The 144179-nt window shown below is 41.0% G+C and overlaps 2 protein-coding genes across 2 annotated transcripts; both read right to left on the bottom strand.

Annotated features, from left to right (window-relative positions):
* Window positions 1-44925: 44925 nt before the first annotated feature.
* jakmip2 (janus kinase and microtubule interacting protein 2) lies at window positions 44926-128320 on the bottom strand. Its single transcript, XM_034177998.1, is given in 25 exon segments — window positions 44926-45906; window positions 49509-49585; window positions 52203-52268; window positions 52418-52572; window positions 52774-52822; window positions 84759-84836; window positions 85138-85206; window positions 85283-85348; window positions 85465-85518; window positions 85977-86078; window positions 88224-88301; window positions 88303-88323; window positions 97110-97172; window positions 108024-108107; window positions 109831-109959; window positions 110110-110232; window positions 110899-110955; window positions 112653-112793; window positions 112933-113079; window positions 115639-115737; window positions 117130-117188; window positions 117191-117338; window positions 122008-122250; window positions 125793-126047; window positions 128054-128320. Coding segments are annotated over 24 exon segments (2466 nt in total). The 5' UTR covers window positions 128183-128320; the 3' UTR covers window positions 44926-45906; window positions 49509-49534.
* Window positions 73543-81138, bottom strand: LOC117517086 (janus kinase and microtubule-interacting protein 3-like). The gene is made up of 4 exons (XM_034177999.1): window positions 81013-81138; window positions 80799-80863; window positions 78109-78184; window positions 73543-74523 (listed from the first exon to the last, which is right to left on the bottom strand). Exons 1-4 carry the CDS (start codon window positions 81085-81087, stop codon window positions 74395-74397), a joined length of 345 nt encoding a protein of 114 aa, XP_034033890.1. The 5' UTR covers window positions 81088-81138; the 3' UTR covers window positions 73543-74394.
* Window positions 128321-144179: the final 15859 nt, after the last annotated feature.

Raw genomic sequence — 144179 nt, 5'->3', positions numbered from 1 at the left:
ATTCCAATGTGCGTTTATATGACCTGATATTCGGGTTAGAAAAGGAGTAACCTAGGGGTCATATTCGGGTTTTTAAAAACCGGAATATGAGCATATTCGAATTTTTGTGGGTGTTTACATGGTCATGCGCAACCGGGTTATTGCTAATATTCCGGTTATGAAAGGGTTATTGGCTGCATGTAAACGTAGTCTATGATTTGGCAGATTTTGAAATACAGAGTTGTTGTTGTCCATTCGGCTGCTCCCTTTTTGTTCGGGGTCGCCATAGCGGATACAGCCAGATCCACATTTGGCATAGGTTTTACACCGAATGCCCTTCCTGACGCAACTCCAGTTTTACCTGGAGAAACATACGTAGCCGTTGGTGTTCCAAAGAGGTCTCCCATCCAAGTACTAATCAAATGCTTAGCTTCTGAGATCTGAGGGGATCAGGCTTACACAGAGCAGACTGACTGCACATTTTGAAATACAGAGTATTTTTTAAAAGTGCTTTTAAAATGAAAATTTGAGACCAGTTTGTGGTTTCTGAATGTTTATAAACTAAATTTATGTACAATCAGATTTTTTAAATAAATATTTTTAATAAATGTTTTGACTTGGCATATTACAGTATAATCAAGGGGGATCTACTGTATTTAATTTTCTTCTGAATTATATTTTTAATGGAATTTGGAAAGATGGAGATTTTGAGATCTCAAATCAGAAAAAAAAAATGTTATCTTGAAAATGGTATGTTGTGTCTCTGGCAGTTGGGCCCAAAAGTAATTGCAATGACAATTACCTTTTCAAGTAATTGTAACTGCATTTGAAAATGTATTGTCGGAACAATTACCTTTTAAATACTTTTGCCATATTTGATTAATGAGTTGTTGTCCATGTGGCTGCTCCCATTTTGTTTGGGGTCGCCACAGTGGATACAGCCAGATCTGCATAGGCATTTGGCACAAGTTTTACGCCGAATGCCCTTCCTGACGCAACTCCAGTGTAACCTGGAGAGACACACACAGCCGCTGGTGTTCCAAAGAGGTCTCCCATCCAAGTACTAACGAGGCCCCGCACTGCTTAGCTTCTGAGATCTGACGGGATCAGGCTGACACAGAGCAGATCGGCTGCATATTTGACTAATGAGTATTTCCATTAAATGTTCAATGCTGTGGAAACATTCCTGTCCACCAACTGATTTCCCATTGTTGTTAGCACTGAACACCTCACACTAAATGAGTTCATGGAGTTTTTCTGTATGTTTATCTTACTTATCAAGATCAATAATAAACAATAATTTGTGTACAATATGTGTTTGTTGTGAAAGTGTAGGTACACGGACCCACAACAGGGGGCGCAATGAACGGACAATGGAGAAAGGTGAATAACAAGTTTTACTGTTGTGAAATGAGCACAACCAATACAACAATCAATAGTTTGGGGTTTAAGCCGAAATCTGCTGGTGTCGTGTGGGCAGGCTCGAAGGTAGGAGACGTCCGTCCTAGTCGAACCGGAACCACCCAGATCTCCTCTGCCACCGAACCCCAGAAGTACTGGAACCGCCAAGTCCCGAATTCCCAGGTGGCCACTGCCTCCGCTCGTCGGATCCGGTACTGCTGGCGGGGAAGAGCAACAAACACACAGGTGTGGATGCGACAGCACCCAGTAAACAGAGAGGGGAGAAGCCGCCTCCACCTCTTGTCACAATTAAGCAGGAAGGTGAGTACTTATCCAAGTAATTAGCTTTCAGTAGTCAGCTGTCCTGAAAATGTTTAACAAGTTTTATCAGGTTATACAGAATATGCTTGCAGAGAAGGTTACCTCAATCTTAAGGCGATATCTCGGCACTGAGGTGGAGACGCCGTCCTGCTGATATACCTCCGTGCTGAGTGGAACAGCTGTGTCCAGTGATGGGTGACAGCTGTCACCCTGGCTGCTCCCGTAAGGCGGCAGCGCCCTCTGGTGCCTGGAGCCCGCACTCCAGGCAGGGCGCCCTCTGGTGGTGGTGGGCCAGCAGTACCTCCTCTTCAGCGGCCCACACAACAGGACCCCCCCCTCAACGGGCGCCTCCTGGCGCACGACCGGGCTTGTCCGGATGGCGACGGTAGAAGTCGGCCAGGAGGGCCGGGTCCAGGATGAAGCCCTTCTTCACCCAGGAGCGTTCCTCGGGACCGTACCCCTCCCAGTCCACCAGGTACTGAAAACCCCGGCCCATCCGACGGACGTCGAGGAGCCGGCGCACAGTCCAAGCCGGTTCCCCGTCGATGATCCGGGCAGGAGGTGGCGCCGGACCCGGGGTGCAGAGGGGTGAGGTGTGATGGGGCTTGATCCTTGACACGTGAAATACTGGATGGATCCGCAGCGAGGCCGGGAGCGGGAGCCTCACTGCGGCGGGGTTGATGACTTTCAGGATTCTGAAGGGTCCGATGTATCGTTCCTGGAGTTTTGGGGAGTCCACTTGCAGAGGGATGTCTTTGGTGGACAACCATACCTCCTGCCCAGGACGATACTTGGGGGCCGGGGCCCGCCGCCGGTCTGCATGTTTCTTCGCCCTCGTCCGGGCCTTCAATAAAGCAGAGCGGGCGGTACGCCACACCCGACGGCACTTCCGTAGGTGGGCCTGGACCGAGGGCACACCGACCTCTCCCTCAACCACCGGAAACAAGGGGGGCTGATACCCCAAGCACACCTCAAAAGGGGAGAGGCCGGTGGCTGACGACACTTGACTGTTGTGGGCGTACTCGATCCAGGCCAGGTGGGTACTCCAGGCCGTCGGGTGCGCGGCTGTCACACAGCGTAGTGTCTGCTCCAGTTCCTGGTTGGCCCGCTCTGCTTGCCCGTTGGTCTGGGGGTGATACCCGGACGAGAGGCTGACCGTGGCCCCCAGTTCCCGGCAGAAGCTCCTCCAAACGTGCGAGGTAAACTGGGGGCCGCGATCGGAGACGATGTCTGATGGTATCCCATGCAGACGGACGACGTGGTGGACCAAGAGGTCCGCGGTCTCCTGGGCCGTTGGTAGCTTCGGGAGGGCCACGAAGTGGGCCGCCTTGGAGAAACGGTCCACTATCGTGAAGACGACGGTGTTTCCCTGGGACGGCAGGAGACCCGTGACAAAGTCCAGGCCGATGTGGGACCAGGGGCGATGTGGAACGGGCAGCGGCTGTAGCAGCCCTGAGGTCTTTCGGTGGTCGGCCTTGCCCCTGGCGCAGGTGGTACAGGCCTGGACGTAGTCCCGGACGTCGGCCTCCAGGGACGCCCACCAGAAGCGCTGCCGGACGACTGCCACGGTCCTTTGCACCCCAGGGTGACAGGAGAGCTTAGAACCGTGACAGAAGTCCAGTACTGCAGCTCTGGCTTCTGGTGGGACGTAGAGTCTGTTCTTTGGTCCGGTTCCGGGGTCCGGGTCACGGGTCAGGGCCTCCCGGACGGTCTTCTCCACGTCCCAGGTGAGGGCGGCCACGATAGCGGACTCCGGGATGATGGGATCCGGGGGATCCGACGGTTCCGTTTTGACTTCGTCTTCGTGTACCCGGGACAATGCATCCGATCTTTGATTCTTGGTCCCGGGACGGTAGGTAATCCGGAAGTCAAAACGGCCAAAGAACAGTGACCAGCGGGCTTGCCTGGGGTTCAGCCGCTTGGCGGTCCTGATGTACTCCAGGTTCCGATGGTCAGTGAAAACTGTGAATGGCACGGCTGTTCCCTCCAACAGATGTCTCCACTCTTCGAGGGCCTCTTTCACAGCAAGGAGTTCTCGATTGCCGACGTCATAGTTCCGTTCGGCCGGGGTCAACCTGCGGGAAAAATAGGCACACGGGTGAAGGACCTTATCGGTCTTCCCGCTCTGGGAGAGTACCGCTCCTATCCCTGAGTCCGAGGCGTCCACTTCAACCACTAACTGGCGGCTAGGGTCGGGCTGCACCAGAACTGGTGCAGACGAGAAGCGCCGTTTCAACTCCTTGAACGCGGCTTCGCACCGATCCGACCAGGTGAAGGGGACTTTTGGTGAGGTCAGGGCTGTCAGGGGGCTAACTACCTGACTGTAGCCCTTAATGAACCTCCTGTAGAAATTAGCAAAGCCGAGGAACTGTTGCAGCTTCCTACGGCTTGTGGGTTGGGGCCAATCTCTCACCGCCGCAACCTTGGCCGGATCCGGAGCGACGGAGTTAGAGGAGATGATGAACCCCAAGAAGGACAAAGAAGTGCGGTGGAACTCACACTTCTCGCCCTTCACAAACAGGCGGTTCTCCAACAACCGCTGTAGGACCTGACGGACATGCCGGACATGAGTCTCAGGATCCGGGGAAAAGATGAGTATATCGTCTAGATACACGAAGACGAACCGGTGCAGGAAGTCCCGCAAGACATCGTTTACCAACGCTTGGAAAGTCGCGGGAGCATTAGTGAGACCGAACGGCATGACCAGGTACTCAAAATGACCTAACGGGGTGTTAAATGCCGTCTTCCATTCGTCTCCCTTCCGGATCCGAACCAAATGATACGCATTCCTAAGATCAAGCTTGGTGAAGATTTTGGCTCCATGCAAGGGGGTGAACACTGAATCCAACAAGGGCAACGGGTATTTTTTTGCGAACCGTGATTTCGTTCAACCCCCTGTAATCAATGCATGGACGAAGTCCGCCATCTTTTTTACCCACAAAAAAGAAACCAGCACCCATCGGAGAGGTGGAATTCCGGATCAACCCGGCAGCTAATGAGTCCCGGATGTAGGTCTCCCTCCACTGTACCACTACCCCGGACGGCCAATCGATCCGGGGATTGTGCTTTAGCATCCAGGGAAAACCCAGAACCACACGGGAGGTGGCCTGAGTCACAAAGAACTCGATCACCTCCCGGTGGTTACCTGACACCACCAGAGTTACCGGTGGTGTCTTATGCGTGATCGGTGGGAGTAGGGAGCCATCTAGTGCCCGAACCTGTACAGGCAAGGTAAGAGCCACCAGAGGGAGCCCTATCTCCCTGGCCCATCTACTGTCTAGCAGATTCCCCTCAGAGCCCGTGTCCACCAGTGCTGGGGCCTTCAGGGTTGAATCCTCATAAAGGATCGTGACTGGGAGTCGTGTGGCAATGTGGGTGTGTCCCACGTGAATGTTTTGGCCCACCCCTGGCCCAGTCTCTAGGGGCGGGCGTTGGAGTTTAACCGCTCGGGGCAGTCGCTTGCAAGATGCTCACTCGAGCCACAAACAAAACAAGCTCCGTAGGCCCGCCTCCTTTGTGCTCCAGGTGCCCTAAATGTTGCCCTGCTCGTGTCCATAGCTTCGTCAGCAGGGGGAGCCGTAGGTGCACGGAGCGCAGGAACAGAGGAGCGTGGGGAGGGCGGAGCTCGGTCGGAACCGGAAGGGAGAGGGACGACGCGTGCCTGGCCACGCCCTTCGCCTCGTTCCCGACGGCGTTCTTCTAGCCGGTTGTCGAGTCGTATAACTAGATCGATTAGCCCATCTAAGTCCCGCGGTTCGTCCTTCGCCACCAGGTGCTCTTTTAGGACCAGTGACAGTCCGTTTACAAAGGCGGCGCGGAGGGCAGTGCTATTCCAGCCGGATCTCGCCGCCGCGATGCGGAAGGCGACTGCATAGGCAGCTGCGCTCCGACGCCCCTGTCTCATTGACAGTAGCACGGTTGAAGCGGTCTCTCCTCTATTGGGGTGATCGAACACCGTTCTGAGCTCCCGCACAAACCCATCGTATGTATGAAGGATCCGTGAGTTCTGCTCCCAGAGCACTGTAGCCCAAGCGCGTGCCTCCCCGCGAAGCAGGTTTATTACATAAGCTACTTTGCTAGCGTCAGTCGCGTACATCACGGGATGCTGTGCGAAGACGAGCGAACACTGCATCAAAAAATCCGCGCACGTCTCCACACAGCCTCCGTACGGTTCTGGAGGGCTTATGTAAGCTTCTGGGGACGGAGGAAGGGACCGTTGAACGACCAGTGGAACGTCACTCTCACGCGCAGGGTCCTCGGGAGGGAGAGCCGCAGCGGCGCCCTGAGGGCGCGCTTCCACTTGTGCGGCGAGAGCCTCCACCCTGCGGTTTAGGAGAACGTGCTGCTCGGTCATCAAATCGAGCCGAGTGGTGAAAGCGGTGAGGATCCGCTGCAACTCACCGATTACCCCTCCCGAAGACGCCGACGCGCCCTGTTCTTCCATTGGCCGTTCAACAGCCGGTTGACGCCCCTCGGGATCCATGACGCTGGCCGAGATATCCTGTTGTGAAAGTGTAGGTACACGGACCCACAACAGGGGGCGCAATGAACGGACAATGGAGAAAGGTGAATAACAAGTTTTACTGTTGTGAAATGAGCACAACCAATACAACAATCAATAGTTTGGGGTTTAAGCCGAAATCTGCTGGTGTCGTGTGGGCAGGCTCGAAGGTAGGAGACGTCCGTCCTAGTCGAACCGGAACCACCCAGATCTCCTCTGCCACCGAACCCCAGAAGTACTGGAACCGCCAAGTCCCGAATTCCCAGGTGGCCACTGCCTCCGCTCGTCGGATCCGGTACTGCTGGCGGGGAAGAGCAACAAACACACAGGTGTGGATGCGACAGCACCCAGTAAACGGAAAGAGGAGAAGCCGCCTCCACCTCTTGTCACAATTAAGCAGGAAGGTGAGTACTTATCCAAGTAATTAGCTTTCAGTAGTCAGCTGTCCTGAAAAGGTTTAACAAGTTTTATCAGGTTATACAGAATATGCTTGCAGAGAAGGTTACCTCAATCTTAAGGCGATATCTCAGCACTGAGGTGGAGACGCCGTCCTGCTGATATACCTCCGTGCTGAGTGGAACAGCTGTGTCCAGTGATGGGTGACAGCTGTCACCCTGGCTGCTCCCGTAAGGCGGCAGCGCCCTCTGGTGCCTGGAGCCCACACTCCAGGCAGGGCGCCCTCTGGTGGTGGTGGGCCAGCAGTACCTCCTCTTCAGCGGCCCACACAACAGTGTTGTTGTTACAATCATAATGTAAATGGCCTAAAACAGAAAGGGAAATGCAAAAGTAATTGCAATTACTTCTAAAAGCAATTGCATTTAAAAGTAATTGTATATTTAATAGATTACTTTTCTGAAACACAACAGTAACTGTAACTGTAATCGATAACTTTTAAAAGTAATTGTATGTTTAATAGATTACTTTTCTGAAACACAACAGTAACTGTAATTGTAATCGATAACTTTTAAAAGTAATTGTATGTTTAATAGATTACTTTTCTGAAATGTTGGGAAAGTGTAGGTACACGGACCCACAACAGGGGGCGCAAATGAACGGACAATGGAGGAAGTCAAATACAACACTTTACTGTTGTGAAAGGGCACAACAAACACAACAGATTCAACAATAGACAAAAGGTCAAATCACAAAAGGTGTTGTGTGGTCAGGCTCGAAGATAGAAGACGTCTGTCCAAAGTAGAACCGGAACCACATGATTTCCTCCGCCACCAGACCCCGGGAATACTGGAGCCGCCAAGTCCCGAACTCCCAGGTGGCCACTGCCTCCGCGTGTCGGACCTGGTACTGCTGGCGAGGAACAAAAAAACAATTAACTGTGTGCGCGTATGCACCCAGCAATTCACACGGCAGGAAAACCAACTCCACCTCTTGTTGGAAAAAGAGTCTGTTATACGATACACAAAAAGTCACAAAAGGTTACTGTCGAAAAAATCTCACAGCCAGCTGAGAACGTTACCTTCCTGGTAAAGCGATATCTCGGCAAAGAGGTGGAGATGACGTCTTGCTGATATACTGATGCTGATCAGATGAGTGGTGACAGCTGTCATAGGTGATGAGCGTCAGCTGTCACCCCGGCTACTCCTGTTAGGCGGCAGCGCCCTCTGGTGCCTGGAGCCCGCACTCCAGGCAGGGTGCCCTCTGGTGGTGGTGGGCCAGCAGTACCTCCTCTTCAGCGGCCCACACAACAGGAAACGCAACAGTAACTATAATTGTAATTGTAATCGATAACTTTTAAAAGTAATTGTATTTGTAATCAATTGCTTGAAAAGTATTTAGACCCAACTCTGGTCTACATACACACATCTTCAACTCCTTACTCCAATTAAGAGTCGTGGGGAAGGGGGGAGGGGGCTGGAGCCTGTTCCAACGGTCATAGGGTGTGAGGCGGGGTACACCATGGACAGGACGCCAGTCTGTTGCAGGGTCACATATAGACAGACAAACATATTCACACCTGCACACGCACCGATGGACAATTTAAGTTTCCAATCCACCTAACCTCTTTAAGTCATTAGTGCGCAAAAAAAAAAAAAATCATCAGAAAGTGTTCAAAAAAATTCATAAAAAATAATTATGATAAAGTGTCCTAAGCATTAAAGTCTAAACAAAAATATAATTGAAAGCTGTTTCAAAAATTGCTGACAGTAAATTATCATATTCTTTTACAAGAATATCATGTTCATCTGTTCACTGAATATTCATTTATTTTTGTGGAATCAAGCATTAGACTGTAAACCATCAAAGTATTTTTAAAAAATCCACCGGTCCAGACGGCATCTCTGCAATGCTTATAAAAGCATGTGCAGAAGAATTGGCCCCTGCTTGGTGTCCTGTCTTCCAGCAGTCTGTAGACCTTCATACTGTACCAACCCTCTGGAAAAGATCCATTATTGTTCCAATTGCCAAAAAAATTGTGCTCATCTGGAAACAATGACTATAGGCCAATAGCTTTAACATCTGTTGTAAGGAAGTGCTTCGAAAAGATTATGCTATCTTTCCTCAAGATGGATGTTAATCCTGTACTTGACCCATTCCAATTTGCTTATAGGCAGGGTAGAGGCACTGATGATGCCATCAACAGCTTAACCCACCTTTCACTTAAGCACTTGGAAGATCCTACTGCATATGCACAGATTTTATTGGTTGATTTCAGTTCAGCCTTTAATACATTACAACCATACCTGTTGTTAAAGGAAATGAATGTTAACCCATTTTTAATTAGATGGTATCATTCTTTTTTAACTAATAGATTACAACAAGTCAGAGTTTCAGTACTCAAATTATCAAGCACAGGTGCACCACAAGGCTGTCAGTTCTCCTGTTCTCTTCACTCTTTATACTAATAACTGTACAAATAACTACTGTAATAACTTTGTTTTTAAATTTTCTGATGACACAGCCATTTTGAGCCTACTGCACAAAGACTCAAGTCCAACAAAGTACTTCTCTGAAGTGAAACACTTTGTGCAGTGGTGTGATGACAACCACTTGGTTTTAAATGTTAATAAAACCAAGGAAATGATTCTGGATCCAAGGACTGTTGGGGACCATACTCCTGTGGTCATACATGGTACTCCTATTGACCAGGTCAGCTCATACAAGTACTTGGGGCTGCACATAGACAATACTCTCAGCTGGACTGTACATGTGGACAGTTTGTGTTCTCAACTCCATCAGAGACTTTATTTCCTTCGTAGACTTCGTTTGTAAAGAAACAATATCAGTCCCTCAGCTCACTCTATGAAGAGTCTGTCTTGAAAGCAGCTCAGAGGATATTGATGGATTCAGCTCATGAACTTCACACAGTCCTCCGAGTCCCTCGGAGCAGACTGAATAGACTCAAAAATTAATTTGTCCCCATGTCCATCAAATTGCTAAACAATAATGTCTAAAACTGGAATTGTGCAATACTTATGGTGTTTCTCCTGACTTCCTGTCATGTTAATTTGTTATGGATGTGGTTGTGTTTTTACTTGTATCTGTTTGTTTTCCTTTTGTAAAGGCACTTAGCATGAGTCCAAGACAAATTTCCCTGAGGGGACAATAAAGTGTATCGTATCATATCGTATCGTATTTTGGCGCAGACTGTCCAGCTATAATATAGGACACAACCTTGTCTGCTGGCTGACAGACTTTCTCACAGACAGACCACAGTGTGTTAGGGTCAACAATGTTCTGTCAGATGTCCTCTTGTCCTCAACAGGATCACCTCAAGGGTGTGTCCTTTCGCCTCTCCTCTTTGTCCTGTACACTGATGAGTGCAGAAGTCAGCACGACGGCCGATATATATTGAAATTTGCGGATGACAGTGTGATTATCTCTCTTTTGAAGGGCCCGGATACTGAGTCCTGAACCTGTGGTGTCTGATTTTATTGAGTGGTGTGAGGCCTCCTTTTTAAGGATAAACTCCTCAAAAACAAAGGAGATGCATACTGACTTTAGGAGATCCCCTCCTCCCCTCTGTCCTGTGCTCTTTGGCTCAGAGCCAGTGGAAGTGGTGCACCAGTACAAATATTTGGGAACAATTATTGATGACAAACTGACTTTCGAGGCTCAAGTTGATGCCCTCTGTTCCAAGGCCCATCAGCGCATGCACTTTTATCAGAAACTGCGGAATTTTAATGTTGAGAAGACTTTTTATGAGTGTTTTATTCATGTTTTATTGAGTCTATTTTAACATTTTCTTTTATACGAGGTCTATTAGAAAAGTATCCAACCTTATTATTTTTTTCAAAAACCATATGGATTTGAATCACGTGTGATTGCATCAGACAAGCTTGAACCCTTGTGCGCATGCGTGAGTTTTTCCACGCCTGTTGGTTGCATCATTCGCCTGTGAACAGGCTTTGAGTAAGGAGTGGTCCAGCCCCCTCGTCGTTGTTTCATCACGGCGTTGCTGTGCGCCATGCGGCACCGCCGCGACGCACGAAGCCTCCGCTCCTCTTTCTATGACAAAATCTCCTGTAACAGTGGAATGTGCCGTTCATTTCCAAACTGGACACTGTGTTTTATCCAGGACGTTGTCTGACTAGCACAGGAATTGTGAAAAGACGTGGACATCAGCACTTTTTCGGCACATTGAGACAGACGTGCGGAGGCATTCCGCGCGTCGTGGAGGTGCCACATGACGCAAAGCAACGCCGTGATGAAGCCTCACAGGACATGTTCTGGCATGTCCAGGCACATGCACAATTTCTCGGATAATCTCTCGATGGAAAAACCACGGACAGCTGTCTGAACGCCATCTCAAAGCCGTCCTGTGAGACCAAAACGGAGGTGGTTTTGTCTCGCTCCAGTAGCGAATCCATCGTAATGCGCGAAGCCTCCGCTCAGCTTTCCATGACAAAATCTCTTGTTAAAAATGAAATCTGCCAGAAAATGATTGATGTCCAGCTCTTGTGATAACCAGAGAAAGTGCACACGACAGTCTCGGATCCACAGAGCCGCTTTACTCTTTGGCTTGACATCTGTTACACGCTGCAGCCTTTATGATCTATTACTACTGTTGTCTATTACTTATAGACAGTGGTGGGCACACATCCAATAATCCGATAACAGATATTATCGAAGATAATGTTTTCATTATCGGATTATCTTTTTAGATAACTTTAAAAACCATTATCGGATTAATTATCTTCCGATGAATTGTTGCCGATAACTTTTAGACTGATAACGTAGTAAACCAAGCTGAACAGCAGCAAACATTTTTCAAAATTAAGATCAGTTGAGACCTACCTGTTGAAAGATTCCTAAGCGATGTATAGTTCTACCCTCTGCAAACATAAGTGAGCTAGGTTCAGGAGAAACCACTCTACCCTCTGCAGACAAAGAATACTGGTCAAAAAACAAAACAAAAAAAAAACTTTTTTTAACAACATACTGATATGCTGGCAATATCACCCAAGTCATCCAGAGGCATACATTGTTAACTTATGGTTCAAATTTTAACCAAACTAATTTTGGACAAGTTATTTAAAATTCCTGTTATGCCTGAAGTTTTATAAAGTGAAAGATATATGTTTTAGTTTTAAAGTAATGTGCTAATTTTTGTGAGCACATGCTGTTCCCAACAGTGCATTATGGGTACATACAGTCAGTACATTCATGACAAGACAAATGCATTTCAGACACTCTGTTCAGGCTCACGGATTATCTGGGATTTTGTTTTGGCAAATTTTCAAGGCCTCTACTGCCATCTACTGGCCACCAGTGTTCATGGCAGTATTCGCCCTAAGTACTAAGCGCTTACGCGTAGCCAAGGGTGGGCCTGAATGGGCCTGGGCCCGCCCACTTGTCAGCCAGGCCCGTCCCATCCAATGAGAAGGCTGAGTCAACACTCGACAGTCTCCTGTTGTTGCCTCATTGTATTCCTATGATATGGTATTGCATTAGCACTGAGCAACAATTAATAAATTTTGTCAAAAAAATCTGATTCATCTTCTGTGATTTTTATTAATTCATTTTCAGAGTACAGTGGTCCCTCGCTATAACGCAGTTCACCTTTCGCGGCCTCGAAGTTTCGCGGATTGTTTTAGTGCAATTTTGCATGCTTTTTTTTTTAACGGCGCATTGTGTTCTGTGTCCTTATCAGGTGGGCCGTTCGCGGCACTGGTCGGCATCACCGCGATTGATCTCACTGCCTCCAATGCGCTTTCTGCGGGCTCGGTAATGCAGCAGCGGGCCACCTCCTCCTGTCTGCTGTGCGGAATTGCGCCAAATCTGGCAACAGGTCCAGAGATACACTCGCTGTTTTGATGCGGATGTTGACCGCAGCCGCAGAGCTCCGTGGCCACTGAGAGAGGACTTGGATTCTTTGCGGGTCCCGCATCCGTACCTCTGGAGGCAGTGAGTGAAGGGAGAGTTCTGCGTGTATCTGTTTATAATCTTCTCGCCCAGAAGAAAAAACAGAGTGTTTACACAGGAAAGAAAAGTGAGAAAATGTTAATGCCTGTTTGAGAAAAGTGTATAAAGTGTGTAGTGAGGGGTTTCACAGCCTTAAAACATCTATAATAATTGTAAAAACTAACGCTGACTACTTCGCCGGATTTCGTTTATCGCGGGTTATTTTTGAACGTAACTCCCGCGATAAACGAGGGACCACATTTTTTCTTTTTTTTTTGTCTTCTGCGGGCCCTCATCACAATGACAATAACAACATGCATCGTCGAACGGCTGTTTTCTACTGTTAAATGGATAAAAATGTCCACCAGAACATCCATGTTGACCCATAGACTGAATGCAGTCTCCCTTGAAAGAGAACTGACCGAATCGTTGGACTATGATGACGTGATAAGAGAGTTCAACAAAAAACCCTGTCGTCTCCTGCTGTAGCATTAAAAGGATTCATCAAATGTAAGTGTGAGACCATTAATTACTTTTTTCTTCTAAATAGGCCTAATTGTTAATATTATATTGCAACTGCCACAAATCATGTTGGTGTCCGTTCTGATGGTTTTTAATTTGGCCGCTGAGCCATGGTTTCCATTGTTTATCAATTTTATAATTTGGCCACCGAGCCAACCTGTTTTCATGTTGCGGATATATTTTGAATTTTTATTTTAAAGGACTTTACATGACTAAGCGTTGCGTTGCTGCTTGCATTGTCCATGGGGTGTTTGTGTCTGACACTTTGCGTCTGTGTAACTGTGCACACAGCGTCTGTGCAGTTGGCTGAGATGTGTTCATCATTAAACTTGGAATTCATTTTTGAAACAATGCCTTATTTAAATACTTATTGACGTTTTGGGTTTAGGCCGAGCCAAGTAGGCTACCAGACTTGCACTGAATGTGTGTGTGTGTGTGTGCGTGTGTGTGGCGCTGCACTGCAGCTTGCATTATCCATGAAGAGTACTTGTGTCTGACGTGTTGCGTCTGTGTGCTCACTTTGCCAGTGCTGTAGGCTAAGTGATAATGTTGCTTGCGATGTCCAAACGAGGCACACTTTTTCAAACGGTGTATTATAATACCTACACCTTACCTACAACGCCAAAGGTTGGGCCCGTCTGTTTTTTCTGGGCCCACCCGTTTTATGATTTCTGCCTACGCCCCTGGTGTGGACACCAGTACATGGCAGCGTTCTATTTATTTTGACCCCGGTTATATCAGATGGTTGTCAAATGAACTTTTTGGCTTTGCAAATGGCTTTTTTTTGTTGTTGTTTTTTTTTTTTTTTTTTTTTTACAAATTAAGTTTAAAAACAAAACAACAACAGCAAAAAACATTACAAGACAGCTCTGCTGTGTTTGCACATGCAGTGTGAGCGGTTGGATGCTTGTAGCTCTTCAGGAGCAGGATACAGAATAATATCAAACAGGTTTGATTTTCATTCGACCATACGATCGGCGATCAGGAGGTGGTCATGAGATGTTAAACGCAGCTTGTTACTCCATGTACACTATACAACGCAGGACGCGCGATTAACCTGAAACTCGGTCCAAAAAAATTTCTCACACGAATGAAAAATTATCTGAAAAAGGGCCAAAACCCGCACAATGTAAAGCCAAAATTTACACAATATTGAGTGCACGTTTTACAACATCAAAACCTCAGAATTAGTGCATTATTCAACATTAAAAGATATATGTTATATTTTAACTTTGTACAAATGACAGAATTGACATTAATGGAGTTATTCTATCAGTATTCACACAAAACCATAAGTCAGGATGCCTTTATTTTTCAAGACCTCCGCCTGACCGGAGCATTGTGATTGGTGGAGACCTGCCTTTGTGGCTGCTCTCAGGGTGCTTCAGTGCTGTGTAGCTTCCAGAAGGGGGCAGCATGTTCAAACATAGAAGTGCTGATTCATTGTTTGGGTCTTTTGTTGCGACTGTTATGTGCAGACGCGAGTTGAGGAGCGGACCAGCGTCTGACTGAACCCAGCGCTAAAATAACCAGAAAGCGGTTCCAAAACAAAACAAATTTATTTCCCTTTTGTGCAATAATTGTGTACAACATAAATGTGCGTTTGTCTGGCGAGGTGAAGGACGGCGCGCTCTCCAGCGCCCAAATGGATCGAAGCCCGACGCTTCTGGACCCAGACTCACTGCCGAACACCCCCCAGGTGGACACGACAAACTGACTCTGTGAAGGATGGAAAAGGTGAGGTAAGTCAACAGCTACAACAAATATCCTTCAGAGGCACACACTATCAGCAACACATTCAGGTCTGAATTTAAGCTTTATGTAAATGAGCAGCTTCTCACAACAGGTGGAGGATCATCATTCCGTACGCCACGGCAGTGAGAAGCGAGCTGCACAATTCTCATCAATGTTCAAATATACTGCGTAACAAAATATCAAATTACTGTTAACACTTATTCAGACAATCATCACCTCTGATGTGTGCTGACAGCATGTGTCCCTCACCCGTCCTCGTTCACAGGCACGATGTGTCAAACCCAGGCGCGGTCCTCAGCGTCTCACAACCGAACATCACAAGGTCGAGTTCCCGGCAATTCTGCTTGAACCACTCATGGCTTAAATGCAGAACGCCATCTCATTATCTGCTTCAGCTGAAAGTCTTTAAGTTTACACGTGAGCATCATCCACAGGTGCAGCTAATAATGCTGATGAGGGTGAAGGACTCTTCTGCCAGCACCGTCTCCACAGACAAAAACCAGTTTGCATACCACCTGGAGAGAAAAGAAAACAACACCAAAATGTCCAGCCAAACCCCCCAACACACAACAGCGACCATGGTTTTAAAACTCAAATTCAGCTTGTTGGTAGTTGCAAATGTACCAGAGACAATACTGGAAGTTATCGGTTATCTGTAACTTCCAATACATTTTTGGGTGGTTCATCGGTTTATCTTTATCAAAGATAACTTTTCAGTTATCTGATTATCTGTTATCAAAGTTAATTTTTTGGTTATCTGTGCACACATCTGTTTATAGATTTACCACTCAGCTTACCTGCAAAACAGAAAATTGTCAGGTTAACTGGAGCACTCGGTGTGTGATCTGTACACTGTTTCATCACGTTGACTGGACTTCTTATGCTGGGGCGTCAGCTACTGATGCATAAGGTACCAACTGCCTCCTGCTGGGCGAAACCTACATTACACTATATCGTTGTGAAATAGATGTTAGTAGGTGGCCAAGTGGTTAGTGCGCTTGGTTTCAGTGCTGAAGGTTCCCGGTTCAAATCCCACCTCTGCCACATTTCTCCATGTGAAGTGAAATTGCGTCAGGAAGGGCATCTGGCATAAAACCTGTGCCAATTCAACATGCAGATCCACCTTGGATTTGCTGTGGTGACCCTGAGTGCAAAACAAGGGAGCAGCTGAAGGGACTTACTCGTAGCTCTCTCAATGGAAAATGACCTTTAGTACTAAAATAAAATGGGGGGCATCTATTTTCCTGCATTCATTTTGATAAATCTGTTACTGGGTCCAAAGAAAACAACGTTGACAATTGTAGTGGAACCTCAACATACGAGTTTTTGAAATAATAGACGTCGCTCAGCCCATATTTTTGTTTGGAAACATATTTTTGTCTGAAAACTTGCTAAAACAAATATTCCAAATGATCCGCGTCTGATACATTTAACCTTGCTGGAATTTAATAAACGCAAACCAAATTTCAGACATCTTATATACGAGGTCTATTAGAAAAGTATCCGACCTTATTATTTTTTTCAAAAACCATATGGATTTGAATCACGTGTGATTGCATCAGACATGCTTGAACCCTCGTGGGCATGCGAGAGTTTTTTCACGCCTGTAGGTTACATCATTCGCCTGTGGGCAGTCTTTGAGTGAGGAGTCGCCCACCCTCTCGTCGATTTTTTCATTGTTTAGGAATGGCTCTTAGACTGCTGCTTTGTTTGATCAAAATTTTTTCAAAACTGTAAGGCACAACTGAGTGGACACCATTCAATAAATTAAGCTGGTTTTCGGTAAAAATTTTAACGGCTGATGAGAGATTTCAGTCTGGTAGTGTTGCCGTAAGGACGGCCCATGGAGCCTGACAGCGATCTGCGCTTCAAGGCGGCAGCGTCTCGCCGTTTCAAGTTGAAAACTTCCACATTTCAGGCTCTGTTGACCCAGTAAGTCGTCAGAGAACAGAGAACTTTCAGAAGAAGTCGGCATGAGGAGTTTATTCGGACATTCCATTATTAACGGACATTTTGTAATGAAAGAACGTGCGGGCAGAGTCGCATGTCGGGCCGGACCCGACCACGGGGGCTCGCGACAGGAAAAACACCTCCGCTGGAAACCTTAACGGGCAAGTTGGAACATGCCGAAGCTGTTAAACAATTTCTCAGTTACTCACTTGTTGAAAGCCATCAAAAGCCGCCTGAATTTTACAAATGGTTTTTAACACAGAGGTGTTTTTCCTGTTGTGGCGCACACAGATTCACCGAGTCGTCACGGAAACGACTCGGCGAATTTGCGCGCACGTCTTTCATTAAAAAATGTCCTTAAACAGTGGAATGTCCGCATAAAGTCCTCATGCCGGCCTCTTCTGAATCTTCTCTGTTCTCTCACGACTTCCTGGGTGAATTAAGCCTTAAATTAGGATGTTTTCAGGTCGAAACAGGCCGACGACGGTGCCTGGAAGCACTGCAGGACGTCCCGGTCCGTGGGAAGTCCTTACACCGACAGAAACACCCCATAATCTCTCATCAGCCGTTAAATTTTTCACCGAAAATCATCTTAATTTCTCGAATAGTGTCCACTCGGATATTCCTCACAGGTCCAGAAAAAAGTTTGATAAAGCAACGCGCGCCGTCTCGAGCAGCGTGTGAAACAAAGGAATTCAGCCGAGAGGGCGGGACCACATCTCACTCAAGGCCTGCCCACAGGGAAATGACGTCACCGACAAGCGTGAAAAAACTCACGCATGCGCACGAGGGTTCAAGCATGATTGAGGTGGGCTTCATAGATAATTGGCAAAGCTTCTGGGGAAAACCTGGTCTTGTTAGGAGAGACGGCATCCATCCCACTTTGGATGGAGCAGCTCTCATTTCTAGAAATCTGGCCAATTTTCTTAAATCCTCCAAACCGTGACTATCCAGGGTTGGGACCAGGAAGCAGAGTTGTAGTCTTACACACCTCTCTGCAGCTTCTCTCCCCCTGCCATCCCCTCATTACCCCATCCCCGTAGAGACGGTGCCTGCTCCCAGACCACCAATAACCAGCAAAAATCTATTTAGCATAAAAATTCAAAAAGAAAAAATAATATAGCACCTTCAACTGCACCACAGACTAAAACAGTTAAATGTGGTCTATTAAACATTAGGTCTCTCTCTTCTAAGTCCCTGTTAGTAAATGATATAATAATTGATCAACATATTGATTTATTCTGCCTTACAGAAACCTGGTTACAGCAGGATGAATATTGTTAGTTTAAATGAGTCAACACCCCCGAGTCACACTAACTGCCAGAACGCTCGTAGCACGGGCCGAGGCGGAGGATTAGCAGCAATCTTCCATTCCAGCTTATTAATTAATCAAAAACCCAGACAGAGCTTTAATTCATTTGAAAGCTTGACTCTTAGTCTTGTCCATCCAAATTGGACGTCCCAAAAACCAGTTTTATTTGTTGTTATCTATCGTCCTCCTGGTCGTTACTGTGAGTTTCTCTGTGAATTTTCAGAACTTTTGTCTGACTTAGTGCTTAGCTCAGATAAGATAATTACAGTGGGCGATTTTAACATCCACACAGATGCTGAGAATGACAGCCTCAACACTGCATTTAATCTATTATTAGACTCAATTGGCTTTGCTCAAAATGTAAATGAGCCCACCCACCACTTTAATCATATCTTAGATCTTGTTCTGACTTATGGTATGGAAATTGAAGACTTAACAGTATTCCCTGAAAACTCCCTTCTGTCTGATCATTTCTTAATAACATTTACATTTACTCTGATGGACTACCCAGCAGAGGGGAATAAGTTTCATTACACTAGAAGTCTTTCAGAAAGCACTGTAACTAGGTTTAAGGATATGATTCCTTCTTTATGTTCTCTAATGCCATATACCAACACAGTGCAGAGTAGCTACCTAAACTCTGTAAGTGAGATAGAGTATCTCGTCAATAGTTTTACATCCTCATTGAAGACAACTTTGGATGCTGTAGCTCCTCTGAAAAAGAGAGCTTTAAATCAGAAGTGCCTGACTCCATGGTATAACTCACAAACTCGCAGCTTAAAGCAGATAACCCGTAAGTTGGAGAGGAAATGGCATCTCACTAATTTAGAAGATCTTCACTTAGCCTGGAAAAAGAGTCTGTTGCTCTATAAAAAAGCCCTCCGCAAAGCTAGGACATCTTACTACTCATCACTAATTGAAGAAAATAAGAACAACCCCAGGTTTCTTTTCAGCACTGTAGCCAGGCTGACAAAGAGTCAGAGCTCTATTGAGCCAAGTATTCCTTTAACTAGTAATGACTTCATGACTTTCTTTGCTAATAAAATTTTAACTATTAGAGAAAAAATTACTCATAACCATCCCAAAGACGTATCGTTATCTTTGGCTGCTTTCAGTGATGCCGGTATTTGGTTAGACTCTTTCTCTCAGATTGTTCTGAGTTATTTTCATTAGTTACTTCATCCAAACCATCAACATGTCTATTAGACCCCATTCCTACCAGGCTGCTCAAGGAAGCCCTACCATTATTTAATGCTTCGATCTTAAATATGATCAATCTATCTTTATTAGTTGGCTATGTACCACAGGCTTTTAAGGTGGCAGTAATTAAACCATTACTTAAAAAGCCATCACTTGACCCAGCTATCTTAGCTAATTATAGGCCAATCTCCAACCTTCCTTTTCTCTCAAAAATTCTTGAAAGGGTAGTTGTAAAACAGCTAACTGATCATCTGCAGAGGAATGGTCTATTTGAAGAGTTTCAGTCAGGTTTTAGAATTCATCATAGTACAGAAACAGCATTAGTGAAGGTTACAAATGATCTTCTTATGGCCTCAGACAGTGGACTCATCTCTGTGCTTGTTCTGTTAGACCTCAGTGCTGCTTTTGATACTGTTGACCATAAAATTGTATTACAGAGATTAGAGCATGCCATAGGTATTAAAGGCACTGCGCTGCGGTGGTTTGAATCATATTTATCTAATAGATTACAATTTGTTCATGTAAATGGGGAATCTTCTTCACAGACTAAGGTTAATTATGGAGTTTCACAAGGTTCTGTGCTAGGACCAATTTTATTCACTTTATACATGCTTCCCTTAGGCAGTATTATTAGACAGCATTGCTTAAATTTTCATTGTTACGCAGATGATACCCAGCTTTATCTATCCATGAAGCCAGAGGACACACACCAATTAGCTAAACTGCAGGATTGTCTTACAGACATAAAGACATGGATGGCCTCTAATTTCCTGCTTTTAAACTCAGATAAAACTGAAGGTATTGTACTTGGCCCCACAAATCTTAGAAACATGGTGTCTAACCAGATCCTTACTCTGGATGGCATTACCCTGACCTCTAGTAATACTGTGAGAAATCTTGGAGTCATTTTTGATCAGGATATGTCATTCAAAGCGCATATTAAACAAATAGGCTGGACTATTGTAATTCATTATTATCAGGTTGTCCTAAAAGTTCCCTGAAAAGCCTTCAGTTAATTCAAAATGCTGCAGCTAGAGTACTAGCGGGGACTAGAAGGAGAGAGCATATCTCACCCATATTGGCCTCTCTTCATTGGCTTCCTGTTAATTCTAGAATAGAATTTAAAATTCTTCTTCTTACTTATAAGGTTTTGAATAATCAGGTCCCATCTTATCTTAGGGACCTCATAATACCATATCACCCCAATAGAGCGCTTCGCTCTCAGACTGCAGGCTTACTTGTAGTTCCTAGGGTTTGTAAGAGTAGAATGGGAGGCAGAGCCTTCGGCTTTCAGGCTCCTCTCCTGTGGAACCAGCTCCCAATTCGGATCACGGAGACAGACACCCTCTCTACTTTTAAGATTAGGCTTAAAACTTTCCTTTTTGCTAAAGCTTATAGTTAGGGCTGGATCAGGTGACCCTGAACCATCCCTTAGTTATGCTGCTATAGACTTAGACTGCTGGGGGGTTCCCATGATGCACTGAGTGTTTCTTTCTCTTTTTGCTCTGTATGCACCACTCTGCATTTAATCATTAGTGATTGATCTCTGCTCCCCTCCACAGCATGTCTTTTTCCTGGTTCTCTCCCTCAGCCATACCAGTCCCAGCAGAAGACTGCCCCTCCCTGAGCCTGGTTATGCTGGAGGTTTCTTCCCGTTAAAAGGGAGTTTTTCCTTCCCACTGTCGCCAAGTGCTTGCTCACAGGGGGTCGTTTTGACCAGTGGGGTTTTTACGTAATTATTGTATGGCCTTGTCTTACAATATAAAGTGCCTTGGGGCAACTGTTTGTTGTGATTTGGCGCTATATAAATAAAATTTGTTGGGAAGGTGTCGTAGCACGGACCCACAACAGGGTGCGCAAATGAACGGACAATGAATAAGCCAAAAAGTAACAATTTAATGTTGTGACAACACACAACTAAATACACAAAATTTGCAAAGTCAATTAACACCAGGTGACGTGTGGGCAGGCTCGAAGATAGAAGACCCCCGACGAGAGAGAAGCCGCGTCCCACACGGCTTCCACCACCAACGGTCTGAAGAACACCGGAGCCGCCAAGTTCCGAGTCCCCAGGTGGCCTCCGTCTTCGGCTGTCGACCCTGGTACTGCTGGCAGAAAGCAAAGACAAGATGAATGAGTGTGAGTCCGCACACTCAGCAATCCACAGTCTGCACACAGTTAGGAGGGAGCACCTCCACCTCCAATCACACACTCGTGCAGCTCCTGTTTAATCCACTTATCTGGTTTGGGGTGTGAGGCGAAGCCGTCGCTGTCACACCAAACGCCAATCCCACAGACAAGGACGAACACCACAGGATAACGGCTGCAAAAGCAGCTCAGATTATCACTCAACGATTTGAGTCAGCAGAGAAAGTTACCTCTTCGGTAGTCGATTTCTCGGCGGGGAGGTGGAGTTGCAGTCCGGCTTATATAGTGGTGTAGAATGAGTGACAGCTGGTGCGATGAGTGACAGCTGTCACTTCTTCTGGGTCTGGTGCCCTCTCATGCTTGGAGCCCGCACTCCAAGCAGGGCGCCCTCTGGTGGTGGTGGGCCAGCAGTACCTCCTCTTCAGCGGCCCACATAACAAAAATTGATTGATTGATTATTGGTGTAATCGCATGTCAATCAAATCCATATAGTTTTTTTTTTTTTTATACAACTGCCGGTTAGTTTTATAAGATACCTCGTATATTACTCTGGAACAAAGAGGACAAACAGTGTTGTAAAGGACAATAAACAGGACATTAAAGTGCAAACTTCACTTTCCCCCGAACGACATGAACAGGAAGCGATCACAGCTCACAGCAAATCCCACTGAAAATAAGAGAAACGACCTCAGCTTCTGGCAATTTTACATAAAATAAATGCAATAACAATGTCTAAAAGCCCAGTTAATATATCCAGGAGAGTTTATGCTCAGTATACAAAGAGTTTTATGTTGCGATGTTAATGCTGTTGTCCGTGTGCAGCGGTTTAAGTGCCGCCTGATCAGAGCGTCTCAGTGCAGTTCTCAATGTTAATGACAGCGTGCCTTTTTTGTTTGGACCCGGAAGTTGAAAATTACATGATGCCTTACATCACACTTAACAACCAGATATACACATGCACAATGTCAGTGTTTTTTGGTTATCTTACTTTTTGACAGCAATCAACATGATAAAGTGGAGGGTTCACAGTACAACTCCACCCCTACCCATTCTCCATAATATGGAGTTGCGTCAGGAAGGGCATCCGGTGTAAAACGTGCCAAATCAACATGCAGATCCATCTCACATCCACTGTGGTGACCCCGAGTGAAAAAATGGGTAAGCCAAAGGAACTTACTCACTTTTTACATCAATCAACATGATATCACCCCAATGTCAGTATCCCAAATGCAGTTACGATGCTCATGTGTATTCTGATGTATTTTTCATTTCTGTCGAAAACCCATAGGAAGTGTATTTATTTACACAAAGCAGCAGATGTGTTACTTGTGGATTCTAACATTTATTATAACAAGTTGAATATTATATTGATTATCTAGGTGAATATCTGTGTTAAGCCAATATAAGGATTTCTAGTTTTGTGCAATTTCCAAATCCAGTGTGTTTTCTACATTGACTCCGTGTCAAACATCAATATGGCTCAACCTTGAATTAACGTTATTTTGCACACTGTGCACCAACCAAGGCTGCCTTCACTCTGATTCATGACCTCTGTGCTTGTCTTCATTCTGACACACATCCAATGAATCTCTTTATTCTGTGAGACACATTGACCGATCCAGTCTTCACTCTGAGACACGCAGGCAAGCATCAGCTTCTTACTATTCCTGAGCTTTGAAGAAGCCAAGGCATGTATCATGCAAAATGTAATAAGTGAATGAATAGATAAATTAATCCATTTCCTTAAAATAGTTTGCATAATAAGGCAAGGGGGTGGTGGCCAAGTGGTTAGTGCGCTTGGTTTCAGTGCGGAAGGTTCTCGGTTCAAACCTCACCCGTGCCACATTTCTCCATGTAATGTGGGGTTGCATCAGGAAGGGCATTCAGCGTAAAACTTATGCCAATTCAACATGTAGATCCACCTCGGATTTGCTGTGGAAACCCCAAGCGAAAAAAGCAAGTGAGCAGACGAAGGGACTTATAGTTTGCATAAAAAGGCAAACTCAATAAATGTTATAGTCTTATATCTCACCAACTTAAAAGCATATAATCAGGATTGCCCAATTCGCCATTGGCTAGCTTTGGTGCAACACGTCAAATTCAAAAAGCAAGTTTGATTTGTTTATGTTTTATATTGCTGATGTGTGTTGCTTGAGTTCAGGGCAGAAGGTTTGCATTTCAAATCCCACTCCTGCTGCGTTTCTCCATGTGATGTGCAGTTGCACCAGGAAGGACATCTGGTGTAAAAGTTGTGCCAAATCAACATGCAGATCCACCTTTGATCTGCTGTGTCAATCTGAGTGAAAACAAGGGAGCAGCCGAAGGGTCTTACTATGTTGTTGATGTGTCTGCCACCTGCTGGACATGTCTGGGCTTGTTGCAGATAATATTATCCTTTCATGTGTGATGGAAAGTAGGAGCAGGTGTGGTTGAAGTTTCATGTAGATTGAAATGAGCTTGTTTTTTTAGGTTATTTATTTCTAGGCCAGAAACTTGATCACTCGAGTAACTTGAATAATTCAGTTATAAAAATGGTCGAGGCAAATCCTTTGCCTCGAGGCTCCGTTTAATTTCTGTCACCAAAGTCTTTCTTTAAAAAAAAGTGTTTCAGTGTTTGTCTGCAGATTGAAAGGTGATGCCCCGGGGTGATGACATGCACCAGTAGAAATGAGACAGGCGCATGTCAGCAGCATGGAAGACAGACAGGCAGCAATCAGACAGACTGCTGAAACAAGAGTCACACAAAATCACTCAGTCATCAGGATGGTAATCCAATGATGGCATATCAGCATTTTTCAGGAAGACGAGTGTGTCAGGACACACTGGTGTCATGACCGTGCTGCTTCTGTTTGCTAATAGTGTGACATTCTTAACTGGAGCACCGCACTCGTAGAGCACAAACCTCCACCAACACTAGTTTCCAATTCCACAAAATTTTACCTTGGAAAAAAATTTCAAGGTCAAACTCCTGTTAGAAGTGACTTTTCATAAGCTAAATTAGATTTGGTCAAATGTCAGGAGTATGGATTTAGTTAATGCACTTGAATTGAATTTTTTTGGACTGTTGTCAGGTTTTTTTTTTCTATCAAGTTTTTCAGTTTCGATTGTTATGGTAACGGTCTGACATGGGAAAATATCAGACTGGAAATTAGCCAATCAATCAATCAATCAATCAATTTTATTTATATAGCGCCAAATCACAACAAACAGTTGCCCCAAGGCGCCTTATATTGTAAGGCAAGGCCATACAATAATTACATAAAAACCCCAACGGTCAAAACGACCCCTGTAAGCAAGCACTTGAAGACAGTGGGAAGGAAAAACTCCCTTTTAACAGGAAGAAACCTCCAGCAGAACCAGGCTCAGGCAGGGGCAGTCTTCTGCTGGGACTGGTTGGGGCTGAGGGAGAGAACCAGGAAAAAGACATGCTGTGGAGGGGAGCAGAGATCAATCACTAATGATTAAATGCAGAGTGGTGCATACAGAGCAAAAACAGAAAGAAACACAGTGCATCATGGGAACCCCCCAGCAGTCTAAGTCTATAGCAGCATAACTAAGGGATGGTTCAGGGTCACCTGATCCAGCCCTAACTATAAGCTTTAGCAAAAAGGAAAGTTTTAAGCCTAATCTTAAAAGTAGAGAGGGTGTCTGTCTCCCTGATCTGAATTGGGAGCTGGTTCCACAGGAGAGGAGCCTGAAAGCTGAAGGCTCTGCCTCCCATTCTACTCTTACAAACCCTAGGAACTACAAGTAAGCCTGCAGTCTGAGAGCGAAGCGCTCTATTGGGGTGAAATGGTACTATGAGGTCCCTAAGATAAGATGGGACCTGATTATTCAAAACCTTATAAGTAAGAAGAAGAATTTTAAATTCTATTCTAGAATTAACAGGAAGCCAATGAAGAGAGGCCAATATGGGTGAGATATGCTCTCTCCTTCTAGTCCCTGTCAGTACTCTAGCTGCAGCATTTTGAATTAACTGAAGGCTTTTCAGGGAACTTTTAGGACAACCTGATAATAATGAATTACAATAGTCCAGCCTAGAGGAAATAAATGCATGAATTAGTTTTTCAGCATCACTCTGAGACAAGACCTTTCTAATTTTAGAGATATTGCGTAAATGCAAAAAAGCAGTCCTACATATTTGTTTAATATGCGCTTTGAATGACATATGCTGATCAAAAATTACTCCAAGATTTCTCACAGTATTGCTAGAGGTCAGGGTAATGCCATCCAGAGTAAGGCTCTGGTTAGACACTATGTTTCTAAGATTTGTGGGGCCAAGTACATTAACTTCAGTTTTATCTGAGTTTAAAAGCAGGAAATTAGAGGTCATCCATGTCTTTATGTCTGTAAGACAATCCTGCAGTTTAGCTAATTGGTGTGTGTCCTCTGGCTTCATGGATAGATAAAGCTGGGTATCATCTGCGTAACAATGAAAATTTAAGCAATGCTGTCTAATAATACTGCCTAAGGGAAGCATGTATAAAGTGAAGCATGTCTGTGAAGAAGATTCCCCATTTACATGAACAAATTGTAATCTATTAGATAAATATGATTCAAACCACCGCAGCGCAGTGCCTTTAATACCTATGGCATGCTCTAATCTCTGTAATAAAATTGTATGGTCAACAGTATCAAAAGCAGCACTGAGGTCTAACAGAACAAGCACAGAGATGAGTCCACTGTCTGAGGCCATAAGAAGATCATTTGTAACCTTCACTAATGCTGTTTCTGTACTATGATGAATTCTAAAACCTGACTGAAACTCTTCAAATAGACCATTCCTCTGCAGATGATCAGTTAGCTGTTTTACAACTACCCTTTCAAGAATTTTTGAGAGAAAAGGAAGGCTGGAGATTGGTCTATAATTAGCTAAGATAGCTGGGTCAAGTGATGGCTTTTTAAGTAATGGTTTAATTACTGCCACCTTAAAAGCATGTGGTACATAGCCAACTAATAAAGACAGATTGATCATATTTAAGATCGAAGCATTAAATAATGGTAGGGCTTCCTTGAGCAGCCTGGTAGGAATGGGATCTAATAGACATGTTGATGGTTTGGATGAAGTAACTAATGAAAATAACTCAGACAGAACAATCTGAGAGAAAGAGTCTAACCAAATACCGGCATCACTGAAAGCAGCCAAAGATAACGATACGTCTTTGAGATGGTTATGAGTAATTTTTTTTCTCTAATAGTTAAAATTTTATTAGCAAAGAAAGTCATGAAGCCATTACTAGTTAAAGTTAAAGGAATACTCGGCTCAATAGAGCTCTGACTCTTTGTCAGCCTGGCTACAGTGCTGAAAAGAAACCTGGGGTTGTTCTTATTTTCTTCAATTAGTGATGAGTAGTAAGATGTCCTAGCTTTACGGAGAGCTTTTTTATAGAGCAACAGACTCTTTTTCCAGGCTAAGTGAAGATCTTCTAAATTAGTGAGACGCCATTTCCTCTCCAACTTACGGGTTATCTGCTTTAAGCTGCGAGTTTGTGAGTTATACCACGGAGTCAGGCACTTCTGATTTAAAGCTCTCTTTTTCAGAGGAGCTACAGCATCCAAAGTTGTCTTCAATGAGGATGTAAAACTATTGACGAGATACTCTATCTCACTTACAGAGTTTAGGTAGCTACTCTGCACTGTGTTGGTATATGGCATTAGAGAACATAAAGAAGGAATCATATCCTTAAACCTAGTTACAGCGCTTTCTGAAAGACTTCTAGTGTAATGAATCTTATTCCCCACTGCTGGGTAGTCCATCAGAGTAAATGTAAATGTTATTAAGAAATGATCAGACAGAAGGGAGTTTTCAGGGAATACTGTTAAGTCTTCAATTTCCATACCATAAGTCAGAACAAGATCTAAGATATGATTAAAGTGGTGGGTGGACTCATTTACATTTTGAGCAAAGCCAATTGATTTAATTAATAAGCTGGAATGGAAGATTGCTGCTAATCCACTGCCTCGGCCCGTGCTACGAACATTCTGGCAGTTAGTGTGACTCGGGGGTGTTGACTCATTTAAACTAACATATTCATCCTGCTGATGAATCAGAGTGCACATACCGTCGTAGCATATAATAAATTAATTTATTGACCTGAGCCTTCAGAACCTTCGGACTAGTGGATGTTCCCATCCAGGGTGTACCCAGCCTCATGCCCTATGAGTGCATGTGATAGGCTCCAGCCTCCTGTGACCCTTAATTGGAGTGGCGGGTATAGAAAATGGATGAATGGATGGTTAATTGTATTAACACACCACTGAAGAAGTCCACTGTCCAGTATTTCCACTGAATGAAATTTTGTATTATTTAAGATAAAACTTTATTGATCTCACAGAGGAGAAATTCACGTTACGTCAGCTCTTAAAAACACACACAAGATGGGTGCAAGTAGAGGAAAATGTTCATCAAACAGAATCTGCAAGGATAAGCAATAATAATACTTGAGGTAGAAGTAGAATATATATATATATATATATATATATATGAGGTCTATCAGAAAAGTATCCTACCTTTTTATTTTTTTCAAAAACTATATGGATTTGAATCACGTGCGATTACATCAGCCAACCTTGAACCCTCGTGCGCATGCGAGAGTTTTTTCACGCCTGTCGGTTACGTCATTCGCCTGTGGGCAGGCTTTGAGTGAGGAGTGGTCCACCCCTCCCATCGGAATTCCTTTGTCTGAAAACTTGCTGAGAGACTGGCGCTTTGCTTTATCAAAATTTTTTCAGAACCTGTGAGGCACATCCAAGTGGACACCATTCGAGAAATTCAGCTGGTTTTCGGTGAAAATTTTAACGGCTGATGAGAGATTATGGAGTGTTACTGTCGCTTTAAGGACTTCCCACGGAGCAGGATGTCGCGCAGCGCTCCGAGGCGCCGTCGTCAGCCTGTTTCGAGCTGAAAACCTCCAAATTTAAGCCTCTGTTGACCCAGGACGTCGTGAGAGAACAGAGAACTTTCAGAAGAGGTCAGGATCAGCAGTTTATCCGGACATTCCACTGTTAAAGGAGATTTTCTAACGAAAGACGCGCGGACGGATTGGCGCGTCGGCAGGCGACATTAGTGCTGGGATTTGTAAACAAGTTGTTATGGCACATGATATGTGGACATATTAATAATATTTCACGTGATTTGTGGACATATTATTGCATGTGGTTATTTCACAGTGTTATTGTACAGCCTGACAGCAGCAGGGAGGAACGACCTGCGGTATCGTTCCTTCTTGCACTGAGGGTGCCTCAGTCTGTCACTGAACGAGCTGGTCAGCTCCACAACAGTCTGGTGCAGAGGGTGAGAGGAGCTGTTCATAATGGATTTGAACTTGGTTAACACCCTCCTCTCAGCCACCTCCTCCAGAGAGTCCAGAGGACAGCCCAGGACAGAGCTGGACTTCCTGACCAGGTTATTCAGTCTCTTTCTCTCCCGCTCTGTGCTGCCCGGGGCCCAACAGATGACAGCATAGAGGAGAGCTGAGGCTACAACAGAGTCATAGTCACATTTCATGTGAAAGTTAGCACTATTGCTGCAAATTAGCAGATACCGATAGCTTGATGACATGAGCTCCATTCAATCAATCAATCAATTTTTTTATATAGCGCCAAATCACAACAAACAGTTGCCCCAAGGCGCTTTATATTGTAAGGCAAGGCCATACAATAATTATGTAAAACCCCAACGGTCAAAACAACCCCCTGTGAGCAAGCACTTGGCTACAGTGGGAAGGAAAAACTCCCTTTTAACAGGAAGAAACCTCCAGCAGAACCAGGCTCAGGGAGGGGCAGTCTTCTGCTGGGACTGGTTGGGGCTGAGGGAGATTGATGCATATGCCATTGATGCCATATGCTGGTCATATTTTTTAATACTCAAATACAGGCCAAATGTTATTAAGTCCACAAAAATATATGTTAATCAAACACCCAAACCAAAGTTTGCTTGATTGACTTAGCTTGCTTGGTAACTTTGAGATGGAGGCGTGTTAAGGTCTCATTTGTTCTGCCCAGGTCATGCCGATGGTGCCCATGCTCCACCTTTTCACCCATTCATGGGTTGACCAGAACTTAGGTGGACTCTGGCACTGCCAAGATGGCAACATCCACAGCCGCCCTATATGAGATTCAAACCCACTCTTCAGAAAACCTATGGGTGATGATGTCATGCTGTCATAGAGGGTTTGTCCAGTGTATTCACAGTCTATGGTTGTGAGAGTAAAACAGCTTTAGTGTACGTGATGTGTTGTTTCGTCTTTTTCAAGGAAGTCATATGGATTCCACATGAGTGCAAAGCATTGGCATGGCATGTATGACCATGGTGCAGGCATAATGATGTGTTTGAGCAAGAATCCAGCAAACAAGATGTTGCTATTATAACAGCAGCAATGGAAAAGAAGGCTCCACCAGTTAATATTAAATATGAATGCATGTTAAGACAGTCGGTAAAATTAAATCTACCACAAGACAATCGGTCTGGGGTTGCCATTGCCCTAAGTGTGCATTCACTCAGGCATGATGGAACGCTCGCAGAAAGAGTTTGACAAAATAACACTCAATGGTCTTCATGTGTCTTGGCACAAATGGGTCTCACGGGCCGTTTAAGAGCAGGGCGGAACTGGGTAAGTGGGCCACAGTTCCGCTGCCCAGTCAATAAGTGATCACTCAGATGATGCTGTAAATCAGGTGTGACAAGGTCAAAGTCAATTTGTTTTTAAGCACCTAATAACCTGCCTGTATTATTTCCTGTGAAATAGCTTTTTACATATAGCACAGCAATAACCTCCAGTCAGACTGAACGTTTGACAACGTACAAGTGAGCAGAAGATAAAATAAAGACAACAGAAAATATGTGAAAGATTTTGTAGTAGCTGCTCATATGTTGCTTATCTCTTCTTTTTACCAACATCACCGAAGGCTGAGCAGATCTAGTAAGTGTTCAACTCCAACTGTGTGTCTGTGTCCGTGGGGCTATGTACACAGTATCTTGATAAGGACTTCATATATTGACATGAAACTTGGCATGAGGTCATCTAAGACCCCAGATGAGTTTGACGTTGGGCATGTTTGTTTGTGCCCATCAGGGGGCCAAGTCTCTGAAAGATTGTGCTTGTGATGTCTTGATATATGCTTCATGTATCAATGTGAAACGTGGCACACATGACCACCTGATGAAGACCTCTGATGAGTTCCATGTTGGGCGTGTTTCGATTCTAATTGTGGCCATCAGGGAGCTAAGTGTCTGAAAACTTGTGTGATGTTTTGAAAAAGGTGTAATGTTGAAAATTTGTAGAAATATCACCCAAATCACTCAGGCATTGAACATGTTTCACATTGTGCTTGTGACATAGGCTAGAGTAAGTATAGCCCCTGTTTAATCCCCAGAGATCAAACCATTTATCCCACCGGTAAGCTCATTGAACAACAGTTCTCTTACATTTGAATTTTTTTCTTAAGCTCTGATTTATTTCTCACTTAAATCAGTCTGAAGTACAGTTTTATGATTTAAGGATAGATGAGGAAAAGTGAACAGATGCACATGGGTATGCAGTAGTGGTGTAACAGATCACAGTTAATCTGCGATTGGTGTGGACACCCCCCACCCCCTTTTGGTTTGGCATGCATGTGAACCGCGGATTAATCGCAAAGTTTACATAAGTGATTTTGTGTAACACTGACTTGTTTTTAAAGTAATGACTGCATTAAGTTTGATGTTGTTGCGGTCAAATCACACTGTGAGTGGAGTAGCTGCAGCTGCATCAGGATTTTCATGGACAGGATTTCAAGGCACAGTCAGGGACTGGAGGGTGTCCAGTTTGGTGACCTCAGAATTACATCTCTGCTTTTTGCGGATGATGTGGTTCTGTTGGCTTTATTGGATAGTCACATCCGATGTGCACTATGGGCAGGTTTGAGGCCAAGTGTGTTGTGACTCACATGAGGATCAGCTCCTCCCAATCCTCTGTCCCCAAGTGGAGGAGTACAGGAGTCCTGGGGTCTTGTTCACAAGTACAGGAAAGATGGAGCATGAGATTGATCATTGGATTGGAGCTGTGTCTGAGGTCCCGCGGTGAATGAAGAGCTGAGCCAGAAGATGAGACTTGATTTAGGTGCATGTCCTCAGTTATGGTCAAGAGCTTTGGGTAGTGATTGAGAGAACAGCTTCGAAATGAGATTTCTCTGTCAGGTATCTAATCTTACACTCAGGGACAGGGTGAGAAGCTCATTGTCTCTGAGAAGGATTCTGAGTAGAGCCACTGTTTCTTCCCATCAAAGGAGCCAGATGAGATGGTTCAGCTATCTGGTGAGGATGGCCTTTGGTCTTCTCCCTACAGAGACCTTAAGGGAGTACCCAACTGGGAGGAGACCACAGGGGACACCCAGGGCACAGTGAAGCGACTGGATCTCCCAGCTGGCTTGGGAACACCTACCCCAGAAGAGTTTGAAGAACTTGGCTGAGGAATGGCCAACCACACCTTATTTTTAGACCAACACAACCACAGGTCCACAAATGAACACAATTACTTTTGCTGCTTACACAACATGGGCACTGGGTGTGAAAATTACTACCGTATTTTTCGGACTATAAGTCGCACTTTTTTACATTTTTTGGCCGGGGGTGCGACCTATACTCCAGAGCGCCTTATAAATGAAAAATATACCGGTAGATTCTCAATTAATTTACCGTAATAAAACAATTTTACGTGACAGAGTCGCTCTATGTTTTAAAATGGCCAGTGGAAACGGAAATGTAATGCATCGTGGGCACTGTAGTATGGTGGCCGCCCTATAGGTCACGCTGGACGCGATAACCAATCAGAGAACAGAACACTGGACGCATATTCCTCACCTCACCCAGACAATGATTGTGAAACAGCGTGTGAAGCAGACGAACACGGTGCTTGCTGTTATTCCGGGAGGGCTAACAAAACAGCTTCAACCCTTGGATATCAGTGTGAGCAGAGTGTTTAAGTTGACGTTGAGAGCTGCATGGGAGCACTGCGTGAGCGACGGCGGAGGATTAGCGTCTGCACTTGGAAGGAGCTGGCGTCGACACCACGGGGAGGTCATGAGCTGCGCAGGTAGGTGCTGCACAAACATCGCCAGCTGACACCTGGTGTGTACTATGGTCCACAGCGGGTAATATGTTAGAAAAGAACCGAAAAAATAAGTCATACTGGACTGGTTCGGCTCGCAATGTGGTCCGCAAAATACAAACATAGCCGTAGGTAAAATGCAGCTCACGAGAGGGCACTCAAGGCTTGTGTGACTGTTCCTGTGACTTCTGACTACCATAGAAAAATAAAAATTTCAACATTACTGAGAACTTAACAAGACAATGGAGAAGGCCCGAAAAAATGCCACCAACAAGAAAATCATACTCTGCAGATTACAGGTTGTGACTGGTGAAATATGCATCCGGAAACAGTAGCCGTCACAATATTATCATCTGAACTTTTCATGTTAAGTTAACATACCTGTATGTCCATGCGACTTATAGTCCAGTGCGACTTATTTATGGTTTATTTTTCTTTATAATGGATCAAGTGGCTGGTGCAACTTATACTCCGGTGCGACTTATAGTCTGGAAAATACGGTAGTTGGAAAATTCAATTGTAATCTCAGAATAATGCTTGTGCTTGCTGTGCTGTGCGTGGAAGATCAGCTCATCCTTCATCTCACTGATGTCAACAATGTCGAAATACCTATGAGCCTGTCGAACACTGAATTTATTTCTTTAAACACCAACAGATTGCAATGTGTGAATCACTCATAATGTTTTCAGATCAACTGAACTATTTTTTACCCACCTCCACTCACTACAATACACTGTTCCAGAGAAACAGATAAATACAATTCATTGAAAACATGTCAACGTGAGGTCTCTCACACACACACACACGTTTAATTGGAGTATGAGCCATGAAGTCTGTGTTGCTAAGCAGTGGGCAGCACAGACCAAACCCGGCAGCTGCATCCGGCTCTGATGGTTTGGCCGTTGACCAGCTTGCATTGAAATCTAGTTAAAGCTCCTCAGAGGATGTGATGATGTCATGTTATACAATCTGCACTGAGGCACTTTTTCAGCCTCACATCACCACGACCGATTTGTGTGAAAGAAACTCATGTCATAATGAAAAGAAAGAGGAGTTTGAAACTGTGCGTCCTTTGATAGTTCATATGTTGGAATTGGATCACCAAGGATTATGTGCATGAACTAAGAAATATGCAGAAATGACCCTCAACTGTGCAAAAAAGTATATTTAGAACAATACTGTAAATAATTGCATTATAAAACTTTTATTTAGTTGGATTTCACACAGTTTAGTGTGTGTGCGTGTTGAGCAGACAACTGATCAACGGGCTGTTATGACGGTATCTTATGGCAGTGAGTGTTAGACCCACAAAACCTCGCTCTTTTCCAAACTCTCGGCAAGAGCAGTGATGATTCAAGTGAAAAACAGACTGTTCTGGTGGACTGACTGCTCTCTGTCTTCCGGGGGGAAAAGCAAACATCCAAAATATGAAAAAGTAACAACAGCCTCCGGAGGACACTTGGACCCTGTGATTCTCAATGAACCCACACATACAACTTGTCTTTATTTTATTTTGTATGTGAAAAGAGACCAACATATCCCAAAATTAGAGGTTCAGTGGTATCACCAGTGTCTATAAGAACTTCAAAATTTCAGAGGTGAGTATGCAGTCATTTTTATGATGCTACTTATTTAAATTTTGCAGATCCACTCACTCACAGAATCACTGACTGAATCCATTAATCTGATGCACTTGAGGGTCTTGGCAAAGTTCTCTGGTACCTACATTAATTGTATTAAACCTGTATTAATGGTAAATGCCCACCAGGTGGAGATTGTGCCCCATTTCAAGAACCTTGGGACATGGCGATGACCAGCCTGTTACTTATAGTCAGTGGTGGGCACAGTTCCGCAAATCTGCTAACCGCTAATTATCGAAGCTAATGTTTTCATTTGCAGATTAGCTTTTCAGATAACTTTGAAAGTCATCAGACCAATTAGCTTCCGATAAATTAGGTCAGATAATTTTTCAACCGCTAGTGAATAAAGCTTAATAGTTAAAAACATTTGTGAAGTCTGAAATCAAAGATTTTAGTGCCTGCCTGTTACATGTTTTGTAGCAGACTGACAGCTATGAGAGGTACAGCTCGATCCTCTGGAGGCAGAGGAGAGCTGACTACCAGACAGAAAGGAAGAGGAAGGAAAAAAAAAAGATAATTTCTCTTCACACCATACAGACTCTCCGGCATATCACAAGACTGTATGTCTGCAGCCCTGCAGCCACCCTTCTCATAACATTCATTTGATGGCGTAGTGAATGTCAGCCACGCCCCCTGCACTCTTACATTTCAAAATAAAAGCTCACGTCACATATCACAAAATGTCTGGTTTATATAAAAAAATGTTCGGTTTCATATAACAAATGTCCAGTTTAATAAAAGCACAAATGTCCAGATTAATAAGATTAATAAAAGCTTGTGACACATATAAAATGTCCAGTTTTATATCATAACAATTGTCTGGTTTAATAAAAGCACAAATGTCCGGTTTAATAAAATGAATAAAAGCTCACGTCACATATCATACAATGTCCGGTTTTATGTCATAAAAATTGTCTGGTTTAATAAAAGCACAAATATCCAGTTTAATAGATTAATAAAAGCTCACGACACATATAGAATGTCTGGTTTTATATCATAACAACTGTCTGGTTTAATAAAAGCACAATTCCAGTGAAGTTGGGATGTTATGTAAAATGTAAATAAAAACAGAATACAATGATTTGCAAAACCTCTTCAACCTGTATTCAACTGAATACACCACAAAGGCAAGATATTTATTGTTCAAACTGCTTAACTTTATTGTTTTTGTGCAAATATTTGCTCATTTTTTAATGGATGCCTGCAACACGTTTCCAAAAAGCTGGGACAGTGGTATGTTTACCACTGTGTTACATCACCTTTCCTTCTAACAACACTCAATAAGCATTTGGGAACTGAGGCCACTAACTGTTGAAGCTTTGTATGTGGAATTCTTTCCCATTCTTGCTTGATGTATGACTTCAGTCGTTCAACAGTCCGGAGTCTCCATTGTCATATTTTGCGCTTCATAATGTGCCACACATTTTCAATGGGCGACAGGTCTGGACTGCAGGCAGGCCAGTCTAGTACCTGCACTCTTTTACTACGAAGCCACGCTGTTGTAACGTGCAGAATGTGGCTTGGCATTGTCTTACTGAAATAAGCAGGGACGTCCATGAAAAAGACGTTGCTTGGATGGCAGCATGTGTTGCTCCAAACCTGGATGTACCTTTCAGCATTGATGGTGCCATCACAGATGTGTAAGTTGTCCATGCTATGGGCACTAACACACCCCATACCATCACAGATGTTGGCTTTTGAACTTTGCCCTGGTAACAATCTGGGTGGTCTTTTTCCTCTTTTGTCCGGAGGACACAACATCCATGATTTCCAAAAACAATTTGAAATGTGGACTCATCAGATGACAGCACACTTTTCCACTTTGCGTCTGCGACTAAACTCAGGCCCAGAGAAGGTGGCGGCATTTCTGGATGTTGTTGATGTATATGGCTTTCGCTTTGCATGGGAGAGTTTTAACCCGTTTATGCCCAGATTTTTTTTATAAGTGGAAAAAGTTGCATTAGTACCTTTGAGATTTTTTTATTGTTCGTAGAAAATGACAGTGATACACTTAACCAGCAATTGTTGCCAATGCTAACCCTTAGCAATGACTAACCGTTGCCATTGCTAACCCTAACTTTAACTTGTAGATGTAGCGACGAACTGTGTTAACCGACAATGGTTTTCTGAAGTGTTCCTGTGCCCACACGGTAAGACCCTTTACACAGTGATGTCGGTTTTTAATGCAGTACTGTCTGAGGGATCGAAGATCATGGGCATTCAGTGTTGGTTTTCGGCCTTACCACTTACGTGGAGAAAGTTCTCCAGATTCTCTGAATCTTCTGATTATATTATGGACTGTAGATGATGGAATCCCTAAATTCCTTGCAGTTGAACGTTGAGAAACATTGTTCTTAAACTGTGGACTATTTTTTTCATGCAGTTGTTCACAAAGTGGTGATCCTTGCCCCATCTTTGCTTGTGAACGGCTGAGCCTTTTGGGAATGCTCCTTTTATACCCAATCATGACACTCACCTGTTTCCAATTAACCTGTTCACCTGTGGAATGTTCCAAACAGGTGTTCTTCGAGCATTTTTCAACTTTCTCAGTCTTTTGTTGCCCCTGTCCCAGCTTTTTTGAAATGTGTTACAGGCATCCATTTCAAAATGAGCAAATATTTACACAAAAACAAAAAAGTATATCAGATTGAACATTACATATCTTGTCTTTGCAATGTATTCAAGTGGTTGGTTGGTCACTATAACACATAGTTACTGAAACATGTGGTGGGTTTTACAAATAAATCAGTATTTGTAAATATGTCATTTTTTTTCATAAAAAAAGGCAATTTGAAAACTGAAAATTCTGTTTGTTAAGTGGATTCAGCACTTTTGGCAAATGTGTGGCACACTGCCATTAACACTGCCATCTACTGGCCAGCATAAAACAAACACCAACCAACCAACCACTCATCAGGAAACTAATTTACCCATAATGCACTGTGGCATGTGGGTCTAAAAGCTAAAACCTTCAAAATTAGTGCATTACTTTAAAACTAAAACATAGCTGATATTTTCACTTCATAAAATGACAGACGTGATGTTAATTTAAATAACTTGTCTGGAATTAGTTTAAAATTTTAACCATACGTCAAAACTGTCTACCTGTGCATGATTTGGGTGTTAGGCCAGCGAGTCTGTGTGGTTTAACTGTCTTTATTTTTTCCTCCCTCTTCCTTTTGCTCTTCACTTTCCTTTCTCTCTGGTCACCAGGTCTCTTTTGTTGAGAGAAGGCTGATCTGACACATAAGTGCTGGCTCGTTGTTGTGTAAGTAGTTGCTAGTGTACTGAAGTCAGTACTGAAAGTTAGCAGTTTAGCTTTTATTTGTAACTTCTGCTAAATTTTTTAGGGGTTTATAAGTTTAGCTTTATAAAAGTTAAGTTTTCAGTTCGTGGATTAACTGTTATCGAAGCCAACTTTTTAGTTAACTGTGACCTCCACTGCTTATAGTAGTAGATACCCTGCTAACCGTAGAAAAAAAATCGATTTTTTTTTTCTGAGTCCGTCACTGCGCATGCGTCACAGATTATCACCTCATTTCTGCTTAAAACTGCAACCCAGTCATTATCTGTCTCAACAGATATCTGAAGCTTTTGTATAACAATTGTTTCCACATACATTCAGCATTATTTCATAATAAAAGACAGAGGACCCATCAGAGTGCAGCAGCAGCTCATCTGACTCAGACGTGCTGCTGTGGCGCCTACGTTATTTCAGAGCATCAGTAGCGGCTTACTGATGATCGCCTCATTTCTGATTAAAACTGACTTTAGAATTATTTAAGAGGTTTTACTTTGTCATCTGATGGTTAATAATCACATTATTCCCTTTGATTGCTTTGGGCATAGAGAGTCAGACTCAGACGTGCTGCTGTAGTCCCAAATGACACATGTGCAGTGAAGACAGGGTGGACCAATTTTTTTTAGAAGGGACCGTTAGGTCGGCGACACTGGTTTGCAGTGTTTATTGCAACACTAGAATCTCGGCTGTTTTTTCCTCAGTCAGTGTGCCATTATTCACATTATTTTAAAAGGTTTTTTTTTTTAAATATTTGATCTTCAGGACATATTTTTCCAATAATGTGTCTTGAAAAAGTGGGTATCATCTTACGATTATGTTACATTCTAGACAATACAGGAAATCAAATGGCTGTTTCATTGCACTAAAAATGTCTTTGAGGATTTAAAAAACTGAAAGAAGGCTCAGTCTCTAACAGCAAGTGTTTTGTTTGTAATGTCCCACTGAATTTATATGTATTGATTAGTAAACTGTGCAGAGATGAACAGAGAGCCTATTTCAATAAAGTAGAACTCCATTACACCACTCCAAAAGCTGCCTATGGATGGAGACAAGATTCTGCCATTAAGTATGACTCAAGTAAAAAAAAATGGTTCCTGTTATAAAACCTAGAAAACAACATAACGTGACATAAATAAATCAACCAAACGGGCACTCCGGTGAGTGAGTGATGACCAAATGCTGTGAGGCACTTTAGTCTATACATCACCATTTTGTGATGGTGACAGTCTTCCGGTTGAAATTCCATAAAATGGGGTGACTTAAATGAGCGTTCCTTCATAGTATTACAAAAGCATAGTGTCTTAGTTTAGTTTTTCATTGCCATGGAATGAAGTGATCTATTGTTTGTTCGTTCAGATGCAATAAATAAACAATAATACAGTACAAAGGCCTACAAAGGCCAATGGGACACCCACATTTCACCAAGCTGTGGCATACAGTTGGCTACCAATTACCAGTGGTTAGTGTTATGTGTCGACGCGGGTTGAGGAGCGGACCTGCGTCTGACAGGACCCAGCGGTTAAAATAACCAGAAGGCGGTTCCCAACAGAAACAATTCATTTTTCACCTGTGCTTACAAATGTAAAACATAAAAGCGTCCCTCTGGTGGAGTGATAAGTGGCACATTCTCCAGCGCCCGCAAGGATTAAAGCCCGGCGCTCCTGGACTCACTACCACCGCCAAACACCCCCCAGGTGGACACGACGAACCCATTCTCTGTGGAGCAAAGAGAAGGTGAGGTGAGTCAGCAGATACAACTCTATCTTTCGCATAACACACGCTATCAGCAACACACTTAGGTCAATGTTTCTTTTTAACTTTATGCAAATGAGCAGCCTCTCACAACAAGTGGAGGATCACTTATCCTGCACGCCACCGCAGTGAGAAGCAAGCTGCACAATTCTCTTCACAGTCTCAGTTTACTGTGTAACAAAACACCAAGATACTATCAACAATTACTTAATCACTTAATTACCTTTAGCGTGTGCTGACAGCATGTGTCCTCACCCTTCCCTGCTTCACGGGCTCGATATGTCAAACCCAGGTGCGGTCCTCAGCGTCTCACAAACAAACGTCACAAGGTCGCGTTCCCGGCAGTTCTGCTCAAATCACACATGACTTATATGCAGAACGCCAACCAATTATCTGCTCCAGCTGCAAGTCTTCAAGGCCGCACGTGAGCCCCTGCCACAGGTGTTCCACATGACGCTAATAAGGGTGAGGACTCTTCAGCCAGCACTTTCTCCACAGACAAATCAGCCCTCATGCCACCTGGAGAGCAAAGAAAAGAAAAGAACACCAACACAGCCAGCCACGCCCCCCCAACACACAACAGTTAGACCAGTTTTCTGCCTGGGTGATTGCCATCCAAGACTAAAGACGGTTCTGGTGTTTGATGCGGCATTGCACAACACCAGCGCATGCTGTCAGACATGACCAGTCAATTGTTGTGTATGACTATTGTTGTGATTTGTGGAAATTACACAATTCAGTATCAAATCAAAGCATTCAAAAATTTTAAAATAACACAAAAACAATTGAAGGAATTGAGAGGGTTCAAAGGATAAGTTTCAACACAGTATAACGTAGTTGTAATCAACACACACAATGAAGTATTCCAGGTCAAAGGCCATGAAGTTTTTTATTTTTTACAGCATTACCTCTTTTTCTCATCATTGAATATTCTAGATGAAAGTAGGATGGGGTAAAATTCTCATTGGAAGACAGCAGGGATAAAATATGTACGAAAAGAAACAATATGCATAATATTATATTAACCACCTGAAAGAATAACTGTTTTAAAAAGGTAAAAGTCAAAAATTAAGGGAAAGTGCATTTAAGGCAACTGCTTTTGCTGAGTCAGCACAAACGTGGTGTCAGTTGTTCCCCTTGGTGAATTAAAGTGAAGTGGATTGTAGTTCTAGTTGGCTGTATAAGGAAATACCAGCGACGGCAGGTACACCAGCTCAAGTGTACGGGAACAAGCATGCTCTGCTGGTAAATATTGCAGTGACTGATCAGAGTTACCATAACAATGGAGAATTAGACCCTAACTTTCTCCTTTAATTTCAGAGAACATTCACGGGGAAACAAAATGGGTTTTACAAAAAAATTAATAAAAACGATAACAATGAAAGATTTAACAAAAAATACATAAGCCATATCAAAACTGTAGAACTGAGCTTTTGTGTTTTTCAGTATAACTCATAATTCAAAAAATTCATATGAACCAAATATCCAACCTACGATGAGCTTTTAGGGCCACATTGAGGTTTTCTTTAGACTTCGAGAATAAAGTTGTAATATTATGAGAATAAAGTCGTAACTTTATGAGAAACAAACTTGTAATTTTATGAGGGAAAAAATCGCAATTTACGAGAATAAAGTCATTACGAGAATAAAGTTGTAATTTTATGAGAAAAATTAGGAGAAGTCATAATATTCCGAGAAGAAAATCGTAATTTTATGAGAACAAACTCGTAAATTACAAAAATAAAGTCATAATATTACGAGAATACTTCTAGTATTATGAGAATAAACTTGTAATTTTGTGAGAAAAATTTTGTTAAGTTGTACTTCAGTATAGATTTTACAAATAAGGAAATACTTAATCTTTTGGCCCATCTGCATCACATTATCATTAGTATCAGAACTTTGAAAAGAATATGCAAGAAATTGTAAGGAAGAACCACATGGACTTCGCCTGTAGTTCTGGCGATTAGTAGCTCCCAAAATCGCCTGTTTCGTGCAGAGGGAGGCTGGAATTGGCAGTTTGCAGGGTTAACACTTCTCGTATAAATACAACTTTATTCTCATAATATTATGAGTTTTTTCTCATAAAATTACGACTTTATTCTCGTATTATTTTTACTTTATTCTCGTAACATTACAAGTTTTTTCTCATAAAATTACGACTTTATTCCTGACATAAAAAATAAAAAAACCTCAATGTGGCCCTAAAACGTCGTACCATCCAGAATGGATGAAGATGTTCAGGTTTTTTCCAATGAGTTGCGTAGCATGACAAGGAGACTAATCTGAATCCTATGGAACTGCAGTTTGCTTCAATCAGTGCGTTCATTATTTCCAAGCAAAAACAATTCCAACACAAAGATTTGGGGTTGTTGTTGTTGTGTACTTTCATTATTATGACAGTCACTGACCAGGCCGACCTCTCATAAAACACCTGAACCCACAGCAGACAGTGGCCGGTTGGTACCGGGTTTACCCCGGATTCCATAACGTGAAGCGCATGGGGTTCTACAACTCCCCCTGGACAGGATGCCAGTTTGAAACAGGTTACTTCCCCAGCCAAGGTTGGCAAACATTCACAGCTGGGTGGACTGGGACAATGTAGTTAAACAGTCTTGTCCAAAGACACAGACAGGTAGTGTGACCGGGAATCAAAACCCAACATCTACATATTGGTAGATTTAGCTCCTCGGCTGCTGAACCACCTGCTCTTACTGCAGATGAAGTTAAATGTGAAGCAAACAGTCTGAATTGTAACTGAATTTTAAACATGAATGAAATTATGTGGGACACATCTGGGCCTCAGGCTGGCAATTTGAGAGGCTTAAAGTACAAGTGCACTTTTATAACCCTCGTCATATGAAAACATGGTTGGTAATGAAGTTCCTGGCCACTCTACTCACCTTTGACAACTGCTTGTTTGTGAGAAATACATTTTACATACCTTACGTGTTATTGGTAGAATGAAGTCTGAAGACAGTCAGCTTGGGGCGTTCCTTCTAAAATACAGCTGCAATTTATACTGACCCTACATTAGTATAGAAATAATGAATATTTATGAGTGTAATGGTAAAAATATTTGCATGAGTTGAAAGATCTAATGTACCATTCAACAAGGTACATCTTTCAGATAAGGAATATATGCTTACTCTTGTGTGAATGGAAAACATTCATTATTTGTTTTTTATAGAACGGCTTGTCATTTGATTAGTATGTCACATGACATAGATTAAGTCATCCCATTTGTGTTACATTGCATTTAAAGTGCGGCTTGGTTTCATTTAGAGTGTAAATTTGGTTCCATACATTTGGTACCATTGCATTCTCACATGCACGCTCAAACACATGCATGTGATCGTGCACACGCACATGTTGTGCACGTGTGTGCGTTGTGTGTGTGCGTGCACGCATGCACAACTCTCCCAAGACATAATTTGATAGAGCTAACTGAGGCTGCTAATTCACACACACACACACACACACACACACACACACACACACACACACACACACACACACACACTGTGCTGCCTGGAGGCTGTGAGCAGGAAGAAAGAAAGAAAAGCTGGACTCATTTCTGATGTTTTTTTTTTTCTGCTGCACTGAGGACGTGCACAGTTGACCGAGCCAGTTGCGTGTGTGCGCGCGCACGGGACAACTACACAATGATTTGATTGAGCTAACTGACGCTGCTACACACACATACACAAAATCCACTCCGCTGTAAGCCCTCTGGATGCATGAAGACCTCTTCACATGAAACACTGATGTGATTTTTGGCTGGACCGAGGAACTACACAAAGTCTTTTTTTTTTTTTTATGGAAGTCCGAAGTCAGTGCACAACATCACTGGACTACACGTTAAAGTGGAACACCAAAATGTAAGTCCCTTTTCTGTTGTTTATAAATTAATAAAATATAAAATGACAAGGATCTATTTTAGCTGTTATATAAAACAAATAATGAATGTTTTTACATTCTTTCAATGGAATGAATATTTAATTTGGTGAAAGCTGGAACAAGAAGCCTCGTTGAATGGTTTGTTTCAGCTTTCACCTCATGAAATATTCGTACCATTGAACTCATAAACATTCATTATTTGTATATGACACCTAAATAGATCCATGTCATCAGTGTGTGTGTGTGTGTGTATATAGACACATCTGCTTTCTTTATTCCATCTTTCTATGAAAGATGGAACATACTCTTCAGTGACGCATAGGAGGATAGAATAGGAGCATTTTTATGAAAAACTAATGGAGGTATACAATAGAGCGAAAACATCAGACAAAAGTGCATCGTACATGATGTCATTCATATAATGGGACAAATAACGAATGTCACGTGACATACAATCCACCAATTAAATGACAAGAATCTATTTAGGTGTCATATAAGCTTAGACGTTAGCCCCGATCCATTTGTTTACTATGTATATCACAAATGGATCTCACCTTGCAGGTCCTTAAAAAACTGAATTATTATAACTCATTGAACATGAAGAATCGCAAACAAAACAATTAAACCAAAATCAGGCAATATTTTTAATGCAGCTACAACAAAAAATATGTTGCAAGCTGCTTTGGTAAGCTAGCCAAGGTGGAAGTAACCCTTGTTTACTGTTAGCCAGACATACAGGTTTTTGGTTTCAAGCCCCACTGAGTAATGTGCAACAAACAATGATTCTTCAGTGGACATTTACACTACAGGTACAAACAGTGCGTAAATAGTCCCTGTAGAAATGTAATAATATTGCCGGCAATGTATCACAAGTAATCGCAAAATGAAAGTAAAAAATTAAACTGTGGTTTTAAGGTTTACGAACGTACTAAAGGTGGCCCACTGATGTACATATAGTTCTTCTTCAGGAAGTTTTGGGAAAAAAAAATGAATCTGAGTCAGATATGACTCAACTGTCAAAGGTGAATAAAACACTCAGAGGGTTGACTGCAGAAAATGACTGAGGTTGAATTAAAAAGTGAACTTGTCTTCAAAGGAACACATTATCCATCCTTACAGCAATCTAATATAAGTCAAGAACAGATCTGAAAACTTGGGACCAAAAATATTGCATAGACATCCTTGAAGAACCAATTGTTTCTGTGCCTGTTGCTTAAATGAAAAGGAGCTGCTGTTTGCCACACCCCCTCTCCCTTCACACTCTTTCCTTCAGACTGTGTGGGCATGTCACACAGAGCACAAATTGGCTCAGTGGGTGTGTCACAGCAAGTAGGAGTCCATATATGGACTTCCGCAACATTTGCCACGGAAGTTTAGAACAATCTAGTCTAGAACAATCATATAAGGAGAATTTCTCTATATGAAATCAGGACTGTGGGACTTCAAGGATAATTACCACAAAACCCCAATTATATTTATGTGTAAAATTAACTAAAATCTAATTTTGAACAATATTACCCTTTTAAAGGTTACATGACACCAGCACCACCTGCTGGTCAAGCAAAAAACTTAAGAAATGCTATAGAGGAGTGAGAGAGGAAGGCCAGGCCATAAATTCCATTATTCCACATTCATATTCAAAGATTTTTCAGTTAAAAACTTGAATTAAATAAAGATCACCTATGCAGCTGTCACCACAATTTATACTCCGCTGAGTCACTCGTAACGGCCAAGTGCATCAACTGCTCGAGCTGCTTCAGGAGGAAAACAAAGTGCAACTTTTCACAGGAACAGAAGGGGGACACTACATGAAATAAGACTCATGTACATATCAACAAATGTATATTACAGTACAGAAGAGGGGGGAGGTTTTTCTCTCTGTGGAAATATTAGTACACAGTGTCTAAGTTTTGGGAGCTGTAAAAAAAAAAAAAAAAAAAAAAAATCAGTAACGACCAGGAAGAAAACCAGAGAGTAAAACTCATACAGTCAGCTGGTTTTTCAGACAGAATAAAGATGCGTTTTCACAATCTGTACGTTTTTTCTATGGAGATCCAGGCTGAGCGCAGGGGGACGGAGGATTTGAACAACATCGCTTCCCGCGTGGACAATGCAAGTGTGTGGCGGAAAACCTGAGTGTCCTCCCCTGGCTATCGTGTCTGTACACGCACCATCTCTGTAGGGGGCACGGCGGGAGGGGAGACGTCCGGCGGCACCAAGCAGGCTGTGTGAGGCTTTTCCGGGCGTTTGCCGCCATAGCCTGACCTGAGACCACTCTGTCCAAACAGCCTCCACGCTCGTGGGCCCTGAGTTGGCTCTCTTCTGTTCAGCATTCGTGAAGAACATCCTTTCTGGTTTATAAAGGAGAAACAAAGGAGTGGTTTCTTTTTCTTCCTGCTGTGGAAAGATGGAATGAACACTCGTCCCCTGCACGGCAGAGACAGCTTGTCACAGGCTTTGGTTTGGATTTGTCAAAGCGTGTTTTGTATCGTGTCGTGAGTGTATGCGTGTACGTTCTTCTGTTAGGTGGATCCCAACTGTCTGGACAGACGTCTGACGCCAACAGCATTTGGAAAATGTCTTTGTTGGCAGCATCCAGACATCCAAAGAAGAAGAAGAAGGAAAATCAGAGATGTGAACGTTCAGGGTCAACACACGACACGTCCACCTACAGCCGTCACTGATGTTATGACGCGGGTGGCCGCCGGCCCGCAAACTGTTCCATGCTTGTCCAAAAAACAGATAACACTGATGAGATGTCCAAGTGGACATGTCACCTGAGAAAGAGACACAGTGATGTGGGAAGGTAGAGGTTACATCAAAATACACTACAGTTGCAAATGATCACGTTCAGGATTAGAGTTTTTTTATAATCTGGGCACTGCTGGTAGCACAGGATATTGTAATGTGTGTATGTCTCTGTGTACAAAAAAGCCCTGACAGAGTGAAGAATAATTTGAACGAGAAGTTAGACCTATAAAGGCCCCATGCGCCCATCAGTGCCAGTGCTTATCTCCAGACTACAGACTATGAAGCAGATGAGAGTCTACTTGAGTTTACATGGACGGGAAGCCAGTCTAGTGCAGGTTACTTCCCAAGCCCAGCCTGGTAGCCATTTACAGCTGGTTGGACCGAGTCCACGTAGACTGCTTCCAAGGACACAGACAGGTAGCATGAGTGGGATTCCAATCCAGGAACCCAGATTAGTTGGGCAGGTAGGTCAGTTGATCTGGTCTGTTAATGTTTTGAACTAAAACTGGGCAATTTGGGAAAAAAATGGATTTCAAATATGACTGTGGCTTCCAACAATTAGAAAAATAAGGTAATTTAAATAAAACTGTTACTTTGCCAACTTCTGTTTGGCACTAAAAGTCATTAAGTAAATGCGTTGAATAATGGAGAATTAAATTTTGGCCAAAATGATTATTATGTGAGCATGGTGGATTAGTGGTTAGCACTGTTGCCTCACAGCAAGAAGGTTGTAGGTTCGCCTCCCACCTGGAGCCTTCTGTGTGGAGTTGGCATGTTCTGCCCGTGTTTGTGTCTGCCCGTGTCTCCCACTTCCAAAGACATGCAGGTTGGATGAACATGTGGCTTTGCGATAGACTGGCGTCCTGTCCAGAGTGAACCCGACCTCACACCCTATGACTACTGAGCTCCACTCCACCCCCCACCCCCACACGTTACCCTTAATTGGAGTAAGAAGGTATGGAAGATGGATGGACGATTATTATTTATTTTTTTTGCCATAACTGTGCAGACCTAAGATGATGAGAACAAGATGATGAGAACACAAGAAAGAAAGATAAATGAAAGCAAGAAAAGACAAATGAGGATGAGTGAGAAGACAATGGTCAAATACATTTTTTTCCCTTTCGAAATTATTATTAGGCCCTTTTTGTTAGCAAAACAAAATTGTCATACTTGGTCATCGGAATGCCCCGGGTGTCAGAATGCCCTTGGCGAAATAGTGCCTGAAGAGGGGGTGGGCTGATGCATGAGAGCCAACAGGATATTCCTTTGAACACCCACCGCTCCACATACTGTATTTTATCACAAATTAAAAAAATAAACCACAAATAACTTAGCCATTTAGTGACAGGTGGTGCCAAATCTGTTCCGCCTTGTGTGCAGCTCTCATACTGCAAACTCTCAAACTGACATCATTGTCACGTGACGACTACCAGTGGACAATGAAGATGTCGTCACAGGTAAGACACAGAAGGGATGAGAAAAATGTGGAAAACAATGTGTTGAGTCATGAAATTTATTTTAGAGTGGGTGTTTAATCAACTTTAATAAGATATTAATTTAGGGTGGGCATTTAACCAACGTCATTAAGAAAGCGAGTGGGTAGATGCCCCAGAGGAAGCATTCCAGAGAACGGATATGGCATGTTTAAAGCTAGAGTGCCAGGAAGCATCCTGAAATTGAGACGATTGTTATAATTTTGACGGGTACCAAAGTAATTTTGTTCGTTAGTGTTAATATAAAGGATTCCCAAAATATTCATCTGAACATGATTAAAATTCATCCGTATCGAAACAAATTCTGAATTATTGGCACGTGCCAAAAGTTCGAAAGCCAGGACGCCATTGGGGTGACGTCACAGGTCACGTGGAGGGGTTTGACCACTTGCTGCAGCGACAGAAGACTGGCGATCAAACTCACGAGGATTTTGCAGCGCTGCTTTTGGACAGGTGAGTTGTCTGGTGGCTGGTGTCTGACGGTGTACAGTTATGGTTATTATCTGATTATCTGAGTTATTAAGTGCATCTGGCTTGAATTTGTCTGCAGGTTTTGACGTTTGCTGGGGCGAAATACGCTATGGATTTCCCTCAAATGATGTATGTTCCCATGAATTAAATACAAAACAACATGGGAAGGTTGTTAAAGGCAAACATACTGGTAGACCAAGGAAGACATCAAAGCATCAAGACAGAAAACTTAAAGCAATATGTCTCAAAAATCAAAAATGCACAACAAAACAAATGAGGAACGAATGAGAGGAAACTGGAGTCAACGTCTGTGACCAACTGTAAGAAACCACCTAAAGGAAATGGGATTTACATACAGAAAAGCTAAACGAAAGCCATCATTAACACCTAAACAGAAAAAAACAAGGTTACAATGGGCTAAGGAAAAGCAATCGTGGACTGTGGATGACTGGATGAAGGTCATTTCAGTGATGAATCTCGAATTTGCATTGGGCAAGGTGATGATGCTGGAACTTTTGTTTGGTGCCGTTCCAATGAGATTTATAAAGATGACTGCCTGAAGAGAACATGTAAATTTCCACAGTCATTGATGATATGGGGCTGCATGTCAGGTAAAGGCACTGGGGAGATGACTGTCATTACATCATCAATAAATGCACAAGTTTACATTGATATTTTGGACACTTTTCTTATCCCATCAATTGAAAGGATGTTTGGGGATGATGAAATCATTTTTCAAGATGATAATGCATCTTGCCATAGAGCAAAAACTGTGAAAAAATTTCTTGCAAAAAGACACATAGGGTCAATGTCATGGCCTGCAAATAGTCCGGATCTTAATCCAACTGAAAATCTTTGGTGGAAGTTGAAGAAAATTGTCCATGACAAGGCTCCAACCTGCAAAGCTGATCTGGCAACAGCAGTCAGAGAAAATTGGAGCCAGATTGATGAAGAGTACTGTTTGTCACTCATTAAGTCCATGCCTCAGAGACTGCAAGCTGTTATAAAAGCCAGAGGTGGTGCAACAAAATACTAGTGATGTGTTGGAGCGTTCTTTTGTTTTTCATGATTCCATAATTTTTTCCTCAGAATTGAGTGATTCCATATTTTTTTTTCCCTCTGCTTGGTCTAAAAAAGTAACCGTTACTGACTGCCACAATTTTTTTTCCTGATTTCTTATAGTGTTGCTTAAAGCCAGAAAGTTGTCATTTGAAATGACTTTAGTTTTGTGTCATGTCTGTGATCTGCTTTTTTTCTACAAAATTAAACAACTGAATGAACATCCTCCGAGGCCGGTGAGTCCATAATTTTTGCCAGGGGTTGTACAAATGAACTATTGCCATGCAGTTACAAAGAGACAAACATGTCTTTAATCTGTACTTTAGCCTCCATCCCACCACAATATGGGAACATTCCTTTGGGAATGGACGAGCGTGTTGATACAAATAATGCTCATGCTAGACAAATTGTATGAGGAAGTAATGGTGGAGGCAGTCAGAGAATCCCAAAGCAAAGCCTGTCAGCTTTTCCTAGGCTTTGTAAAACCTAAGGTATGCACTCTGCAAAATGCAGTTAAATTAATAAGTTGAAAATATAAAAAAATATCTGGCCGCAGTCCTGAAGAAGGCGGTGGCATTTTGAGCTTTCTACTCAAGACTCACCTTTTCTAAGGGACACGCCAAAGACTTCAAGGCCAAAGGATAAAGGCAAGAGAAAAGAACAAGAACAAAAACAGAAACTACAGAAGGCAAGAAGAAAAGAGAGAGAGGGGGAAAGAAGGGAAGACAGAGGGGACAAAAAAGAGAATTAGAGGAATACATGAGATCTGTTAGTAACAGCAGAGAACACATGATATCAGCTCTGAATAATACTTGTGTAAAAAAAAGTTGCATGAATTCATTCCAGCTTCCCCAAAGTTCACCACACCAACATCCCTATTCCACAGGATACCGTTCTATTACGATCACCCACGATGCTGAAAGAGTGCAAAAACGGGATGAATGGATGGCTTAGAAAGTGCAGGCAACTGGCTGGTTTATAAAGCTCTTACCTGGCAACCTGCTCAAAAACGAAAGCAAAGCTGCCCCGGCTGTGTTCTCAGCCACAACAAAGGCTGTTTTGCTTCACATTTTTACCCTGATGGAGCACAAGCAAACAAGTATCAAGCTGAACTCACTAAGACTACTCCGTAAACTTGTTAAGACTACGAACACCCGAAAGTGGCCGCGTAATGATGACAATTTGGTAAATCGGGATGAAATTTTTGAACACCTCAAAAATTTCAGTCCGATTTAAAAACTGGTGCTGACGATGGCCGTAACTACTGTGCATACCAAGTTTGTTCAAGATTGACAAAGATGATAAATAGACTGCATTTATATAGCACTTTTCAATCTATATCAGAAGCTCAAAGTGCTGATACTTCAAAACATGTCCTGATTTGCTATTTGGGGCGAAATGGGAAGGAACGGTGCTCTGTGGAATAGGGGTACACTCAAAATATGAACTCAATTCAATTATGTGCATGATTTCCATCTCATAAATATATGCAGCACCAAGTCAAATAATGCACATCTATGCAAGATAATTTCATTTAGTTGGGTCAGTTTTTTGAGTGTATTAAAAACAAACCAGGATCACCAATAGAACACATGAAGTCAGGAGTGTAAATATCAGCAGATATTTTAATTCTCAAAGGTAGTACTATTAAAAAATCAGTTCTGTTGCTTATTATCCTGATCTGAGTGCCAGTTTGCCAAGTAATTGCAATAATTCAAATGTACTTTGTGCAAATAGAAAATAAAGTTTTCTATCTATTGTACTGTAAAAAGTAGATTTAGTTGTTTGTGTTCATAAATTATTTATTGATTTATTTGTATTTCATGCTGTTGTATTCTTCTCATAGATTCAAGATTCAAACAACTCTATTGACCCCTAAAAGGACAATTCACATCACACCCAATTACTTCAGACAAATACAGCAATTAATCAAGATCAATTAATCCAGATCAATTAATCAGAGATGCGACTGCCCTCGGCGAAGTCCCAGCTCAACATATTAGTTTGGTCTTCCATTAGCGATTTTTGACCCCATTTTAAAATTGAGGAAATTGGGTCCAATTTTTACAAATTGCAGCCAAAATTCATATGTAATTGCAGTTCTTACTATTACATACTATTCTATGATTGTAAGCAATTATTGCTGATTACGTGCAATTCCCATTACATGTTTTTGCAAAAAGCTACTTCTGCATTTTCCCTCCCAGTTTTCCAAAAAGTTAAAATGGCTTTGTTAAAATCTAAAAAAAGAGTCTTCTGTTGATGAGCATCACATGCTTTTCATGAGTTTCATGTGCTGGAGGAGGATCAGACGGAGCTGCACGTTGTACCCAACTGTCAACTTTGACTTGCTTTTATGCAAGATTACCCCAATTTGCACCAATTAAATCAGATTTTTCACTTCTACCTGATGCCATAAAATTCTACAACATGTTTAAACTTTCCCAAATGGTCACAATGTCCTACAATACTCTTTTTACCACTTTTGAATGAAATGATAGACAAACGGGTATCGGGAATCAGTAATGAAAACCAGACTTTAGACATTAGGTACCAACAACACCTCAATGTTGTACTCATTTTTCATGTCAGACTTATAGCTGAAGGTTAATAATAAGTCATAAGTAAATAGTAGTGATATAGAGTGATGATCAGAGTTACAGGTAGCACAGTTCAGTGCACAAACAAATCTGCACGGAGATTGCAATAAAACATTCCCTTCTTGATTTATGACACCATCAGTGGTTCATCAATTTTGACCCGATTTTTATGAAATGTTGACTTTAGAAAGCTCTGAAGTTGTACAACCCCTACTACATACACTGTAATTAATAAGTAAATTTTCTATAATTATGCAAAAAAAAAAAAAAAATCCATATTTTGTATCTTTTTCTCTCCCAATACAGATTTTGATACCAAGAAACAAAGATCTGGCAGATATCCCACGAGCGTACACTCATGCATTCACCTCTTTTCATTGGTACAAAATAACACAATTCTAAAATGACACCGATCGTTTTCGTTGAAAATGAATGAGTATAAAGTCTGGCCAAATGAGCTGGTCTCCTAAAAAAAAAAAAAAAAAAAAAAAGGGGGGGGGGGGTATTCAAACCATGTTGAACCTCCTTTTATTTATTTATTTATATATATATATATATTTTTTTTTTTTTTTGAAGAGTGACCATCATCTGATGGGCTGTGAAAAAAAAAAAAAACATCTTTGGCCGTCACTATAGCTCATGTCTGACAATACCAGATATGCAAAATAAGGTCACATTAACTCAAACGTGACAAACCTTTTCCTCCAAGTCTTTAATCTGCCTCCTCTGGATTTCCGTCTTGTCTTCAAGGTCACGAATTCTCTGCAAACAAGGAAGCAGCATGGAAGAGCAGAAAAAAAAAAACGACATGTGATTCTAACAGGCAGAAGCCAGGAGGGTCACAGACGGCTCCTCAGTGCTGCCATGTGATCACACAAAAAACTGTCCAATCACACAGATCAGCAACTGACCTGATGTGCCTGGTGCAGCAGCTCCATCCTCTCCTGGAGAATTTGACAGTCGTACTCTCGACTCTTCCTCAACATCTGCCGCCTCAGTTTCTCCACCGCCGTCCGCAGCTCATCCCTCTGAAGCTCATCCAGAGGTTCACCATACTTTATCACCTGCAGGAGAAGAACCAGCAAACATACTACAGCAGACACTGTGATGGGTTCAGCTCATGTCTCCACTCATGACAACATCTTCATGTGAGATTTTCTCCATTTTGCCTAATAATGTTATAAATAATAATAATATATCTATTTTCTACACCTGCTCATAATAATAATAATAATATGCGTGTAAACATGCTGGAGTGTGACATACCTGTCCTGCTGTAAGGCATTGTATAATGTTGCCTCCAACTCCTGGATTTGCTGTTTAGAGAAGAGAAATATTTGTTTTTTTGTAATTTTGCCTTTGTATACCACCACATTGGTGTTGTAATGAAACCATCAAGATGTGCTTGTATAGTGTAAACTTTCAGCTTTAACTGTACATTGCATTAACTATTTAAGAATTAAACCCATATTTATACACATTTTTTATACCCTATAAGCAACTGGACAAAGAAAATAAAAGGATTATTTTTAATAAAAATCATTGCTTTAATTATGTGTTTTCTTGAGACAAGTCACTGAATGGAAACATGAACATTTCAATGTTATGTTACGCTGATGATACTCAGTTCTACATGCCATCTCACTCCCATAAAATTCCTGGAGGACTGTCTTCTATCAGTGAGAAGTTGGATGTCTAGTAACTTTTAAACTTTGTTAAGACCGAAATGATGGTTCTTGGTCCAGCGAGACATCGGCATCAGTTTGACCAGCTGGCGCTCGGCCTGGGTTTCTGTGTCATACATCACATGGACAAAATGAGGAACCTTGGAGTAATTTTTGATCCCACGCTGTCTTTTGACCTCCACATCAGGGATATTATTAGGACTGCTTTTTTCCATCTGAGAAATATAGCGAGGATCCGCCCCATCCTGTCTATGGCTGATGCTGAGACCCTGATTCATGCTTTTGTTTCTTCTAGATTAGATTATTGTAATGTTTTATTTTCAGGGTTACCGCAGTCCAGCATTAGGGGTCTTCAGCTGGTTCAGAACACTGCCGCCAAACTTTTGACACGTAGCAGAAGGTCTGAAAATATCACACCCATTTTGGCATCCTTGCACTGGCTCCCTGCCTCTGTGAGAGCAGATTTTAAGGTTTTGTTATTGAGGTTTTGTTCATGGACTGGCGCCATCTTATCTGGCTGATCTGGTGGAACTTTACTTGCCGGTCCGGGCTTTGCGGTCGCAGGATGCGGGACTTCTCTGTGTTCCCAGGGTGAAGAAGAAGTCAGCAGGTCAAAGAGCCTTTTTTCATTGTGCACCCACCCTGTGGAACAGTCTTCCTGTGACCGTGAGTCAAGACTGAAAACCCATTTTTATTTTCTTTCTTATGAATAGTTTTTATTTTTTATTTGTTTTATTATTTTAGTTCTGTTTTTAATTATGTATTTGAAATTTTTTTTATTCATTTTTAATTAATTTATTTAAATTTTATGTTGAATTGCTCCATGTAAGGTGCCTTGAGATGGCTTTTGCTGTGATATGGCGCATTACACGCTAATTAAATTGAAACTGAAATTGAATTCAAAGTCAGCAAAAATGTTTTGGACTTCATTTACATCAATTCTAAAGAAATGAGGCTATAGTTCTCTGTGTCTTGTACAGCAGATAGCTGAGTCGATAAAATAATAGCTCACAAAACATGAAATGTTGTGAGAATTAATTAATTCTTGAGAATAAATTAGCACACAGTTGCTAAAAACATTTTTCTTGGTCATATATACACATTACACATCATGTGTGATTATTGGAGTATTTATCTTGTCAGGTATCTTTGGTGAACCTTTAGAATGTGAATTTGGTTGATAACGGCAATATCATTTATGAATGCATCGTGTGGCTCAAGGAAACTGCTGTGTTTTTCCAGACAATGCTTTCCTTACTATTTTGAAGGTCCTGCGACTTATGTTCTAATGTGACTTGAGAAAGATGTGTGTCTTAGAGAATATATAAATTTAAGAAATCATGCTCTCAAACTGAAATGCCGTGCTTCTGGAATATAAAGAGGGAATATAATCTTTACAATACCTTTGCACTTGTTCAGGGGCATGTGAGTCAACAAGAACAGCAACAGCAAGTCAGCTAGGCTAAGCTATGGGAATGCTATTATTTGTTTCAAATGTTCTTAAAATGTGTTTCAAATGTTTAATTACACTGCACATTTAGCTCACCTATGATCATTCCTTAAGTGACAACAATTTACTGAGTTCTTTGTGTCTTGTACTATAACATGAATGAGCTCATTACCTTCTGCTGGCTAATGCAGTGTGTGTTATGAATAATGAGATGACTTTTTAAGCAGTTAATTACATTGCACATTACGTCACCTATGATTGTCCCTTCAGTGGCAACAGGAAACAGTTACTGGAGTTGTTGTGCCTCATTTAACTACATTAATTTGCTTATTAGCTTCTGGTTGCTAAGGCAGTGTTTGCGTTCTAAATAAATATTGTGCTGAATTTTTAAATGTTTAATTACAGTGTACGTTTACCTCACCCGTGACTGTCTGTTCAGTTTAGGCAAGAAGCCGTTTGTTCAAATTTTGTGCCTCGTAAATAACATTAGCTTCTTGCTTCTGCTCAATAATGTGACATTTAGGCTATATATAAATAACGCACCGATTAAATTAATTTCACATCTTGTTGCATTAAATTGTATCACCACATTTCAAAAATAAATGTGACTTATAGACTGGTGTGATGTACAGGGTGGGCCAATAAAATGTTACCACTTTTGATCGTACATAATTTTTGAAATGAGAACTTACTTGAAAATTTTATTTACAGAATTGTAACAGAAGCATCAAATTAACATTTGATACCAAGGTTTCCCACTTTGTCTCTGTTTTCCGCACAGTTCAATAATTGATGACATGTTCAATCCACGCTCCTCTTCTTTGGATTACAGCTGCAACACGCACAATGAAGTTTGTGACGACATTGCCAAACATCTCAAGAGGGATTCTCCGAATTTCCTGATGGATGTTGGTCTAGAGGGCATCAATGTGGGTTGTTGTAGTACACTCTCTAATTATATGAATTAAAAAGTGCTAACATTTTTATAGGCGCACCCTGTATATATGTTTTTCCCTCTACAATGCATAGCTGTGACAAATATTCCTGTGTGATTTATAGTACGGAAAATATGGTAATTGTGGCCACACTGGCAAAGCATTAAACTATCATAGTGCTCGTCCAGCATTTCATTATGTTTATCTGCCATTTTCATTCACCAGAAAAGCTCATGCTGGTGCTTATCCCAGCTTCCGTAGAGTAAAGTGGAGGAGAGTGTACGACTCCCCCTGATTGGGACACCAAATACCTCCCCAGCCAAGGCAGTACCCATTTACAGCTGGGTGGAATGAGACAATGCAGATTAAATGTTTTGTCCAGAGACACAAACAGGTTTGCGTGCTCATAGGTTGAACCCAGGTCTACTTATTGGTAGCCCAACTCCTCATCACACCTGAGCTACATGCGCTACCTGAAGAAGAAAACAAATTTTTTTGTCCCTACATATGAAATAATTCTCTATCAACAGAGTACTGCAAAATGTGATTAATATCCAAGTACACATGCACATACTCACCATGTAGGCTTGGTCCAGTGCCTGTTTTCTGTAATCCAACTCTCTTCTAGATATCCTTTCTGTTTGCAGAACATCTCCTGTGCAGGGGAGCAATCACGGACAGTGGATAAGTGAAAAGAATAATAATAAATAAATAAAACAGTTTGTTTGTATATTCAGCAGTAATATGGTGCTCCATTACTAACTAATGCTGAGTCATGTCATGAAACAATATACCATTTTGAATAAACAAATAAATCAGGAGTATTTTACAATATGAATATTTCTGCACATATTTTGACCCAGAATGACTTTAAGTTCTAAATTGAATGTGTCTGTGGGTTTTTGTTTTGTTTTGTTTCCAGTGCATCAAATCTCCAGCAATTATTGTAACTCACCATCTCAATCTCAGATCCATCATCTTTTGATGAAGCGCTGCCTCCGTCCCCTCAATCTGCTGATCCACTAGAGGGCAGCAAACAGCACACATCAGTCTGCATCCTGACACTGTGGATATTTTAGACAAACATTCAAACTTACTTTTTCTGCGAGTGACAAGACTGTGCTCGCTTGAATGATGGCCACTTGCTCCTCATTTCTCAAGTTCTATACAAAGAGGGAAAAGTTTGAACAAAGTTAGACCCCCTGCCCACCAAAAAAAAAAGGCTCCTGCTTGAGCATCCCTGTTGACATGGGGAGGCTATATGTGGATATGCTTTACCCCGTTGTCTCCCAGGATATCAAGAAGTTTGATGAGGTCTGGTATGCATACATCCTGTGAAAAAAGGCATTTAAATGCAACTTTTATTCAAAATGTTTAGAATGTTAGAATGTTTAGCAACAAGAAGACAGAGGACTGGAAGGAGAGGAACACTAGTAGCCAGTAAACCAGTAGCAGGCAGTATTTCTGATAATTATATTTGTTTAATTTTTATATTTAGATTTGCAAACTGTTTTTAACTTTCACGTTTGATACTCTGTGTGCTTCTTACCCTTTGTGCTGCTATACAATGCTGCAGGAACCTCAATTTTCCTGACGGAGTCTTCCCAAGGGAATAATAAAGTTCTACCTAATCTAACTCAGTATTTGTCAAGCATAGACAGTACCTCAGAAGATTTCTAACACTGATATATTGCTGTTACATTTAAAAAAGAGAGAGAGAGCTAAAGGTCTGCTGTTGGAATATGGGGACTAAAACCTGCTCTGATTCTTTACGATACTGAGCACTGCTCCTACCTTGACTCCTTCCTTCATGCAGTAAATCTGCAGCGCGCTGATTCCCTCAGAGAAGGGATGCATCCTCAAGTGGTTGAACGGAGGCGACCTCCGCTCACGCTCCTACAAAAAAACAGCACAAGCGTTAAAAGGTGTCTCCCGACTCACCGTGCACAAAGAATAAGGATGATCTGTGAAAAATGCTCAGACATGAATATGTTGCATTCACAGTGAAACAACAAAAACATCTTGAGAGAGTAAATGCATTATTAAGCTTCTTTACTTACTAAAAGTTTGTCCAAACTGTGGAAACTGTCGATTTACATTCCAACATTTTGTTTTTTTTGTTGTTGTTGTTCTTAATTGAGCTTAGCTCCAGCTTGCAAAATGCCATCAATTAGACCCTTTCAGACACAGCTGGCAATCTAGCTTGAGTATTCAAATGGTTCATTTTTGTTGGGGTTTTTTTTGGATCTGAATGATAAATCAGTCTGTTTAGATTTGAGTAAATCTGAGCAGGATTGGTTGAGGTCTGAACACAAAAGTGTCTAGAATCCAGTTAACTTAAGGGTCAAGAGGTCAAACTTCCTCAATACATCCGTGCACCCACAGCGTCCTCCCCCACTATGGCGCCATTCAGTCCGGCTGCAACGGCGAGGAGAGCAAACAGCCTTCTTTCTCTGCTGCGCCTTCTTGCCTAGAAAATGCACCAGGTCAGTTCCCTTTCCCTTCCATGTGTCACATCCTGATCGCACACCCATGCTGGCATATCCAGATCTACATGCACAGTTGCACACACTCCCGCACTCTCACTTCCAGACACATCTCTTTCGGACCGAGCCTGATTGAATTTAGATGCATATATAGGACGAGCCGGATTTGAAAAACAGGTCTGATCACCATCCGGCTAGAAAACAATCCAGATTTCATCCAACATGAGCTGGATTCCCAACCCTAGTCCTTAGTGTTGCTCACTCTCCTTTGTCATACATGATGGAATCTATTTCAGACAGTAATGTTGCTAAACGACTTCCTGGAAAAAAACAACAACAACAAAAAAAAAAACGTCATGTTTGTATATTGTAAAAAAACTTCAATGTCGAGTCTCATGAAGTACGTCAGCGTGAGGTTGCCACAATCACTGTGACTTTCACAGTAAAAGTCTTTACTATAACTGTGACATCAAAACGCTTTTGGTTACGAAGCACATTCGAGAAACAGAGTTGTTAGCAGCAGTGTTAGATTTAACTTCATGCCTACAGCAACACATTATTGTTACAACACAATATACATGGGCACAAAGTCGTAGCATGAGTCCATCACCAGCTACTAACCTAAGCCACTGTACCACCCCACTGAAAATCAGCTTACAGCCAATCCCAATACCAGAAGCATGAAACATCTTTACTCAAGCATTAGAAGCACAATTTGGTGCACCTTCTGATATAGTTTGGAGACAAAGAGAAAACCTTTGTCACTGAACACGAGAGCAACGTTTGAAAGAGTAGCAGCACCTTTGAAAGCATAAAGGGCAAAATGTAAAACACAGTGGTGTAACACACCAAAGGAAGCCTAGGACATCCCATAGTCCTCAGTCTTTTGTTTGTGGGGTCATACTGACACTGAATCTCTGTGTCACAAACCCTTTGGACTGCTGATGAAGACTGTCCAAGTCTTCAAGATGATATTTTACAAACATTTTTCAAGGCATTTTGGTCATGGTCTTAGAATTCTCTGTGACTATTTCTGCCAGTAGAGATATTCACTGCAACAAGCCCAGACATGGCCAGCAGATGGCAGTATTCGGTAGATCCAAAGGAATCGCTGTGCTCAAGTCTTACTAATGTGTATTGAGTGCCAACCCCCAAAACTGAACAAACAACACAAGAAAGCCACAGGTTGAAATGTGTCCATGTCCACAAAGGCTCATTTATCTATTAATACACTCTGTGCATTTTACAAGGTACATGCCTCAGCTTTTCCAAAGCCAAGGACTATAATTTTTAGGAATAAAATCATTTATATCAGACTGCCTAATGAACACTGGTGAAATATGATGAGATTTCACTTTAATTCTAAAAAGAATCGCTGTCTGATCGGTACACACTAAATAGGAACTAAAATGTGTTTTCTAACTTCACAGCCAAGCAAAATTTTTTAATTCCGTAGGGAAAAGGTTGTAATTGATACGGCATCTTGATACTCATTTGTGCTCATTAAAAATGAGGGTTTGTGAAGTCACTAAAGCAGAATCCTGACAGGGATCCTTGTGGCACACCTCGAGCTCCAGTATCCTGAACTCTAACAGCTCATTCTGGTCTCTGGAATCCTGTAGCTCCTGTTGTGCCCGACTGTTCTCTGACTCCAGCTTGTCCACCTGAAGAGTACAATAGATAATGTTATGTTAGTTTGAACTGTGCAAAATTAGATCAAACTTATTTTATTAACTCCACTAAAAAAAAAAAAAATACAGCATGCCTTTTGTGCCATTTGTTAATGAGATTGCTAACAGACACATAACCTTCAGTTTTGATTAGTAATTCAAAGTCAAAAGGACAATACCAGCAAAACCAAGTGACATAAAGAGAGATCGACATATGATTAAAAAACAAACAAACCTGGAAATGGAAGGATGATATACAGTGAGGAAAATAAGTATTTGAACACCCTGCGATTTTGCAAGTTTTCCCACTTAGAAATCAGGTGTTCAAATAAGTATTTGAACACCTGTGAAAATCAGTGTTAATATTTGGTACATTAGCCTCCGTTTGCAATTACAGAGGTCAAATGTTTCCTGTAGATTTCACCAAGTTTTCACACACTGCAGCAGGGATTTTGGTCCACTCCTCCATACAGATTGTCTCCAAATCTTTCAGGTTTGGAGTTTCAGCTCCCTCCAAAGATTTTCTATTGAGTTCAGGTCTGGAGACTGGCCAGGCCACTCCAGGACCTTGAAATGTTTCTTACAGAGCCCTCCTTAGTTGCCCTGGCTGTGTGTTTGGGGTCATTGTCATGCTGGAAGACCCAGCCCTGACCCATCTTCAATGCTCTTACTGAGGGAAGGAGGTCGTTTGCCAAAATCTCACAATACATGATCCCATCCATCCTCCCTTCAATACAGTGCAGTCGTCCTGTCCCCTTTGCAGAAGAGCACCCCCAGAGTATGATGTTTCCACACCCATGCTTCACAGTTGGGATGCCTTCCTTGGGGTTGTTCTCATCCTCTAAACATTGTAAGTGAAGCTGATTCCAAAAAGCTCTATTCTGGTCTCATCTGACCACATGACCTTCTCCCATGCCTCCTCTGGATCATCCAGGTGGTCACTTCAACTTCAAATGGGCCTGGACATGTGCTTGCTTGAGTAGGGAGACCTTGCTGCCCTGCAGGATTTTAAACCATGACAGCATCATGTGTTACTAATGTAATCTTTGTGACTGTGGTCCCTGCTCTCTTCAGGTCATTGACCAGGTCCTCCTGTGTAGTTCTGAGCTTTCTCAGAATCATCCTTACCCCACAAAGTGAGATCTTGCATGGAATCCCAGACCGAGGGAGATTGACCGTCATCTTGTGTTTCTCCCACTTTCTAATAAATAATAACAGTTGTTGTCTTCGACCAAGCTGCTTGCCTGTTGTCCTGTAGTCCATCCCAGCCTTGTGCAGGTCTACAGTTTTGTCCCTGGTGGTCTTGGCTATGCTGGACAAGTTGGAGTGTGATTGATTGAGTGTGTGAACAGGTGTCTTTTATACAGGTAACAAGTTCAAACAGGTGCAATTAATACAGGTAAAGAGTGCAGAATAAGAGGGCTTCTTAAAGAAAAATTAACAGGTCTGTGAGAGCCAGAATTCTTGCTGGTTGGTAGATGTTCAAATACTTATTTGCAGCACCAACATACAAATAAATTATTAAAAAATCATACATTGTGATTTCCGGATTTTTTTTTTTTTTTTTTTAGATTATGTCTCTCACGGTGGACATGCACCTAAGATGAAAATTTCAGACCCCTCCATGATTTCTAAGTGGGAGAAATTGCAAAATCGCAGGGTATTCAAATACTTATTTTCCTCACTGTAAATATGTAAGTATACATTAGGGAAACAGCAGGGAAGCACAAAATTATCAGAAAGAGGTTGATGTCCCCACTTTTATGGGGTTGTTCCACAGAGCACTGTTCCTTCCCGTTTATTCCTGTATAGCAAATCGGGGCACGTTTGAAAGCATCACAGGAATTTCTTGATCCATCATTATCAATGTTGAGCAAAACTTGGTATACACAGTAGTTACGACCATCATCGGCACCAGATTTGAAATCGGGATGCTATTTTTGAACCGTTAAAAAATGTCATCCCGATTCTCAAAATCATTAATAGTACTTCAATTACTTCCAGGTATTCACAATCTTAATGGCTTCAATCATGTTGGGGACTTAACCCATAGCAACTATGGCTTGAAACATGTTTGATCATGCTCCACCGGGGTAAAAATTTGAAGCCGAAACAGAGTTTGTTGGATTTTTGATCACATCCGGGAGAGGGCGCAGCTCCTTTCTTTCATTTCGGGTGGGTCGCCAGGTCTACACTTCATAAGCCAGTCCATTAGGAGGCAAGCCGGATTAAGTCGTTTCATTCCGGTTTTGCACTTTTTTGGATCATGGGCGATCGCAGTAGAATGATGCCCTGTGGAATAGCCCTGTTAGTTATACATGGAAGTTAAACATGCTAATACAGATGAAGAAGCAGACCTTGACTAATACTCAACCTGCAAAGCTCATGATCAAACCCTGGCGACACTGCAGCCAGCTTTTAAGAACCATTGATCCTATTATTAGTGGCTGCCCTTAATTAGCAAATGCTGAGCACATAAACAGACAAAATAAGGCTGCTTCATGTATCCAGTGGATAAACTTGTAAATATTGTGATATTAAAGCTGGGTACAGATGGGACAAACATTCACCAGAAACGGTGATGGAGAATGACAGTGAAATAGTTCCGATCCTCTGAGATAGGCTGAGTCATACATACATACAGTAGTGTTCAGAATAATAGTAGTGCTATGTGACTAAAAAGTCCAATCCAGGTTTTGAGTATATTTCTTACTGTTACATGGGAAACAAGGTACCAGTAGATTCTCACAAATCCAACAAGACCAAGCATTCATGATATGCACACTCTTAAGGCTATGAAATTGGCTATTAGTAAAAAAAAAAAAAGTAGAAAAGGGGGTGTTCACAATAATAGTAGCATCTGCTGTTGATGCTACAAACTCAAACTATTATGTTCAAACTGCTTTTTTATCAATCCTGTAAATCACTAAACTAGTATTTAGTTGTATAACCACAGTTTTTCATGATTTCTTCAAATCTGCGAGGCATGGAGTCAACCAACTTGTGGCACCTTTCAGCTGTTATTCCACTCCAAGATTCTTTAACAACATTCCACAATTCATTCACATTTCTTGGTTTTGCTTCAGAAACAGCTTTTTTGATGTCACCCCAGAAGTTCTCAATTGGATTTAGGTCCGGGGATTGGGCAGGCCACGCCAAAACATTAATTTTGTTGGACTGGAACCAAGATTTTGCTTGTTTACTAGAGTGCTTGGGGTCGTTGTCTTGTTGAAACACCCATTTCAAGGGCATGTCCTCTTCAGCACAAGGCAACATGACCTCTTCAAGTATTTTGACATATCCAAACTGATCCATGATACCTGGTATGCAATATATAGGCCCAACACCATAGTAGGAGAAACATGTCATATCATATATATAATATCATATCATCATGCTAACATATCATGATACTTGCACCACCATGCTTCACTGTCTTCACGGTGAACTGTGGCTTGAATTCAGAGTTTGGGGGTCGTCTCACAAACTGTCCATTTTAAAGCACTGGAGATCATTGCAGATGAACAGCCTATAATTTTTTGCACCTGCGTATACAACCTCTGGCAATAATTATGGAATCACCAGCCTCGGAGGATGTTCATTCAGTTGTTTAATTTTGTAGAAAAAAAGCAGATCACAGACATGACACAAAACTACAAGGTATCTTATAAAACTAACTGGCAGTTTTATAAAAAAAAAACTATATGGATTTGATTGACATGCAATTACACCAATCATGCTTGAACCTTCGTGCGCATGCGTGAGTTTTTTCACGCGTGTCGGTGACGTCATTTCCCTGTGGGCAGGCCTTGAGTGAGATGTGGTCCCGCCCTCTCGGCTGAATTCCTTTGTTTCACACGCTGCTCCAGATGGCGTGCGTTGCTTTATCAAAATTTTTTCTGGATCTGTGAGGAATATCCGAGTGGATACTATTCGAGAAATTAAGCTGGTTTTCTGTGAAAAGGTTTAACGGCTGATGACAGATTATGGGGTGTTTCTGTCGGTGTAAGGACTTCCCACGGACCGGGACGTCCTGCAGCGCTTCCAGCGCCGTCGTCGGCCTGTTTCGACCTGGAAAACATCCTAATTTAAGGCTTAATCACACCAGGACGTCGTGAGAGAACAGAGAAGATTCAGAAGAGGCCGGCAGTGAGGACTTTATGCGGACATTCCACTGTTTAAGGACATTTTTTTAATGAAAGACATGCGCGCAAATTCGCCGAGTCGTTTCCGTGACGACTCGGCGAATCTGTGTGCGCCGCGACAGGAAAAACACCTCCGCGTTGAACACCATTTATAAAATTCAGGCGGCTTTTGATGGCTTTCAATAAGTGAGTAACTGAGAAATTGTTTTAACAACTTGGGCATGTTCCAACTTGCCCGTTAGGTTTCTAACGGAGGTGTTTTTCCTGTCGCGACCCCCGGCGGTCGTGGTCCAGCCCGACATGCGACTCTGGCCCGCATGTTCTTTCATTACAAAATGTCTGTTAACAATGGAATGTCCGAAAAAACTCCTCATGCCGACGTCTTCTGAAGTTCTCTGTTCTCTGACGGACTTACTGGGTTAACAGGAGCCTGAAATGTGGAAGTTTTCAACTTGAAACGGCGAGACTCCGCTCCATCCTCGAAGCGCAGATCGCCGTCAGGCGCCGTGGGCCGTCCTTACGGCGACCACTACCAGACCAAAATCTCTCATCAGCCGTTAAATTTTTACCGAAAACCAGCTGAATTTATCCAATGATGTCCACTCAGTTGTGCCTTACAGTTTTGAAAAAATTTTGATCAAACAAAGCAGCAGTCTGAGCCATTCCTAAACAATGAAGGAAAACGACGAGAGGGTGGGCGACTCCTCACTCAAAGACTGCCCACGTGCGAATGATGTAACCGACAGTCGTGAAAAAACTCTTGCATGCCCACGAGGGAACAAGCATGTCTGATGTAATCACACGTGATTCAATCCATATGGTTTTTGAAAAAAATAATAAGGTCGCATACTTTTCTAATAGACATCGTAAAGTCATTTCAAATGGCAACTTTCTGGCTTTAAGAAACACTATAAGAAATCAAGAAAAAAAATTGTGGCAGTCAGTAACGGTTACTTTTTAGACCAAGCAGAGGGAAAAAAATATGGACTCACTCAATTCTGAGGAATAAATTATGGAATCACCCTGTAAATTTTCATCCCCAAAACTAACACCTGCATCAAATCAGATCTGCTCATTAGTCTGCATCTAAAAAAGAGTGATCACACCTTGGAGAGCTGTTGCACCAAGTGGACTGACATGAATCATGTCTCCAACACGAGAGATGTCAACTGAAACAAAGGAGAGGATTATCAAACTCTTAAAAGAGGGTAAATCATCACACAATGTTGCAAAAGATGTTGGTTGTTCACAGTCAGCTGTGTCTAAACTCTGGACCAAATACAAACAACATGGGAAGGTTGTTAAAGGCAAACATACTGGTAGACCAAGGAAGACATCAAAGGGCCAAGACAGAAAACTTTAAGCAATATGTCTCAAAAAATCGAAAATGCACAACAAAACAAATGAGGAACGAATGGGAGGAAAACTGGAGGATACTGGAGTCAACGTCTGTGACCGAACTGTAAGAAACCGCCTAAGGGAAATTGGATTTACATACAGAAAAGCTAAACGAAAGCCATCATTACACCTAACAGAAAAAAAACAAGGTTACAATGGGCTAAGGAAAAGCAATCGTGGACTGTGGATGACTGAATGAAGTCATATTCAGTGATGAATCTCGAATCTGCATTGGGCAAGGTGATGATGCTGGAACTTTTGTTTGGTGCCGTTCCAATGAGATTTATAAAGATGACTGCCTGAAGAGAACATGTAAATTTCCACAGTCATTGATGATATGGGCCTGCATGTCAGGTAAAGGCACTGGGGAGATGGCTGTCATTACATCATCAATAAATGCACAAGTTTACGTTGATATTTTGGACACTTTCTTATCCCATCAATTGAAAGGATGTTTGGGGATGATGAAATCATTTTTCAAGATGATAATGCATCTTGACATAGAGCAAAAACTGTGAAAACATTCCTTGCAAAAAGACACATAGGGTCAATGTCATGGCCTGCAAATAGTCTGGATCTTAATCCAATTGAAAATCTTTGGTGGAAGTTGAAGAAAATGGTCCATGACAAGGCTCAAACCTGCAAAGCTGATCTGGCAACAGCAGTCAGAGAAAGTTGGAGGCAGATTGATGAAGAGTATTGTTTGTCACTCATTAAGTCCATGCCTCAGAGACTGCAAGCTGTTATAAAAGCCAGAGGTGGTGCAACAAAATACTACTGATGTGTTGGAGCGTTCTTTTGTTTTTCATGATTCCATAATTTTTTCCTCAGAATTGAGTGATTCCATATTTGTTTCCCTCTGCTTGGTCTAAAAAAGTAACCGTTACTGACTGCCACAATTTTTTTTCCTGATTTCTTATAGTGTTTCTTAAAGCCAGAAAGTTGCCATTTGAAATGACTTTAGTTTTGTGTCATGTCTGTGATCTGCTTTTTTTGCTACAACAATTAAACAACTGAATGAACATCCTCCGAGGCCCGGTGATTTCCATAATTTTTGCCAGGGGTTGTAAGTTTCCCCTTTTCAATCAACTTTTTAATCAAACTACGCTGTTCTTCTGAACATGTCTTGAACGTCCCATTTTCCTCAGGCTTTCAAGAGAAAAGCATGTTCAACAGGTGCTGGATTCCTCCTTAAAGAGGGGACACCTGATTCGCACCTGTTTGTTCCACAAAATTGACGAAATCACTGACTGAATGCCACACTAATATTATTGTGGAACACCCCCTTTTCTACTTTTTTACTAATAGACCAATTTCAGAAGAACTATACTCAAAACCTGGATTAATCTTTTTAGTCACATAGCACTACCATATTCGGAACACTACGTGTACATAAAAAATCCATTTCACAAAATACTGGAATAATCAATACTAAAAACAAGGATCTAGAAAGTGAAGGTACACGGTCACAAAATGGCAACTGTGACCAAAATTCATGGAAATAGAGACCTGGAATGGACGTCACGTGACTAGCGGCGTGCCGCACGGCGGCCATTACTAAGGGTGGAGAGAGCACCTTGAGCCAGTTAAGGCACCTGTTAAACAGAAGCAAAATGAGGGGAAAAAAGGCAGCCAGTGCTTCACCATCAACTTCACCAACTACAAAAACAAATTCTCGAATACTAAAATGAACTGTACAATAGCCTTAATGTAATTATGTAAAATAAATGTCTATTTTAAAGTCGTTATGTCGCAATTTATTATCATATACTGAGACTATAACTCAACACCATAAGTTCTTTCATTAAGCTGCGTTCACATGCATACAAATACGGAAACAAAAATGTTTAAATATATTTATATATACTTGCAGTTGTGTTAATATGATATGTATATGGTGGACACAGGCGGCATTTAAATTTTAACAGTGTGGTTGGGGGGTGGGGGTGGTACTTTTACCCTGACTGAGGGTCAAAAGTCATAAATTCTGAATGGCTTCATCCATCCATCCATCCATCCATTTTCTTCTTTATGTAGTCGGGTCGCGGGGGCAGCAGCTCAAGCAAAGCCGCCCAGACCTCCGATCCACACACACCTCCCCCCTCCTGGGGGAACCCCAAGGCGTTCCCAAGCCAGCCGAGAGACATAGTCCCTCCAGCGTGTCCTGTGTCTTCCCCGGGGCCTCCTCCCAATGGGACGTGCCCGGAACACCTCTCCAGCGAGGCGTCCAGGGGCATACCAGGGGGCTTTATATCTACTTGTAATAAAATGCTCGTAAAAATCATATATGTTGTTGTCATTAAAAGACTAGCAATAATATTACAGTGGAAAAAGCAGCAAGGTAAATGAGCACAATGGCAAAGCATACTTCAGATTTATATTTTAATACATAAGGATTGTTTATCCAGGCATGTATGGGTTCGTTAGAGCTTTTAATCAGCTTGAATACAACTTACAAAGCCTCATTTATAAAAATCCATCGAGAATTATGATGACAGGAAAAAAACCATCACAGTAAATGGCATTTTTTCCCCAAATTTCCACACATTTTTTTTCTACCTGGGCATGTATGGGTTCATTAGAAATAGCAATTAAAGGTCTTTAAAACAAGCCTATTTTTATTAAAATCTGTTACAAATAGCGACAATAGAGCGAGAAAAGCAGCACAGTTTGTCATAATTTCCGCAAATTTCTGCATTTTACATAAAAGTTTTTATTCACCCACACATGCATAAGTTTAATGGAAAGACCTTTCAAAGGGCTTTAAAACAAGCCTATAAAGCGGACAGTTTATTATTGATGATCTGCACATTTCCACCCTTAGTAATGGTGCCTTCCTGTCCTGAGCGACACTAACAGACTGAGGTGCGCACGTCCATTCCAGGTCTATATTTCCATGCCAAAATCACTGGAGCTATTGGTCTAATTTTAAAGCACAGTGAGGAAAAAAAAAAAAAAACTTTAAAAAAATATTTAGTCTGCTTCTTGGGGAAATTCATATCTTTGAAAATAGTGTCTTCTATCAAGAAAGGACACCAAGATTTCCCCACCTGCAAGGAAATGCAACATGTTTTGGGCCTTGATTGAGGCTGATAGTCCTCACCTTAGTTTGTGAGGTCATATTGACATGGCACTCAGATTTTCCTTGTACGTCAGTAGTGAATTTAACCATTTAAATCTTCAGAAATAGTTCAGACGTGTGATGTACGGAAAGACAAATGTTAGTTTTATCAAACCTTTTCTAGGAGCTCCTGATTCCTCCGCAAGAAGAGCTGCTTCTCTCCACCCATTTGGAGTCCTAATATGGAGTACAAACTGTTAATTGTTAAATCACTAGAAATACAAAATTGTTACAACCACCAATATTATGACTGGTTGCCTTTAATATTCTTTAATTTATCTTTCTGAATGGACTAAAGTACCTTTAGGGGAAACCGGGCACAGTGGCTCAGAAATGTTGTTTTGTGGCAGCATAAACACATTATGCATACGGTTAGGTCATTCTATTGTGGATTAATACAACCAGTTATTGTTTATAAGGCTGTGTTATTTATCAATCATCAATCAATCAATTTTTTATATAGCACCAAATCACACAAACAGTTGCCCAAGGTGCTCTATATTGTAAGGCAAGGCCATACAATAATTATGTAAAACCCAATGGTTGAAACGACCCCCTGTGAGCAAGCACTTGGCTACAGTGGGAAGGAAAAACTCCCTTTTAACAGGAAGAAACCTCCAGCAGAACCAGGCTCAGGAGGGGCAGTCTTCTGCTGGGACGGTGGGGCTGAGGGAGAGAACCAGGAAAAAAGACATGCTGTGGAGGGGAGCAGAGATCGATCACTAATGATTAAATGCAGAGTGGTGCATACAGAGCAAAAAGAGAAAGAAACAGTGCATCATGGGAACCCCCAGCAGTCTACATATAGCAGCATAACTAAGGGATGGTTCAGGTCACCTGATCCAGCCCTAACTATAAGCTTTAGCAAAAAGGAAAGTTTTAAGCCTAATCTTAAAAGTAGAGAGGGTGTCTGTCTCCCTGATCTGAATTGGGAGCTGGTTCCACAGGAGAGGAGCCTGAAAGCTGAAGGCTCTGCCTCCCATTCTACCCTTACAAACCCTAGGAACTACAAGTAAGCCTGCAGTCTGAGAGCGAAGCGCTCTATTGGGGTGATATGGTACTACGAGGTCCCTAAGATAAGATGGACCTGATTATTCAAAACCTTATAAGTAAGAAGAAGAATTTTAAATTCTATTCTAGAATTAACAGGAAGCCAATGAAGAGAGGCAATATGGGTGAGATATGCTCTCTCCTTCTAGTCCCCGTTAGTACTCTAGCTGCAGCATTTTGAATTAACTGAAGGCTTTTAGGGAACTTTTAGGACAACCTGATAATGAATTAAATAGTCCAGCCTAGAGGAAATAAATGCATGAATTAGTTTTTCAGCATCACTCTGAGACAAGACCTTTCTGGTTTTAGAGCTATTGCGTAAATGCAAAAAAGCAGTCCTACATATTGTTTAATATGCGCTTTGAATGACATATCCTGATCAAAAATGACTCCAAGATTTCTTACAGTATTACTAGAGGTCAGGGTAATGCCATCCAGAGTAAGGATCTGGTTAGACACCATGTTTCTAAGATTTTGGGGCCAAGTACAATAACTTCAGTTTTATCTGAGTTTAAAAGCAGGAAATTAGAGGTCATCCATGTCTTTATGTCTGTAAGCAATCCTGCAGTTTAGCTAATTGGTGTGTGTCCTCTGGCTTCATGGATAGATAAAGCGGGTCATGCGTAACAATGAAAATTAAGCAATACCGTCTAATAATACTGCCTAAGGGAAGAAGAAAATTAAGTGAATAAAATTGGTCCTAGCACAGAACCTTGTGGAACTCCATAATTAACTTTAGTCTGTGAAGAAGATTCCCCATTTACATGAAAAAATTGATCTATAGACAAATATGATTCAAACCACCGCAGCGCAGTGCCTTTAAACCTATGGCATGCTCTAATCTCTGTAATAAAATTTTATGGTCAACAGTATCAAAAGCAGCACTGAGGTCTAACAGACAAGCACAGAGTGAGTCCACTGTCCGAGGCCATAAGAAGATCATTTGTAACCTCACTAATGCTGTTTCTGTACTATAATGAATTCTAAACCTGACTGAAACTCTTCAAATAGACCATTGTTAAACAGTCTTGTCCAAAGACACAGACAGGTAGTGTGACCGGGAATCAAACCCAACATCTACATATTGGTAGATTTAGCTCCTCGGCTGCTGAACCACCTGCTCTTACTGCAGATGAAGTTAAATGTGAAGCAAACAGTCTGAATTGTAACTGAATTTTAAACATGAATGAAATTATGTGGGACACATCTGGGCCTCAGGCTGGCAATTTGAGAGGCTTAAAGTACAAGTGCACTTTTTATAACCCTCGTCATATGAAAACATGGTTGGTAATGAAGTTCCTGGCCACTCTACTCACCTTTGACAACTGCTTGTTTGTGAGAAATACATTTTACATACCTTACGTGTTATTGGTAGAATGAAGTCTGAAGACAGTCAGCTTGGGCGTTCCTTCTAAAATACAGCTGCAATTTATACTGACCCTACATTAGTATAGAAATAATGAATATTATGAGTGTAATGGTAAAAATATTTGCATGAGTTGAAAGATCTAATGTACCATTCAACAAGGTACATCTTTCAGATAAGGAATATATGCTTACTCTTGTGTGAATGGAAAACATTCATTATTTGTTTTTTATAGAACGGCTTGTCATTTGATTAGTATGTCACATGACATAGATTAAGTCATCCCATTTGTGTTACATTGCATTTAAAGTGCGGCTTGGTTTCATTTAGAGTGTAAATTTGGTTCCATACATTTGGTACCATTGCATTCTCACATGCACGCTCAAACACATGCATGTGATCGTGCACACGCACATGTTGTGCACGTGTGTGTTGTGTGTGTGCGTGCACGCATGCACAACTCTCCCAAGACATAATTTGATAGAGCTAACTGAGGCTGCTAATTCACACACCACACACACACACACACACACACACACACACACACCACACACACACACACACACACTGTGCTGCCTGGAGGCTGTGAGCAGGAAGAAAGAAAGAAAAGCTGGACTCATTTCTGATGTTTTTTTTTTTCTGCTGCACTGAGGACGTGCACAGTTGACCGAGCCAGTTGCGTGTGTGCGCGCGCACGGGACAACTACACAATGATTTGATTGAGCTAACTGACGCTGCTACACACACATACACAAAATCCACTCCGCTGTAAGCCCTCTGGATGCATGAAGACCTCTTCACATGAAACACTGATGTGATTTTTGGCTGGACCGAGGAACTACACAAAGTCTTTTTTTTTTTTTTATGGAAGTCCGAAGTCAGTGCACAACATCACTGGACTACACGTTAAAGTGGAACACCAAAATGTAAGTCCCTTTTCTGTTGTTTATAAATTAATAAAATATAAATGACAAGGATCTATTTTAGTTTATAAAACAAATAATGAATGTTTTTACATTCTTTCAATGGAATGAATATTTAATTTGGTGAAAGCTGGAACAAGAAGCCTCGTTGAATGGTTTGTTTCAGCTTTCACCTCATGAAATATTCGTACCATTGAACTCATAAACATTCATTATTTGTATATGACACCTAAATAGATCCATGTCATCAGTGTGTGTGTGTGTGTATATAGACACATCTGCTTTCTTTATTCCATCTTTCTATGAAAGATGGAACATACTCTTCAGTGACGCATAGGAGGATAGAATAGGAGCATTTTTATGAAAAACTAATGGAGGTATACAATAGAGCGAAAACATCAGACAAAACTGCATCGTACATGATGTCATTCATATAATGGGACAAATAACGAATGTCACGTGACATACAATCCACCAATTAAATGACAAGAATCTATTTAGGTGTCATATAAGCTTAGACGTTAGCCCCGATCCATTTGTTTACTATGTATATCACAAATGGATCTCACCTTGCAGGTCCTTAAAAAACTGAATTATTATAACTCATTGAACATGAAGAATCGCAAACAAAACAATTAAACCAAAATCAGGCAATATTTTTAATGCAGCTACAAAAAAATATGTTGCAAGCTGCTTTGGTAAGCTAGCCAAGGTGGAAGTAACCCTTGTTTACTGTTAGCCAGACATACAGGTTTTTGGTTTCAAGCCCCACTGAGTAATGTGCAACAAACAATGATTCTTCAGTGGACATTTACACTACAGGTACAAACAGTGCGTAAATAGTCCCTGTAGAAATGTAATAATATTGCCGGCAATGTATCACAAGTAATCGCAAAATGAAAGAAAAATTAAACTGTGGTTTTAAGGTTTACGAACGTACTAAAGGTGGCCCACTGATGTACATATAGTTCTTCTTCAGGAAGTTTTGGGAAAAAAAATGAATCTGAGTCAGATATGACTCAACTGTCAAAGGTGAATAAAACACTCAGAGGGTTGACTGCAGAAAATGACTGAGGTTGAATTAAAAAGTGAACTTGTCTTCAAAGGAACACATTATCCATCCTTACAGCAATCTAATATAAGTCAAGAACAGATCTGAAAACTTGGGACCAAAAATATTGCATAGACATCCTTGAAGAACCAATTGTTTCTGTGCCTGTTGCTTTAAATGAAAAGGAGCTGCTGTTTGCCACACCCCCTCTCCCTTCACACTCTTTCCTTCAGACTGTGTGGGCATGTCACACAGAGCACAAATTGGCTCAGTGGGTGTGTCACAGCAAGTAGGAGTCCATATATGGACTTCCGCAACATTTGCCACGGAAGTTTAGAACAATCTAGTCTAGAACAATCATATAAGGAGAATTTCTCTATATGAAATCAGGACTGTGGGACTTCAAGGATAATTACCACAAAACCCCAATTATATTTATGTGTAAAATTAACTAAAATCTAATTTTGAACAATATTACCCTTTTAAAGGTTACATGACACCAGCACCACCTGCTGGTCAAGCAAAAAACTTAAGAAATGCTATAGAGGAGTGAGAGAGGAAGGCCAGGCCATAAATTCCATTATTCCACATTCATATTCAAAGATTTTTCAGTTAAAAACTTGAATTAAATAAAGATCACCTATGCAGCTGTCACCACAATTTATACTCCGCTGAGTCACTCGTAACGGCCAAGTGCATCAACTGCTCGAGCTGCTTCAGGAGGAAAACAAAGTGCAACTTTTCACAGGAACAGAAGGGGGACACTACATGAAATAAGACTCATGTACATATCAACAAATGTATATTACAGTACAGAAGAGGGGGGAGGTTTTTCTCTCTGTGGAAATATTAGTACACAGTGTCTAAGTTTTGGGAGCTGTAAAAAAAAAAAAAAAAAAAAAAAATCAGTAACGACCAGGAAGAAAACCAGAGAGTAAAACTCATACAGTCAGCTGGTTTTTCAGACAGAATAAAGATGCGTTTTCACAATCTGTACGTTTTTTCTATGGAGATCCAGGCTGAGCGCAGGGGGACGGAGGATTTGAACAACATCGCTTCCCGCGTGGACAATGCAAGTGTGTGGCGGAAAACCTGAGTGTCCTCCCCTGGCTATCGTGTCTGTACACGCACCATCTCTGTAGGGGGCACGGCGGGAGGGGAGACGTCCGGCGGCACCAAGCAGGCTGTGTGAGGCTTTTCCGGGCGTTTGCCGCCATAGCCTGACCTGAGACCACTCTGTCCAAACAGCCTCCACGCTCGTGGGCCCTGAGTTGGCTCTCTTCTGTTCAGCATTCGTGAAGAACATCCTTTCTGGTTTATAAAGGAGAAACAAAGGAGTGGTTTCTTTTTCTTCCTGCTGTGGAAAGATGGAATGAACACTCGTCCCCTGCACGGCAGAGACAGCTTGTCACAGGCTTTGGTTTGGATTTGTCAAAGCGTGTTTTGTATCGTGTCGTGAGTGTATGCGTGTACGTTCTTCTGTTAGGTGGATCCCAACTGTCTGGACAGACGTCTGACGCCAACAGCATTTGGAAAATGTCTTTGTTGGCAGCATCCAGACATCCAAAGAAGAAGAAGAAGGAAAATCAGAGATGTGAACGTTCAGGGTCAACACACGACACGTCCACCTACAGCCGTCACTGATGTTATGACGCGGGTGGCCGCCGGCCCGCAAACTGTTCCATGCTTGTCCAAAAAACAGATAACACTGATGAGATGTCCAAGTGGACATGTCACCTGAGAAAGAGACACAGTGATGTGGGAAGGTAGAGGTTACATCAAAATACACTACAGTTGCAAATGATCACGTTCAGGATTAGAGTTTTTTTATAATCTGGGCACTGCTGGTAGCACAGGATATTGTAATGTGTGTATGTCTCTGTGTACAAAAAAGCCCTGACAGAGTGAAGAATAATTTGAACGAGAAGTTAGACCTATAAAGGCCCCATGCGCCCATCAGTGCCAGTGCTTATCTCCAGACTACAGACTATGAAGCAGATGAGAGTCTACTTGAGTTTACATGGACGGGAAGCCAGTCTAGTGCAGGTTACTTCCCAAGCCCAGCCTGGTAGCCATTTACAGCTGGTTGGACCGAGTCCACGTAGACTGCTTCCAAGGACACAGACAGGTAGCATGAGTGGGATTCCAATCCAGGAACCCAGATTAGTTGGGCAGGTAGGTCAGTTGATCTGGTCTGTTAATGTTTTGAACTAAAACTGGGCAATTTGGGAAAAAAATGGATTTCAAATATGACTGTGGCTTCCAACAATTAGAAAAATAAGGTAATTTAAATAAAACTGTTACTTTGCCAACTTCTGTTTGGCACTAAAAGTCATTAAGTAAATGCGTTGAATAATGGAGAATTAAATTTTGGCCAAAATGATTATTATGTGAGCATGGTGGATTAGTGGTTAGCACTGTTGCCTCACAGCAAGAAGGTTGTAGGTTCGCCTCCCACCTGGAGCCTTCTGTGTGGAGTTGGCATGTTCTGCCCGTGTTTGTGTCTGCCCGTGTCTCCCACTTCCAAAGACATGCAGGTTGGATGAACATGTGGCTTTGCGATAGACTGGCGTCCTGTCCAGAGTGAACCCGACCTCACACCCTATGACTACTGAGCTCCACTCCACCCCCCACCCCCACACGTTACCCTTAATTGGAGTAAGAAGGTATGGAAGATGGATGGACGATTATTATTTATTTTTTTGCCATAACTGTGCAGACCTAAGATGATGAGAACAAGATGATGAGAACACAAGAAAGAAAGATAAATGAAAGCAAGAAAAGACAAATGAGGATGAGTGAGAAGACAATGGTCAAATACATTTTTTTCCCTTTCGAAATTATTATTAGGCCCTTTTTGTTAGCAAAACAAAATTGTCATACTTGGTCATCGGAATGCCCCGGGTGTCAGAATGCCCTTGGCGAAATAGTGCCTGAAGAGGGGGTGGGCTGATGCATGAGAGCCAACAGGATATTCCTTTGAACACCCACCGCTCCACATACTGTATTTTATCACAAATTAAAAAAAATAAACCACAAATAACTTAGCCATTTAGTGACAGGTGGTGCCAAATCTGTTCCGCCTTGTGTGCAGCTCTCATACTGCAAACTCTCAAACTGACATCATTGTCACGTGACGACTACCAGTGGACAATGAAGATGTCGTCACAGGTAAGACACAGAAGGGATGAGAAAAAATGTGAAAACAATGTGTTGAGTCATGAAATTTATTTTAGAGTGGGTGTTTAATCAACTTTAATAAGATATTAATTTAGGGTGGGCATTTAACCAACGTCATTAAGAAAGCGAGTGGGTAGATGCCCAGAGGAAGCATTCCAGAGAACGGATATGGCATGTTTAAAGCTAGAGTGCCAGGAAGCATCCTGAAATTGAGACGATTGTTATAATTTGACGGGTACCAAAGTAATTTTGTTCGTTAGTGTTAATATAAAGGATTCCCAAAATATTCATCTGAACATGATTAAAATTCATCCGTATCGAAACAAATTCTGAATTATTGGCACGTGCCAAAAGTTCGAAAGCCAGGACGCCATTGGGGTGACGTCACAGGTCACGTGGAGGGGTTTGACCACTTGCTGCAGCGACAGAAGACTGGCGATCAAACTCACGAGGATTTTGCAGCGCTGCTTTTGGACAGGTGAGTTGTCTGGTGGCTGGTGTCTGACGGTGTACAGTTATGGTTATTATCTGATTATCTGAGTTATTAAGTGCATCTGGCTTGAATTTGTCTGCAGGTTTTGACGTTTGCTGGGGCGAAATACGCTATGGATTTCCCTCAAATGATGTATGTTCCCATGAATTAAATACAAACAACATGGGAAGGTTGTTAAAGGCAAACATACTGGTAGACCAAGGAAGACATCAAAGCATCAAGACAGAAAACTTAAAGCAATATGTCTCAAAAATCAAAAAGCACAACAAATGAGGAACGAATGAGAGGAAACTGGAGTCAACGTCTGTGACCAACTGTAAGAAACCACCTAAAGGAAATGGGATTTACATACAGAAAAGCTAAACGAAAGCCATCATTAACACCTAAACAGAAAAAAACAAGGTTACAATGGGCTAAGGAAAAGCAATCGTGGACTGTGGATGACTGGATGAAGGTCATTTCAGTGATGAATCTCGAATTTGCATTGGGCAAGGTGATGATGCTGGAACTTTTGTTTGGTGCCGTTCCAATGAGATTTATAAAGATGACTGCCTGAAGAGAACATGTAAATTTCCACAGTCATTGATGATATGGGGCTGCATGTCAGGTAAAGGCACTGGGGAGATGACTGTCATTACATCATCAATAAATGCACAAGTTTACATTGATATTTTGGACACTTTTCTTATCCCATCAATTGAAAGGATGTTTGGGATGAAATCATTTTTCAAGATGATAATGCATCTTGCCATAGAGCAAAAACTGTGAAAAAATTTCTTGCAAAAAGACACATAGGGTCATGTCATGGCCTGCAAATAGTCCGGATCTTAATCCAACTGAAATCTTTGGTGGAAGTTGAAGAAAATTGTCCATGACAAGGCTCCAACCTGCAAAGCTGATCTGGCAACAGCAGTCAGAGAAAATTGGAGCCAGATTGATGAAGAGTACTGTTTGTCACTCATTAAGTCCATGCCTCAGAGACTGCAAGCTGTTATAAAAGCCAGAGGTGGTGCAACAAAATACTAGTGATGTGTTGGAGCGTTCTTTTGTTTTTCATGATTCCATAATTTTTTCCTCAGAATTGAGTGATTCCATATTTTTTTTTCCCTCTGCTTGGTCTAAAAAAGTAACCGTTACTGACTGCCACAATTTTTTTTCCTGATTTCTTATAGTGTTGCTTAAAGCCAGAAAGTTGTCATTTGAAATGACTTTAGTTTTGTGTCATGTCTGTGATCTGCTTTTTTTCTACAAAATTAAACAACTGAATGAACATCCTCCGAGGCCGGTGAGTCCATAATTTTTGCCAGGGGTTGTACAAATGAACTATTGCCATGCAGTTACAAAGAGACAAACATGTCTTTAATCTGTACTTTAGCCTCCATCCCACCACAATATGGGAACATTCCTTTGGGAATGGACGAGCGTGTTGATACAAATAATGCTCATGCTAGACAAATTTGTATGAGGAAGTAATGGTGGAGGCAGTCAGAGAATCCCAAAGCAAAGCCTGTCAGCTTTTCCTAGGCTTTGTAAAACCTAAGGTATGCACTCTGCAAAATGCAGTTAAATTAATAAGTTGAAAATATAAAAAAATCTGGCCGCAGTCCTGAAGAGGCGGTGGCATTTTGAGCTTTCTACTCAAGACTCACCTTTTCTAAGGGACACGCCAAAGACTTCAAGGCCAAAGGATAAAGGCAAGAGAAAAGAACAAGAACAAAAACGAAACTACAGAAGGCAAGAAGAAAAAGAGAGAGGGGGAAAGAAGGGAAGACAGAGGGGACAAAAAGAGAATTAGAGGAATACATGAGATCTGTTAGTAACAGCAGAGAACACATGATATCAGCTCTGAATAATACTGTGTAAAAAAAAAAGTTGCATGAATTCATCCACTTCCCCAAAGTTCACAACACCAACATCCCTATGCCACAGGATACCGTTCTATTACGATCACCCCACGATGCTGAAAGAGTGCAAAAACGGGATGAATGGATGGCTTAGAAAGTGCAGGGCAACTGCTGGTTTATAAAGCTCTTACCTGGCAACCTGCTCAAAAACGAAAGCAAAGCTGCCCCCGGCTGTGTTCTCAGCCACACAAAGGCTGGTTTTGCTTCACATTTTTACCCTGATGGAGCACAAGCAAACAGTATCAAGCCTGAACTCCTAAGACTACTGCCGTAACTTGTTAAGACTACGACACCCGAAGTGGCCGCGTAATGATGACAATTTGGTACAATCGGGATGAAATTTTTGAACACCTCAAAAATTTCAGTCCGATTTTAAAAACTGGTGCTGACGATGGGCCGTACTACTGTGCATACCAAGTTTGTTCAAGATTGACAAAGATGATAAATAGACTGCATTTATATAGCACTTTTCAATCTATATCAGAAGCTCAAAGTGCTGATATACTTCAAACATGTCCTGATTTGCTATTTGGGGCGAAATGGGAAGGAACGGTGCTCTGTGGAATAGGGGTACACTCAAAATATGAACTCAATTCAATTATGTGCATGATTCCATCTCATAAATAGATGCAGCACCAAGTCAAATAATGCACATCTATGCAAGATAATTTCATTTAGTTGGGTCAGTTTTTTGAGTGTATTAAAAACAACCAGATCACCAATAGAACACATGAAGTCAGGAGTGTAAATATCAGCAGATATTTAATTCTCAAAGGTAGTACTATTAAAAAAATCAGTTCTGTTGCTTATTATCCTGATCTGAGTGCCAGTTTGCCAAGTAATTGCAATAATTCAAATGTACTTTGTGCAAATAGAAAATAAAGTTTTCTATCTATTGTACTGTAAAAAGTAGATTTAGTTGTTTGTGTTCATAAATTATTTATTGATTTATTTGTATTTCATGCTGTTGTATTCTTCTCATAGATTCAAGATTCAAACAACTCTATTGACCCCTAAAAGGACAATTCAACATCACACCCAATTACTTCAGACAAATACAGCAATTAATCAAGATCATTAATCCAGATCAATTAATCAGAGATGCGACTGCCCTCGGCGAAGTCCCAGCTCAACATATTAGTTTGGTCTTCCATTAGCGATTTTTGACCCCATTTAAAATTGAGGAAATTGGGTCCAATTTTTACAATTGCAAGCCAAAATTCATATGTAATTGCAGTTCTTACTATTACATACTATTCTATGATTGTAAGCAATTATTGCTGATTACGTGCAATTCCCATTACATGTTTTTGCAAAAAGCTACTTCTTGCATTTCCCTCCCAGTTTTCCAAAAAGTTAAAATGGCTTTGGTTAAAATCTAAAAAAAGAGTCTTCTGTTGATGAGCATCACATGCTTTTCATGAGTTTCATGTGCTGGAGGAGGATCAGACGGAGCTGCACGTTGTACCCAACTGTCACTTTGACTTGCTTTTATGCAAGATTACCCCAATTTGCACCAATTAAATCAGATTTTTCACTTCTACCTGATGCCATAAAATTCTACAACATGTTTAAAACTTTCCCAAATGGTCACAATGTCCTACAATACTCTTTTTAAACCACTTTGAATGAAATGATAGACAAAACGGTATCGGGAATCAGTAATGAAAACCAGACTTTAGACATTAGGTACCAACAACACCTCAATGTTGTACTCATTTTTCATGTCAGACTTATAGCTGAAGGTTAATATAAGTCATAAGTAAATAGTAGTGATATAGAGTGATGATCAGAGTTAAGGGTAGCACAGTTCAGTGCACAAACAAATCTGCACGGAGATTGCAATAAAACATGTCCCTTCTTGATTTATGACACCATCAGTGGTTCATCAATTTGACCCGATTTTTATGAAATGTTGACTTTAGAAAGCTCTGAAGTTGTACAACCCCTACTACATACACTGTAATTATAAGTAAATTTTCTATAATTATGCAAAAAAAAAAAAAAAAAATCCATATTTGTATCTTTTCTCTCCCAATACAGATTTTGATACCAAGAAACAAAGATCTGGCAGATATCCCACGAGCGTAACCTCATGCATTCACCTCTTTTTTCATTGGTACAAATAACACAATTCTAAATGACACCGATCGTTTTCGTTGAAAATGAATGAGTATAAGTCCTGGGCCAAATGAGCTGGTCTCCTAAAAAAAAAAAAAAAAAAAAAAAAAAAAGGGGGGGGGTATTCAAACCATGTTGAACCTCCTTTTATTTATTTATTTATATATATATATATTTTTTTTTTTTTTGAAGAGTGACCATCATCTTATGGGCTGTGAAAAAAAAAAAAAAACATCTTTGGGCCGTCACTATAGCTCATGTCTGACAATACCAGATATGCAAAATAAGGTCACATTAACTCAAACGTGACAAACCTTTGCCTCCAAGTCTTTAATCTGCCTCCTCTGGATTTCCGTCTTGTCTTCAGGTCACGAATTCTCTGCAAACAAGGAAGCAGCATGGAAGAGCAGAAAAAAAAAAACGACATGTGATTCTAACAGGCAGAAGCCAGGAGGGTCACAGACGGCTCCTCAGTGCTGCCATGTGATCACACAAAAAACTGTCCAATCACACAGATCAGCAACTGACCTGATGTGCCTGGTGCAGCAGCTCCATCCTCTCCTGGAGAATTTGACAGTCGTACTCTCGACTCTTCCTCAACATCTGCCGCCTCAGTTTTCTCCAACCGCCGTCCGCAGCTCATCCCTCTGAAGCTCATCCAGAGGTTCACCATACTTTATCACCTGCAGGAGAAGAACCAGCAAACATACTACAGCAGACACTGTGATGGGTTCAGCTCATGTCTCCACTCATGACAACATCTTCATGTGAGATTTTCTCCATTTTGCCTAATAATGTTATAATAATAAATAATATATCTATTTTCTACACCTGCTCATAATAAATAATAATAGTGCGTGTAACATGCTGGAGTGTGACATACCTTGTCCTGCTGTAGGCATTGTATAATGTTGCCTCCAACTCCTGGATTGCTGTTTAGAGAAGAGAAATATTTGTTTTTTTGTAATTTTGCCTTTGTATACCACCACATTGGGTGTTGTAATGAAACCATCAAGATGTGCTTGTATAGTGTAAACTTTCAGCTTTAACTGTACATTGCATTAAACTATTTAAGAATTAAACCCATATTTATACACATTTTTTATACCTATAGCAACTGGACAAAGAAAATAAAAAGGATTATTTTTAATAAAAATCATTGCTTTAATTATGTGTTTTTCTTGAGACAAGTCACTGAATGGAAACATGAACATTTCAATGTTATGTTACGCTGATGATACTCAGTTCTACATGCCATCTCACTCCCATAAAATTCCTGGAGGACTGTCTTCTATCATGAGAAGTTGGATGTCTAGTAACTTTTAACTTTGGTTAAGACCGAAATGATGGTTCTTGGTCCAGCGAGACATCGGCATCAGTTTGACCAGCTGGCGCTCGGCCTGGGTTTCTGTGTCATACATCACATGGACAAAATGAGGAACCTTGGAGTAATTTTTGATCCCACGCTGTCTTTTGACCTCCACAATCAGGGGATAGTATTAGGACTGCTTTTTTCCATCTGAGAAATATAGCGAGGATCCGCCCCATCCTGTCTATGGCTGATGCTGAGACCCTGATTCATGCTTTTGTTTCTTCTAGATTAGATTATTGTAGATGTTTTATTTTCAGGGTTACCGCAGTCCAGCATTAGGGGTCTTCAGCTGGTTCAGAACACTGCCGCCAAACTTTTGACACGTAGCAGAAGGTCTGAAAATATCACACCCATTTGGCATCCTTGCACTGGCTCCCTGCCTCTGTGAGAGCAGATTTTAAGGTTTTGTTATTGAGGTTTGTTCATGGACTGGCGCCATCTTATCTGGCTGATCTGGTGGAACTTTACTTGCCGGTCCGGGCTTTGCGGTCGCAGGATGCGGGACTTCTCTGTGTTCCCAGGGTGAAGAAGAAGTCAGCAGGTCAAAGAGCCTTTTTTCATTGTGCACCCACCCTGTGGAACAGTCTTCCTGTGACCGTGAGTCAAGACTGAAAACCCATTTTTATTTTCTTTCTTATGAATAGTTTTTATTTTTATTTGTTTTATTATTTTAGTTCTGTTTTTAATTATGTATTTGAAATTTTTTTATTCATTTTTAATTAATTTATTTAAATTTTATGTTGAATTGCTCCATGTAAGGTGCCTTGAGATGGCTTTTGCTGTGATATGGCGCATTACACGCTAATTAAATTGAAACTGAAATTGAATTCAAAGTCAGCAAAAATGTTTTGGACTTCATTTACATCAATTCTAAAGAAATGAGGCTATAGTTCTCTGTGTCTTGTACAGCAGATAGCTGAGTCGATAAAATAATAGCTCACAAAACATGAAATGTTGTGAGAATTAATTAATTCTTGAGAATAAATTAGCACACAGTTGCTAAAAACATTTTTCTTGGTCATATATACACATTACACATCATGTGTGATTATTGGAGTATTTATCTTGTCAGGTATCTTTGGTGAAACCTTTAGAATGTGAATTTGGTTGATAACGGCAATATCATTTATGAATGCATCGTGTGGCTCAAGGAAACTGCTGTGTTTTTCCAGACAATGCTTTCCTTACTAATTTTGAAGGTCCTGCGACTTATGTTCTAATGTGACTTGAGAAAGATGTGTGTCTTAGAGAATATATAAATTTAAGAAATCATGCTCTCAAACTGAAATGCCGTGCTCTGGAATATAAAGAGGGAATATAATCTTTACAATACCTTTGCACTTGTTCAGGGGCATGTGAGTCAACAAGAACAGCAACAGCAAGTCAGCTAGGCTAAGCTATGGGAATGCTATTATTTGTTTCAAATGTTCTTAAAATGTGTTTTCAAATGTTTAATTACACTGCACATTTAGCTCACCTATGATCATTCCTTAAGTGACAACAATTTACTTGAGTTCTTTGTGTCTTGTACTATAACATGAATGAGCTCATTACCTTCTGCTGGCTAATGCAGTGTGTGTTATGAATAATGAGATGACTTTTTAAGCAGTTAATTACATTGCACATTTACGTCACCTATGATTGTCCCTTCAGTGGCAACAGGAAACAGTTTACTGGAGTTGTTTGTGCCTCATTTAACTACATTAATTTGCTTATTAGCTTCTGGTTGCTAAGGCAGTGTTTGCGTTCTAAATAAATATTGTGCTGAATTTTTAAATGTTTAATTACAGTGTACGTTTACCTCACCCGTGACTGTCTGTTCAGTTTAGGCAAGAAGCCGTTTGTTCAAATTTTGTGCCTCGTAAATAACATTAGCTTCTTGCTTCTGCTCAATAATGTGACATTTAGGCTATATATAAATAACGCACCGATTAAATTAATTTCACATCTTGTTGCATTAAATTGTATCACCACATTTCAAAAATAAATGTGACTTATAGACTGGTGTGATGTACAGGGTGGGCCAATAAAATGTTACCACTTTTTGATCGTACATAATTTTTTGAAATGAGAACTTACTTGAAAATTTTATTTACAGAATTGTAACAGAAGCATCAAATTAACATTTGATACCAAAGGTTTCCCACTTTGTCTCTTGTTTTCCGCACAGTTCAATAATTGATGACATGTTCAATCCACGCTCCTCTTCTTTGGATTACAGCTGCAACACGCACAATGAAGTTTGTGACGACATTGCCAAACATCTCAAGAGGGATTCTCCGAATTTCCTGATGGATGTTGGTCTAGAGGGCATCAATGTGGGTTGTTGTAGTACACTCTCTAATTATATGAATTAAAAAAGTGCTAACATTTTATAGGCGCACCCTGTATATATGTTTTTCCCTCTACAATGCATAGCTGTGACAAATATTCCTGTGTGATTTATAGTACGGAAAATATGGTAATTGTGGCCACACTGGCAAAGCATTAAACTATCATAGTGCTCGTCCAGCATTTCATTATGTTTATCTGCCATTTTCATTCACCAGAAAAGCTCATGCTGGTGCTTATCCCAGCATTCCGTAGAGTAAAGTGGAGGAGAGTGTACGACTCCCCCTGATTGGGACACCAAATACCTCCCCAGCCAAGGCAGTACCCATTTACAGCTGGGTGGAATGAGACAATGCAGATTAAATGTTTTGTCCAGAGACACAAACAGGTTTGCGTGCTCATAGGTTGAACCCAGGTCTACTTATTGGTAGCCCAACTCCTCATCACACTGAGCTACATGCGCTACCTGAAGAAGAAAACAAATTTTTTTGTCCCTACATATGAAATAATTCTCTATCAACAGAGTACTGCAAAATGTGATTAATATCCAAGTACACATGCACATACTCACCATGTAGGCTTGGTCCAGTGCCTGTTTTCTGTAATCCAACTCCTCTTCTAGATATCCTTTCTGTTTGCAGAACATCTCCTGTGCAGGGGAGCAATCACGGACAGTGGATAAGTGAAAAGAAATAATAATAAATAAATAAAACAGTTTGTTTGTATATTCAGCAGTAATATGGTGCTCCATTACTAAACTAATGCTGAGTCCATGTCATTAAACAATATACCATTTTGAATAAACAAATAAATCAGGAGTATTTTACAATATGAATATTTCTGCACATATTTTGACCCAGAATGACTTAAGTTCTAAATTGAATGTGTCTGTGGGTTTTGTTTTGTTTTGTTTCCAGTGCATCAAATCTCCAGCAATTATTGTAACTCACCATCTCAATCTCAAGATCCATCATCTTTTGATGAAGCGCTGCCTCCGTCCCCTCAATCTGCTGGATCCACTAGAGGGCAGCAAACAGCACAACATCAGTCTGCATCCTGACACTGTGGATATTTTAGACAAACATTCAAACTTACTTTTTCTGCGAGTGACAAGACTGTGCTCGCTTGAATGATGGCCACTTGCTCCTCATTTCTCAAGTTCTATACAAAGAGGGAAAAGTTTGAACAAAGTTAGACCCCCTGCCCACCAAAAAAAAAAAGGCTCCTGCTTGAGCATCCCTGTTGACATGGGGAGGCTATATGTGGATATGCTTTACCCCGTTGTCTCCCAGGATATCAAGAAGTTTGATGAGGTCTGGTATGCATACATCCTGTGAAAAAAGGCATTTAAATGCAACTTTATTCAAATGTTTAGAATGTTAGAATGTTTAGCACAAGAAGACAGAGGACTGGAAGGAGAGGAACACTAGTAGCCAGTAAACCAGTAGCAGGCAGTATTTCTGATATTATATTTGTTTAATTTTTATATTTAGATTTGCAAACTGTTTTTAACTTTCACGTTTGATACTCTGTGTGCTTCTTACCCTTGTGTGCTGCTATACAATGCTGCAGGAACCTCATTTTCCTGACGGAGTCTTCCCAAGGGAATAATAAAGTTCTACCTAATCTAACTCAGTATTTGTCAAGCATAGACAGTACCTCAGAAGATTTCTAACACTGATATATTGCTGTTACATTTAAAAAAGAGAGAGAGAGCTAAAGGTCTGCTGTTGGAATATGGGGACTAAAACCTGCTCTGATTCTTTACGATACTGAGCACTGCTCCTACCTTGACTCCTTCCTTCATGCAGTAAATCTGCAGCGCGCTGATTCCCTCAGAGAAGGGATGCATCCTCAAGTGGTTGAACGGAGGCGACCTCCGCTCACGCTCCTACAAAAAACAGCACAAGCGTTAAAAGGTGTCTCCCGACTCACCGTGCACAAAGAATAAGGATGATCTGTGAAAATGCTCAGACATGAATATGTTGCATTCACAGTGAAACAACAAAAACATCTTGAGAGAGTAAATGCATTATTAAGCTTCTTTACTTACTAAAGTTTGTCCAAACTGTGGAAACTGTCGATTTACATTCCAACATTTTGTTTTTTGTTGTTGTTTGTTCTTAATTGAGCTTAGCTCAGCTTGCAAAATGCCATCAATTAGACCCTTTCAGACACAGCTGGCAATCTAGCTTGAGTATTCAAATGGTTCATTTTTGTTGGGGTTTTTTTTGGATCTGAATGATAAATCAGTCTGTTTTAGATTTGAGTAAATCTGAGCAGGATTGGTTGAGGTCTGAACACAAAAGTGTCTAGAATCCAGTTAACTTAAGGGTCAAGAGGTCAAACTTCCTCAATACATCCGTGCACCCACAGCGTCCTCCCCCACATGGCGCCATTCAGTCCGCTGCAACGGCGAGGAGAGCAAACAGCCTTCTTTCTCTGCTGCGCCTTCTTGCCTAGAAAATGCACCAGGTCAGTTCCCTTTCCCTTCCATGTGTCACATCCTGATCGCACACCCATGCTGGCATATCCAGATCTACATGCACAGTTGCACACACTCCCGCACTCTCACTTCCAGACACATCTCTTTCGGACCGAGCCTGATTGAATTTAGATGCATATATAGGACGAGCCGGATTTGAAAAACAGGTCTGATCACCATCCGGCTAGAAAACAATCCAGATTTCATCCACATGAGCTGGATTCCCAACCCTAGTCCTTAGTGTTGCTCACTCTCCTTTGTCATACATGATGGAATCTATTCAGACAGTAATGTTGCGAAACGACTTCCTGGAAAAAAACAACAACAACAAAAAAAAAAAACGTCATGTTTGTATATTGTAAAAAACTTCAATGTCGAGTCTCATGAAGTACGTCAGCGTGAGGTTGCCACAATCACTGTGACTTTCACAGTAAAAGTCTTTACTATAACTGTGACATCAAAACGCTTTTGTTACGAAGCACATTCGAGAAACAGAGTTGTTAGCAGCAGTGTTAGATTTAACTTCATGCCTACAGCAACACATTATTGTTACACACAATATACATGGGCACAAAAGTCGTAGCATGAGTCCATCACCAGCTACTAACCACTAAGCCACTGTACACCCCACTGAAAAATCATCTTACAGCCAAATCCCAATACCAGAAGCATGAAACATCTTACTCAAGCATTAGAAGCACAATTTGGTGCACCTTCTGATATAGTTTGGAACAAAGAGAAACCTTTGTCACTGAACCACGAGAGCAACGTTTGAAAGAGTAGCAGCACCTTTGAAAGCATAAAGGGCAAAATGTAAAACACAGTGGTGTAACACACCAAAGGAAGCCTAGGACATCCCATAGTCCTCAGTCTTTTGTTTGTGGGGTCATACTGACACTGAATCTCTGTGTCACAAACCCTTTGGACTGCTGATGAAGACTGTCAAGTCTTCAAGATGATATTTTACAAACATTTTTCAAGGCATTTTTGGTCATGGTCTTAGAATTCTCTGTGACTATTTCTGCCAGTAAGATTATTCACTGCAACAAGCCCAGACATGGCCAGCAGATGGCAGTATTCGGTAGATCCAAAGGAATCGCTGTGCTCAAGTCTTACTAATGTGTATTGAGTGCCAACCCCCAAAAACTGAACAAACAACACAAGAAAGCCACAGGTTGAAATGTGTCCATGTCCACAAAGGCTCATTTATCTATTAATACACTCTGTGCATTTTACAAGGTACATGCCTCAGCTTTCCAAAGCCAAGGACTAATAATTTTTTAGGAATAAAATCATTTATATCAGACTGCCTAATGAACACTGGTGAAATATGATGAGATTTCACTTTAATTCTAAAAAGAATCGCTGTCTGATCGGTACACACTAAATAGGAATAAAATGTGTTTCTAACTCACAGCCAAGCAAATTTTTAATTCCTGTAGGGAAAAGGTTTGTAATTGATACGGCATCTTGATACTCATTTGTGCTCATTAAAAATGAGGGTTTGTGAAGTCACTAAAGCAAATCCTGACAGGGATCCTTGTGGCACACCTCGAGCTCCAGTATCCTGACTCTAAACAGCTCATTCTGGTCTCTGGAATCCTGTAGCTCCTGTTGTGCCCGACTGTTTCTCTGACTCCAGCTTGTCCACCTGAAGAGTACAATAGATAATGTTATTTAGTTTGAACTGTGCAAAATTAGATCAAACTTATTTTATTAACTCCACTAAAAAAAAAAAAAAATACAGCATGCCTTTTGTGCCATTTGTTAATGAGATTGCTAACAGACACATAACCTTCAGTTTGATTAGTAATTCAAAGTCAAAAGGACAATACCAGCAAAACCAAGTGACATAAAGAGAGATCGACATATGATTAAAAAAACAAACAAAACCTGGAAATGGAAGGATGATATACAGTGAGGAAAATAAGATATTGAACACCCTGCGATTTTGCAAGTTTTCCCACTTAGAAATCAGGTGTTCAAATAAGTATTTGAACACCTGTGAAAATCAGTGTTAATATTTGGTACATTAGCCTCCGTTTGCAATTACAGAGGTCAAATGTTTCCTGTAGATTTCACCAAGTTTTCACACACTGCAGCAGGGATTTTGGTCCACTCCTCCATACAGATTGTCTCCAAATCTTTCAGGTTTGGAGTTTCAGCTCCCTCCAAAGATTTTCTATTGAGTTCAGGTCTGGAGACTGGCCAGGCCACTCCAGGACCTTGAAATGTTTCTTACAGAGCCCCTCCTTAGTTGCCCTGGCTGTGTGTTTGGGGTCATTGTCATGCTGGAAGACCCAGCCCTGACCCATCTTCAATGCTCTTACTGAGGGAAGGAGGTCGTTTGCCAAAATCTCACAATACATGATCCCATCCATCCTCCCTTCAATACAGTGCAGTCGTCCTGTCCCCTTTGCAGAAGAGCACCCCCAGAGTATGATGTTTCCACACCCATGCTTCACAGTTGGGATGCCTTCCTTGGGGTTGTTCTCATCCTCTAAACATTGTAAGTGAAGCTGATTCCAAAAAGCTCTATTCTGGTCTCATCTGACCACATGACCTTCTCCCATTGCCTCCTCTGGATCATCCAGGTGGTCACTTCACTTCAAATGGGCCTGGGACATGTGCTTGCTTGAGTAGGGAGACCTTGCTGCCCTGCAGGATTTTAAACCATGACAGCATCATGTGTTACTAATGTAATCTTTGTGACTGTGGTCCCTGCTCTCTTCAGGTCATTGACCAGGTCCTCCTGTGTAGTTCTGAGCTTTCTCAGAATCATCCTTACCCCACAAAGTGAGATCTTGCATGGAATCCCAGACCGAGGGAGATTGACCGTCATCTTGTGTTTCTCCCACTTTCTAATAAATAATAACAGTTGTTGTCTTCGACCAAGCTGCTTGCCTGTTGTCCTGTAGTCCATCCCAGCCTTGTGCAGGTCTACAGTTTTGTCCCTGGTGGTCTTGGCTATGCTGGACAAGTTGGAGTGTGATTGATTGAGTGTGAACAGGTGTCTTTTATACAGGTAACAAGTTCAAAACAGGTGCAATTAATACAGGTAAAGAGTGCAGAATAGAGGGCTTCTTAAAGAAAAATTAACAGGTCTGTGAGAGCCAGAATTCTTGCTGGTTGGTAGATGTTCAAATACTTATTGCAGCACCAACATACAAATAAATATTAAAAAAAATCATACATTGTGATTTCCGGATTTTTTTTTTTTTTTTTAGATTATGTCTCTCACGGTGGACATGCACCTAAGATGAAAATTTCAGACCCCTCCATGATTTCTAAGTGGGAGAAATTGCAAAATCGCAGGGTATTCAAATACTTATTTTTCCTCACTGTAAATATGTAAGTATAAATTAGGGAAACAGCAGGGAAGCACAAAATTATCAGAAAGAGGTTGATGTCCCCAACTTTTATGGGGTTGTTCCACAGAGCACTGTTCCTTCCCGTTTATTCCTGTATAGCAAATCGGGGCACGTTTTGAAAGCATCACAGTAATTTCTTGATCCATCATTATCAATGTTGAGCAAACTTGGTATACACAGTAGTTACGACCATCATCGGCACCAGATTTGAAATCGGGATGCTATTTTTGAACCGTTAAAAAATGTCATCCCGATTCTCAAAATCATTAATAGTACTTCATTACTTCCAGGTATTCACAATCTTAATGGCTTCAATCATGTTGGGACTTAACCCATAGCAACTATGGCTTGAAACATGTTTGATCATGCTCCACCGGGGTAAAAATTTGAAGCCGAAACAGAGTTTGTTGGGATTTTTGATCACATCCGGGAGAGGGCGCAGCTCCTTTCTTTCATTTCGGGTGGGTCGCCAGGTCTACACTTCATAAGCCAGTCCATTAGGAGGCAAGCCGGATTAAGTCGTTTCATTCCGGTTTTGCACTTTTTTGGATCATGGGCGATCGCAGTAGAATGATGCCCTGTGGAATAGCCCTGTTAGTTATACATGGAAGTTAAACATGCTAATACAGATGAAGAAGCAGACCTTGACTAATACTCAACCTGCAAAGCTCATGATCAAACCCTGGCGACACTGCAGCCACTTTTAAGAAACCATTGATCCTATTATTAGTGGCTGCCCTTAATTAGCAAATGCTGAGCACATAAACAGACAAAATAAGGCTGCTTCATGTATCCAGTGGATAAACTTGTAAATATTGTGATATTAAGCTGGGTACAGATGGGACAAACATTCACCCAGAAACGGTGATGGAGAATGACAGTGAAATAGTTCCGATCCTCTGAGATAGGCTGAGTCATACATACATACAGTAGTGTTCAGAATAATAGTAGTGCTATGTGACTAAAAAGTCCAATCCAGGTTTTGAGTATATTTCTTACTGTTACATGGGAAACAAGGTACCAGTAGATCTCACAAATCCAACAAGACAAGCATTCATGATATGCACACTCTTAAGGCTATGAAATTGGGCTTTAGTAAAAAAAAAAAAAGTAGAAAAGGGGGTGTTCACATAATAGTAGCATCTGCTGTTGATGCTACAAACTCAAACTATTATGTTCAAACTGCTTTTTATCAATCCTGTAAATCACTAAACTAGTATTTAGTTGTATAACCACAGTTTTCATGATTTCTGCAAATCTGCGAGGCATGGAGTCAACCACTTGTGGCACCTTTCAGCTGTTATTCCACTCCAAGATTCTTTAACAACATTCCACAATTCATTCACATTTCTTGGTTTTGCCTTCAGAAACAGCTTTTTGATGTCACCCCAGAAGTTCTCAATTGGATTTAGGTCCGGGGATTGGGCAGGCCACGCCAAAACATTAATTTTGTGGACTGGAACCAAGATTTTGCTTGTTTACTAGAGTGCTTGGGGTCGTTGTCTTGTTGAAACACCCATTTCAAGGGCATGTCCTCTTCAGCACAAGGCAACATGACCTCTTCAAGTATTTGACATATCCAAACTGATCCATGATACCTGGTATGCAATATATAGGCCCAACACCATAGTAGGAGAAACATGGTCATATCATATATATATATCATATCATCATGCTAACATATCATGATACTTGCACCACCATGCTTCACTGTCTTCACGGTGAACTGTGGCTTGAATTCAGAGTTTGGGGGTCGTCTCACAAACTGTCCATTTTAAAGCACTGGAGATCATTGCAGATGAACAGCCTATAATTTTTTGCACCTGCGTATACAACCTCTGGCAATAATTATGGAATCACCAGCCTCGGAGGATGTTCATTCAGTGTTTAATTTTGTAGAAAAAAAAGCAGATCACAGACATGACACAAAACTACAAGGTATCTTATAAAACTAACTGGCAGTTTTATAAAAAAAAAACTATATGGATTTGATTGACATGCAATTACACCAATCATGCTTGAACCTTCGTGCGCATGCGTGAGGTTTTTTCACGCGTGTCGGTGACGTCATTTCCCTGTGGGCAGGCCTTGAGTGAGATGTGGTCCCGCCCTCTCGGCTGAATTCCTTTGTTTCCACACGCTGCTCCAGATGGCGTGCGTTGCTTTATCAAAATTTTTTCTGGATCTGTGAGGAATATCCGAGTGGATACTATTCGAGAAATTAAGCTGGTTTTCTGTGAAAAGTTTAACGGCTGATGACAGATTATGGGGTGTTTCTGTCGGTGTAAGGACTTCCCACGGACCGGGACGTCCTGCAGCGCTTCCAGGCGCCGTCGTCGGCCTGTTTCGACCTGAAAACATCCTAATTTAAGGCTTAATTCACCCAGGACGTCGTGAGAGAACAGAGAAGATTCAGAAGAGGCCGGCATGAGGACTTTATGCGGACATTCCACTGTTTAAGGACATTTTTTAATGAAAGACATGCGCGCAAATTCGCCGAGTCGTTTCCGTGACGACTCGGCGAATCTGTGTGCGCCGCGACAGGAAAAACACCTCCGCGTTGAACACCATTTATAAAATTCAGGCGGCTTTTGATGGCTTTCAATAAGTGAGTAACTGAGAAATTGTTTAACAACTTGGGCATGTTCCAACTTGCCCGTTAAGGTTTCTAACGGAGGTGTTTTTCCTGTCGCGACCCCCGGCGGTCGGGTCCAGCCCGACATGCGACTCTGCCCGCATGTTCTTTCATTACAAAATGTCTGTTAACAATGGAATGTCCGAATAACTCCTCATGCCGACTTCTTCTGAAAGTTCTCTGTTCTCTGACGACTTACTGGGTTAACAGAGCCTGAAATGTGGAAGTTTTCAACTTGAAACGGCGAGACGCTCCCGCCTCGAAGCGCAGATCGCCGTCAGGCGCCGTGGGCCGTCCTTACGGCGACACTACCAGACCAAAATCTCTCATCAGCCGTTAAAATTTTTACCGAAAACCAGCTGAATTTATCCAATGATGTCCACTCAGTTGTGCCTTACAGTTTTGAAAAAATTTTGATCAAACAAAGCAGCAGTCTGAGCCATTCCTAAACAATGAAGAAAACGACGAGAGGGTGGGCGACTCCTCACTCAAAGACTGCCCACGTGCGAATGATGTAACCGACAGTCGTGAAAAAACTCTTGCATGCCCACGAGGGAACAAGCATGTCTGATGTAATCACACGTGATTCAAATCCATATGGTTTTTGAAAAAAATAATAAGGTCGCATACTTTTCTAATAGACCTCGTAAAGTCATTTCAAATGGCAACTTTCTGGCTTTAAGAAACACTATAAGAAATCAAGAAAAAAAATTGTGGCAGTCAGTAACGGTTACTTTTTAGACCAAGCAGAGGGAAAAAAATATGGACTCACTCAATTCTGAGGAATAAATTATGGAATCACCCTGTAAATTTTCATCCCCAAAACTAACACCTGCATCAAATCAGATCTGCTCATTAGTCTGCATCTAAAAAAGAGTGATCACACCTTGGAGAGCTGTTGCACCAAGTGGACTGACATGAATCATGTCTCCAACACGCGAGATGTCAACTGAAACAAAGGAGAGGATTATCAAACTCTTAAAAGAGGGTAAATCATCACACAATGTTGCAAAAGATGTTGGTTGTTCACAGTCAGCTGTGTCTAAACTCTGGACCAAATACAAACAACATGGGAAGGTTGTTAAAGGCAAACATACTGGTAGACCAAGGAAGACATCAAAGGGCCAAGACAGAAAACTTTAAGCAATATGTCTCAAAAATCGAAAATGCACAACAAAACAAATGAGGAACGAATGGGAGGAAACTGGAGGATACTGGAGTCAACGTCTGTGACCGAACTGTAAGAAACCGCCTAAGGGAAATTGGATTTACATACAGAAAAGCTAAACGAAAGCCATCATTAACACCTAAACAGAAAAAAAACAAGGTTACAATGGGCTAAGGAAAAGCAATCGTGGACTGTGGATGACTGAATGAAAGTCATATTCAGTGATGAATCTCGAATCTGCATTGGGCAAGGTGATGATGCTGGAACTTTTGTTTGGTGCCGTTCCAATGAGATTTATAAAGATGACTGCCTGAAGAGAACATGTAAATTTCCACAGTCATTGATGATATGGGCCTGCATGTCAGGTAAAGGCACTGGGGAGATGGCTGTCATTACATCATCAATAAATGCACAAGTTTACGTTGATATTTTGGACACTTTTCTTATCCCATCAATTGAAAGGATGTTTGGGGATGATGAAATCATTTTTCAAGATGATAATGCATCTTGACATAGAGCAAAAACTGTGAAAACATTCCTTGCAAAAGACCATAGGGTCAATGTCATGGCCTGCAAATAGTCTGGATCTTAATCCAATTGAAAATCTTTGTGGAAGTTGAAGAAAATGGGTCCAGACAAGGCTCAAAACCTGCAAAGCTGATCTGGCAACAGCAGTCAGAGAAAGTTGGAGGCAGATTGATGAAGAGTATTGTTGTCACTCATTAAGTCCATGCCTCAGAGACTGCAAGCTGTTATAAAAGCCAGAGGTGGTGCAACAAAATACTACTGATGTGTTGGAGCGTTCTTTTGTTTTTCATGATTCCATAATTTTTTCCTCAGAATTGAGTGATTCCATATTTGTTTCCCTCTGCTTGGTCTAAAAAAGTAACCGTTACTGACTGCCACAATTTTTTTTCCTGATTTCTTATAGTGTTTCTTAAAGCCAGAAAGTTGCCATTTGAAATGACTTTAGTTTTGTGTCATGTCTGTGATCTGCTTTTTTTCTACAAAATTAAACAACTGAATGAACATCCTCCGAGGCCGGTGATTCCATAATTTTTGCCAGGGGTTGTAAGTTTTCCCCTTTTCAATCAACTTTTTAATCAAACTACGCTGTTCTTCTGAACAATGTCTTGAACGTCCCATTTTCCTCAGGCTTTCAAAGAGAAAAGCATGTTCAACAGGTGCTGGATTCATCCTTAAAGAGGGGACACCTGATTCGCACCTGTTTGTTCCACAAAATTGACGAAATCACTGACTGAATGCCACACTAATATTATTGTGAACACCCCCTTTTCTACTTTTTTACTAATAGACCAATTTCAGAAGAAATATACTCAAAACCTGGATTAATCTTTTTAGTCACATAGCACTACTATTATTCTGAACACTACTGTACATAAAAATCCATTTCAACAAAATACTGGAATAATCAATAAAAAACAAGGATCTAGAAAGTGAAGGTACACGGTCACAAAATGGAAACTGTGACCAAAATTCATGGAAATAGAGACCTGGAATGGACGTCACGTGACTAGCGGCGTGCCGCACGGCGGCCATTACTAAGGGTGGAGAGAGCACCTTGAGCCAGTTAAGGCACCTGTTAAACAGAAGCAAAATGAGGGGAAAAAAGGCAGCCAGTGCTTCACCATCAACTTCACCAACTACAAAAACAAATTCTCGAATACTAAAATGAACTGTACAATAGCCTTAATGTAATTATGTAAAATAAATGTCTATTTTAAAGTCGTTATGTCGCAATTTATTATCAATATACTGAGACTATAACTCAACACCATAAGTTCTTTTCATTAAGCTGCGTTCACATGCATACAAATACGGAAACAAAAATGTTTAAATATATTTATATATACTTGCAGTTGTTGTTTAATATGATATGTATATGGTGGACACAGGCGGCATTTAAATTTTAACAGTGTGGTTGGGGGGTGGGGGTGGTACTTTTTACCCTGACTGAGGGTCAAAAGTCATAAATTCTGAATGGCTTCATCCATCCATCCATCCATCCATTTTCTTCCGCTTTATCCGGAGTCGGGTCGCGGGGGCAGCAGCTCAAGCAAAGCCGCCCAGACCTCCCGATCCACACACACCTCCCCCAGCTCCTCCGGGGGAACCCCAAGGCGTTCCCAAGCCAGCCGAGAGACATAGTCCCTCCAGCGTGTCCTGTGTCTTCCCCGGGGCCTCCTCCCAATGGGACGTGCCCGGAACACCTCTCCAGCGAGGCGTCCAGGGGGCATACCAGGGGGCTTTATATCTACTTGTAATAAAATGCTCGTAAAAATCATATATATGTTGTTGTCATTAAAAGACTAGCAATAATATTACAGTGGAAAAAGCAGCAAGGTAAATGAGCACAATGGCAAAGCATACTTCAGATTTATATTTTAATACATAAGGATTGTTTATCCAGGCATGTATGGGTTCGTTAGAGCTTTTAATCAGCTTGAATACAACTTACAAAGCCTCATTTATAAAAATCCATCGAGAATTATGATGACAGGAAAAAAACCATCACAGTAAATGGCATTTTTTCCCCAAATTTCCACACATTTTTTTTCTACCTGGGCATGTATGGGTTCATTAGAAATAGCAATTAAAGGTCTTTAAAACAAGCCTATTTTTATTAAAATCTGTTAACAAATAGCGACAATAGAGCGAGAAAAGCAGCACAGTTTGTCATAATTTCCGCAAATTTCTGCATTTTACATAAAAGTTTTTATTCACCCACACATGCATAAGTTTAATGGAAAGACCTTTCAAAGGGCTTTAAAACAAGCCTATAAAGCGGACAGTTTATTATTGATGATCTGCACATTTCCACCCTTAGTAATGGTGCCTTCCTGTCCTGAGCGACACTAACAGACTGAGGTGCGCACGTCCATTCCAGGTCTATATTTCCATGCCAAAATCACTGGAGCTATTGGTCTAATTTAAAGCACAGTGAGGAAAAAAAAAAAAAAACTTTAAAAAAATATTTAGTCTGCTTCTTGGGGAAATTCATATCTTTGAAAATAGTGTCTTCTATCAAGAAAGGACACCAAGATTTCCCCACCTGCAAGGAAATGCAACATGTTTTGGGCCTTGATTGAGGCTGATAGTCCTCACTCATTAGTTTGTGAGGTCATATTGACACTGGCACTCAGATTTTCCTTGTACGTCAGTAGTGAATTTAACCATTTAAATCTTCAGAAATAGTTCAGACGTGTGATGTACGGAAAGACAAAATGTTAGTTTTATCAAACCTTTTCTAGGAGCTCCTGATTCCTCCGCAAGAAGAGCTGCTTCTCCTCCACCCATTTGGAGTCCTAATATGGAGTACAAACTGTTAATTGTTAAATCACTAGAAATACAAAATTGTTACAACCACCAATATTATGACTGGTTGCCTTTAATATTTCTTTAATTTATCTTTCTGAATGGACTAAAGTACCTTTAGGGGAAACCGGGGCACAGTGGCTCAGAAATGTTGTTTTGTGGCAGCATAAACACATTATGCATACGGTTAGGTCATTCTATTGTGGATTAATACAACCAGTTATTGTTTATAAGGCTGTGTTATTTATCAATCAATCAATCAATCAATTTTTTATATAGCACCAAATCACAACAAACAGTTGCCCCAAGGTGCTCTATATTGTAAGGCAAGGCCATACAATAATTATGTAAAACCCCAATGGTTGAAACGACCCCCTGTGAGCAAGCACTTGGCTACAGTGGGAAGGAAAAACTCCCTTTTAACAGGAAGAAACCTCCAGCAGAACCAGGCTCAGGGAGGGGCAGTCTTCTGCTGGGACTGGTTGGGGCTGAGGGAGAGAACCAGGAAAAAAGACATGCTGTGGAGGGGAGCAGAGATCGATCACTAATGATTAAATGCAGAGTGGTGCATACAGAGCAAAAAGAGAAAGAAACAGTGCATCATGGGAACCCCCCAGCAGTCTACATCTATAGCAGCATAACTAAGGGATGGTTCAGGGTCACCTGATCCAGCCCTAACTATAAGCTTTAGCAAAAAGGAAAGTTTTAAGCCTAATCTTAAAAGTAGAGAGGGTGTCTGTCTCCCTGATCTGAATTGGGAGCTGGTTCCACAGGAGAGGAGCCTGAAAGCTGAAGGCTCTGCCTCCCATTCTACCCTTACAAACCCTAGGAACTACAAGTAAGCCTGCAGTCTGAGAGCGAAGCGCTCTATTGGGGTGATATGGTACTACGAGGTCCCTAAGATAAGATGGGACCTGATTATTCAAAACCTTATAAGTAAGAAGAAGAATTTTAAATTCTATTCTAGAATTAACAGGAAGCCAATGAAGAGAGGCCAATATGGGTGAGATATGCTCTCTCCTTCTAGTCCCCGTTAGTACTCTAGCTGCAGCATTTTGAATTAACTGAAGGCTTTTTAGGGAACTTTTAGGACAACCTGATAATAATGAATTACAATAGTCCAGCCTAGAGGAAATAAATGCATGAATTAGTTTTCAGCATCACTCTGAGACAAGACCTTTCTGGTTTTAGAGCTATTGCGTAAATGCAAAAAGCAGTCCTACATATTTGTTTAATATGCGCTTTGAATGACATATCCTGATCAAAAATGACTCCAAGATTTCTTACAGTATTACTGGAGTCAGGGTAATGCCATCCAGAGTAAGGATCTGGTTAGACACCATGTTTCTAAGATTTGTGGGGCCAAGTACAATAACTTCAGTTTTATCTGAGTTTAAAAGCAGGAAATTAGAGGTCATCCATGTCTTTATGTCTGTAAGACAATCCTGCAGTTTAGCTAATTGGTGTGTGTCCTCTGGCTTCATGGATAGATAAAGCTGGGTATCATCTGCGTAACAATGAAAATTTAAGCAATACCGTCTAATAATACTGCCTAAGGGAAGCATGTATAAAGTGAATAAAATTGGTCCTAGCACAGAACCTTGTGGAACTCCATAATTAACTTTAGTCTGTGAAGAAGATTCCCCATTTACATGAACAAATTGTAATCTATTAGACAAATATGATTCAAACCACCGCAGCGCAGTGCCTTTAATACCTATGGCATGCTCTAATCTCTGTAATAAAATTTTATGGTCAACAGTATCAAAAGCAGCACTGAGGTCTAACAGAACAAGCACAGAGATGAGTCCACTGTCCGAGGCCATAAGAAGATCATTTGTAACCTTCACTAATGCTGTTTCTGTACTATAATGAATTCTAAAACCTGACTGAAACTCTTCAAATAGACCATTCCTCTGCAGATGATCAGTTAGCTGTTTTACAACTACCCTTTCAAGAATTTTTGAGAGAAAAGGAAGGTTGGAGATTGGCCTATAATTAGCTAAGATAGCTGGGTCAAGTGATGGCTTTTTAAGTAATGGTTTAATTACTGCCACCTTAAAAGCCTGTGGTACATAGCCAACTAACAAAGATAGATTGATCATATTTAAGATCGAAACATTAAATAATGGTAGGGCTTCCTTGAGCAGCCTGGTAGGAATGGGGTCCAATAAACATGTTGATGGTTTGGATGAACTAACTAATGAAAATAACTCAGACAGAACAATTGGAGAGAAAGAGTCTAAACAAATACCGGTATCACTGAAAGCAGCCAAAGATAATGATACGTCTTTGGGATGGTTATGAATAATTTTTTCTCTAATAGTTAAAATTTTGTTAGCAAAGAAAGTCATGAAGTCATTACTAGTTAAAGTTAATGGAATACTCAGCTCAATAGAGCTCTGACTCTTTGTCAGCCTGGCTACAGTGCTGAAAAGAAACCTGGGGTTGTTCTTATTTTCTTCAATTAGTGATGAGTAGAAAGATGTCCTAGCTTTACGGAGGGCTTTTTTTATAGAGCAACAGACTCTTTTTCCAGGCTAAGTGAAGATCTTCTAAATTAGTGAGACGCCATTTCCTCTCCAACTTACGGGTTATCTGCTTTAAGCTACAAGTTTGTGAGTTATACCACGGAGTCAGGCACTTCTGATTTAAAGCTCTCTTTTTCAGAGGAGCTACAGCATCCAAAGTTGTCTTCAATGAGGATGTAAAACTATTGACGAGATACTCTATCTCACTTACAGAGTTTAGGTAGCTACTCTGCACTGTGTTGGTATATGGCATTAGAGAACATAAAGAAGGAATCATATCCTTAAACCTAGTTACAGCGCTTTCTGAAAGACCTCTAGTGTAATGAAACTTATTCCCCACTGCTGGGTAGTCCATCAGAGTAAATGTAAATGTTATTAAGAAATGATCAGACAGAAGGGAGTTTTCAGGGAATACTGTTAAGTCTTCTATTTCCATACCATAAGTCAGAACAAGATCTAAGATATGATTAAAGTGGTGGGTGGACTCATCGTCATTCTCAGCATCTGTGTGGATGTTAAATCACCCACTATAATTATCTTATCTGAGCTAAGCACTAAGTCAGACAAAAGGTCTGAAAATTCACAGAGAAACTCACAGTAACGACCAGGTGGACGATAGACAATAACAAATAAAACTGGTTTTTGGGACTTCCAATTTGGATGGACAAGACTAAGAGTCAAGCTTTCAAATGAATTAAAGCTCTGTCTGGGTTTTTGATTAATTAATAAGATGGAATAATAAGATGGAATTAATAAGCTGCTAATCCTCCGCCCCGGCCCATGCTACAAGCATTCTGACAGTTAGTGTGACTCGGGGGTGTTGACTCATTTAAACTAACATATTCATCCTGCTGTAACCAGGTTTCTGTAAGGCAGAATAAATCAATATGTTGATCAATTATTATATCATTTACCAACAGGGACTTAGAAGAGAGAGACCTAATGTTTAATAGACCACATTTAACTGTTTTAGTCTGTAGTGCAGTTGAAGGTGCTATATTATTTTTTCTTTTTGAATTTTTATGCTTAAATAGATTTTTGCTGGTTATTGGTGGTCTGGGAGCAGACACCGTCTCTACGGGGATGGGGTAATGAGGGGATGGCAGGGGGAGAGAAGCTGCAGAGAGGTGTGTAAGACTACAACTCTGCTTCCTGGTCCCAACCCTGGATAGTCACGGTTTGGAGAATTAAGAAAATTGGCCAGATTTCTAGAAATGAGAGCTGCTCCATCCAAAGTGGGATGGATGCCGTCTCTCCTAACAAGACCAGGTTTTTCCCAGAAGCTTTGCCAATTATCTATGAAGCCCACCTCATTTTTTGGACACCACTCAGACAGCCAGCAATTCAAGGAGAACATGCGGCTAAACATGTCACTCCCGGTCCGATTGGGGAGGGGACCAGAGAAAACTACAGAGTCCGACATTGTTTTTGCAAAGTTACACACCGATTTAATGTTAATTTTAGTGACCTCCGATTGGCGTAACCGGGTGTCATTACTGCCGACGTGAATTACAATCTTACCAAATTTACGCTTAGCCTTAGCCAGCAGTTTCAAATTTCCTTCAATGTCGCCTGCTCTGGCCCCGGGAAGACAATTGACTATGGTTGCTGGTGTCGCTAACTTCACATTTCTCAAAACAGAGTCGCCAATAACCAGAGTTTGATCCTCGGCGGGTGTGTCGTCGAGTGGGGAAAAACGGTTAGAAATGTGAACGGGTTGGCGGTGTACACGGGGCGTCTGTTTAGGGCTACGCTTCCTCCTCACAGTCACCCAGTCGGCCTGCTTTCCCGGCTGCTCGGGATCTGCCAGGGGGTAACTAACGGCGGCTAAGCTACCTTGGTCCGCACCGACTACAGGGGCCTGGCTAGCTGTAGAATTTTCCACGGTGCGGAGCCGAGTCTCCAATTCGCCCAGCCTGGCCTCCAAAGCTATGAATAAGCTACACTTATTACAAGTACCGTTACTGCTAAAGGAGGCCGAGGAATAACTAAACATTTCACACCCAGAGCAGAAAAGTGCGGGAGAGACAGGAGAAGCCGCCATGCTAAATCGGCTAAGAGCTAGTAGCTACGCTAAGCTAGCGGATTCCTAAAAACACGCAAAGTGAATAATGTGTAAATAATTTAGAGGTGATTCAGCAGAAGGAGTGCTTTAGTTAAGGCACGTAAAGATTACACTGGGAAACAAATCGTAATCTAGATAACTAGATCAATCTAACTGCGCAGATTAAACAGCTAACAGATACAGAAAAACACCGCTGTGCTCCGGAACAGGAAGTGATACAATACCGCAGTGAGAGCCAACCACCAGTAGAGGCAAGCAAAGTCAGGTAGAGAGAGATGTCAACACACTGGTAGTCTTTATGTCTCTCCAAGTGTAATTTACAGGTGTTTAAAATCAATTTTAAAATTTTTGATTCACTGTGCCCTGGACACTAATTCACGGGGCACAGTGAATCAACATAATGAAAAAACACATGATTTTAAATATTTCTTCAAAATGATTAAATATATGCTGATACATATACGAGGTCTGTTAGAAAAGAATCCGACCTTTTTATTTTTTGCAAAAACTATATGGATTTGGATCATGTGTGCTTGCATCAGCCAAGCTTGAACCTTCGTGCGCATGCGTGAGTTTTTTCACGCCTGTCGGTTGCGTCATTCGCCTGTGAGCACGCCTTGTGGGAGGAGTGGTCCAGCCTCCTTGGCGGATTTTCATTGTCAGGAAATTGGCTGAGCAACTGCCACTTTACTGCATCAAAATTTTTTCAGAAACTGTGAGAGACAGCCAGGTGGAAACCATTTGGAAAATTCAGATGGCTTCCGGTGAAGATCTTATGGGGATCACACAGATTAAGGAGCATTACAACCGGATTAAAGAGGGCGCGCCGTGCTCCGAGCGGCTGTCGACAGGCTGAAACGACCAGATCATTTCCAAACTGAACGCTGTGTTGATCCAGGACATCGTCTCACTACTACAGAAATGGCAGAAGACGTGGACATACCACTTTTTCTGCACATTCCACTGTTACAGGAGATTTTGTCATGGAAAGAGGAGCGGAGGAATTTGCCACGGAGCCGCTAATGGCGCGGGACAAAAGCACCTCCGTGTTGGTCTCACAAGACATGTTGTAACATGCCCAGCTCTTGCACCATTCGGAAGATTCAGACGGCTTTCGGTGGCTTTTCAGTCGTGTGACTATCCGAAAAATTGTGGACGAGCTGGACATGCCACAACATGTCCTGTGAGGCTTCATCACGGCGTTGCTTTTTGTTCTGCGCCATCCGGCTCCGTCCTGACGTGCGAATTCCTCCGCACGTCTTTCCATGACAAAAACTCCAGTAACAGTGGAATGTGCCGAAAAAGTGGTATGTCCACCTCTTCTGCCATTTCTGTAGTATTCAGACGACGTCCCGGATCAACACAGCATTCAGTTTGGAAATGATGTGGTCGTTTCAGCCTGTCGATCGCTGCTCGGAGCATGGCGCGCCCTCAGCCGCTGTGGGCTGTCTTTAATTCAGTTGTAATGCTCCTTAATCTGTGTGATGTCCATAAGATCTTCACCGAAAGCCATCTGAATTTTCCAAATGGTTTCCACTTGTCTGTCTCTCACAGTTTCTGAAAAAATTTTGATGCAGTAAAGTGGCAGTCGCTCAGCCAATTTCCTGACAATGAAAATCCGCCGAGGAGGCTGGACCACTCCTCCCACAAGGCGTGCTCAGAGGCGAATGACGCAACCGTCAGGCGTGAAAAAACTCACGCATGCGCACGAAGGTTCAAGCTTGGCTGATGCAAGCACACGATTCAAATCCATATAGTTTTTGCAAAAAATGAAAAGGTCGGATTATTTTCTAACAGACCTCGTACAAACTATAATCCAGCAAACCAACTATGTAATGCGTGAGTGTCTTATATAGTGATATAGGTCCTTTAGAATCTATTATAAATACAACTGCCATAATTTCTGCTAAAATGTGTAAACAGTTGTTTATATACACAAATTATAGAAATAATTCATGGAAAAATAAATGTATAAGCTTCAACAAGTAATACATGTATTTGTCATCCACTTGTAACTGAGGCTTAGTAAATCACTTTCTAGACTGATTCACTGTGCCCCGGGTGCTTGTGACACACATGAGTCATGTTATCAAATAGCTGATAGTCTGGAGAAGACATAACACATGCTCATCAGTTGGACGGGGTAGTCTTCTAACTAATACTTTTTTGGGCCACCTTTCCTCTGTTGTGAGAAATACATACAAAGACACTGACATCTACAAAATTTACTTTTGATAGAAAAAAACAGACCACTTGCCACTTAGTTTTACCCTTAATATATCCAAAAACAAAACACTAATTTATAAGGGGAATGTCTTTATGCATAAAAATATGGCATAACTGCTGCAAATATGTAGTTTTGCAGATATAGCTACTGATTCACTGTGCCCCGTGACTTACTGTGCCCCAGGTTCCCCTACATACCTTATATATACAGTAGTGTTCAGAATAACAGTAGTGCTATGTGACTAAAAAGATTAATCCAGGTTTTGAGTATATTTCTTATTGTTACATGGGAAACAAGGTACCAGTAGATTCAGTAGATTCTCACAAATCCAACAAGACCAAGCATTCATGATATGCACACTCTTAAGGCCATGAAATTGGGCTATTAGTAAAAAAAAGTAGAAAAGGGGGCGTTGACAATAATAGTAGCATCTGCTGTTGACGCTACAAACTCAAAACTATTATGTTCAAACTGCTTTTTTAGCAATCCTGTGAATCACTAAACTAGTATTTAGTTGTATAACCACAGTTTTTCATGATTTCTTCACATCTGCAAGGCATTAATTTAGTTGGTTTGGAACCAAGATTTTGCTCATTTACTAGTGTGCTTGGGGTCACTGTCTTGTTGAAACACCCATTTCAAGGGCATGTCCTCTTCAAGTATTTTGACATATAAAAACTGATCCATGATACCTGGTATGCGATATATAGGCCCAACACCATAGTAAGAGAAACATGCCCATATCATGATGCTTGCACCACCATGCTTCACTGTCTTCACTGTGAACTGTGGCTTGAATTCAGAGTTTGGGGGACGTCTCACAAACTGTCTGCGGCCCTTGGACCCAAAAAGAACAATTTTACTCTCATCAGTCCACAAAATATTCCTCCATTTCTCTTTAGGCCAGTTGATGTGTTCTTTGGCAAATTGTAACCTCTTCTGCACGTCTTTTATTTAACAGAGGGACTTTGCGGGGGATTCTTGCAAATAAATTAGCTTCACACAGGCGTCTTCTAACTGTCACAGCACTTACAGGTAACTCAAGACTGTCTTTGATCATCCTGGAGCTGATCAATGGGTGAGCCTTTGCCATTCTGGTTATTCTTCTATCCATTTTGATGGTTGTTTTCCGTTTTCTTCCACGCGTCTCTGGGTTTTTTTGTCCATTTTAAAGCATTGGAGATCATTGTAGATGAACAGCCTATAATTTTTTGCACCTGCGTATAAGTTTTCCCCTCTGCAATCAACGTTTTAATCAAACTACGCTGTTCTTCTGAACAATGTCTTGAACGTCCCATTTTCCTCAGGCTTTCAAAGAGAAAAGCATGTTCAACAGGTGCTGGCTTCATCCTTAAATAGGGGACACCTGATTCACACCTCTTTGTTCCACAAAATTGCCGAACTCACTGACTGAATGCCGCACTACTATTATTGTGAACACCCCCTTTTCTACTTTTTTTACTAATAGCCCAATTTCATAGCCTTAAGAGTGTGCATATCATGAATGCTTGGTCTTGTTGGATTTGTGAGAATCTATTGGTACCTTGTTTCCCATGTAACAATAAGAAATATACTCAAAACCTGGATTAATCTTTTTAGTGACATAGCACTACTATTATTCTGAACACTACTGCATATATATATATATATATATATATATATATATATATATATATATATATATATATATATATATATATATATATATATATATATATATATATATATATATATATATATATATAAAATCATATTTAAGGAAACCCATCAATAAGTCAGAAAAGCAAAATTAACACATTTACCAAGATAACTTTTCTTTTTCTTCAAACTGAGTCACATACAAAAGCTCCTCCCTCACACATACATGTATGCCCCTGTTATGTACATTTGAATTTGAATTTAATAGACACCCATGCATAACAGAAATTCACTCGTATACAAACAGCCAAACTCATAACAGAAAAGTCAAAGGCGAAAAGAAATATAAGAAAATAAACAAAATACATGGTGCCTAAAGGCGTAGGCAGAAGCAATGCTTATCAACGCCTACACCACTGTATAGTCAAATCAAACCAAGCATATATGCCTGATCATAGACGTTTATATCCAAACACAATCTGAACAACAACCTCACATAGCTACAGATAAAAGAAGTTAAATATTTCTCTAGACAGCACCCAAAAAACAAAACAAAACAAAGGTTCCAGTATAACAGCATCTAGATATAACACAACTCAACCACATTAATTGAATACATATCTAGAAAATACCATTTCTCTGTATAAATATTTGAACCAGCTGATATCTGGACATCGCTTAAGTTTCTCTGGTAAATTATTCCATTTTTTTGGGCCACAAATGGAGACACAAAAGCACCTCCTTGTCGTCCTAGCGCCAGCAATTTTAAGATAATACGAACCCCTTAAATTATATATTCCTTCTCTCTCTCTCTATTTTTAGTTTTATGCATCAACTGAACAGTCTTAAATGAATTCATGTCATAAAGTTTTAATATTTTAATATACGTAGTTGATTTAATTAAGAACGGATTAGTATGATCCAGAAACCCTGGACTGTGACTTATTCTTAATGCTCTTTTTTTGAAGGATGAATAATGATTGTAATGTAGTTTTATAGTTATTACCCCAAACTTCAACACAGTAAGTCAAGTAAGGTGCAATTAATGCACAATACAGAGTGTGTAGTGATTTACCATCTAGAATGTACTTTGCCTTATTTAATACTGCAATACGTTTAGAAACTTTCTGTTGGATATGTTGAATATGCGTTTTCAAGTTAATTCTATCATCAATAAACACACCTAATGCTGCGTTTACACATAATGACTGCACGTCACGAATGCCACAAAGTATATATTCTTGGCTTATGATCACAAATGTGGTGATTCAGGGCAGATGTGTCAAGTGTCCTCAGGAACTGCTGCAACCTGTTACCACGCGTTACAATTAATGGCACATGTTGCTGGAGGATTATCAGGAACCATTACGCACGGTCAAGAATAATGTTCCTCGTTGTTGCACACTATCGCGCGTAACAGCGCATCGTTAAGTTCTGTCATGTTGTGAATGAGGCGAACTGTCTCCACACACAGACCCATATTCATCCATCAGCTGCTGAACAATTCAGATCGCTAGTTTTTCCTCATCAGCCACAGCAGAAGAACTTTGTGACTGCATGCTTAGTTGGGCTCTGTGCCATGGAGTGGCGCAGAAAGGAGGAGTCGGAGAGAGCCAGATGTGTGGCTTCACGCGGCTCTCGTCTCGCTCGTTTTACTAAACATCAGGCACATGCAGCACATGTGCCTGACGTTCATCAGGCACATGCGCGCTCCTGCAGGTGTGCGCGCTGAGGAGCATTGGAACGAGATTTTTAGCCAACTTGGCATCACTGTCCTTCTTCAGCATACTGCAGCAATGAAACTGAATGTGGTGCAGCAGGGTTTAATTGTGTGCACGCCAGAGAAGAACACCGCTCTATTAAGGATCACCACTAATCAAGATGGATCAACACGCTCAGTTGCAACCTCCAAGACATGAGGCGAAATGAGGGTGGTGCGTGACATTCATGGAAACTTTTTTGACAGCCAAAAACATGCTCCACGAAAATCACGAATATCACAAACCAACACGTGCTATTAAGAAACCTATTCAGATGTGTTAAGTCACTTAAGAATGTCAGGAATGTGCCAAGAATGACATAACCTATTTTCCTTGACACAATCTATATTTACCCCAAGTATATTTAACTGTATTTGTACATCCTGTTTATAATTTCCAAATAACATCATTTTAGTTGTAGACCAATTTAATGACAATTTGTTCATGTCAAATCAACTCCTCAACTTTATCATTTCAGTTCTCAAATCAAACAATAATTGCTGCAAATTCTCTCCAGAACAAAACAGGTTTGTGTCATCAGCAAAGAGAACATTATGTGTAACGTGCACATATATAATGACATTTGTCACCAGTGCGTTGCATTGGTGCTGTTTTCCCACCTGTCCTTTGTGGGCCAGTTCTTTCTCCAAGTCTTCTATTTTGGCTTTATACCTGAGAACATCTGCGTGGAGCTGCTCCTGAGCCTGAAATTACAACAAAACATCGACACGTCACCTCCGAGCCAGAGGACAGCCAACTGTACCGAAAAATTTACCTTGAATGATTACACCTCATATCGAGTCACTCATGTAAAGTTTGTGTAAACAAGTCAAACGGTAACAATGATATGATACAAAAGAAATTGATTCCTTCAGATTCCTGATCATTTTTCTGTGTGGAAAAACGTACGTGTACAAGTTTTCAGCATCAATGCAGTTGTTTTACTTGTTGCCAGATGGAGTTTGGCATCACAACATCACGTGATGACGTTTGACTTTTTGCAACACTGAACTGTCAGAAAAACATGACTGAATTTATCAGAAGAACTGATAATGTCTGAAGCATACGATTCCAATGCAATGAAAAATTAAGAACTAGTTCTAAAGTTAAACCGGCTCTCGATTCCCATTCCAAGTCTTAAGTCCACAACATGGGGCTATATATTTTAGATCAAAGGCCAAACATGATGATCACATGGCTGTAGCAAACAAAATCAACATAACAGGTTATATGCTTCAAATGCCTAATCATATAGTTGTCTACATTCAAAGAAAATGCATAATTTTAGCTTACAAATGGTCAATAACACTCTTGTATAGAAGATCATAGGAAGATTATTAAAACAGCCATCATTTGGCATGAAAAATCTCCGAGCCTCCCACGGATGACTGAACTTCAGATGGTTCTGAGTAGAGTCGCTGCTCCTTCGCGTTGAAAGGAGCCAGCTGAGGTGGTTCGGGCATCTGGTAAGGATGCCTCCTGGGCGCCTCCCAAGGGAGGTGTTCCAGGCACGTCCATCTGGGAGGAGACCCCGGGGAAGACCTAGGACTAGGTGGAGAGATTATATCTCCACACTGGCCTGGGAATGCCTCAGGATCCCCCAGTCAGAAGTGGCCAATGTGGCACGGGAAAGGGAAGCCTGGAGTCCCCTGCTGGAGCTGTTTCCCCTGCGACCAGAACCCGGAAAAGCGGTTGAAGATGAGTGAGCGAGTAATCTTGGAACCATGCTACATGTGTAGCATTTACTGGACAGCATGAAGATGAATGGTCCAGTTTATCTGGCTTGAGCTTTGTCAGCCAACTGGCAACCAAGTGTAGTGAACCTATAACATTTCCTCATTTAATAATAACCAGCTGTAACAATGGAGCTACATGTACGTCTCTGCACCCTTAATGAGTGCACTTCTAGTTTCATTCTAAAGACAGCCCGCCAATGTATAATTGTGGTGTGGAACGGCACTTCTCTGCATTTTAATACCACAATCATTTACACAACTTTAACAAGTTCACCTGAATACCCAGCATGTATGGAGGCATAAGAGAACAGCAGAATCACACCACGTTGTGCACTTAACCCTTGTTTATGTTTGTTTCTGATCACTGAAACACAGAAAGAGTTTTTGAAAGTCACTTAAAACTTCCACACACTAAAATCAACAGTGAGTTAGGGGTGGAGGGTGGATTAGAATGAAGTATGTTGTGCACCATATGAAAAGTTTGGCTGCTTTGCCGCAGTAATGGCATATGTTAGAAGGTTATAATTATTCGTCTTCATGGTGAGACAATATGAATTCTCTGAGATAAATATACAAAACATGAGCAAATAAGGCCAACATTTATTTTTTTAAAATATGGGTATTTTTTTTAAACTGAGTTAACTGACCCTTTCAGTTGTCATGATTCTTAAGTGTTCATGTGTTATTGTACCTTTGCTTCCATCTCAGCATCCAGTATGCCACCTTTCTGTTCCTGCAGCAATGCATATGCTCGCTGTAAAGCCTGGTACTCTCTGGTCAACTGTCGAAAACGCAGTTCCGACTCCTCATTGGCGAGACCCTTGTTTGTTAAACACAACACCAGTGTTTTCTCAGACTAATTTCAGGATATTGATTTGAATACACATGTAATCATTTTGAAACTCTCCAGGGTTCTTAAAGCTCAACTGAGGTCAATCGAGGACATTATAAAGTCAGCACACATTCTCACCTCCTCCATATCTTCATCAGGAGTGGCAGGATTTCTGTCCATGCGAAACGAAGCCACTGAGGATGACTCGGAGTCCATAGACTCTTCATCATAGCCAAAGAATGTATCCACTACGATGTGTCTCTGCAGCGACGACGGAAAGAAAATATACAGACAAAATGCCTATTTGATATCACATCAGCTTGAAATGACATCTCAGTAGACCATTATTTGTCCTAAAAAAAAAAAAAATACAAACAGAAAGACATATGGACACAACTCACAAACAAAGGCTACTAGTGATCCTGTTGGGAAGTACTACGGATACAATCTGGACATATTTCACACAAATATTTTGCTGGATATCTGCTGGACAAAGGTAAGACAAGACTCACATATGTCTGCTGTGTCAGTTATCAATATTAACATTAGTTACAATTCCAAAGGTTTAAATTATTTGGTAAAATGCATCAGCTGAGAAAGTAATGTCTTATCATAGCTTTATTACAAGCATTTTTTTTCAAAATTATGAACCGTAAATGGTGAGTTTCCACTTTCCATCAAATGCAGCATGAACATTCAACCATGAATATTTACTTCCTTCTTGATGTTCTCTATAAAGTCTCACAGACTAAACGCACTGTTTTTGCAATGGAATCACCAAAAAATAATTTGACCAATGAAATTAGCTCTAATTTTGTGATGTACCACAGAAAGTAACATAGTTTATAATAACTACATTTCAAAACAAAGTTGAGTTTGTGAGAAATCAATGGTGCACCTGTCAGGGAACATATTTAGGACTCCTACCTTGATTGGCCTGGAGCTTCTTTTATGCCTCTTTTTTCTTAGTAGTTTTTCTCTGTCCTAAAAAAAATCATTGCAAGGACAAACGTTAACAGAGAATGTAATCGTGCAGAATGTATAATTGTATGTTTAATCCGTAAACCATGTGCAACATTTCTGTTGTGTGTTGGGGGGTTTGGCTGGATGTTTTTGTGTTTTCTTTTCTTTGCTCTCCAGGTGGTATGCAAACTGGTTTTTGTCTGTGGAGAAGGTGCTGGCAGAAGAGTCCTTCACCCTCATCAGCATTATTAGCTGCACCTGTGGAGGATGTTCACGTGCAGGCCTACTGACTCGCAGCACCTGTGGATGATGCTCACGTGTAAACTTAAAGACTTTCAGCTGAAGCAGATAATGAGATGGCATTCTGCATTTAAGCCATGAGTGGTTCAAGCAGAATTGCCGGGAATTCGACCTTGTGACGTTCGTTTGTGAGACGCTGAGGACCGCGCCAGGGTTTGACACATCGTGCCTGTGAAGGTTGGACGGGTGAGGGACACATGCTGTCAGCACACATCAGAGGTGATTATTGTCTGAATGATCGTTAATAGTAATTTGGCGTTTTGTTACGCAGTATATTTGAACATTGATGAGAATTGTGCAGTTTGCTTCTCACTGCCGTGGCGTACGGACTGATGATCCTCCACCTGTTGTGAGAAGCTGCTCATTTATATAAAGCTTAAATTCAGACCTGAATGTGTTGCTGATAGTGTGTGCCTCTGAAAGATATTTGCTGTAGCTCTGTTGACTTACCTCACCTTTTCCATCCTTCACAGAGTCAGTTTGTCGTGTCCACCTGGGGGATGTTTGGCGGTGAATCTGAGTCCAGAAGCGCCGAGGCTTCGATCCTTTTGGGCGCTGGAGAGCGCGCTGTCCTTCACTCCGCCAGACAAACCAAATATTTATGTTGTACACTAATTATTGCACTGGAGGGGAAATAAAATTGTTTTGTTTGTGGAACCGCTTTCTGGTTATTTAGCGCTGGGTTCGGTCAGACGTTGGTCCGCTCCTCAACCTGCATCTGCACATAACACATCCCGTGCAATATGATTCCACAGTTGTATATAATTCTCGTTTTACATTTTACTTGGTCTACATTTCATTTCATTTTACCTTATGTTTATTTAGTTGTACATATACTCTGTATAATTTGTTGTTAAATTTATTATCTTTTATTTGGCTAAAAATTACTCGCACCACGGAAAGCACCTTTTTGGAGTTGCACTCAAATCTCGTTGCAATGCAAATTACAATGACAATAAAGGCAATTCTTCTAATTCTTCTCTAACCTCTGGATTAATTTAAACCATGAGTTAGTTCATCACAGTTTGAGATAATGTTTAATTTTACATCATCCAAATAATTTAGGTATCATGAATCAGAAATGACTTTAATTCAACTCATTCATGGCAACAGCAGGTACTGTCCAAGAGGTTTTTAAGCTGAAAATTGATTGTTTTGTCACACCTGGAGGGGCGTGTTGGGCGGTAAACGTGGTAAAACACTTTGAAATATTAACTCTGGAGTTATAACCTGTTTACTAACTGGTATGGTTCCTGTGATTAAAAACTGGATTTGGCTGTAAAGACTCACCATGCTGTGACTGGACGCAATATGAACAGTCTGCAGAAGGTTCTAAGTTTCATCTTACTTAATCCAAACCCAGAGGTTCACATGTCAATTTTATATATCAAAGGAAATCCTCACACACTTAAACTTACTCTTGTCAATTCGTCAATCATACTTTGCTGTTCAAGGACTTGAAGCTTGAGAAAGGCTACTTCCTGATCATCATGGGTTTGGTCCAGATCATTGAGCGATTTGAGCTTCTTCAGTGGAGGGTGGGAGCTGATCTTCTCTTTCTGCGAGCAGGTAACAACAGCACAGAACCCCTCTTAGGTCAAAACATCCAATGTGCCTGTCTGACAGAATCACGTACACTAACAGATATAAACTCTACACCATATACAAGGTATGATGCTGATGTCACACTGTACTGACCATCTCAAAGTTCTCCTTGGCCAGGCTCTTGAGTTTTTCCTCCAGCTTTTGGATAGTTTGCGTCAAATCATCATTCCTCTTACTGAGCAGCTTGTTCTTCTCCAACATGGGCTTGCAATGCTTCTCTGACTCTCGAACCCGCTTCAGCTGGGAGAGACACAGGCATATAAGGATAGTTGGGATCAGTGCTTTCCATCATGGGTGATGAAGTGTGACCAGGCCTGGGGTCATTTCTAAGCAGGATTGGAATGCAGATAAAAAAAACAAAACAGCCCACCTTCAAATTAAGGCATGAAGGTAAAGGGTCAACTGTACCCTTAAAGAGATCTTAAAGAGTTTACTTACATTTATTGAGGTAAACATGCTCACATTTACCTCTAATGGCATTATCGCCAATTGAGTGGCAATAACAAATAATTTACTCTGAGTGTTTCTGATTCCCCCATCCAATAGCTTTAATTAGCCGGTTAGCCTGTGGCTGTGTTTGCGTTCTAAATCAATTCAATTCATTTTTGCCCTGAATGAAAAGATGCCCTTAAAACATCTAAAAATAGATCCTATGTTGAAATATGTGGAAGTTCTCCTTTCACCATCCTCCACAGGATGAAATTAGTATGTTAAACGGCTGTGAAATTTGAATCACATCTATTAATGTAGATAAAGTTGTGAATTTAATGTGGCAGGCTGAGTGTTTCGCACTGTTGCCTCACACCAACAAGGTTCCGGGATCGCTTCCAGCCTGGTCCTTTCTATGTGGAGTTTACATGTTCTCCCCATGTCAGAGTGGGTTCCCTCCAGGTGCTCCTGTTTCCTTCCACCTCCAAAGACATGCAGGTTCAGTGAATTGATGAGTCTAAATTGGTCATAGGTGTGAGTGACAATGTGAAAGTGTTTGTCTATATGAGTCAGCCTGTGATAGATTGGCGGCCTGTTCAGGTTGTGCCCCACTTGCTGTGGTGTCTCCCCTGTCCTTCTCTTATGTCCTGTGTATTAGTTGTTGTGTTCCCCTATATGTCACAGTTCAGCCTTTCTTTAGTTCCCCTTTAGGGCCCTGTCCCACTGGCGTTTAGGAGGATTTGCGCTTGAAATAAGGAGACAAAAGCTGAGCATCTGCAACAAAGGTGGGCAGAAATGACAAATGTCCCGGGGTGGATCAGCGAATACATGAGGAAGAAAAGCGGATATAACAGGGAACAGAAGCAAAGGTGACCGCAGAGGCGCCCCCATGAGGGGCACAGCGGCCGTGATGCACTTGCTTCATCCGTGCCCACTCTGTCTGCATGCGCGACATACCATTTGCGACCGTGATGTGGCCATGCTGGGCACGCGTCATATCCGTTTTGCACGCTTTCCCAGTCCGCCGCCAAGCCGCGCCAACCCGTCAGTTGCGGATATCAGCGGATGACAGGGGATATGCGGCGCGTTGGCTGTGTATGTCCTGCGTATGTCTTCAGTATGTGTTCAGGCAGTGATGCGGATCTCATCCGCAGCAGGATTTGTGAGCCGCTCAAAAATCCTGGCTGCGGACATGCGTGCCTCTGCGGATGATCACAGACGTGTTCGGATGGCGGCCGACTCATACAGGAATGTTACGCTGTTACTGCGGTTGTTTGGCGGATGTGGGCCACTTTTGTGCGCATTCCATCCGAAATCCTCCTAAACGCCAGTGGGACAGGGCCCTTAGTTTGGCATTCTTTATGGTCTGTATAAGATGCTACTCACCACTGGGTTCTTTGTGGTTTGATGTTTCACTCTGTCTCTGTCGGTCCCTGTGTGTGTTTGTCGATGTGGCCCTGTCATTTGGTGTTTCTTCACCAGTGTGTCTCATCACAATCACTGCACCTGTCTCTCGTCTTCTTATTACATGTCAATATTTAAGTTTTTCACTGTTCTGCCCTCACCTTGTTGGGTTATTCCAGTTTGTTTTTGCCCTGTTTTTAGTTGTCAGTTCTGTGTTTGCTCATGTCCCCTTGTTCTATGTTCCCAGTTCCTGATCATTTGGGCTGTTCCTTGGTTCTGGACTCATGTTATCAACCTCAGCTTTGGTAATTAAAGTATTTTCTTTGCACTCCTGCTTGGTCACTGTCTACAACCTTGGGTTCTATCCTTCTGAAATCGTGACACTGCCTCTCGCCAAGTGACAGCTGTGATAGGCTCCGGTCCCCGGGACCCTTAAGAAGGTTCAGGAAAGGGATTGATGGTAATGTAACAGAATATCCAATCGATAACAGTTATTTAAAAGTGCATCATACAACTGTGTTGCATTACCTAAATACATGAGAAGTTATGTCAGTAACATACAGGACGTTTCAAGGAAATACTAAATTTTCCCTGTTGTCAGTTGGCTCAAAAAAGCTCATTTTAAGCAGAATGACAGTTTGCTTTTGTGAGTAGTTTAACTACAAATGTAAGAATAATAAAAAATACAAAGATAAAAAGTGTAATTGTAATTAACATAAAATCTGAAACAAGATGTTACAGACAGAAATGGATTTGCACAGATCTCTCTCTCCCTCTCTCTCACTCACACACACACACACACACACACACACACACACACACACACACACACACACACACACACACACACACACACACACACACACACAACTGGGAACCACTAACCAGCCAGGAAGGAGGAGACAAAATGACAGAAGATGTAAGAGAAATGAAAAGATAGAGCTATAAGAGAAAATATCTTCATACAAGCTCGTTCCTCTCATCAACCAACAGCGAGTTTCGGTCCTCTAACTTGCGTATACTGGCGTTGAGTTCAGCAATGCGACGTTGGTTTCTCCGCAAATCCTGAAAGAAACACAATGCAGCAACAAATAAGTCCAGAAAGATATTATTTCACTAAAAGTACCAGTAAATACCCTCTGGGTAGATAATATTTTACATTGGAGTGTAAACCCTATCATTTGGTTGTATTTTTGGCATCAAAACACAAAAATTGGCATTAAATGGAAAACATGCTTCAAAGCAAATGTACAGTATAATATTAATAATTAGTATCACACTGTATGATATAATATGTTATTATTCATTCATTTATTTCCTGCCACTTGTCCGAGTCCAGGTCATGGTGGCAATAGGCCAAGCAGCTCTACCCACACTTCCCTATCCTCTGCCATGTTATTAACAATTCCTATTTATATTAAAATGAGAATTCCAGATTCTTACAAATAAGTCAAAATCAAAAGTCAAAGTCAAAGTCAGCTTTATTGTCAAACATGCTAAACATGCTCGACATACAGCACAGATGAAATTTCAGTCTTCTCAGACCCACGGTGCAGAGTATACAATAAAAACTACTACTAAGCTAAGTAAAAAATTTACCTTAAATATTACTGGTTTACAAAATAAAAATAAAAATAATATAAAACAGTATAAACAGTGTAGGTCGTGTAAGTATAACAGTGTGAGTATAAGTATAAGCAGTGTAAGCAGTGAACACAGTGACACAGAAAAGCCATTTAACTGAGCCAGGAGACTTAAAAAAAATAGAACTAACAACATGATAGTTTATGAATTCTGTGCATTTGGATTAAAACTATATTTCAATTTTCAATTTAATTTAATTTATATAGCACCAAATCACACAGAGTTGCCTCAAGGCGCTTCACACAAGCAAGGTCTAGCCTTACTAACCCCCAGAGTAACAGTGGTAAGGAAAAACTCCCTCTGAGGAAGAAACCTCAAGCAGACCAGACTCATATCTGAAACATTTGCCAAAATTGAGCTGTAGAGGTGAATGTTGGCCTATTGATGGATTAGAAAGTGTTGTACAGACAGATTTTCATGACATTTTACAACATTTCAAGTACAATTGCGTCCAGACAGTGCATATCTCTGCCAAGGTCCAACAGTCTTTACAATCCTCATTTCTGAATTTTGATCCAGATCTCTGATCCTGTCGGTCTGATCAACAGGTAGATCCGGACTTTTGTTCCAGACTAACTTATCATCAATCGCAGGAATCAGGATCTAAAATCAAAGTTTAAGCATCAAAGGCAGTATCAAATCTGAAAGAACTGTTATCTCCTTATTTTAAGAGCTATGACTTCAATGCTTTCACTGTTTGATATACTGGCAGCATGCACAGGACTTTCACAGTCAGGGCCTCACACTCATAAAAGCTTAACATGAAACATTAAATTGGTCACTGCTGTTCGTTGACTTTGGATATTTACTTACTGGGCTCCCACAGTGCTCTGCTCCATCTCCGGCTCTACCTGGAATCTCTCTTTTGGGCTTCCCAGGCCACATTCGGCCTCTTTGACAAGAAACAGTTGTTCATCTAAGGCGTCCTTCTGAAGCTGTAGCTTCTGTAAGAACCCTGTTGTGGACTCAAGTTCCTTCTCCAGAGCAAAGATGGTGCGGTCTTTGGATTTGATTTCATCCACCTGTGACAAAGTAAAAGAAAATAATGGAAACAGACTGATGAAAGAAAATGAGTTTTTGCTATTGAATGAAAGGTGTTATGTTTCATTTGAATACAACTTCAGATGACTTTAGCGAAGTACAAAGATGATTGCTGCCTTAGTAATCATTACAAAATCAATTACCGTATTTTCTGGAGTATATGTTTGAGAGGTCCTGTGATTTACACAGGGTGGGCCAATAAAATGTTACCACTTTTTTAATTCGTACAATTTCCAATATAACAAAGATTTCTTTTTCATTTTCATTTTCAACATCCGTCAGGAAATTCGGAGAATCCCTCTTGCGATGTGTGGCAATGTCATCACAAACTTCAATGTGCGTGTTGCAGCTGTAATCCAAAGAAGAGGAGCGTGGATTGATCATGTCATCAATTACTGAACTGTGAGGAAAACAAGAGACAAAGTGGGAAACCTTTGGTATCAAATGTTAATTTGATGCTTCTGTTACAAGTCCGTAAATAAAAATAAGTTCTCATTTCCAAAACTTGTGCACGATCAAAAAGTGATAACATTTTATTGGCCCACCCTGTATACGAAAAAAAAAAAAAAAAAATCACGATTCACAATCATGAATTTTCTTTACACTTGAAATGAGAAACACACCATTAAACTGCCTTTTTGTTTTAAAAAACAAGAGAGGTGGATTTTCCTAACAGGGCTCGATTACTTTCAGCATGCATTTAAATCTGAGCCGAGTCACACTTAAAGCGTTTGGACCAATGCGACTTATACTCCAGAAAATACAGCACTGTATTGTTTTGAATAGAAGATGGTGGGTTTTATGGAAATACATGAAAAAAGGGAGTCATCTTATCTTCTTGTGCTAGACTTTTTCATGTCAACACACTTAAAAAAAAAAAATACACCTGTAAATTTCAATGGAAGCAGTAAACGCAGCCTAAAGCTGTGTCCCAATTAAAGGGCTGCATCCTTTTTTTTTTACACTAAAATGGTTAGTAAAATAAACAAAAAACAAAAACACACTTTTGGGCTCCATATGTACAATTAGAAATATGATAAATAAACTATGCCCACTATAGTAGCACGTCGGGTGCAGCTGTCACAGCTGACAGGTGACACGGGATAGGAGCAGGAAAAGCTAATGACACTATAGCAAAATGCTCTGGGTTGCTTTGACTGTAGACCGAGCAGCTTATCCAACACTTCCCTATCCTTACCCACGTCCTCTAAATCAGTGATTTTCAACCTTTTTTGAGCCGCGGCACCCTTTTTATATTTACAAAATCCTGCGGCACACCACTGTCATGTGTCACGCACTACTAACTCGACTGTCTCTACACGATGCGTTAGGACGTTAGCAACACGTGCGGTACAGATATGACGTAACATAGTATACTATAGTCATGGAGCTGTATATGAGAACTAGAGAGCGCAGTCCCAATGCTGCACACTAAACGAAAACGTCCCTTCATGGACAGCGACATGACGCCTCCTAACCGGGCAAAATATTGACGAAGTACCCGGATGTTAATGCATTTTCAATGGAGATCCGCGACTGGACACACTCAGAAAAATGCTCGCAAAATACGTGTTAAAATGCCATTTTGTCCTGGATATCGAGTTATGTCAGGAAAGTATTAAACTTAATCTGACACCCACACATTCACATATATTAGTGTTGAAAGTTACACGGATCTGCGCTGATAAGCTGCGCTGCTGGGCTGCGCTGCTGCTGTGTTCAACGCAGCGCGGCTCCTAAAACCATTACAATACATTTATATATATTATATTTTTACACAATTATCCTTTATTGACCGAGTTTCATTCATGAAGTCAGCGGTGTGTGTGTGCACATCTCTGTGTGTGTGGCAGCACAGTGCGGGTCATTAATCTCATTATTTTAAGGTGCAAAAAAAAAAAAAAACTCCCCAGTCTTGTCAAACAATTTTTAGTCACTAACGACAAGAATTTTAACTAGACATTGGTCTAGCAGTGGAAAATATTAACTAGACATAAGTGAAATTAATGATCCGTGTCATCGGGCGACACAGGTACGGCAGGAGACATACAGCTGTTTATCATCCAAATATCACAGACAAAGTGACAACAATAACCAAAACCACTTACTTATGGAAGGAAATATTGTCTCCCTTGTTCCTCCGTTTGTGACTTTGCCAACATGCGCAGCTTTCTGGCATATTCCACCTGTTTCTTGAGGAGACTAAGTGAACTTCTATGCACACAAATCACTAACTTGCCCGGAATTAAAATGGCGATCACGCCTCCTTGTCGGCACACGGCTCAGCGCTACTGTGCGCTTTGCTGCCATCTACTGGAATAAAAGAGCATTACACCATCTGCCACACTATTACAGCGCATACACCCGATAATGGTGATACTTCATAATTGCCCACGGCACCCCTGATGATCGATCACGGCATCCTAGGGTGCCGCGGCACCCTGGTTGAGAATCACTGCTCTAAATCTTCCTGGGTGTTCTTGAGGCATTCCCATTCCAGCAGGGAGATATAATCCCCCAGCATGTCCTCAGTCTTCTCCCAGTGGGACGTGCCTGGAAGACCTCCCTAGGGAAACGACCAGGGGGCATCTTCACCACATCCCTGAACCAACTCAACTGGCTAATTTCGAGGAGAAAAAGCAGTGTTTCTTCTTGGAGTCCTTCTCGGATATTCGAGCTTCTCACCCTGTCCCAGAGTATAAACCCAGCTATCCAATGGAGGAATCTCATTTCTGCTGGCTGTATCCACGATCTCGTTCTTTTTTTGACCAGTAAATCAAAAGTCTTGCCTTTTGGCTCAGCTCTTTCTTCAACATGGCAGTCCGGTACAGCATCCTTAAAACATCAGATGCAGCCCCAATCCATCTACTGATCCCAGAGATTAAGTATCTCAAGGTCTTGTTCACGACCCCGAGATACTTAATCTCTTCCAGTTGGGGCAGTAACTCTCCCTTGACTCAGCATGGACAATCCACATTTTTGCTGACAGAGAACCATAGTGTCAGATTAGGAGGTGCTGATTCTCATCCCAGTAGCTTCACAGTCGACCTAAAACTGCTCCGTATCGCGCTCTTTATACATCGCTGGACTTTAGACATGATGGGTGGACTGGGACGGTCCGAATTCTGTGTGTTGTCCAAGGACATAAACAGGTATTATGATACGGATTCAAACCCACGTCTACATAATGTTCGTCCCGTTCCTTATCCACTGAGCTAGCTGCCCTATCTGCTTTGTCCAAAGTATGCCATAAATCAGTATGAAACTTTAACCATGAGATGTGTGGTACTTCCAGGGTAGAAGGAAAACACCTGACAACACAAAGCTGTTAGATCTTAGTGCTGCATTTGATACCATTTGATCATCATATTTTGCTCGATTGGGTAGAGAATCTTTTTGGGATTACTGGAAGTGCCCTTGCGTGGTTGACAACATACCTGTCCAGTCTTTCTCAATGTGTTTTGTAGAATAACACTACCTCAAACCTTACTGACATGAAATTTGGGGTTCCACAGGAATCCATTTTAGGCCCCCTGCTTCTTTCCCTTCGTGTGGCACCCCTTGGGCGTATACTGCGGCATTTTGGGATTGCCTTTCATTGTTATGCTGATGATAAAAATCATTCACATAAAAACTTTGTAGGACTGCCTTGCATCAGTTAGAGGCTGGATGTCTAGTATCTTCCTACTTTTAAACTCTGATAAGACTGAAATGACATCGGCATCAATTTGACCAGCTAGCGCTCAGCCTGGGTTCATGTGTCATACATCACACAGACAAAATAAGGAACCTTGGAGTAATTTTTGATCCCACGTGGTCCTTTGAACTCCATATTAGGGATATTACCAGGACTGCTTTTTTCCATCTGCAAAATATAGCGCAGATTCATCCCATCCTGTCTATGGCTGACACTGAGACCCTGATTCCTGCTTTTGTTTCTTCTAGACTGGACTATTGTAATGTCCTATTTTCAGGGTTACCGCAGTCCAGCATTAGTGGTCTCCAGCTGGTTCAGAATAATGCTGCCAGACTTTTCACATGAAGCAGAAGGTCTGACCATATTACACCCATTGTGGCATCTTTGCACTGGCTTCCTGTCTCTGTAAGAGCAGATTTTAAGGTCTTGCTGCTAATGTATAGAATTGTTCATGGACTGGCGCCTTCTTACCTGGCCGATTTGGTGAAACCCTACATACCGGCCCAGGTTTTACAGTTACAGGATGCGGGACTACTGTGTGTTCCTAGGATGAAGAAGTCAGCAGGTCAAAGAGCCTTCTCTTATTGTGCACCCGCTGTATGGAACAGTCTCCCTGCAACTGTGAGGCAGTGAGATTCTGTGGACATTTTAAGTCAAGACTAAAAACGTATTTTTACTCCCTTTCTTATGAATAGCTTTTTATGTTTTTTTTTTTACTTGTGTCTTTTGTGTATATATATATATATATATATATATATATATATATATATATATATATAATTGTGTATTTGAATCTTTTAACTCACTCACTCATTTTGATTTTGATTCTGAACTGTTTTGTGTGAGGCGCCTTTAGGCGACTTTTGTTGTGATTTAGCGCGTTATAAATTGAATAAATTGAAATTGAATTGAAAAGTCATCCATACATGTATCTCAGACCAATAATTACTTACCAGTCTTCGGATGTCCCTCTCACAGTCCCATTTGATCTTGGAGATCTGCTCCTGGTGCTGCTGGTGCTCCACCCTGAGGTCTCCAGCCTTCATCTTGTCAGCCTGGATCATGTTGCTGAGAGCCTCGTCAGTCTGCTTCTTAGCAGCTTTCAGCTCCGCTATCTCCTGGAGGAGCTTCACTCGCTCCTGGTCAAAGAAGCGACGAGCCTCCTCCTTGGCTTCTAGGGTCAGTGCTGTGCGTACCTGAAGAAGTGTGGGAGGGGAAGCAGAAGAATACCTTCATGAAAACATTTTATTAGCTCAATTTAAAAAAATAAATCACACTCAACATTTGTCTGTCTGTTTTTACCCCCGACTCCTCCCAGGTCCTTTGTCTGCTTTCCACCAAACTTGGCATGTGGATAAAGGTCAAAACTAGATTTAGTTTCAGCAAAGATCAAGGTCAATGGGGTCAAACTTTTTTTTTTTTCACTGCAATGTCCGTGATTGAAGCCTGTGTACTCAATCTTGAAAATAGCGAAGTTATTTTACTAGTTACTTTATTAGTTACATTCAGCAGCTGCCGACAGGTTGTCCACAGCTGCTAATGAAGTAATTGTATAAAGTAACTGTAAAATGTAATTGTAATAAAGTAACTTTCAAAGTAACTGTGGCAACACTGTTTCTGAGCCAGTTACAGCAGGTGAGCTGCTGCAATCCGACATTTGTCATTTTCCCTCACCAGGCAACCCTTTATGTACTCAGAGTAGTTTGCCAACATATGGCGATCAGGAATTGCAAAGACCTGGAGTCTCACTGTCCATCCGTCCGTCTGTCTGTGTTCAGCATAAGTCCAGTTCTATTACTGCCACAGTCTTCAAATTCACAGGGAACATTCTTGGGACACAGACCTTGGACAAGTTCAAAGATGGCTAACCTTGACATATTGTAAGAGGTTAAAAAGTCACATTGTGCTTGAATCTGTTCTGCTTTGTTTTTGAGTGGCAGGGGATGGGATGACAGCCAATCAGAGCAGAGCTGCACTGTGATGTCAGTGGTTGGTCTCTTCAAAAAAGCTTTGATTTGTGTTTATATACATGTGTCTCATATATTACAGTTGTGCTCAAAAGTGTACATACACTGGCAGAATTTTTGCTTTTTTTGGCCAATTTTCAGAGAATATGAATGACAACACAAAAACTTTTTTTTCACTCATGGTTAGTGGTTGGGTGAAGCCATTTATTGTCAAACAACTGTGTTTCCTCTTTTTAAATCAAAATGACAAGAGAACTACCCAAATGAACCTGATTCAAAGTTTACATACCCCTGTTCTTAATACTGTGTATTGTCCCTTTAACATCAACGACAGCTTGGAGTCTTTTGTGGTAGTTTTGGACGAGGCTCTCTGATGGTAAAGCTGCCACTGAATTAGTTTTGGACTTTATTTACATCAATTACAAAGAAATACAAACAGTATGGCACTTTATGGTAAATCTGCATGGAGTAGACAGTTCTCAAAAACTGAGTGACTGTGCAAGCTTTGCATTTTGTATCACTACTCTTACCTTCATAATGGAGTAGAGCAGAGAAGGATTTTCTTTCACCAAAACAGATCAAAACCAGGCTTGCATCTCGGATGTACCTTCTGGCAATTTCTAAGTAAACTTGCAGGTCTTCTTTTTAAGAAAATCCTCCTCTATACCACTTCATCATGAAGATGGATAACTGGTGACAGAAAATGCAAAGCTTGCACTGTGCATAATTTCTCCAATCACAGCCACGTAAGCCTATAACTTCTTCTGGGTTGTCTGGGTGTCTTGGTGGCTTTCCTCACTCTTCTTCTTGCACAGTCACTCAGTTTTTGAGAACTGTCTACTCCATGCAGATTTACCATAAAGTACCATACTGTTTGTATTTCTTTGTAATGAATGTAAATAAAGTCCAAGACATATTCAGTGACAGCTTTACCATCAGAGAGCCTCGTCCAAAACTACCACAAAAGACTCCAAGCTGTCATTGATGTTAAGGGTTATATGTGTAGTTCTCTTGTCATTTTGATTTAAAAAGAGTAAACCTGGTTGTCTGACAGTAAATGGCTTCACCCAACCACTAAACATGAGTGAAAAAAATTTTTTTGTATTGTCATTCATATTCTCTTAAAAATGGCCAAAAAAGCAAAAATTCTGCCGGGGTATGTAAACTTTTGAGCACAACTGTATGTAAAAGCTAGTGAGAAATAAACAATTCTAAAACCCAAAACGCCACTAATAACACCTCTAAACTTATTTCGCAGATGTTAGCATGGTGACGTCACAGAACTCAGTGTTGCTTGTGTGTAAATATATCCTCTTTGTCATATATTATGTAAAGCATAACGAGAAATAAACACTTCTAAAACTGAAAATGCTCTTTTTGTAACCTCATAAGACATTTTGCAGCATTAGCGTGCACGCTAACGTCCGCTAACTCAAAGCTAACTTCCTATGGATTGCCGCGGAGCCATGTCACTTCCTGCAAAGTGTCCAATCCGAAGGCGAGAATTCGTACTTCTGCGACTGGCCACCCAATGAAAACCGCCTTGGACTGCATTGATTGTCGACTGAAATCAGCTGGTTTTGTTTTGTGTCTAACTTGCTTCTAACAGCCATCTGACAGCTCTCACTGCCTGAAACAATGAGATTTATACACCAAGCTGACCCAAAACTAACCATTGTACATTAAAATGACTTTACTGACGAGTCTGACCCCTTTGAAAAGTGACCAAATTACATGTAATTGTATTGAGTTCGGTGATGTTTTCATCGGCCAGAAATGGCCACCAGATGGCGTTCGATGTAAAGTCTGTGGCAACCCATAGAGTTAAATTTGTCTCATTAATACCAGCAAATGCACAGAGGGTGATCTACAAATATTTCTTGATTTGCATAACTTCTGCTTTTGTTAAAAGCTCATGTACACACACACGTAAAGCCTCCTGCAGATGCCATTAAAATGTAAATATTGTTTTTGATTGACTGGCTAATAGAGGGGCTTCACTGAACATGTACAAATTGTATGTAAGACAACAGGATCTTAATAATTAATTAAACAACTGCAAATTAAAAAAAACACAAGGCTCATATGGCCGAGGGTATTTTAGCATTGCATTATTTTAACTGTTATTCTTGTCTTACACACTTTTGGAACATTATTCTATATGTTAATAACCAAGTGGCCTGTGTATGGCTTCAGTCACGCGCAAACTAGGGAGGGCTGACATTTGCCCTTTGGTATGCTTATGTATTTTGAGTCAAGGATGAACGCCACTAAAAGGGAAAGCTGATAGGACTAAAATTTTTGGGAGAAACTACGAATATTAGCTAACAACAGTGAACAATGGGCATTGATAATTACATTCTGGACTCACACACTATTCCAAATCATAACAGAAACTTTACATAATTTATTACCACCCTTGAAAAATGTCAGCTACGTTTTATAAACACTACAAAATCAAGAGCTCGTGGAACCCCACGGGCAATGCTCTAGTGTGCATTTAAATGTTTTTCACTTGATGAAAGGATAAGTGGAAGAATGTGGATGGATGACTTTTCCTGCAGAATTTGTGCAAATGTCTAAACTTTAAAATATCTCAAAAGCTGATGATTTTGCCGGTTTGTTACTCAATCCCCCAATAAAAAGAAAAATAAAAGATCTTGCAATATCCTGCTATGTCTGTGTTTACTGTAATATTTAGTGAATGTGCGTGAGGATGTATCCGGTGTGTTTGAATCATGTTCATCTTACCAACCACGGCTTGATCTCACCTTCTCTCCGCTGCCATCTCGCATTGAGCCGAGTGCAGCCTTGAGCCTCTGGTGCTCCTGGTCTTTGATTTTGGAGTGACGGGCCAGTTCCTGCTCATGTTGGCGAGTCAGGTTTTCCCTGAGAGCCTGCAGCTCTTTTTGTTTTTCTTCGTGCCACTTGGCACGCTGCTCTGTTAACATGGCGGTGTGGCGGTGTTGCTCCTGCTCTCGCACTCGCTTTACCTCCTGCACTTTGTCGCGCTCCAGTTTGCTCACCTGAGCAAAGAGTGATACACAATTAGGTTACTTAAAATGTTACTATTCAACTCCAAACATCCTCCGCTCACGGTTTACGATGTTTTTTCTATATTTTTACTTGTATAATTTGGTTGGGTTTGGAGGTTATGAAGGTTGTTGTGGGTTGAAGGAAAAATCTTCTACCCTCCATCACTTATGACATTCAATTTATGATTACTGTGAGTATATTAACATTTTAACAGTGGCCTCAAGAGGCCAAAAGGACCCTTAAATTAGTGCGACAGGGTCACTACAAGATGGTAGTATTTACAGGGTGACCCCCCCCCCAAAAAACAGAACCCATAAAAATTGTAATAAATCCTACAAAGGCCCAGCGAATTTCTTGAAATGTCTTGAAATTTACTGGAATAAACCTCAGTACGACCATGTGTACGACCACTTGCAGTTATCTTGGTTGCTTTGCATAAAAGTCATGTTCTTTCAAAATTATGCTCCAAAAGGTATGATTTGTTGGTGAAATAGGGCTCCAAGCAAAATGTCTTTTCCTTGGTTGACCAAGACATGTTGACGAAGACTACTGTTCCAACTGTCTTCCCCAACATGTCTAGGCAGGCAGTGCCCTGAATTACAGTATTTTACCTTTAAATAATATATATACACACACACACACAGTGGGGAAAATAAGTATTGTACCCCCTGTCAGTTTTGCAGGTTTTCCCACCTACAAAGAATAGAGAGGTCTGTAATTTTTATCGTAGGTACACTTCAACTATGAGAGACAGAATCTAAAAAAAAAAAAATCCAGAAAATCACATTGTATGATTTTTAAATAATTCATTTGCATTTTAATGCATAAAATAAGTATTTGACCCTCTACCAACCAGCAAGAATTCTGGCTCTCACAGACCTGTTAATTTTTCTTTAAGAAGCCATCTTATTCTGCATTCTTTACCTGTATTAACTGCACCTGTTTGAACTTGCTACCTGTATAAAAGACACCTGTTCACACACTCAATCAATCACACTCCAACCTGTCCACCATACGCAAGACCAAAGAGCTGGCTAAGGACACCAGGGACAAAACCGTAGACCTGCACAAGGCTGGGAAGAACTACAGGACAACAGGCAAGGAGCTTGGTAGAAGACAACAACTGTTATGATTATTTAGTAGAAAGTGGAAGAAACACAAGATGACTGTCAATCTGTCTGTCAATGGATGGGGTCATGTATTGTGAGATTTTGGCAAACAACTTCCTTCCCTCAGTAAGAGCATTGAAGATGGGTCATGGCTGGGTCTTCCAGCATGACAATGACCCCAAACACACAGCCAGGACAACTAAGGAGGGGCTCCATAAGAAGCATTTCATGGTCCTGGAGTGGCCTGGCCAGTCTCCAGACCTGAACTCAACAGAAAATCTTTGGAGGGAGCTGAAACTCCAAACCTGAAAGATTTGGAGAAGATCTGTATGGAGGAGTGGACCAAAATCCCTGATGCAGTGTGTGAAAACTTGGTCAAGAACTAAAGGAAACATCTGACCTCTGTAATGGCAGACAAATGTTTCTGTACCAATTGTTAACCTCTATTTTTCTAGGGGGTCAAACACTTATTTTATGCAATAAAATGCAAATTAATTATTTAAAAATCATACAATGTGATTTACTGAATTTTTTTTATAGATTCTGTCTCTTACAGTTGAAGTGAACCTATGATAAAAATTACAGACCTCTCCATTGTTTGTAAACCTGCAAAACTGACAAGGGGGTCAAATACTTATTTTTCCCACTGTGTGTGTGTGTGTGTGTGTATATATATATATATATATATATATATATATATATATATATATATATATATATATATATATATATATATATATATATATATATATATATATATATATATATATATATATATATATAGATAGATAGATAGATAGATAGATAGATAGATAGATAGATATACTGTATATACACACACATATCAGTGGTACATGTCAAATTTTGTGTGTGTAGTGATATAGTACCTTGCATTTTTCTTGGTGTAGCTCTATCTGAATGTCAGTCAGCTTTGACCTGAGTTCTTCATTGGCTGCCTGTAGGGCGGAGATGAGCGCTTCGGGCTTCTCGCCCTTTGTACGCCCTTTCTTTGCCATTTAGTCAAGTACTAGAAAGGCTCTTCTGAAGCTTTCATTGAGACTTTACAAAAACTTTCCAAGGTGCTCCCAACTTTCCAGTTTCTCCTCTTCCTCATTCTCCTGTCAGAGAAAAGGACTTGGGGATGGAAGAGTGAGACAAACTGAGGTCAGTACAAACTTGAGGGGATTAGTAATTAAACCAGCATTTGTTATTTGCTTGTTTGTTTCCACACTGTTTGAATAGAGTGATAGAGTTCAACAAAATACATCCCATTATAGCTGCTGGAACCAAGAAGTGAGGGGAACACGCCCCCTGTTGCTATAAAAATAACAGAAATCACAATCATGGTAAAATGGTAAATGGACTGCATTTATATAGCGCTTTTCCATCCGCATCAGACACTCAAAGTGCTTTACAATAATGCGTCACATTCACCCCGATGTGAGGGTGCTGCCACACAAGGTACTCACTACACACCAGGAGCAATTAGGGGATTAAGGACCTTGCCCAAGGGCCCTTAGTGATTTTCCAGTCAGGCTGTGATTTGAACTAAGGATTCTCTGGTCTCAAGCCCAATGCCTTAACCACTAGACCATCACCTCCCCTACAGCATGTGTGATCTGATTATTTTGGCATCTGCAATTGTGTAGATCTGCCTTCAAGAGACCTTCCCAACTTGTGTAAATCTACAGTTCTCATTCTTAGATCTTCACCAAGTTCCTTAGACTTCCCTACTGTTCTGAGTATTGGTCAGTCCAATGAGTGCTGTTAAACACATCCTTTAATGCTGGCAAAGAGAAACTACCAGTTGTAATCAATCATGATCACTAACAAGGAGTTAATAGGCCTTGGGCTTGTCATGTTAAAAGACACTGTAGAACCATCATCAAACATTATTAAAAGATTTAAGTTAATATATATATATATATGAGACTGTATGTATCATTTTGACCATTTGTGGGTTCGAGAAAATCCAAACTAAATTCAAATTTGTGCACCAAATTAATTTTTTAAGTCATTAATGATGTATGCTGTACAATCATTCCACCAAAACAACAGTTCAAAGGCATCATTAAAAGCCTTAAGTAACCATGACAGTCATGCCCATGGTGAGTATATGTAAACCTCCGACCACAACTGTACATCACTACGGTGATACAGATGGAGTTGAATGTTTCCATGATGAGCTACAGATGTGTGACATAACACTGCTGAAAACATTTTGAGACACAGATTAAAAGATGTAGCATTACATCACTGCATCATCGCATTTAGCTGACATGTATCTGAAAAGCACTGCTGGTCTTTCTGTAATTATTACTTATGGACGGTTTACAGTCCCAAGCACCAAGGCCTGGCTCACACTGTCTATGTCATCAGGTCATACAAGAGTAATGGCAATGTACCAGTTGGTCAACATGGTTTACAGTGCATCTGGAAATTATTCACAGTGCTTCACTTTTTCAGCATTTTGTTGTTACAGCCTTATTCCAAAATGGAGTAAATTTATTTTTTTCCTCTCAAACTTCTGCTCACAACACCCCATAATGACAACATGAAAAATATATTTTTTAATTTATTTATTTTTGCAAATTTATTAAAAATACAATTCTAAGAAATCACATGCACGTAAAAGTATTCACACCCTTTGCTCAATACTTTGTTGATGCACCTTTGGCAGCAATTTCAGCCTCACGTCTTGTTGAATATGATGCCACAAGCTTAGTTTAGACTTTTGAACAATGTAGGTAAAACTGAAATAAGATGACACAACACTTTCCCAGCATCCCTGGGGCGTTTTTAGGCAGAATCATCTCGCTGACAGATGAGTGCCAAAATCAGTTTGGGGGCAGACTAACAGTTTATTGTTACTTGATTACAAATATTTTTCCCAGTTGGAAATTCTGTTTCCAGCTTTCATCTTATGCAAATTCAAACCTGGTTCATCCACGTCATCTGCAGAACCTTCCAGAGGAAGCTCACTGTATTTGCCATAGATTTTAATACAAAGTACATTTTGTCACTTTTGTGCAAAAAAAAAAAAAATCAAACATACACCCTTAAATTAATAATGTAATATTATTTAACAAAATTTACAAGGATGACCAGTCATTTATTTAAAAAAATTGTTCTATATAACAGCATAAAAGTTGTTTTTGTGATTATGCAACTTATCATTTCATCTGTACAATATCAAACAAGTATTTATATTTTTGGCTATAGTTAAGAATTTGCTGATTATGAGCAATTAAATGAGGAAAAGTGCATAAAAGCAGGCGTGTGGTAACATTGTTCAGCTGTTTTTCAGAACAAACTTTAGAATGTAGAAAATGTGATTTTGACTCCAAATGTGAGAGCAGAGTTTGTGTACGACAGAAACTAATACTGTCATGGTTATACTGTCAGGTTATTAATACAAACTAATCACTTATCTGACTGCCTGAGTAGCTGTTTGGTTAAAAAAAAGCTATCTCAAATTTGATGCTGTATATTAACAGTAATTTATAGTGGGAAATAACAACAGCAATAATAAATATCCACGTAGCGGTTTAATACAGCTCATCTTGCCTACTGATACCGTATTAACCTACAAACGTCCACAGCAGCCAGACAGTATTCTGGCAGGTTAGACTTTGTATAAATTTGCCTTTTGTCCATGTCAGTCCCATTAATGACATGTTCCATTTTCAGAGGCTGACCCACAAGCAAGCATCACGGGTAATTTAGGTCACGTACCAGACGTTCTATCACCTTGTTAATCTATTTTAACTATAAGTACATTTTTAAACGTATCACAAATCAAATCAATTTTATTTACGAGGTCTGTCCGTAAAGTATAGGTCCTTTTTATTTTTTTCAAAAACTATATGGATTTCATTCATATGTTTTTACGTCAGACATGCTTGAACCCTCGTGCGCATGCGTGAGTTTTTCCACGCCTGTCGGTGACGTCATTCGCCTGTGAGCACTCCTTGTGGGAGGAGTCGTCCAGCCCCTCGTCGGAATTCCTTTGTCTGAGAAGTTGCTGAGAGACTGGCGCTTTGTTTGATCAAAATTTTTTCTAAACCTGTGAGACACATCGAAGTGGACATGGTTCGAAAAATTAAGCTGGTCTTCAGTGAAAATTTTAACAGCTGATGAGAGATTTTGAGGTGATTCTGTCGCTTTAAGGACTTTTCACGGTGCGAGACGTCGCGCAGCGCTCTCAGGCAGCGTCATCAGCCTGTTTCAAGCTGAAAACCTCCACATTTCAGGCTCTGTTGATCCAGGACGTCGTGAGAGAACAGAGAAGTTTCAGAAGAAGTCGGTTTTAGCATTTTATCCGGATATTCCACTGTTAAAGGAGATTTTTTTAATGAAAGACGTGCGGGCGGATTGCAGCGTCGGCTCGCAGCCGCCGCGACGCTCCGTCACAGGAAAAACACCTCCGTTGGAAGCCTTGAGGACAAGTTGGAACATCTCCAGCTGATAAACAATTTCTCATATACTCACTCCACTGAAAGCCATCAAAAGCCAACTGGATTTTAGCAAATGGTTATCAACACGGAGGTGTTTTTCCTGTGCCGCCGCGCCCCGTCCGCACGTCTTTCATTAAAAAAATCTCCTTTAACAGTGGAATATCCAGATAAAATGCTGAAACCGACTTCTTCTGAAACGTCTCTGTTCTCTCACGACGTCCTGGATCAATAGAGCCTGAAATGTGGAGGTTTTAAGCTTGAAACAGGCTGATGACGCTGCCTGAGAGCGCTGCGCGACGTCTCGCACCGTGGGAAGTCCTTAAAGCGACAGAATCACCTCAAAATCTCTCATCAGCTGTTAAAATTTTCACTGAAAACCAGCTTAATTTTTCGAACCATGTCCACTTCGATGTGTCTCACAGGTTTAGAAAAAATTCTGATCAAACAAAGCGCCAGTCTCTCAGCAACGTCTCAGACAAAGGAATTCCGACGAGGGGCTGGACGACTCCTCCCACAAGGAGTGCTCACAGGCGAATGACGTCACCGACAGGCATGGAAAAACTCACGCATGCGCACGAGGGTTCAAGCATGTCTGACGTAAAAACATATGAATGAAATCCATATAGTTTTTCAAAAAAATAAAAAGGACCTATACTTTACGGACAGCCCTCGTATATAGCGCCAAATCACAACAAACAGTTGCCCCAAGGCGCTTTATATTGTAAGGCAAAGCCATACAATAATTACGGAAAAACCCCAACGGTCAAAACGACCCCCTGTGAGCAAGCACTTGGCAACAGTGGGAAGGAAAAACTCCCTTTTAACAGGAAGAAACCTCCAGCAGAACCAGGCTCAGGGAGGGGCAGTCTTCTGCTGGGACTGGTTGGGGCTGAGGGAGAGAACCGGGAAAAAGACATGCTATGGAGGGGAGCAGAGATCAATCACTAATGATTAAATGCAGAGTGGTGCATACAGAGCAAAAAGAGAAAGAAACACTCAATGCATTATGGGAACCCCCCAGCAGTCTAAGTCTATAGCAGCATAACTAAGGGATGGTTCAGGGTCACCCGATCCAGCCCTAAATATAAGCTTTAGCAAAAAGGAAAGTTTTAAGCCTAATCTTAAAAGTAGAGAGGGTGTCTGTCTCCCTGATCCAAATTGGGAGCTGGTTCCACAGGAGAGGAGCCTGAAAGCTGAAGGCTCTGCCTCCCATTCTACTCTTACAAACCCTAGGAACTACAAGTAAGCCTGCAGTCTGAGAGCGAAGCGCTCTATTGGGGTGATATGGTACTATGAGGTCCCTAAGATAAGAAGGTACCTGACTATTCAAAACCTTATAAGTGGCTTCCGGTTCCGCCACCACCGAGATGGCAGAGTAAAACACGATCTCCTCCGACCAGAATATAAAAACGCCCTGCTATCCTGAAAATAACCACAAGAATATACCAAAACAATTGATAGCGGCGTAACGATGGAGATGAGGACAAAAAGTAAGAAAAACGCAGCGGAATCTTATGAAAATGAAGAGGAAAGACATGCTACAGAGGCGGGTGCTAATGCTAAAGATGGCGGACGGCAGAAAAGCACCGAAAGACCAAAGGTGAATATGGAACGAATCCTCCAAGAAATCTTAGAGTTCCGAAAAGAGAATGGTCAGCAATTAGTCAAAATAAAAGATGAGATTAACAAAACAAACCAGAGGATTGAAGAAGCGGAGATGCGCATTGACAGCGCCGAAGCTAGGCTGCTAGCAGCGGAGGAAGTGATAAGAAACATGCTAAAGATTCAGCGACAGCATGAAGAGAAACTAATCAATCAAGAGGGAAGAGCGAGAAGGGAAAATGTCAGATTGTACAATGTACCAGAAGGAAAAGAGGGAAACTCGATGGTAACTTTCATTGAAACGCTTCTCAGAGAAAAGCTGGATTTTCCACCGACCACCGAACTCCATATTGAAAGAGCACACAGAGCGCTGGTTATGAAACCCGCCGCTGCAGGCAGACCTCGATCGATTGTAATTAATTTTCACGGATACAAAGCAAAAGAAGAAGTTCTACGCAGAGCATGGGAAAAGAAGGAAATCCTTCTGGACAACCAGAGAATCTACTTTGATCACGACTACCCTTCGGCCATTCTGAACAAGAGAAAGGAATACAATGAGGTGAAACGAATGTTAAAAGTGAAGAAGATTCGTTTCCAGAGACCATATCCTGCCAAACTACGGGTCTTCTATGAGGAGGGGACACGACTCTACCACACGATCAGTGAAGCTACGAGCGACATGGAGACCAGGGGCCTCCCAGTCAAAGCAGTCCCCCCACTGGAAGATCCACTCGAGAAACTGAACCAGAACCCCTGGCGCATAACGGGAGGACAAGCGGCGCACACCAGAGGTTCACCACGAAGCATCAACATCAGAGAAAATCTGCAGACCTTCAGACGACAGACTTCCTCTTAAAAACAGTTAAAATGATTTAAAAGGAAAGAAAAAAAAAACAGAAGAAGAGATAGGAAAATCAGAAATTTATTTCCACCTATTCCAAACTTTTAAAATAATCTGGTTAAAAACAAAGGCTGCGATAAGGAACAATGTATTGCTGACCTAGAGAAAGTCCATACGCTTTTTAATAGGAATAGATAGACAGGTCACAGATATGTTCCCCCTTCCCTTCCCCTCCATCTCCTCAAAAAAGAAAAAGAGGAAAAAAAAAAAAGGGAAAAAAAAACAAAACAAATATTAAAATGAGTCAGAGGTAGACAATAACCGCTTAAAGACAATGGATGTCTTATGGTCTAGACTCCTAGAGAGGGCCCTCTACCTGCAGGTGTTGAAAGAGGCATTCCCTCCAAAGCCAGATACATTATGGCTACTTAAGGGATTATCTAACAAATTCCTTTTTTTTGAAGCCAATGTTCTGTATTTGTTCAGCTTGTTCAATATTAGTAGCTGCTTTAGTTGTATATTTACTTGTGTGTTTTTCACTAGTTCACCAGAGGGAAAATCTGTAGCACATAGTTATGACCTTTTGATCTCACATAAGAAAGGAAATGGCTAATCAAAAACTGAAATTTACTTCTTTCAATGTGAATGGAATACTGAATGCAGTGAAACGCAGTAAGATACTATCGAAAATGAAAAAAGAAAAAGCACAAATTGTATATCTACAAGAGACGCACCTAAACGATGCAGAACATGAGAAATTAAGAAGAATGGGTTTCTCAAACATTTTCTTCTCATCATACAAAGCTAAACACAAGAGAGGTGTTGCTATTCTACTTTCCAACAAGTTGGCCTTTCAACACACATATGTTCAAAAAGATAAGGAAGGCAGATTTATCTTAGTTAGAGGCATACTAGAAGGGACAGAGGTTACCCTACTGAATATATACGCCCCCCCTGGAAGTAAATTTTCGTTCTATAGGGAAATTTTGGACAAGATAGTGAGTCAATCAAAGGGGGTTCTAATATGTGGGGGAGACTTAAATCTACATTTGCAACCAAAGCTAGACGTATCAAACCCCTCATATGCCTCTAAAGCAATAAGTAGGAAATTTGAAGAATTGATGAATGAAGTAGGACTAATTGACATATGGAGGGATATGTTCCCCTCCACTAAACAATATACACATTTTTCCACTGCCCACTCAATTTACACCAGAATTGATTATTTCATCATATTTGCCCGGGATAAATCAAGGGTTGTAGATTCAGAAATTGGCACAATAGACCTAAGTGATCACGCCCCAATACATCTCACCCTTAATCTGGAAAGCCGTAGGAGGAATGCAACATGGCGTTTTAATTCCAGCCGTCTCAATGATCCACTATTCAAGAAACAAATGATAAATGAAATTCAAATGTATATAAAGGAAAATACTAATGGAGAAACTTCACCACCTATGGTATGGGATGCAGCAAAGGCGGTATTAAGGGGCAAAATTATTGCTATGTCCTCGCTCAAAAAGAAATTAAACCAAAGAAAATTCCTTGACTTACAAAAACAACTAAAGCAGTTGGAAAGCTACCATGTATTAACTCAAGATTCATATACACTACAAAAATTGAAAAAAGTTAGAAATGAAATTAATCTAATGTATACGCAAGAAATTGAAAAGAGAATGCTCTTCACTAGACAAAGATTTTATGAAAATGGACCTAAATTCACAAAATTATTAGCTTGGAAGCTGAAAAAACAATATGCGAACAATATGATATATAAAATTCAAAACCCACAGAAAAATAGTATCGAAAGCAAACAAGAACAGATTGAAACAGTTTTTGAATCATTCTACAAACGACTCTATTCCAGAACAACAGAGACTCAAGAAGATCAGATTGATTCATTTCTGGAATCTCTAGATCTACCAGTTATGACAGAAGAACAAACTAAAATCCTAAGTACAGAAATAACGATAAAAGAATTATCAGATGCAATAAATAGACTCAAAAGTAATAAATCACCAGGTGGGGATGGATTTACAACTGAATGGTACAAGACCTTTAAGGCAGAGCTCATACCTATATTGTTACCTGCATGTAATTGGGCACTGAAAAAAGCCACTATAATCAGAAAATAAAAAACAGGGATGGTAGAGAGGCCAGTAAACCATTTGTCCAACTGTTTATTGATGCATACAAATCGAATATAAAGAGAGGAATTATTTCCAAACTATATAAGAGTTTACAGAATTTAGAAACTAACACAACAAAATACATACAAGTTAAATGGGAAAGGGAGGGAAATATAACAATAACAGATAAAGAATGGGAGGACATCTGTACATTTCAATGGAAAACTACCAAATCTCATACATGGAAAGAATTTTGTTGGAAAAACATAATACGATATTTCATCACCCCAGTCATGAAGGTACACCAAAACGATAATAATACTGCTCTCTGCTGGCGAGGATGTGGATGTCAGATTGCAAACCATTACCATGTGTTTTGGGACTGCCCAAAAATACAAAATTATTGGAAAGATGTACATAATGCAATACAGGAGGTCCTTAATACATGGATACCTTTCGATTTCAAAACCATGTACTTGGGAATTATGCCACAGAGACTGATGGCTAAAGATAAGTATCTGTTAGGAGTGTTGCTGGCCTTTCAGACATTTTGGCATGAATGTCACTCCATACCTCTCAACTGAGCTCAGCCGGCTGCTGCACGTCAGCGCAGGACGTCTCATTTTGGGAGGGAAAAAACATTTTGATTGATTGCAGTTTGTTTGTATTACAACATTTGGAAAGAGGTGTCATTTGATTTAAATGGTGTTTCGCTTTGAATTTAGATGTGAACAGCTTAATGCTAAATTTAACATTGAAAATGCCATAGACATGCTAACGCGTTAGCATTGGTCCCGTTTTTAAGTTATAAAATACATCTATCCACTGTTTCAGAAGACCATAACAGATTGGTTTAGCATTAAAAAGGTAAATATTACTCACAGACATATGTTCTTTAGGGTTTTAGTGGGGAAACATTAAGATAAAGCGAAATAAAACAATGAATCAACAAAGCAGCAGATCGAAGCACTGCTTCGATTGGTTCAAAGTTCAAAGCAAAGCCATGTTGCAGAAAAGTTGATTACAGACCCACTGCAGGATCTATAATCAATGTACAGAAATTATAATGTTCCTGACAAACACCCCCAAAAACAACGGCCACTCTGAAGGACTGATAAGGGAATCGTTAAGCAAAACGTTTCTTGATGTCGGTGGATCGAATACTTTCTTAACGATACCCGAAAGGAACCGGTTCTCGATACCCATCCCTACCGATAACTTTTAGTATTGATTCGGATGTGGCCACATCAAATTACACTGTTGGCTGCTGATAAACCAGTTTCACTTTCACTTTTCACTGCTGGGTAAATTCAAGGCTCACAAACGCATAAGAACGCACAAAAAAATGAATAAAAAATAAAACCCCAAACACTGTCATCATCTTTCAAAAGCAGTAAAACACAGTATTCAAAGTCACAGTTTATCTTGGTATTAGATACACCGTCATTTACAAACTAAAAGCTGCAGCTTTTTTCGCATGCTTTGAACCCTGCGGCTTAAACAACCGAAATACGTCCATTAATGCATTGACTGGCAGAGTAAAAGACATATAAATTCTTACCTGTTAGTTTCAGTGGGATTCATCTGAATAAATAATCCACATTAAGCGTCCTCTTTTTTTTATCCAAAACAGTGTCTAAACAGAGACGAAAAGTCCCTCTGTACACAGCTGCGCCGTGAGAGCTCCTCTCCCCCACCGAGTTGTGGCGATTAAATTATCCCGTGCCACAAAGAAATAAAATAAAGTAATGTTAAAATGACTCCGTTATGTTTTTGTGTCGAGCAGACGATTCACTGTAACGTCCAAAGTGAACCTGAACTACACTACCCACAATGCTCCCTGTGTGGACCGGCCAATCACATTTTGCGCTTTTGACCGTTAAACTTTGCTCACTTTAAACCGTTAAACTTTGCTCACTTTACCAGCAAAAAAAAAATGTTATCGGACTGAAAATTATCGGAACTAAATTTATCGAAAGATAATTGGTCCGATGATGGTTTTAAAACTTATCTGAAAAGCTAATCCACTAGCAAAAACATTTGCTTCGATAATTATCTGTTATCGGATTCGCTGAACTGTGCCCACCACTGATCATAACATATCGACACAACACAGCAAGAATCAAGTCCAAATGACAATAGGGCTGCCACAACTAGTCGACTAGTCACGCCTATGTCAACTATTGAAACCGTCGACAACTAATTTATTAGTCGACGAGTCGTTTATTTTATTTAAGTCTTTTTCTCTCAATTCAGTTTTAGGCAGCGAGCCATCCTGCCATCATTTGAATGTTCAAATTTTGAGAAAGACGGACGATTAAAACAGTGGCTGTCTTGTTCAAAGCTGTCTAAAATGCATAGTTTACAAAAGGAGCTGTGTGTGTGTGTGTGTGTGTGTGTGTGTGTGTGTGTGTGTGTGTGTGTGTGCGGAGTCAACTGGTTGCAGACTGCGAGGGAGGGGGTGGGGGAGGGAGATTCCGGACGCACGAGACGTTACATTCTGCTGAGTACCATCAGTGCACGTGAGACAGCGAGCGCGGAGCAGAGAGAGAGGATTTTAGCCCCGAATGAACATGTTAAAAAAAAAACAACATAAAACAAAATCGTGGAGCTGCCTTTACTTCTCTCTGCACTTTCTCTACCCGTGCGGGTTCTGATGGCACCATCCTGTTCACACCATGTACGCACCGTATACTGAATTTATGAGATCATGAGATTAAATAAACGGTCAAATACCCTTAAACATCCTTAAAAATGAGAATATATAAATGAACTGAGCAAAAATTACGCATACATGGGTTAAAAAAAAACCCTGATGTGGAGAAGCTGTGCAGTGATGTTCATAGGCACAGATCATAAAAAGCAGGTGAGAACTCTGAACTTTAACAGCTGTTATTTTCCAAAGGTATGTATTTGTTCAATCTTAAGCTTAATGTAGTGTTTAAGCACAAAATGTGACTGAGGAGAAAAAAAAGGATGACTTCATCACACTAAAATGAAATGGAGACAAAATAAAAATACAAGATGCTGATTTTTGTTATTTCTCAGTTATTAAGCTGCAGCTATATTTATTCATTTCAAAGTGAGTTACCTCTTATTTTATTCTGATTTATTTATACAAAAAATATGTGGATTCAAATCAGCCTGCATTGTTCTGTTCAGTTTATATCAAAGTCTTCCTGCACACGTCTATGTATTTTTTCCTTCTTTATAAGAGTTTGGTGTTTGCGTTTGCTCCACAAAGTTTTAAAACACAATAAAATGTTCACACTTTTCTTGATAGCAGTTCTGTAATTTCAGAAATACAACAGAAACAACCACAAATGTGAAAAAGTTGGGACTATATGTAAAATGAAGATAAAAGTAAAAATGTTGCACTATTCCCAGATTCTCCACTCACAGAAGTCAAAAGTTCTTCCAGAGTTGTGTCTTGGTGGCTTCCCTCACTTGTCTCCTTCCAGCATGGACATTTAGTTTTTGAGAACTGCCTACCTGACACAGATTTACTATAAAGTATCACACTGTATTTCTGAATGATTGCTGTAAATGAAGTCCTAGAAATAGAGTCACTGATTTGGAAATGTTCTTTTTTCGTTTTCATCCATCAAGAGCTGTGACTCTTTAAAATAAACGTTTCACGGAAAATGCTGCAGGCCTTAAATTTAGGAAATTATGTATGAGCCGACTATTCAACTAATCGCAAAAATAATCGTTGACAACTCGACTATCAAAATAGTCGTTTGTGGCAGCCCTATACGTGACAATGACAGCTAGGGCTGCAGCAATCAAATATTTTTGGAATCGAGTATTCTACTGATTATTTTATCAATTAATCGAGTAATCAGATAAAAAGTACCTGTGTTTTTAAACAATATCAATAGTGGCAGGGCTCTCCCTAAGCAATGGCACAATGTTGCTGTGCCATCATGCAGATTTTTAAGTTTAGAGTGTTTCCTCTCTTTCTGTTTTCAAGGGTAATTATTCATTTTTTCAGATTGTTCAGAGTTTTGGAGCTTTGTGAACCATAAGCCCAAGTAATCTGTGAAATCTTCAGTCTGCAGACAGGACATTTTTTTTTTTTGTTTCTCTTGTTGTACACAGAGGTGGGACGAAGTCACCATCAAGTCACTGTCAAATTATGAATCAGCAAGTCCCAAGTCAAGCCTCAAGTCACAATGACCACCGTTTGCACTGTTTGCAAGCTGATTTGAGACTTGAGAAAGACTTGACAGTGACTTCATCCCACCTCTAATTGCACATTTCATTTGCACTTGTTATTACTGTGATTTAATCTGTGTTTAGTGTATATTTATACATACCGTACAGACCAAAGTTAAATTCCTTGTTTTCTGTGGATACTTGGCGAATAACGCAACCTTTGAAAAATGGCTGTAGAGTTCAGCGTTTCCACAAAAGCTGCACTGATAAAGTAACTGTACAGCCTGTTGATAAAAACGTTTAACAAATCTGAATAAAGCCTTTTTTTTTTTTTTTTTGAATAGTTAAACATGATTCACTTAAAGTGCATGTCCTTTTGCTTCATCTGCGGACGTGGAGAGCAGCCAGTGGACGAAACCGTGTTTTAAAACAAACATACAAACACATTACTTCACTTTAAGTGCGCAATACGTCCATTTCAGACGATCAGCGTGGACCCTTTCTCTTAAAAGGCATTATTTTACTCAGCGTGCGGCTTTGTAAACTTGTAGCATCGCCTGCTACATTGATTAGCTCCTACATTAGTTATGCGCATGCTCTATGGTCTTCTTCTTCTGTTTTTTGTGGGAGCGTTACAGTGCCATATACAGGCCTGACATATGTACTACAGCATTAAAAGAATTTGCGTCAAACATTTTTTGTAAGCACATTATTGGAGTTACTGGATTAATCATTTCAACCCTAATGACAGCCTACTTCTTGCAGTGAAGAAGGACGCAGAAGCAACACCACAGGTTGTGGCTGTATCTGTGGTCGATGCATTGTCCACCCCATAGTGTCCTACAGATCCTCAGACCATTACCATTACAGTTTAGCCAGATGTTTGGCTAAACTGCAGAATTTTTGTTTGGCTGTTTGTTTTAAAACAATAAATACAATCTTACATTTCTTCACTATTCATGGAATTTGCTGTCTAATATTATGCAACTAAATCGAGCAAAGTGAGTGAACCTGGTGTCTCTTCTCTTATGTCACTGGGCAGCTTATGTTAAATCACTGTGTTGAAGTTGTCATGTAGACTTTACATGGCATCGGCAGTAGTCAGATCATAATGTTGTGTATCAAATGGGTACTGATTACGTGAAAGAGATCTTCTGGTTGAGGGCGCATTTAAGCAGGTCACTGCTTACATCGTGTAACAGCATGGTGGAAAAGCAGTTAGTGCACTTCCAGCCAGAGCAAAAGGTTTCTGGTTCAATACCACCCGTGGTTATCTTCTACAAAGTGTGGAGTTGCGCCAGGAAGGACATGTGGCATGAAACCTGTGCCAAATTAACATGCAGCTCCATCTTGGTTCTGCTGTAGCGACTCGGAGAGAAAAAAGGAAGAAGCTGAAGGAATGTACTTACTTACTGCTTAATAACGTCACGGTCTAATTCAAACCAAATTATCTCTTTACAGGAACACTTACAAACCATTTCTAATGCAGTGAGATGTTGAGCAACACAGCTGAAGTCCAACGAGTGAAAAACTGCTCTCATTGCAGACAGTGAGACTGTGTGTTGAGGGTAGACTCACCCTGCTCAGGCATATAGACAACTTATAGTTACATCTTTGGAATAATACAAGTAGACGGAGATATGACGAACAGTAGTGGAGAAAAACAAACTCCCATATTATATTCCAAAATAATCACGACATGTGAACACTACGATAAATATTAAGACACAATGGCCGTGAATCACGCCACCTGTCAGAACTGATAACAAACGACAACTCTGCACATTCAAGGTTCAACTTCAGGAATGTTTTCAACTCCCTGTGTTTGGAGTGTTGATCCTCAACCGGATTACCAAAAAATCTAATGAAACATGTTTATGAGAGTATAGAATTTTTGGAGAACAATGTAATTTTATCCAGATCTGGATGAAGATGACATAATTCTGACATTTAAAATTGACGTAAGGTGATTTTGATTAGTTTTGTAAGTCAAAAAGCAAGACAAATAATTGGACATAGGGTACGGCAGAGGTCATCAAACATTTTACATTTGCCTAAATTCTTATATCTATGAAGGACCAAACATGAATTAAGACTAAATGAATAGATAAATGTGGAAATGAATGTTCTTTTATCATTTACTTATACATTTATTGGTACGTTAGTACATATATTTAAACATTTTGACATTTATTTATATTTTTACACATGTATTTTACCTTTATTTAGTCTACATTTATGCTTGGTCCTCTGTAGGATGAATAAATTAATAAAGGCATAAATGTATGAGGTGGGCGGTCTGTGTCGTTTTTGTGTAGTTGGCCGAATGAGACAATTAGCATAAAGGAGTGTGTCTATATGCCTCCTGGTCCTCATGACTGATTTACCTTTCCCAGCAGACATTTTATTTTTTAAACACGTGCAACTAGCAAGCAAAATTTGTATACACTGTATGTATCATTTACAAACCAGTAACTATCTGTGTGGAAAAAACTGTTAAAACACAGTCAAAAAGTAAACTTGACATATCACTCTGAATATTAAACAGACAGGACATGGACACATGTCCTGTCTGTTGCTTGGATTACATGGTGTCATAGGTGAGTGGTAAGGTGGAAGCTTTGTGATACATAGGTTGCTGGTTTGCAGCCCAATCTAGTTTATTTTGAATTCCCCATAGCACAATAATTTATGAATTTTCTTCTAAAAGACAGGTCCTCATATCCTGAAATAATAATTATTAATAATTCACAATGTTTACAAAGGTCAGGTTAAAACTGCAAACAGGGATCTGTCGTTTGTCTGTGTCCTCAACTGTACTGCGTTTTTATAGAGTACTATTCTGTGCCAACAGACAATCACCTGTACTACAGCCACCAATAAAAACTGTTTTATTATTATTTTTATCTAACCTTTATTTAACCAGGTTAGTCTCAATGGGATCAAGATCTCTTTTACAAGGGAGACCTGGACAATTATAAAGTTTCCAATTCACTTAACTTGCATGTCTTTTCCAATGGGTTTTGTTCTCTCCTCTGGGATCACCAGTCGTGCTAACTTGAGTACAAATGCCGTCCTGTCTGTAAGATGTATTTTCACTGAAATTAGTTCATGTCCTTTTGAAATATCCTGCTTGCCAACTACAGTAGTGTTCAGAATAATAGTAGTGCTGTGTGACTAAAAAGATTAATCCAGGTTTTGAGTATATTTGTTATTGTTACATGGGAAACAAGGTACCAGTAGATTCAGTAGATTCTCACAAATCCAACAAGACCAAGCATTCATGATATGCACACTGTTAAGGCTATGAAATTGGGCAATTAGTAAAAAAAAAAAAAAAAAAAGTAGAAAAGGGGGTGTTCACAATAATAGTAGCATCTGCTGTTGATGCTACAAACTCAAAACTATTATGTTCAAACTGCTTTTTTAGCAATCCTGTGAATCACTAAACTAGTATTTAGTTGTATAACCACAGTTTTTCATGATTTCTTCACATCTGCGAGGCATTAATTTTGTTGGTTTGGAACCAAGATTTTGCTTGTTTACTAGTGTGCTTGGAGTCATTGTCTTGTTGAAACACCCATTTCAAGGACATGTCCTCTTCAGCATAAGGCAACATGACCTCTTCAAGTATTTTGACATATCCAAACTGATCCATGATACCTGGTATGTGATATATAGGCCCAACACCATAGTAGGAGAAACATGCCCATATCATGATGCTTGCACCACCATGCTTCACTGGCTTCACTGTGAACTGTGGCTTGAATTCAGAGTTTGGGGGTCATCTCACAAACTGTCTGCAGCCCTTGGACCCAAAAAGAAC

Source organism: Thalassophryne amazonica, chromosome 9 (genome assembly GCF_902500255.1).
Source record: "Thalassophryne amazonica chromosome 9, fThaAma1.1, whole genome shotgun sequence".
In the NCBI taxonomy this organism is placed as follows: domain Eukaryota; kingdom Metazoa; phylum Chordata; class Actinopteri; order Batrachoidiformes; family Batrachoididae; genus Thalassophryne; species Thalassophryne amazonica.
Note: the sequence above shows the minus strand (reverse complement) of the source record. Positions and strands in the feature narration are given on the sequence as shown.

Bases quoted from the DNA above. Each gene is read 5' to 3' on its own strand.
- LOC117517086 (XM_034177999.1), bottom strand. From the start codon at position 81,087: ATGTTGAGGAAGAGTCGAGAGTACGACTGTCAAATTCTCCAGGAGAGG. The intron at 80,864-81,012 runs GTCAGTTGCTGA...CCTTGTTTGCAG, and splicing joins TGCTGCACCAGGCACATCAG to AGAATTCGTGACCTGAAGAC. The intron at 78,185-80,798 runs GTTTGTCACGTT...TGCCTTCTGTAG, and splicing joins TTAAAGACTTGGAGGCAAAG to TTTCGTTTTTGTTCTTGTTC.